Genomic DNA, 144,179 nt, shown 5'->3' with positions numbered 1-144,179 from the left:
CAGACACAAGTACAGACACATCGCACAAAACAAACAAATCAATCGGGTCACCAAAACATGGGGGTGGCCCGACAGCTATTTCTGGTGGCCTCGCGGGCTACCGCTATTATGTAATATTATATCATAATAAATACAGTATATATATATATATATATATATATATATATATATATATAAGAAGATGACTAAAGATTCATCGGCGCTTTATTGCTACTCCGAGTTTCACGCACTGCTTGGAATGCGATCATTAGGCAGTTCCCAGCATTCCCTGAATTACCTGATGATCGCATCCCAAACGGTGCGTGAAATTCGGAGTAGCAATAAAGCACTGATGAACCTTTAGTTATCTTCTTGTGTAAACGTTATTATTGCATGCTCTGTCATCCGGACATCGAGCACTCTGTATGAAGATAGCCTATCCAAAGTGTGTGTGTGAGTGTGTGTGTGTGTGTGTGTGTGTGTGTGTGTGTGTGTGTGTGTGTGTGTGTGTGATACCAATAACTTGGAAATATTGACATTTTTAAAGCAATATTAGTTCATTTTTAATTCACACTCTCAGAAAAATAAGTTCAACTTTGCATCTTTGCGTGAGACACAATGATGTATATAGCACCTTTCCGGGTGCAACTTTAAACATTTCTGGTCTGAAAGGTGCAAAATTGCACCCTTAGAGGTGTTGCCAGTGTGTCACACGGTCATGAAGGTGCAAAGTTGAGCCTATTTTTCTTCGAGTGCACTAAGCTATTGTACATTGTATCATAATATTGCATTTCATCTTTGAATTTTCGTTGTCTTACGGCGTTTGCTTATAAAAAACAAAACAAAACAAAACAAAAACCCACCGGTATGCTACATGGTGTAGGGGAAAGCGTGCATAAATCACATCTAAATGGAATGTCAGTATATAGTAATGTCATTACTGTTTCCCTGAAATTGTATACATTGTAGTACTATTGTCTGCATAAACGACCGTGAGAGATGTGATGAAAACCACTGTCTCCTCTGACATGTTGTACAACGGAGGACAATTGCAAGCAGCATTGACTTTACTTAGCGAATCAATCCGAAATCACAGAAATGTGTTTATGTAAGTTGGAAGCGGAATAACAATGAAAAGGAGTCAATTAATGAGTTGGGGAGGGGAGAAGCGGGGAGATGTGAGTGAGTCCATCCTACTTTCAATAAAGCGCCGCTCATTTTGATTAGCGTAATGTGCATATATGTTGATATTCGTGTCCCAGTCATGCCTGTTGTTAAGTGTAACTGTACCTACTCTGTTTTTAGAGTTAGTCTGAAATTGGAGTAATTGTGACTCTATGTCTATTCTGCCCTACTCAGTATCTATTATAAACATTGTTCTGCAGGCATTATTCAGTTTTATTAACCACGATCACGGAATTACGAATGAATAATGTTTGCCACATTGGCGTTTCATAGATAGATGATTATCCAACTTCATAATTCAAGGATTATGATCTATCCACTCGACTAGACTGAATAGAACGTAACTGGATTTCTTGACAATTACATCCAATCTAAGTCACGTGATTCAATTCGTTATGACCAACATACGACACGCATCTGCACATCTTTCAATGTTAGTAATTCCATCAATATCAGCATGTCTATATGACAGACGACGAAAATTAAAGTTAAAGGGACGGCACAGTTTTGGTTGAGATGAGGCATCAGGTTTCCAACTTCTTTTGATGATTTTTTTTTTCGGAGATAATGATAAACTTGTTACGAAATATGAAAGAGCAAATAATTCTAACAGATACATTCAAAGTCTATTTGATGAAAATTGGTTTTGACATGGCCGAGATAGCCAAAACGAAGCAATCCTATTTATTAGGATCACTTTGTTTTACTTTGTTTTGGGATATCTCAGCTATTTCAAAACTGATCTTCATCAAATAAACTTTGAATTCCACATAGAATTGCATTTCATAAAGTAGTTTCTCAGTATCTCGCAACAAGTTAGAATGTGAATTCTCATCTCAACCAAGACTATACAATTCCTTTGAGCAGTAAAAAGCAGTAAAATATGATATGATTATTTTTAGTGTGCTATCAAACCTCTTTCAAATCGTGATAACTGGATTTTGATTTTACAAGTAGAAGATACATAAAAAGGAAACAAGCAAAATGATCAGTCGATATAGGTTCGATTCTGTGTGATTGCAGTTAGCAGTGGGTTGTGCAGATTGAATCGTTCCGGTGAATTTGATAATTCTGGACGAATAATAATAACACTGTACATAAAACGTCGGCGGCTGACATAATATCGTTTGCTGATACAATGCTGCCATACACTACATTCCACTGACTCTGAACCCCCCCCCCCCATAAACTCGCTGTCGATCACGCTTCGTTGGAGATTCATATTTGTTGTCCATCGTCATAAGCCATTACCAGTTCGAAACACTGCGACCAGCTTCCACTCACCCCTAGGCCGCAGGTATAGGCGGGAGAAAGCGGGAAGGCGGCGTTACAAGAGACGGGGTGAGATTGTTTGGAGAATCTAGTTTTACTCAATATACCCACCGCCCTCTCAATCAGCTATTGTATAGAAATAGATATGTTGATTGTATGATTCTCGCCCAACAATGTGTACTTCATTAGACATATTAGGTGATCGATTATTGTAAAGAAGTATTTCGGAGGGGATTATAATCTAGCGCCACCAAGACGCTCACAGTCATGTCAAACTTGAAGGAGTATTTACTACCACATTTCATTTCATTTGACATTTCTATATGAGACATATATCTCAATAACAGGTATTAGGCATAATTGTGCTATTCATCTCTCTCATTCTTACTGTCTGAAATCTGTGTATTTTGTGAGTCTTTTTGTCTCTTGCTTGTTCACTTTAACATTCTTGATAATGCCTATTCATTTAACCCTGTATTCTAAGGGACAGGAAATGATAGCATACAATCTCAGCCAACTCATGTCTATTTCAGCATCTCAAACTTCTCTTAATAGCTGAAAATATTTTACATAATTTGGTTTCTCACTTTCTTTTCTGCATCATTATAACAAATGAAATATTTAAACAAGATCAGAAAGAATCTGCATGCTTTAAAGAAGTTTGAGGCACCATACATTTGTGTGTGTGCGTATGGTGTGTGTGTGTGTGTGTGAGAGAGAGAGAGAGAGAGAGAGAGAGAGAGAGAGACTAGAGAGAGAGAGAGAGAGAGAGAGAGACTTCACGTGTGTAAATATGTGTGCGTGCTCGCGTGTGTACGTTGTTTTTAACTGACTTTGAATTTCCCACGAGCACCGATTTACGCTTTGCGCTCTTCTATAAATCCCATGATAATAATTTTCACATCTCAGACTGAATAATAGTCTTTCATTGACTCGCTGCAGCATGTTACTGAAATTATTCCAAAGTTAAATAAATTGCATATATCTTTTAGCCATAATATTATGTGGATGGAAGGGCATTTAACATGATTTCATAATATCCTGATGTCCGATAGTATACATACAAAGGTGTCCGAACATGTGCGTACTATCTTAAAAGTATTTATATAGCATACTCCTATTGCGAAACACTGATAAAAAAAAAAACAGCTTATTGCTATTGAAATCTTATAATATTTGTTGCAATTCTGTTGGTTCTTTACGTAATGCATGGTCTAGTGAAAAAAAAAAATTATGTAGTTGAAAAATGTTTATAGTTTATAATCATATTGACATGGATAACAACCAAAAAACAGACCAACAAGTCTTCCAAACAGTAAAGAGATGATATAGGGAAAATGAGCACAGTAATTCGATTTCGGGCACATATCAGTAACTTTCACAGCACTTGAATGACAACAACAAGAGAAGCTAAAGCAGCAAGCAATCTGTTAAGAAATATGTTTGGGACCTAGCTAGATTACAAGTGTGGGTGTCGTTTCTTTAGTCTGAATTCGAAGACAATGTATCCTTCAATGTCAAAGTGAAACATCGCTAAATGTACACGTCAACCTTTTTAAATTGGGTACAATCAAACAGAACACCGAGGAGGACAAGTTTTGAAAGAATGCGTTGGGTCAAGTAAGAGACAAACAAATAAAAATGATAATACTCACCGATCGTTTCGTGAAACGCGGAGAATACTAGAAGAATGAGGCATCGTGTGACAAACTGCGTGCAAATTCATGAAAAAAAAAAACGCAGAAAAAAAATTGTGTGTGTGTGTGTGTCTTAGGATGTTTACTAACTTTCACTGCAAAAGTTCCTACATTACATGCAACTGAATCCCGATCATTTGGAAATATTAATTGGATGAATATTTTTTGTTTCGTAAAATGTAACGACGAACTGAAGTGTATCTGACACCAAGGTAGGTAAATCTGCCAAGAAACCATTTCAATTCACTTTTTTTTTGGCACCAACATTCCCAGAACATACTTTAAGAACCAAGAAGACGTAATGTCCATTTTCTCTTTAGAATATAGGTATCTATAGTGTTTTATGCAATGGAATGATGGACAGAATGTAATTTATCACGTCATCTTAGCACAAAACCGCGTTCGTAAGATGAAAGAAGACATAACATAAAGATAATACCCTTTCAATCATTAATGTAAACACAGTGAATACTCTGCGAAACCAAGTCGTCATACTTTGATAATGATAATAAAAATGATAATAACCTGCCAGTCAGGACGATAGTCAAATGTGAGTTGAGCTGTAACAATGCCCATTTATAGTGCCGGGAGAGAAAAAACAATTACAAAAATCCATCTGCATGTTTGATTCTATTTAAAGAGCTTCGTGAGAAGTTTAAAACCTTCCGAAAGTACCCTGTTTGCGGGGAAAAAAACACCCCAAAGAAGATACACTAATAATATTCGGCATCATCTTATATCTAAGATTACTAATAATCATGCTTATAATTCGTCAACTAACCATGTTCTGTTGAAAGAGATATCTTCGCGTACGACGAGGTTTCGCTGTCCTGTTCGGAGAATCCACATCAGTGGGCATTATTCTTCGAAATGACGCCAGTCTATCGTCAGCTTTCATCAATCTCAATCTCAATCTCAATCAGTGGGCTATACACGTGAGCTTTCTCACTGAAGAGTCCCGTTACCACGGCAACGCTATCTGCTGCGTGCACACTAAAAAGTTGTATTTAGCCGGTTGGAGCACACGCTCTCCTGGCTGTAAACACACGGTGAACTGACACTAGAAGCATATACTGTTTCCTTTCAGAAAGACTTAACACACACGCACACGCGCCCCTTCACACAATTCAAACACACCTCCATCCCTGTATGCCGCAAATTGCTTAGGCCTACTATCACGTAGAGTATATAAAATGGTTTCTCATTTTTGAAAATAACAGCAGGCGTTGTTTCTTTCTTTTTTATTTGTATAATATCTGACAGTTTTTTCAAGATATCACACTATACCCCTTGGAAGTTTGATACCGCTTCAAGTCTGCCTTTTTTGATATATCACTACCCTCGAAAAGTCCTCAGAATGATTTTCACAACTTCATTGGACAAAAATATCAATTTACGGCAGTCTGCCAACAGAAGAAAAAAATATATCCTGGTGTTGAGTATAGGGATGACGCATGAAATAGATTATTGACATCAGGAACGTAAAAGAAATTAAGCGTAGAATTTGGCAGGTCTGGTAAGATATTCACCACGGATATCATCTTGTTACCACGGAATAGCCGGAGATAAAACGATGACACATTTCACTCTTCTTTGGATGCATTTTTTTGTGTGTAATGGTTACAAAGCTCTAACCAAAGTGCCTCTTATAGTATTTAGACAAATCAGAAAATATAACGACATCACGACAACGCATGCAATATGTTAAAGGGATTGCATGGTTTTGGTTGAGACCTAACTTCAGGTTTCTAACATTTTTGGGTAACATAATGAGAAAACTCTTATGAAATATGAAAGAGCATGTAATTCCAAAAGGAATACAAAGTTTATTTGACAAAAATTGGTTTTGAAATGGCTGAGATATCCAAAACAGAGCAATCCGAATAAAAGGTGGGACCACCTTTCCTATTTACAATCGCTTTGTTTCATTTTGTTTTTGGATGTTTCAGCTATTCCAAAACCGAATTTCATCAAATAAACCTTGAATTCATCTTAGAATGGTATGCATTGTATCATTTCATTAGTACTTTCTTTGTATCTCGCAAAAAGTTAAAAGCCCAATCCTCATCTCCCCAAATTATGTTATATAACGCCTGAAGAGGTCCTTGTAATTTGATTGGTTTTGTGACATTGATCATGCATTGATCAAGGAGGTTCAAGAGAATGGAGTCACAACTGTCGCGTTTCCTTAGAAGTCAGGTTCGATGTCGCCACTCGAAAGTTTTGAGGCATGTGACAAACTTGATCTGCCGCGCAGATAGGAAGACAATTGACTCATGTCTCATTGCATAATCATCAGCCACTTTCTAACGAAAATATGTCTTTGTGATGGTAATTACTTTTCGCCATCCCTACTTGTAAAAGGTAGGTAGTATATAATGGTAAAGATATGGGGATGCGCGAATAGAAATTGCGCAAAAAATGATGAAATGAAAATGAAAATTACTCGACTGGCCGTGCCCAGCCAAATCTGATATATCTATTGATATAGAATTATACTCGACGATTATTCCATATCAGTTTTATTTGGACGAATTAAGTGGAAAATTGATAAAACCGGCTTTCCGGGAGGGTACAGTTTTAAACACTTTCACATGATACAGCTCTGATTTACACTTGTGCACATATTTTATGAAGGGATTGACCTTTGTTTAATGAGCTTTATCATTAGGCGTTTTCACATCAGCCCGATAAAAATCCAAGCTCGAAATATTTTTTAACTTCCAAAGTCAGAAAATAGCGCGCTATTTCGAAACATCGGGCTGATGTGAAAACGCCTACTAAGTGAGATTTCGTTTCATTTAATAGATAAACAAGCAAAATAGCCAACATTAAGTTAATGTTCACAATGAATCTTCAGATTGCTCAGCAAGACGGCGGCATCAAACCCCGTCACCAAAGGCACAGATGCACCTGTGGAATTCTTTTGTACATCAATAGAAAAGCGACAACTATTTGAATAATTACAGCCAGTTGGAACTCCATCTCTTAAACCTCCTTGCTTTTGCAGTGTATGTATCATGCGACGAACAGCGCGCTAGCGTAAAGCGCTCCGTAGGCGTTTTCACGTCAGCCCGATGTTTCGAAATAGCGCGCTATATTCTGACTTGGGAAATTAACGCGATCACGAAATAGCGCGCTATTTGATGTGAATACAAATTATCGCGCTGATTGATCGAGAAAATTTTTTGAGTCCAACTCGGGAAATTTCCGAAATAGCAGGATAATTAAGGCGAACTAGCGCGCTATTTGATAATGTTCGGGCTGATGTGAATAGGAAATGAAATAGCACGCTAATGTGCAATCGCGAAAAATATCTCGAGCTTGGATTTTTATCGAGCTGATGTGAAAACGCCTATTGAGCACTCTCACGATCTTAGGGCCCCGTCACACTACAGCGAATGCCCAACGAATGCCAAGCGAAAGCCCAACGAATTCGAAAATGTGAAGACAGTTTGCATGTCTGACGTTTTTTGAATTCATTAGCTATTCGTAGGGATTCGCAGAGATACGCTGGAGGTTTTGGATCGGCTCCAGCGTATCTCTGCGAATCCCGACGAATAGCTAATGCATACAAAGAACGCCAAGCATGTTACGAATTATTAGCCATGTTCAGACGCATTTCTAGTCGGAGTAAAAATTTATCGCACGGCAATTCAAATTCAAATTCATGCATATCTTACCACGACCCTTGTGTCCACACGACGGTCGTGGGAAGAAACTCCGACCAATTTATGTGCGAGGGTCGGTGTAACTTCCGGAAGTGGTAGCGCTGCGCACATCGACCATGCGATTGTTTTTTTTTTTACCAGTGGCATTTGTCTTCTCCATTCTTGTTGATGGAAATTTCTGCATGATTGCTAGCTTCTTCGTCGCGATCGACTAGGTTAGAATAGCACTACACACGCACGTGTAGTCGCAAAATGTCAACATTGCGAGTTGACCCAGGAAGTTTTACCTATAGGTCGTAAGGTATAAGTTCATAGATACTCCGAGGGCTTGTCCGCACGGGCAATTTACTCCGACCGGCTAGTCGTGGTAGCGAGATACTCCTGAGAAAACTCAGGAGTATTTCGTTCGGAGGAAGAGGTCGTGGTAAGTTCCTCCGATCGGAGGAAGTTACCACGACCTTGTTCAGACGGGCACTACTCCGACCTATCCTCCGAAGTTACTCCGACCAAGCTTCCTCCGACCCTTCCTCCGAAGTTACTCCGACCAAAACTGCCTCCGTCTGAACACAGCTATTCTAGTATTACCAACAGGTGCGAGCATATCTTCAAATTTTCAAATTTATTGGACATTCGCTGGGCATTCGCTGGGCATTCGCTGTAATGTGACGGGGCCTTCAGATTCGCCCTTGTTTCTAAATTAATAAAACATCAAATGACAAGGATTTATTTTTGGAGTGATATAAAACAAATTATAAATGTTTTTCATTCGTGCAATGCACAGAACATCCATTCAAGTCGGTTGCTCCTCGTTGAATCCCTTAAGAGAGGATGATAATCATAGAGGACATGGAGGATAAGCTCGAATGGCTCTGTTCTCAATTTCCATTGGATCTGCACTTACTCGGGATCAAAGGGGGGGGGGGGGGCGAGAAAAGAGGGGAGGGGTAGAGGCGGTGATGGGGAGGAGAGAGAATGAGAGCGTGACTGTGTTAACGAGTGCGTATTGTATTGTTGCTGTTTTTTGAATGAAAATGGGGATTACTTTTTCTAACATTTTTCAGTTTTCTGTCAAGTGAAAATGTGCAAATTAAAGCTTTAAACTATACAAATGTTACTATAGCGACTGGCATTATGCCTCCGCCATATCGCACCATCCCAATAGGTTTACAGCACATAATTGTTAGCAATATTTGTATACAACGTAGCATGATTGACAAAAAAAAATCATCCGGTAATATTTTCATGACAACATTTAGAGTAAATTCAAAACTTTGGAAAATGGGTCAAATTGTAGCATTTTGACTTGACTTTTGACTTTATGGCCTAAGACTTTTCCTACACAACAATCAAATTGTGTAGTAATGAATGTTTATGTACCAAGTTTACTTAAACGACAGGTAGGGTCCTGAATACATTCAGTAATTTCCAGCCAATGAAGAAAGCTGTGCAATTTCAGAATTAAATAGTGCGGTTTTAGTAGTTTAAGATGACCTTTGACCCTTTACAGACCTTTTGTCCTGTGACCCAAACCGTCCAAGGAGAATCAATGTCAGGCAATAAATGCATATGCACCAAGTTTCATGAAGGTACCTCGAGCCATTGCCAAAATATGGAGTAAAAAAGGTCAAATTTTAGTATTTTCTCTTGACCTTTGACCCCATGGCCAAAGACTTTCACCAGAAATCTTTATTTTGGTAATATCTGAGATGCAGGGGCAGGCACTGAAATGGTAGCATTTGCCCTTGACTTGATCTTCAGCATGTGCGCCCAAATGTTGACAGGCACAGCTTCGTACACTTATACTTTCATAATGCCATTTTTGCAAAGTGTTATTCGGATACCTTCAACAGTTTTTAAGTTACCTTGTCCTCAAAATCGATTACGGACAGACGGACAGACGGACAACCAGAAAACATAATGCCTCCGGCGACACTACATGGCGGAGGTATGTAACACGTGAGAGAATAACAACCCACCTGTCTGAGACGGACGGGGGGGGGGGGGGGGAGATAAGTTGAATAATCACCTCAAGAGCTTATTTCAGACAATGGATGTGTAACCTTAATTGATTATAGCTCTCGTAGTGCCATTATCAACAGGCTTTTATCAGGAAAGCGTCAATTAATGTGACCTTTAGCAGATTGTCCTCTGAAAGAGTGCCATGATGATAATGTTGTTAATTACACCGGGACACCTTTTATTTGGTATTTTGCATGTTTCTTTGGAGACAATGCCACAGAGCAAGATGATAATCACTTGAGTAGAATGCGATGATACCAAGGTTAGTTATCCATGGACCGTTGAGTCTGACTCTGCGTGTGACAGAATAATTCATGCATACTGCCCGTTACATTCGGAGAAGAAGAAGAATGAAGAGGAGGAGGAGGAAGCGGAGGAGGGGGGGGGGGAGAAAAAAAGAAAAGAAGAAACGCACACACACACATACACACACACACACACACACACACACACACTCACACACACACACACACACACACACACACACACACACACACACACACACAAAACCCCCGAAGGCCGAGAACACGAACAGATGTAGAAGGTGAAGAAAATGAAGGAAAAGAAGATAGAAACCATGATTTACTCGAAAAGATCATAAGTGGATTTAGCGCGTTTGTGAATTAAGCTCTTCAAGTGATAACAATGAAAATAACCATGGTGATCAAGAAGGGAAAGACAGACAAAAATACTAAAATCATCTGAGAGAAAAGGAAGGTAAGAAAAATTGAAAGGAAGGGGCGAAAAGTGATAATGTTTATGATGCTGAGGATTTAAAGGGGATGGCTAGTCACTGATCCGTGGGAATCAGTGGGAATGCTGGGGGATGATTGTTCCAATCCTTGTGGGATTCATTCAAGAGTACATTATATAATGATTGTTGTGTGAAAATCGTTTTCTTCAGAATGGTCTCATAGTCAAGTAATGTGCAATTTAATCGCCCCGTCACTGTACAGGCATGCTAACCTGAAAACATTAAACTGCACATTACTTGACTATGAGACCATTCTGAAGAAAATAATTTTCACTCAAACAATAAATACATAATGTACTCTTTAATGAATCCCACATGGATTGGAACAATCATTCCCCAGCATTCCCACTGATTCCCACTGATCAGTTAGTAGTCATCCCCTTTATCACGAAAAGAGCATGAGGAGGAGTATGAAGGAGAAGCGGCAGAAACTGCCAAGTCAGAAATAAAGTGTGGTGGTAGGCGGGGAAAACAGCAAAAGCGAAAGAAAATGAAGAACGTGATTTATAGCGATTAAAAGTAAAGTCAGATAAACGACAGAAAATCAAAGTGACGGAAGAGAAAATTGAAAAAAATAAGGTAAATGGGACAAAAGAGGCAAAAAACGATCATGAAGATTACGGTAGAAGAAATGGTTAAACGGTTGGGTGGCTGTTGGCAAGTAGAAAATGTGTAGCTAAGTTAGACAAGGCAGATCACGTGACAATCAATTATTTGTATTCGAATGCATTTCAATTATCATGAACTTTGGAAGGTTGTTATGGGTTAATCGGGCAATTTATAAAACCATGCTTTCCACGCACACACACCCACACACACACACACACACAGACATACACACATCCACACGTTATATTCACATCATCGGAACGTGGGAAATAGGAAACACAAAATCATAAATTATTTTGAGAAGCAATTTTACTGGCCGAAAGCTCGAGAATAATGAGCGGAGACGTGGCGGCTGCACCCTTCTTCTTTCGCCTGTTGAGGAAAGCTAGCTCGAAATGATGCTGCCACCTATAAAAGTTATACTTGCTCATTTGCATTGTAAAACATACTATTCTTGTGTCCCCCCTTCACCTACCAACTGCTGTATATGGTGGGCAAGTGTTCACACTGATATACGGATGAACCTGGAAGAGCGCGACCTTGAAATATCTTTAATTTGAGTAAAACCTCAATAAAATATTAGAACTAACCAGAGATCCATTACGGAGATTGATCGGGAAAATATCTTTCATAAGATTGCGTAGCTGACAGCACAATGAATATCAATACCTATTTCTCTATAGTTACTCGGTCTACCAGTGATAACGAAGGATAGTCAAATTAATTGAGCTAATATATTGCATCCATGCTCTTTGGTGGCGTGTAAAGGCCGGGAACTACGCGAGACGCAGCACACGTTTTGCTGTCGAGAAGGCCATTCCAACTAATTGCCCGGAGATGAATACACGCCCTTTAGTATTTTATTCTAAGAGGATATGGATAATGTATGAAGGCAGCTAATGCCACCGCCTGATGGAACTCGGAAATCCACTTTGCTTTTCTCGACGGTGTCTCATGAATTAGGTAAAGTTTGAGTCTGTGTTGTCAATCTTGACTCCTGAACTGTCCAGCAATCTGTTTTGTTTGCCGCCTTCGTCCCCCCCCCCTCTTTTGTACTCATACACGTTGGTCGACGTCCATATAAGTACTAACACCGATGATGAAAATAGATATCATGATATTGTGTGTATGCCTATTTATAGACACATTGATTCTATCGGTACGTGCACTCCATGCGTTGGACATTGGGTCGCTTATTTTTACTACTTTTACACAAAAATCAGTTACTCTGTGATTCTGCTGCATACATGCCAAATGCAGCGTGTAAATACTGATGTGCTTATAACATGTTTGTAGTTCAAAGACTGAGTAAATAATATAGAATGATAACAACAAACAGTCAGAAATCGTTCAGTCCGTTGTTGTTTTTTCATTCTATGGGGTAGTATGCAAACTTTCGGATATCTAACGGCCTTTTATTTGTTATTGTTTTGTTTGTTTTATTTTTCTTTTGCTAAACTTTTTTTTTTCAAACCACGACTTCTCAAATTATACACCCTACGTTATTACGGATTGTTGGAGCTCCCTCACTTGAGAGAAAGCGAGAGAAAGCAAATAACAAAGAGAGAGAGAGAGAGAGAGAGGGAGAGAGATGAAGAGAGAGGAGGGGGGAAGAGAGTAAAGACTGGTACAACTTTCGACTCACAGTTAAGCACGGAGGAAGCAACTCTTCACCCTGCATGTGAAGAAGAAAACACGTAAAGGGGATCAACAAACTCATTTGGAAAGTAACACGACACAGAAGGAGTAACATCTGTGTCTCCTTCCCCAATTTATGATGGACATGTAACAGACATCTGAGGACAAAACAACTAAAAATGACCCACCTCCCTCAAAAAAAGAAAAAAAAAAGAAAAAAAAAAGAATAAAGAATAAATGCATGAAAGATGAAGCAAGACTTCATTGGAATTGAGAACTAGGGATATGCAATTATCTACATGCGCATCCTCTGTGTCAATAATATAATTATGCTGCCTGACTTAACATTAAATAGAATCAAACCTTCATAACGAACTACGCTGCAAAGAACGAATGTATTTTATATGAGCAATAACCTCATGTACTCATATTTTATTCCCCACCATAGGTCGACGGGAGAGCTAATATTGACAGCACCACTTAAATTTCTGTTTAGGCGACGTATTATTATAGCGCACATTCATTTTTGTATTCCGAATTCCTAAACGGCACAATCATCCTGTCCGGGAAACAATGTTGACACAGGGATCGTGTCCCAACCAGCAAGCAAGCTAAATACAGAGCGAGAAAAACGTATAAAAAGGGGGAGAAGAATTATGATCGTATAAACAAAATCTGGTGTCTCCGCGAGATAGTCAGTGTATATACCGGTATCTTGGACAAAGCTAAAACAATTTTTTCTTCCTTATCCTCCATCTTAGAACAGGCACGGCAGGTGCGTATTTCATGTTGATAGTTCCGTATCTACTAAAGTCGAAACATTAAAGGTGATGCGATCAGAAAGGGATGTATGTTTCAGGTCCATGCGTGTATCGGAATGGCAAAATTCAACCTTATTCAACTGTTTTATAATCTTGATATCATGATAATATTCAGTTCAAGAACATACGGCAGTGACGTTGAGTGAAATTCTTGTGAATTTCAGGCCATTATTTTCAAGTTGATTACATTCACAAGTATTTGACAGAAATGTTTCAACCTAAATGTGCATATACGTGTTTTGGTCTACTATTGCATGCATTAGCTATTAATGAAAGTCGATAAAATGTGTGTCTGTCTGTCTGTCTGGCTGGCTGGAATAAGGGAAAGTTAGAACTTTGTGGAATATAGACTGATAAAAACGTTTAGTTCAACCTGTACTTATAGACAACTCACATAATGCGCTTGCATTTTGTTATCGTTATGATGATGATGATGATGATGATGATGATGATAATGATAATAGCTATTGTAATGACAATAGGCATTTCTATTGCGCAGCTGTTCTCTATAATAATATACTTTACGGCGCATTAAAAAATAACAGTCATAGCCTTTCTAGGAAGGTTGGTTTTTAACCTGATCTCAAAGTTAGCTACCTGCCTTAGAAATTCTACGAGCATTATGGCTCAAACGGTACTGTATTTGTGTGTGTGTGTGTGTGTGTTGATTAGAATTAGATGCCTCAGATTTTTGTAATATTGCTGTAACTTCAGCGACGTTAGTTTCTTCTCACTTTCTTCTGATGGAGGGAAAGAGGATTATACTATAGTTGCTGTTGGCAATAACAGGTATATATGCCGTTTCATCTTAAGTAAATTGGGATCATTATACGTGTCGTTACACCTGTCAGCCAAGTACATTGTCATGCCAAGTTGATTTCCTTTTCAATTTACTACTATAAACGAACCAGCGAAATCTAATTGGGCTTTCATATCGGGCTTGCGTAAAGTTGCGTAGTGTTGCGCATCGACTACGCCAATTTTACGCTATACCGGGTGTCCCAAAAAAAGCGGAACGGTGGATTTTCGGTACCTTGCGTTCTAAAAGTGATATATTTTTTGACACCATTAGAAAGAGCATCTTCCGCAGAAGACCATGATACCAAAATCATTAAATTTGGATCAGTACTTTTTATTCTCCGGCAATTTCTGTAAATGCAATCATTTTCAATTTTTTGCAACTTATGAGATAATAATTTGGATGCGACACGCGTTCCATACGGTGAATTGTGTAAGCTCGTTGATCCATGTCAACAAAAGATAACGCTTTCATATTGGGAGCGCACACACACACACACACACACACACACTGTTTTTTCCTGGCCGTGCCCAATGTGAAAGCTGTATCTTTTGTTGACACGGATCACCGAGCTTACACAATATTCACCGTATGGATCGCGTGTCGCACTCAAATTATTATCTCATAAGTCGCAAAAATCCGGCGAAATTTGACAATGACTGCATTTTCAGAAATTGGCGTAGAATAAAAAGTACTGAACCAAATCTAATGATTTTGGTATCATAGTCTTCTGCGGAAGATGCTCTTTCTAATGATGTCAAAAGATATATAACTTTCAGACCGCAAGGTACTGAAAATCCACCGTTCCGCTTTTTTTGGGACACCCGGTATATACGCTGTGCTTACGCCAACTTTACGTAACAACACGGTACGCATGGCAGGTGAAAAAAACAAACACGTAAACATGTTTAATCTTTTTGCATACTTTCGGCGTAGAGCACAGAACGCAGAAATACGCAATTTATACGCAAGTCTAAGCAACACTACGCTACTGTCGCCATACCCTGCTCAAGTCAGTCGAAAAATCCTTTGCGGTTGGTTCAAGGCTTTACCCAAAAGCTTATTTTTGTCACTCTATCTCGCATGTTTCTGTCATTTTTTTTTCACGAGTACGCGACATATTTTTGCGTCTTCGGTTCTCAACACTACTCAACTCTCGCAGGTCCGGTGTGAAAGCCCCTTGGAATGCTGCAATGTTTCAATACTGCGTTGGTGAAATCTCGAGGATATATCTACGTAAAGACGCATTCTACAAAAGTATATAATGGATAACTAGTTTGAGAAAGAGAGAAATGTTACTGTCTTTTTTGTGTGTATTTCGCTTGTCTATCAACTCAGGGTCAACTTTGCCGACTACTGTCCACAAGCACAACGTTGACAGACCATCTCTACGTCCAATAAATGCTTCAGTTTTTTTTTTATACTGCAATTACGCACAGACTCCAATGATAAGTTAGACAAATTATTAGCCAAACGGTGATGAAGTGAGCCTACGGTATCTAAGACGGAACTTTTCATTTGTTTCACGGTCATTGTTGACAGTCACACTTCAGTCGCAGACGAGTTGCCATAGAAACAACATGTCCGGTCGTCTGCAAAGTTCCTCCCATGCGGACAAACTTCGGCTCTTGAACACTACCCTCGAGAAACAGTACACCTCGCAAATTGCTCATCTTGATCGTCAGCGGAGGATATTTCTCAGCCAGTTCTTCCGCGACATGCGAAATGTTGAAGAAGATTCTCGCCGTAGGCGTAACGCGAAACTAACCGATCCGATTCCAAAACGCCTACTCGGTGACGAAGCCAAATCAAACATCACAGATCGTCGAGAAGTCCTCAGTGTCGGGCGGACTACGGCAAGTGCGAGTCCTCGTGATAGACTGCGCATGCGTCAGCGAAGTTCAAGTGAGGGAGATCTAGCCGAACGGCGATTTCGCCATGTTTACAAAGACCACAGCCATCTTGATTCCCAAGATGTAACAGAAGCTAGATCCAGTCCACAATCAACATCGGTGTCGTTGGGTTACCCTGGAAGGAACTTGGGCCGAGATTCAGAAAGTGGTGAGGTAGAAGGCCACGTTGAAAGGGAATTCACAGACATGAACCGCTCCAGGAGAAGAAAAGTGCACTTTGAAGATCAAAAACAAATAGAATCGGATCATAGTCCAGCTGAGGCGTGGTCCATGACAGAGTTGACAGCGGCAGGCCATGAATCAGTCGAAGGCATCCCAGCCGGAAATCGCATTTTGGACTCGGCGCGGGCGTTGGCTGTGTACAGACGGCTGCAGCGCAAAGTTCAGGACTCTCTAGAGCACGGGAATAAATCCAAGCACCCGGAGGCTGCTGTCGAATCAACTATGAAACTGATGAAAAGGAGACAGCAGCGAAAAATGCGCGAAGACGACGCGGAGAAACGTAAGGGCAAGCCAACTTATGCCAAAGGGCGAGGGAATCTCGAGCGCGCTCAAAAAGATAATAATTCCAAGTCGAGTAACACGCATGCGTGGTGGAATCGACAGCAACGTAGGTCCTCCTCACCCTCCAACCGAAAGGAGGCCTACGCTTTACCCTCCCTTAGCATCGACCACCACGAGAAAGGTACAGCAGCAAAACACCTTTCAGTGACCGATGGGAGCGCCTCCAACAAGTTGAAGAGTCGCGCAATAATTGAGCGCGAAACAAAGTTGTACTTCAGCAAATTGGAGCAGACAGTCGAAAACGAAAGAGTTACGAAAAAGATAAATGCTTACCTCAAGACTTATTGAATTAACCATATAGCTGCACAGCTGTAAAATTAATGAAATACGTTTGTAGTTTGTCTGCATAACAGCAGGACCTCGATTATCCGGCCACGTCGGGACCGGCTGGCGTCCGGATAATCGGTGGCTGGATAATCGAGGTCCTACTGTAATTCGTTTCTAACAGAAAATCATTCTTACCAAGTCTTCCTCGTGACAATCTCACATGGCGAAAATTCTCTTCGCCACCTCTCAGTAATTTTTCCCTTCTCATGTTTACTTTTAGCGTCACGTCAGTGTGTTCTTGTATGTTTTGAAGTGATCTGTCCAGGCAACATCCAGTGCTTCCATGTTTTCACTGTTAAATAGGTCATAATAATTACTCCACATCTCCACTTAAATCAGTTTTGACAACAAGCGTTGGATCTAGGGATCTATCCTCATGCGATCCGATGGATAGAATATTTTGCTTTTGGCGCTAGTATTCCATTTACTGCCGTCGTACAGCAGAAAGAATATACTAGCCAAGTTTATCTACCTAAGTTCACTCTTTAAAAAAAAAGTTTAAATTGTGGTAAATAATGGAGTGCATCTTAGTCACAATGAAATACGAATGCCTCTGCATCTGATCAAGCTTTGTGATTAAAACGACAGTATCTGGTCATGTATATGACTTATTTCCTGCTCCACAATTACTTCCTTTTTTTTCTTTTTTTGTGTTCGTTTGTGTGTTGTTGTTGTTTTTTTTTTGGGGGGGGGGGAGGGAGGGGCAAGTCTTTTTCTCACACTAAATCGCTTTTTGGTTCGTAGCAAAGCAAAAAAAATGCTTTAAATCGAGACACAACCACATGCACGAAAGGTTCCTACTCTACCGCACACAAAGCAACGCAATGGTATCGTGGCAAGTCATCCATCCGAAACCCGGAGACACAGCTGAACTAGACAAGAGACCCGCGGGTCTAGCGCTCACCTGAGTATCGCAAGTTCACCTTTCACGCAGTCACTAATCTAAATTAAAATTTGACCAGGCATTCTCAAGTAGAAGATGAAAATGTACAATAAGGGCCCAATTTTTTTAAGATTCCTTAATTTGGGGGGATTGGGGCCCCCTGGGGCCCTCTGGGTGGGGCATGGTGCCCATTTTGATAAATTGAGATCCTGACCCCCTAGGGATGCTACCTGCCAAGTTTGACAAAAATCCATCATGAGGTTTTCAGGAAGAAGATGAAAATGTACAATTCAGGCCCCCATTTGGACCCTTCCAACCACCCCCCCCCCCCACCCAAGAGGGGCACCCCTGGATCTCCTATGAACAAACTTGAAACTACAGTCATTAATGTACTCACTCATGATATTATCTCAGCTCTATAACTTCTGATTCTAGAGATTTATAAAGATTCCTTCATTTGGGGGGGGGGGGTTGGGACCCCTGGGGGCCCCCTGGGTTGGGCATGGTGCCCATTTTAACAAATTGAGATCCTAACCCCCTAGGGATGCTACCTGCCAAGTTTGGTGAAAATGGGTCATGGGGTTTTCAAGAAGAAGATAAAAATGTACAATTTAGGCCCCATTAGGACCCCTCCTCACCCCCTCCCCTGGGTCCCAAGGGGGGCACCCCTGATTCTGCCATGAACAAACTTGAAACTACAGTCATCAATGTACTAACTCATAGTATTAACTTAGCTCTATCACTTCTGGTTCTAGAGAAGAAGATTTTTGCGGATTCCTTAATTTTGGGGGGTTTGGGCCCCCTGGGGGCCCCCTAGGTGGGGCATGGTGCCCATTTTAACAAATTGAGTTCCTAACCCCCTAGGGATGCTACCTGCCAAGTTTGGTGAAAATGGGTCATGGGGTTTTCAAGAAGAAGATGAAAATGTACAATTTAGGCCCCATTTGAACCCTTCCCCACCCCCCTCCCCTGGGTCCCAAGGGGGGCACCCCTGATTCTGCCATGAACAAACTTGAAACTACAGTCATCAATGTACTAACTCATAGTATTAACTTAGCTCTATCACTTCTGGTTCTAGAGAAGAAGATTTTTACAGATTCCTTAATTTTGGGGGGTTTGGGCCCCCCTGGGGGCCCCCTGGGTGGGGCATGGTGCCCATTTTAACAAATTGAGTTCCTAACCCCCTAGGGATGCTACCTGCCAAGTTTGATGAAAATCGGTCTTGGGGTTTTCAAGAAGAAGATGAAAATGTAAAAAGTTTACGCACGACGCACGACGGACGACGGACGACGCACGACGGACGACGGACGACGCACGACGCACGACGCACGACGCACGACGCACGACGGACGCCGGACGAAGGGCGATCGCAATAGCTCACTTGAGCCTTTGGCTCAGGTGAGCTAAAAAGCAGTTGGCAGAGCGCAATCCTTCGCTAAGCAGACCATAATCTATCCAAATTGTGATTTCCACCCTATATTATAGGCCTTCATCCATTATAATCTGCATTTCTTGATACACTGTACTTTGACCATCACAATATGCCCTTGGCATTCGGATTGACATTGATATCATTGTTAGTTTAATTGAGACTCACAAAATCCTTTTTAAAAAATCCTGGATTTAGACCGTGATCCGGATCGCTACCAAAATTTAGTCATCTGTTCTTTGTGCTATTCTAAACTTTTCACAAAACTTTCAACTGAATCCGAGGGTAACTTTTTGAGTTACTTTGCAAACAAACAACAATCCACACTGGCAAAAACATAATCGCCTTTGCGGAAGTAACGAACATCTCGAGCACACAAGCTAAAATTTCATTCATCCCCTCGGAAAGATTACACTCAAACACATTTACAAACACGCATGATACAAGAATTTGAAAGCAATTATTAAAGAGTATGAAAGTCTCAACGAAGTCTGACTTATTTCATATTGCTATGTTCTCATATTTATTTCATCATATTTATTTTACAGACTATATCTGAACATACTGGCAAGCACTTTATACATAAGATCCACCTTTACACTCTTCATAAAAGTCATGCTTTCGTCGAAATTTTGAAATCCTGATTTTTTCCGACAGATCAATCATTCAAGAGTTGGCATAATTCTGAAAATTAACACAATTCGTCCATCGAATCAAAGGCACTTCATGTCGTGTACGCCATGCAAAGCAGGAAATGTTGTGCCAAGTAAATAAAATAAGCAACAACAAAAAAGAAAAAATAAACATAAAAGTGAAAATCGGATATGCTGCATCTTTGATGAAATATACCTCCTTAAAATAAAATTTAAAAAAAAATGGATGAAAATTCGTCATAATCAGAAGTGACTGCTATCATTCACTTTACACGATATAAACTACTGTCAACCAATACACTGTAAAAACAAAATATAACGGTTTCGCCTCTACCAACAACACATAAAAACAATGACAAGTGTAGTCACTATATGTAACTCTCCCGCTGAGCAATAACCCCCTTTTCAAACCACTGGTATAGTTTAGCTTATCCCAAACATATTAGTTTTCGCCAACATCATTTTGCTCACTAGGCGCTAATGCCATGTTGGTGTGGGAAGGGACAAGTCGAGATAGTTCGGTGAGCAGCCAAACACGTGGCACTTACTTATGATAAATGGATGTTTCTCAAGAGGGTATTACGGTTCAAAGGGAAATTACAGTTTTGGTTGAGAAGGGGCGTCAGATTTTGTTTTCTTTTGTGAGATAATGATAAAAATATGAGAGAGCACACAATTCTAAGGGGAATTCAAAGTTTATTTGATGAAAAATCGGTTTTGAAATTGCTGAGATATCCAAAAATAAAGTGGTTCTAATGAAAGGTGGGATCAGCCTTTTATTAGGACCACAGCCAAAACTATTCCATCCCTTTAATTCTTGGGGAAGACGACATGGCGCTGATACATCTTTCCCATTTCAATCTTGGACCACAATGATGGCTTATTTCCATACCCATTACGATATCAATCTGACAGCTGTACAGCATTCCCGCGAATGAAGTCATTTTTTTTTAAAAAATGAAATAATGAACCAACAAGTCGGGATACAAATTTCAGTCTATGAGGGAATTTTCCCTCTTTCCCTACATTATCAATACCTCCTATCATAATTATAATTTTACCGCAGGTAGGTTGTTCCAGATATAATTGGGCCAAGGTCCAAAATGAAACAATTATATATATACACATATATAAATAAATATTAATCAAGAATTCTGTACTTCTTTCCAACACACTATTAGTATAAGCAAATAAGCTTGATTACTCTAACCATCTCTATCCCTTTCTCTCTCTCCATCAGCATCTGTTCATCTATCCCTTGATTGTTGCTGGTATAATTGTTGATTCCCTTGTCTCAGTGGACACCAGTGATGAAGAAGAGCATCAGATCTGGTAATAACAATAAAACATCTCAGTAACGGAAGGGGACATCCGGGAGCTCACACCTCTGAAAGCATATAAACTGCATGGTGTAGAATACTCCTCACTTGACGAGCATTCACCTTATTTCTTTTTTCTTTTTTTTGTGCAATACAGTCAACCTTGCCTATGTCGAATCTACGTATTTGGACTGAAGAAACAACTTCGACTTAGAGAAAATTTGACTTATGAGGGATTAAAATCGATAGAATATAAAAAGAGGACTTCAACTTAGGTGATTATTCGACTTATGAGAGGTCGACTTAAGCAAGGTTGACGTTAGTTCAAATACACATACGAAGGCTAAAATGTTGTGACAATAATTATTCTTGGTCCTCATCTGTGGAGTGATCTGTACGCTACATTTCTGAAATGTTTGAAACCTCATGATTGACTGATCAATCAACATTTTTCATTTATCAAATGAATCCTTTCAATTATTTCACATACAAAATTGACAAATATTGTTTTTTTTTACCCCTTTCTTCCACACATGGGCAGATTGATTGATAAAAGGTATATGGGGTAATACACTACCTCTTTCATAGAATTCATGCCCTACATTTCCTCAATGTAATATATATATCATGATCATATTCATACTGCATTCAATATGATACAGTGCATTTCCACAGGAAGATCTACCGCATTACTATACGAGACGTACTTCTAGATTTAAAACAGATCTGCCAAAATTTATACCTCAAATACATCATATTCAACAATCATAGGTTAGACAAAAAATGAGTGGCATCACAAAGAAATCAAAGCCTCTCTACTTAAAGGCGTATTGCTATATAGAGAAGTAACAGGAAGAGGGACTTTTCTTAGACACTGAGGGGCAAATTTCATAGCATCGCAGGGAGATGTCATAAATATAGAAACATTTGAATATAAACAAATACTTACAAATACGCACATTTTAGTTTTGACTACTTCCTTTTTATGCATGAAAAGCACATGCCCCTCAAGTGTTAGTGCAGTAGTTATATACCCTTGCTTCTATGTGCTGGCAGACTTATTGCCAATTAAGAGAAAAGAAAAAATCCCATGGAACCCCATGTATAGTCATTAAATCCTGAATTTTTTCATTACTTCATGAGTAGCCACCTCACATCAATCAAACAGCCACATTTAACAACTGGCAGCTTGTTCACAAATTTTGAGTGATAAATGTGTCAAGCCCAGTTCCTGGTAACAACGGAAACATATGATAATTTTCTGGAATAAAAAAATCAGAAAAATAAAATGAGAGCACAAGGTGATCAGAATTCCTCCATGAAGATAAGAAAAAAATATCTAGACTGCCACATATCTGCCTACCTACGCCTAGATGTAACTTTCGTTGTAAATTACACGGACTGTCATTGTCTATACAGTGTACTCCTGTCATAACGAACATACAGCTGTAGTTGTAACAAAATTCTCATTATGATGAAGTAAAAATTCATGCCCCCAAATACTGATCAGTACACCTCTACCTACTTCACTGTTTGGCTATAATGAAATTTCCATACAACAAAAGAAAACTGGTAGTCCCAAGGACTTTGTAATAAAAGGAGTTGCCTGTACCAAAGATAACTACACGGCCTCAGCCAGTGATGTACTGTACATTTAGGTGGTCCATTGCTTTTGCTAGGCTTTACTTCCCATCTCACTAGCAATGCTGCATTTTGCATGTCATATTTCGTGCAATCACTACTTTCACGAAGTTTGTGAGTCAACTGGTATGCATCAAATTAATAACACGCACAAAAAAAAAAAAATGCCTCCCATAACACAAAGGCATTGCATTATCATCTCCAAGTTCAGAAATCATTATCCATCTTCTGAAAAGGGAGACATCCACTCTAAATGCAGAAATTATTGCAATACATTATTTTTTGCATATTTCATGCAACTTTTGACTAGCGTGAATTCTAAAACCAGCAAAATATATCTTCACATTCTTCTGTACACATTTTGCATGGATTGACAGTTGCGCAGAGCAAATTCAAGATCAGTGCGAAAATTTATCACATGAAAATGTCAAATTTTAGTGTATTCTGTCACAGTAATTTCAGACAGCCAATTCAACCATGTACGCAATAACGTCTTACAGTTCAGGTCAGTGAAGGTCAGATAAGCAGAGACTGATACACACACACACACACACACACACAGACTCAAACACAGACACACAAACAGACACACATGACTTTGAGCAACAAGTGAGAAATAGCTACCACTTCGTGGAAAGCTTCACTCCCTCTATAGGCGATGGAGCTGCAATAACAAATTGTATCAACCAGGCACATCGTACATACGGCACAACCAGGTTAAAACATAATGCCTCCGGTGACACTTTGTGGCGGAGGCATAAAAAACATACACTCAGAGAAAATGAAAAAAATCTTGTAAGATATCAATCTACTCACGATGTGGCACCAAACTGACACTGCTGGTCATGAAAACCCTTCCACAACCTGGTAGGGGAAAACAAATCCTGCATCTTGTATGCTCAGAAAGGAGACACACATTGACAAACCACTGACTGAAAGGAAGGCCTATTAGAAACTCTCATAGAGTTATAAGTCAAAGGTCCAAAGTCAACGTTTGACCTTCCGCACACCAGGACACTCTTGATGGATGTCGCATGACGACAGGTGGAGCGAGTGCGGGAGAAACGGGTCGGACCTGTGAGTTGCTATGTCAGCACAAGAGTTGCGTCGCTGGGGGGTGGGGGGGGGGTAGGTGTGCCCCCCTTTACAACCTCGCAAAAGTTCTCACATTCTCCTGTTGCCCCCATGATGCATGTGTTGCTGCTGCCGTCGGAACTTGAGCCTCAGCATGTCCAGCTCAGACCGGCATCTCTTGTGCATTTCTAGGAGACTCTCCTACAAACAAACAAACAAACATACAAGTTTGTAAATATAAACAAACAAACAAACAAACACAAACATGTCGGGAAAAGGAACCAGTGGAACTCGAACCTGTCATCTACTGCTTTCCGGGCAGCGACACTACCACCAGGCTGTCCCTGGTTGCCGGTAGTGACACGATGAACATGGAACAAATACCCAAGCTCCGAAATTCCGACATTGTTATGTTAAGTAGTCCAAGGCGGACAAGGCATATTAAATGAAAGAAAGATATTATTCAAAGGGGTGAAGGTTCAAATGTGAGTTTCTTTACTTTGTCTCCCTCTATAAATTAAATTTGTTTGTTAATCTACAGATCAGCAGTTGCGATCTTGACAAATTTAATTTGCAGAGGGAGACAAAGTGAAGAAACTCGCATTTGAACCGTCACCCCTCTGAATAATATCTTTCTTTCAAACTAACACAAGTTTGTAAATGGCACCTTTAGGCCCAAGACACTCTTCTTTCACCCTAACTGTACCCTATTCGATCAGGTAAAAGAATGAACATACTGCAGACTAGAACCTGAATAAATCAATTTCGCTTCTCTTTATCTTTGAAGCTGGGTTTCTTTCACTTGGAATTCTTTTTTTTTCAGAATGTGGTGAACACAAATGACTATGAAGTGACATAGAAATTTTGATGTGTGATAACTGCACAAAATTCTTATTGACCCAATACTTCGTATCCAGTTTGGATGGATTTTGGGTGATTAATGCAATACTGTAAAATGAGGAATGTTCGCGTGCATTTTAATTTTCTGAATTTCGCGAGAGCTAAGATTCGTGAAATTAAAATGCACATGAAAGTTCTTGTCTACACTATATGCACTGAATACCAGTGGCAATTCACAAAAATTTCATGCCACGAAAAAGGCTGTTGGCTCCAATTCGCAAAAATTTCATGCTGCCAATATATTGTTTTACAGTATAGAGACAATTAAACTTATGGGCTGGGGCTTTGACATTTTCTAGTCAGGAAATGAAGAGATATTATTAAAAAAGTTCATTTTCTTTCTTTTAAGAGAGCCTCTTGCAAAGTCAGGGAGACTTAAATGTGTACATACCTTCTCTCCCTGCAGAGTGTTGAACTCTTCCAGTAGTCTGAAGCTGGCTTGCTTGTCCTTCCAGTCCTGGTCCAGTGCTTCTGCCAGCTCTTTCCTGCAACGACATGAAAGGCAAATTTGTGTCTTCAAAAAGAAATCCCCTTGAAACATGGTATCACTCACTCACTCACTCACTAATTTACTCACTCAATTACTCAGTCATTCATTTGTGACCCACTACTACAGATTTTCTGAAAATGACATGGCAATATTCCCTTACTCTTCCACTTTAATTTCATATATAACATGACTCATGAAAGCACTCAGTTGCGGAGATATCGATGATTTTGTTAGCGCATGTCGAGTGGTTTAGGAAATCAGCGTTTCGAGAAAACCGCCTTCAAAGTTTTCCTTCCGATCCTTCCGATCAAGGGGAGGCAAGCCAGTTTAAGTTTCCACCTCTTGACAATAGAAGGTATGCTCCTAGCAACCTCCACGATGTTCATTCAAGCTTAGCACCAGCGGTCTATGCACGACCAATCAATAACCAGGATACCATGCACTGACCATTACGATTATACGATCACTTCCTCGTTGCTAGGGGTGGAGTCTAGCTGCAGTGCTAAATCCAAATCTTCAGACGCGTTTCTGTTCCGTTGAAAGTCTGAAAATCATGGCCCAGGAGAATGCCAATTTCCTGCCTTTCCTTTGATCATTTAGCTTTGAATTTCAGCAGATGATAGAAAATACATTAGACTACACAAGGCAAGTGAGGTAATGTGTCTCGCCCACAAACATACAACACCTTTTTTAAAATTTTGTTCACAAATGGACCTATGGATCAAAAGTTAGGAGTCATAATTAAATGCACAGTACATTGGGCCCTAAAAGTTCACTGACCCCTGCCTGTGACCGTTGACCTTGTGGTGACCATCAACTCCCCAAGGTTCATCTACCATCCAAGTTTGGTCACAAATAGACTTACGGATCAAAAGTTATGACCCATAATCAAAACGCGCCCTAAAAACTTAACATTGGGCCCTAAAAGTTCATTGACCCCTGTCTGTGACCTTTGACATTGTGGTGAACATCAACTCCCAAAGGTACATCTACCATCCAAGTTTGGTCACAAATAGACTTACGGATCAAAATTTATGGTCCATAATCGAAACAAGCCCTAAAAACTTAACATTGGGCCCTAAAAATTAATTGACCCCTGCCTGTGACCTGTGACCTTGTGGTGACCACAACTCCCCAAGAGACATCTACCACCCAAGCTTAGTCACAAACGGACTTATGGATCAAAAGTTATGACCCATAATCGAAACGCCCCCTAAAAACTTAACATTGGCCCCTAAAAGTTCATTGACCCCTGCCTGTGACCTTTAACCTTGAGGTGACCTTCATACTTGGTAAAAGGTAAAACTTTGTTTGACCACTCTTCCCTCCAGGTTTGATTCAAATTGAAGCCCAGAGTACAGAGTTATTCAAGTTTTTATAGCGTTACGGACAGATGACGGACAGACGCCGCAGGCTAACCCTTAGTCTCCTCTCACCTCCGATGGGCTCGACAAAAATTATGCCAAAAACAGAAATTCAATTGTTTTGACCGATTTTCAAACTTGACTTTCAGCCGTCAGCAACTTTAGGATCCTTTTTGTTGCGGCGGGTCACATTTACTCACTTAATTACTCCCTCCCTCACTCACTCATTTACTCACTTAATTACTCAGTCACTCATTTACTCACTTAATTACTCAGTCACTCATTTACTCACTCAATTACTCAGTCACTCATTCACTCCCTACAAGTAACTCAATCACTCATGCATTCACTCACTCACTAACTCACTCAAGCGATCTATCCATCCATCCATCAATCCATCATAAACAATCAATCAAATGATAAATCAATTAATCAAACACGAACTACTAAAATCAGGCTTTAGACTGCACTTAATATGGTCATTCATACACAGAATGACAACTATGCAATTTGACTTAAGCAAAAATCTATCACAATAAAAATAGATAAAAAATTAATTGTTCTGGAGCGTATATAAACAAGATTGTATGTCTTACACAAGAGTGACATTCGAAGTGTGTCCATAATTTAGGATTAAAGTTCTGAAATTACGCCTTTCATGCTCTGCTTTGTGTTCCCCATTCTTTGTGTCACTTCAAGAACGATTCATTTCAAGCACACAATGCACTTCATATGTGGCACAAGCCAAGAAGGACTGAGTGAAATCATGATGAGCACTTATTTTATCATCTCAGTAATTTTGACAAACAATATTGACTTACCACCACATCACGTTACAGTGACCACGAAAACAATAGTCAAAGATGCAACAAGGCATTAAAGCCACAAAATACTCACTTGCGTGTATGTAGGAGAGCTAATTCTGTTTGCACTCTAAGGTAATCCTTGGCCATCTAAAGGGACAAAAAGAATACAAAATCAAAATAACACCTCTTAGTACAGCAATTTTACTTTATCAACAATAATAATACAATAGTCTTTCATCTGAATGAACAACTATGCACATTCTAGACCATTCATGCATCTTAAATCTAAATAAAAATATTGAAGGCTTATGTAACCATATCTATCCACCCCCTAAAGAAGAAGATATATAATATATATACATTATCTGATCATTGAATATGCTTACATTTGGATCTCTAAGTTGAATACAGACTTAACAAACTGCAAAGAACTTGAAATTACATCTCATTTATTGGACATCACTTCTTACTCTAACATGTATGGCACCAAATCTTTGGTTGGGTCCCAATGAAATGATCGATTCAAGTGCCTTGCAGCCGCATTCTGTGATAAGGCATCAATAATCAAGGAAGGTTTGGTTCTAAGGGATCACTGTGGTGATGTGAATAATAAGGCACTCAGACTTTTGTGGGGAATGACCTCCTGCGTGCATCATTCACTTTATCGACCTTGAGTCACAAGTATCAAAGGTTTAACTGGCAATGCCATTCGTGATAACAATGGCGGGGCCGTAAGAGATGAAGAGAACTCAAACACTGAAGATGCTAGCCCAGGTAAGTGAATCCTTATCACAGCCACAATTCATCTGCTGTAAATAATTCTGCATTCGCCCAAAATGACCAAATATTAATATGGAATTTGCAAACAAAGACTTCATCTCATCTTCCCCTGGTACAGTCCCTTTTGCATTATCATTAGAAGTTTGTCTTCTATAGTTGGTGCGTTTGATTAGTAAAATCCTGATGTTAGTCTTCATACTTACCCTCATGTGCTCATCAAAAATTTCCACTGATTCCTTTGAATTTGGATTTGGTGGAAGAGGCTAGAAGTAAATGAAATAAAAGTAAAGAAAGAAAATCAATTCTGTACTTAAGTGAAAAAATACAAGGAACAAATATGCTAACCCATTAATGTCAAATAACCTTTTGCATGTGAAGTGAATGCAAATGTTATCACACAAAACCTATAATAACTGACAATATACCTCCACACCACATTTGAATGATAATCCAGGGTGCAACAACCAAGTCCTTACATTCATAATGATAAACATACTTGGAACTGTCTTTCAGGTCTAGGCAACCTTTGACCCTGTAACAGAAGCATCCATGAGGGCAATCCCACCAAAGGACTGTTTTACCAGTGGCATGCCTCTACACAAAATTGGAAAAGATTTTCAGTCAATGACATAGCCTGTAGAGCACACCCAAGCACACCTTCCAGAATTTACCTTGTTGCCTATTGGAATTCCTTGGGCGATATCACAAATAGGCAGCTAATTCTACCCAAGATACACCTTAATGGCCAATTTGAATGAAATCTACTTACGAACATGGTAACTAAAGCACACACAAGAAATGCTTAAACACTACCACTGCTTTAGCCATTTGGGCAGCTAAACAAGAAAGAAAGGATTTTTCTTTTTCTTCGTTTGATTGTTTGTTTTAAGTCGGCAGTAAACATAATCAAGAAGACCAAAATGTCAAGAGTAATATGTCTGCACTAACCTGTAAGTGATGATCAAGAGTACTGTATGCCATTGATATGTCAGTGTCTTCACCTGCATAAGGGAGGGGGGAGGAACAACATCAATTTAAGACAAAGAATAGTGGCTGCTGTGAGTTATAATACATACCTCTGGTTATACAAGTTATTTGCATGTCAATTCAATCCACTGAAATATGTAAAAAGAGAAATATTACATATGTCAGCTTCAATATCATTCATTGCCTCACACATTGGCAAATGTACAGCTGTGAGGAGCTTGTACTCATTGTTCTGTGAGAAATATTCACACTGATTTCAAAAGTTGAAGTCATATGAACACTCTTTTCCAATGACCTCTTATGATTTGTTTTGTATATCTTCTGTCAAACTAAATTTAGAGTTGCAACATTATGATTATGACAAAGCTGATCAAAAAATCAACTTCAGCAACTGTGTAGACAGGAAGCTTATTCACCACTGGACGTAATAAAGGTGTGATACTTTGTTCAGCAGAGAATGCTTTCTCACACTTCTTTTTCTTGGAAGATTAATTACTGTATACATTGACAGATTTTAAGTATTGTCATGGGATATCTTTAATGTGATGTAGGGAGCGGAGAATAATGTGTGCATACTTTTTACTCGACTGCTGGATGCCCTTTGGTCTAATGACTGGCTGCGGTCGAAGCGTCCCTGGCCAGACCCACTGCTGCTCGAGACCGATGACCCGCCCTGGCCCATGCGGCTCTCCAGCACTGCATGTTGGGAAGTGAAATCTTGTTGGTGGGGTTGAAGCGCGGAGAAGTCCGGCCGCAGCTCGCTGGAGCTGTGCCGGTGGAACTGGGAGGGTGAGGTGGAGGTGAGGGAAGGGGATTGGAACTCGCCAAACGAGGCCGGTCTGGGGCGCGGTGCGTCCAGGACGCTGAGGTCACTGGGTACGGAGACGGAATGGTGAGGAGGGCGGAGGTTGGGAGAGGGAGAGGTCTGCTGCACCACGTCGGCAGCGGAGTGGCTGTGAGTGGGATGATGTGTGACGGGGGAGGTAGTGGTGACCGGGGCGGGGCTTTTCGTCAGTGGGGACGGGGAAGCCGGAATGATCACGGTTTGTGGGGGTGTGGCTTGTGTGGGTTTGGTTGGGAGGGGAGGCAGGCCAGTCATATCAAGGATCTGCCCATAGGAATTAGAGCGACGGTGTGTCTGGGTGGGAAGTTCTGCGAAGAATACGCATATTAGCCACACAGAGAACAAGCAACACACGACAGGGAAAAGAAAACAAAGGGAAACAAAGAGACATACTTTTAACATGCAACATCCTCAACAGCAAACACTTGCAAATAATGCAAACATACTGTACATGACAGGGTGTATAAAATGATAACACATCTGAAAGAAAAGGGGAAATGCAATTTGGTTCTCATGACTATCCACAGTTGGTTGGTTAACATTTAGCAGCCCACAGAGATAAACAATCATAATCTCATAAATACTTCAAAAGCACCACTGTCATTTTGTCTTCTTGTTTTAGTTTGATAAAATCCATCCAATGAAATTGCATACACAAGTACATGAATAACTCTTTGCATTCTTTGATTTCAGTTGTACGGCCTCAGGTGGGATTCACATTGGTTTTCACACTACATTCAACTTTCAGCTGACTTCAGTAAAAATGGAAAAATCATGCAAACAACAATAGAAGAGTAATCAGAATTGCAAAGAAAGAAGTGGAATTTTAAAGTTGACATAATATTCACAGAATATGTATGCTTCACAATACTCTCCTAGATGTTTGTTTGTACACAAAAATATCATTACTGAAATCATGCTTCTAATCAGTGATTGCGCAACTACAAGCACTTTTCCCTCAAGAGTATTAATCATCAGATTATTTCATGACCACAATGACCTGAAGTAGGAATAAGTCTTTACAGATTCTTTTTATGTCATGTACAAACACAAATATGTGTTTTATGAAGATTATGTGTGTGAGAGAGAAATATGAGGTGATGACATCATCACACACTATGCCAATTGGAGAATGTGGCTGCAACTAATATCACTCATTTTATCTCCAATTTTGATAAAACCTCCAACATATTGTTCAACTTTTATAATTTGCTCCATTCTATACAGCCAAGTTGAACAAGGTGTGAATTTGCACTTCAAAGTTCGATGAAAAAAGTTTGGGGCTCTATGCTTGTCAACCAACTTCACTCCATCAACTCTCTGTGCATTTGACATTTGTCACAAACCTTACAAGTCACTACAAGTGAACACACAAGCAACTGAAAAACTTATATTGTCAAACTGATGATAGCCTCTGAAATCTGACACTTCAAAATAAATATTAAGGCAAAAATTAAGGTTGAGAACTAGATATTTGATTGCAGAAATTACGACTGCAACAATGCTGATATCGTATCTTACAAATGTCAAGCAACCGAAACGGATTTCAAATGAAAAGAGTCAGCAAAAAAAATAAAGACATAACGTTGTGTTTGAGGGCAAATTTAACCCCCTGAAGAAATCCTTTCATCTGAATCAAATAAAATTTACATCATTCAAATATCAAGATAAGATAACAGTTATTAAGTTTAACAGTTGATAAGTTAGGATGATCCGATTTTAACAAGTTATGTATCACTTTAAGGCTTAGAACTCAATCTCTGAAACTCTGTAGATATGTGACAGTTTTGGCCTACTTTTTGTGGGTTTTGAGCTGGCCAGTCACACAGTGTTGTTGTTCTTATTTTTTGCTTTTAAACACAGGAATCAGGCATTGCTGATTGGTGTTCTTTGATAAGAAGTCTTGACTGAAATATATGGTGTATACTTTGTATTCATAATCCAAACCTATTATAAACGTGTGACATTCCGTCCAAGACAAATTCAGTATGTCCAAAGAATAAACTGGGAACTTTCACACATATGTTAACACACACTGTTTCAAGCTCCCATGCATTCAAAACACAAATAGGTTGTATGGTAAACACTCTTCACAGAACACACTAACTGCTAATTAATATAACAGCAGGGTAAATCCATGCATGCCTTTCACTCTGATTCCATCACACACTTGAACGTAAATGATGCCCTAAATGATATGCAGGGGCACAGACAAAAACAACAGTAATTGCCATACAGTTACATGCATTGTAGATGGTAAAGACCAATAGGATGGAGACTCATATCATCATTGCTCAACTGCAGCAAAGTGTATTATTTTCCCGATAATCGTTGGGAAAGAGATGACTGAAAATCGTACTGCTACAAGTCATATTCCAACTCTTTATCACTAAATAGGGAACATAAATATGATTTTGAAATAAATAGTAATAGCAGCAATAAGACTAATAATGATTTAATTATGAAAACTATAACTAATATTGTTTTATCATTCTCATCCTTATCAGTATCACAAAAGTAACCATTATTATAACTTTCATTATTCTTATCATTGCTATTATTCTTTATCATTATTATTATAATCATTATCATTATCATTATTGTTGCTGCTATTATTACTTTCACCATTATCATTATTATTGTCATTACTGTCATTGTTGGCATTACTATAACTTTTAAGTTACGATAATAATAAAGAAAATATACGATTTTGCCCAAATTGAAGACAGAATTTTTTCACCTGTGTTCCTATAACTCTCCATTTCAATGTGCCTGTGAAAGAGCATACTGTATAATCTTTGATCAAAAATGTTACTTTGCGCTTCTTTCTTTCTTTCTGGCTATCAGCTCCGACTTTTTCACAAACCGAATCTCATCTTACACTTTCTGATTCTGGGAAACCTTTGAAGCAGGAAAGATCCTTTGCAGCATCGGATAGGAAGTTAGCAGACAAGACAATCAGTTTTCATCATATTTGAACTCTAGTTGTATTGCATCTAAAAACAGCGTTATACTTAATTTCACTAATAATTAAATTTCAAATGGTAAACGAATCCAAATCAATCGTGCTGAGGAGAGAAAAGAACTACATCATGCGTAGTAGCCAGTGACCTCGAATCCTTAATGAAATATTAAAATATTAATGACAAAAAATGGATTTCCTTCATAATCATACAGGAACATGATCAATGCACAAAAGAAATTACATTGATGAATCTATGTTTCTTATATTTGGACAGTAGAACAACAGCAACATCAACAACAAAAAAGGTGGACTAGTGAAATGTATCTACCCCATCTGTAGGATGAAGCTACAAATACACTATAATGAACTTCCATTGCACAGGCACCCAATATGAGAAACTGACCACAGGGCTGCCAGCACTGCCGTCAAGGAAATAATTAGTGAGTTATAAGCATTTAAATGCTAAATGTAATCACATATGACATATAGGAATAAATATCTTTCAGGGATACTTTTGCAGAATCAAGGATGCCTGGCAGCTCTATCATCATATATCTTTTCCTTGTAAAGTCAGACAAATGTAGGTTTGCATGCTTTTTTGTATGTTCCTTAGTCTCTAGATGTGTGCAGTCAATGATTTTTAAACTAGGGCTACCTAAAGTGAATATGGGCCACAATTGTGGATCCAGGAACTTCCCCCAGTGAGGGCAGGACTCCTGGTCCCCACAATGCTTACTTGCGCTATTGTCCTCATCAACCCTCAGTTCTAGGTCCATGGAGTGCCTCTTCTTTTGCTCCTTGCCCAGCTCCAGGTTGCTCGGGATCTCTTCGAAGGCCAGCGGAGTCTCCACCTGCACACAAGGTTGGATTGAACCACTGTGAATACTTTGGGGCACCACCCAACACTGACTAATGTGTTTTAACTCTTTATGTGCCATGTTGTAACCCCCTGTGTGCCACATTACTCTGAGACAGCAATGTAGTCATGCTTTGGGAAAACATTCTGTTTTTCAAATCAATGTTACTTTCACAGATTTTTGTTACCCTGGACATGTAATGAGCAAAGTTGTAGAGAAAATACCAAGTTGTGCTTGGATGCAAATTGTATGACAAGTCTATGATTGTTTTTTTTTTTCTTTTTCAAATGACCAGTAGCTACATTACTGTAGAGGCATGACTTTTGCACACAAAAAAGTAACAGAAACTCAGAATTTACTCGCACATCCAGGAGAGAACATAGTCATTCACCACATAAAATGCAAGCTACGTACATGTGACCATTTGACCATTTGAGCAGAACATGCAAACTTGGCATGCCGTCGACTGAGTCAAGCGTGTGAACGTGGCTCCTAAAGAATTGATCGATTCGTCTACACCTCTCAATCATGAAAGGGGGGGGGGGGATGGAAGAGATCATCCTTCAGTGGGTGCATAAGGCAAGGTATGGTGAGGATTTTCATTTATAGATCCATCTTATCAAACCATATTTCCTGAAATTTTGTCAGCACCAGTATTTCATGCATATCATCTCTTTTGTGTCTACATTTATACATGATTTCTATTTGTACAATGTATTATTTGCACAATTTCTTGAAACATAGAGTAACATAATGAAGTGGATACTACTGTAGCGTCAAGGAAAAAATAATACTACAATGGTTCTATTTAAATCAAAACTTATTATGTATGCACTTTCCTTCAGCAATGATGGAAATCTTCATAGCAACAAAGTGCCAGATAACTAGGTACCACGGAATGTAGGTGTGAACGTCTCACTTGTAGCCTATGAAATGACAGAGGGCGTACTACCATCAAAGACTCAAACTAATTTACATTTTGTACTTCCTGAGGGCCATTGCTCACACTGGTACTGGAGTGAATGACTGTGTCACTGATAGTGCTCCCTCTAGAGTCCATGGATCGGTTGCTGGCTAGACTCATGTCGGCCGTCTGATCTGCCAGCTTGTCCACCAAGGCGTTGCTACCGGCTCCACCCTCTGTTCAGGGGACGATTTCACAGGGAAACATCACTTATCATTTATAATCTAAATGAATGGCACTGTCTTTGTATCACTCTGAGTCAAATTTCTGTTGCCCTTTCTGTTTTTTTTTTTTTCATTTTCATAATTATTTACACTGATTTAGTCTCAAAAAGGGGGAAGAGAGTGTCACATTTATCATTCAAAGACCCATTGGTGTGTGGATACCAAGAAGTAGGAATGGCCAAGATCAGATATATTTGAGAATCGACACGAAGAATCATGTACAGCTTTGCCACTGATCTCTATATAAGTATGCACACACAGCGAAAAGTCTCAACAGTCAACTGTTATCAATGAGCGTATGCTTCAATGATGCACGCCATTGCTGATGGGCATTATTCATGGTTTTTTAATGTACCCCTGTGGGCAGCAAATTTCATCAGGCCACTTTATACAAATCCCCACATTTCTGGGTCTCTAAACTGTATTCGTGATTGACAGTGAAATACCGACACATATCAAAATATCCTTTTTCACATATAGCTACTCCCATTATAACAAACACAGTGGTAACAAATTTCCAGTTATAATTCAGGTCCCAAAATTATTATCTACATTTTATATTCAGTGTATACTTAATTTGTTCAGTTATACTGAAATTGCAGTGCAACAAAAGAAACCTGCTGAAACTGAGGACCTCACCATAATGGGAGTTTCCAGTACTGATAGAGAGTTCTCATTCCTTTAAGTTCTCATTAGTGCATTACCTTCTTCTGTAACTTGTGGGTAGATAAGAGGTTGATCTGCTCCTTTAAAGAACTGTCGTATGACAAGAAGACAAATTGTTTTTATTCATAACTTTGCGAGAATGACACACAGCCAAAGAGCATACATACATGATGACGTACTGAGGTACAGTATACATTTGAACCTTCGTCTGAATGCCTCCTGAATGCACTTGGCATCTTCTGAATTCTTTTTGACCTATTGAGACATTATTCTTGCATTTCAGGTCAGGTGAAATTGACATCAGTGTTGTTTGACCATCAAGTTGCAGCTGTCTGAGGATATCATTTTTGGCTACACTTGATCCACATGAAATACATTCAAAACTGTGTAGAGATTTCTGTGCAGACAGTGAACAAATTTTGAGCATGGCTTCATGGCAAGTTGGCCATATGCGAAAAATCACAAAATGGTGTACTACAATGTAAAACTTAAGTAGGATCCTCGGTGTAAGATGAAACCAAACAATGTACCAAAAATTGGTTGGGTCAAAAAAATTTGAGTACCAAACATATGGTGGAAAAAAAGGTAGGCAAAGGTCACCTGAAACTTTTTCTTTATTGAGTACAAACTGGGAACAAGGATAAGATATTTGAAGTGAACAACACTGGTTTTTGAAAACTACGAAAGAAATTAAACAAAACTGCTAGCTTCACAAACTTGATTTACTGCAAAGCAGAAAAAGTGAAGGATGCAAAACCTGTTACTGTAAAGGTGGATATTTTCGCGCGACTAATTTTTCGCGCTTGGCCGGGTCAGAAGAGTTTCGCATGTTTTTAATTCCGCAGAATCAAGACATCATGCACAGGAACATATGGCATGCAAAAATATTTACGTGCTTTTATTTTCGCGCTAGTTTCTGGTTGCGCGAAATGTGCGAAAATTTCAACACCGCGAAAATTTCCACTTTTACAGTTAATTAGACACTGCAATAAGCTTGAACTTGCCGACGTACAACCAAACAGTATCTCACGCATGCTCATTCTAGATATTTACATTATATCTTCCATTCATCCAGATACTGCTGCTCATATGCAAACACATACCTGTCCAGTGATGTCTAAAGCCCGCCGCACACTATAAGACAGACTTTGGATCCAAAATAAATCACAATAGCCTCAGAATAAACATGCTTGTTATTTCAGATCCAAAGTCTGTCACTTGTATAGTCGGGAGTCATATACTGTAGTGTCCAGTGAGTCTAAACAAACCTGCATCAGATGTGACATTATCCTGACAACTTCGTGCATAGACGGCCTCTGCTGCGCTTCTTTTGACCAGCACCTGTGGCAAAATTAGAAGGGATTTTGTATCACTGAGCAAAGTTTGTGCTGACGGAAAGATGAAAATATTCCCTCATGACCCCACACATTTAACTCTTCACTGAAGAAATCAGTAAAAAAGAAAAAGCACAGAAATAGATGACCATGCTGGCAAAGCGTATCTATAGTATCTAGAGTCCATCAGCGACAGGACTTTCTATTCTTTCCTTCACTCCTAAAGGCATTTTAAATTATATTGGAATGGTAAAAATATTAAAGGGGCATAGTCCCGGTAGTGTAGAGGGCGCTGTTGATGATACTGCCGATCACTGTTAGCATTGACATGAAGATTACCGAAGTTGAGCTGTCATCAAGAGTAAAGTGCGTAGCTGTTGCTAAGTGACGTTGCCTTTGTTGTCTTCTCTGTGCATCGCGCAGTCTGTAGTAATGCCAGGGTGTGTGCATATGTGCTTGTTATTATGACATCACAAAAGAAGTTTGCTAAAGCTGTCATCCCCCTCAGCCAAATCATGAGCCGAACTGTGATCCGACCACTGACTACAGTGAATCGGACCTCTTCGGACTCGGGGAAGTGGGCCAAAGCGTAAGCGCTAAAGAGGAGTCCATAGCATAGGTCTCTATAGGAAACTTGCGCCATGCGCCCGTGTACGCATTTGACTAAAACACCGGGACCATGAACCTTTAACATTTTTGTTCAAGTGATGCCCATTGGATTTTATACATTTATATGCGTGACGGCACAAACTGTAAAGTTTGCTTGTGGCACCATTGCTCAAGGGACACAAATTGTTAATAAGACAACTTTGAATGATAATAAGACAGTGAAAAAACAATTACACAAAGATGGCATGACCCTAGTATGCATCATTCTCAACTCTGACATGGACATTGCATACATGCCCAGTAGCAAATTGTTTAACATTGAAATAGTGTTTTACATAAATAAGCTAGCAAGAACATTTATGTGCCATTGCCATTACATTTGTCTAAGACAACCATCGTACCATAGCTTAAACAGAATACTCACAAATCTGATGGATAAAAAAAAAATCAGTACTGTGTAGCAAACAAGCTGAATGAGGCTAACGTCTACAAGATACCTACAAATGTCATCAATTATTCATTTACTTCATTTCATAGCACACTGTGGTATGTAATGTAACACCATAAAATTTATCTGAAAGCCTGCTCAACATACAAATTACACAACAAAATTGATGCAAGGTTGAAATCTTCCACCTTCCCTGCTATAAGAACTCTGTATGTGTGCACTGAGTCCTGTATCCATAAAATCACTTCTTACCTGGTCATTAATTTTTCTAACGGCTTTGGTATATTTCGTATTAGTGGTGGCCTTCGACCTACAGAGAAAAACAGAACAGAAAAAAGAATGAAAAGGTACAAAGAATGAGAAAAAAACAAAAAGGAAAAAGCATGAAAATGGTAGACCATAATATCCCAAGCAAGTTAAGAATCTGAAGTAGATTCACTATACATTGTAGAAAGCACTCTGTTCAATGGCAAGAGTACAATTTTAGGACAGCTTTGTCTCGTTTTCATATTTCTCTTAAACGCATTAAATATGAACACAACCAAGCTTGGAAGAGCAATCTAAAGATCATATGCAGAATCTCATTAATAATGGAATAAATGCATGAAAATTTACATGCTGCAACATCCATACAGATTAGAACCTTAACAATCAGGGACTGAAAGATGTTTGTTGACAAAAATAATGGAATGAGAAGTATCCAAACATAAAGACAAGTGTATGAAAAGAATAAAAATATGTGGATTGTTACTTAATTTCAAAGTTTGAATTTCATTAAACAAAATTTATTTGACATTCTGCTGGGATGTCACAACAACCCTACCAATTACTTGACAGTGATATCTGTGGGCATACTTTATCTGTCCTGTATACATGATCAAGGTATACTTGCAACATCCTTGTTGTTGTTGGGGTTTTTGTTTTGTTTTTGTTTTTGTTCTACACAGGGATGAGTTGAAGGGGTACTCAGGACATCCCTATTAAATGGCACAGAAAGATTCACTGGAATTGTATCAGCATGGAATGCTGCCCCCCTCACCATTGTGCACGGCCCACATGATGCGGAAGGCCGGGCCGCCGATGTCATCGAACGGCTTCCTCCTGGAGATGACCTCCCAGAGTATTACACCCCAGCTGAACACATCGCACTTCTCACTGTATAGACTTCCTATAAGAGGCGCAAAAGTACAGGGGGAAAAGAGATTCAAGCCAACTGATCATGAATATGCCATTATGCACAGAGGATATGTATCTTAATATTTACATAATATAATTGGCCATGTATCCATTTGTTAAATGATGCTGCACTGTTTGAACATGGAACACAGATTTGAGAAATTGATTAGAAATCTATGCATTAATTTTTGCACTTTGTTCATTCACTTCTAAAAAAATGTATTTCTCATGATACTGTATAAGCCATACAACTGTACATCTAGAGTTTATTTTTTTTCACGTATTGGGACTTCCCAATAACTTCATTCTCGAATAACACTCGACTTGCAAACTTTGCCAACAATTAAAAAAAAAACACCACAGAATATATGGTGTATACAGTACTATAAGGTTTCATTTGATGTACTGTATTATTGTCATCTGCTTGGATATTTTTCTTTATCACTAGAATTGCAGCAGTGTACAACATGTATATATGATATAAGATAATCTACAAAGCTCAAGACTTATGCAGTTTTAGTTGCAGTCACAACAAATACATTTGCAGCATGACAGTTTTTGCCTTACGAGACCACTGGGACTTGAGCTGGCAACACTCACCCTCAAATACCTCTGGTGCCATCCAGGCTGCACTGCCTTTGTTGTTTGTCATGTAGGTTTGAAAATCACAAGCAGTGCCAAAGTCACAGATCTTCAAAACAGTCCCACCTGCCATCAACAAGAGGCTTGGAGAAGAAAACAAAAACCATAATATTACATTGATGTAGAAAAGTTAGTATTCATTTTCATACATTTCAATAGGTGCTGATGAAAAACCTGAAATAAATCTTGATAAGTGCCATTAATGTGTTGGATTAACATTGTGACGCCGACACAACAGTGCTATTTAAGTGCTTTGCGTTTACACCAAGGATGTGACTTTAAAGGGTTGGTATAGTTTTGATTGAGATGGGGCTTCACCAATCTTTTTTTTTATGATTATTCTTTTGAGTTAATGAAAAACCTCTTATGAAATATGAAGAAGCATATAAATGTTTTTGAAATGGCTGAGATATCCAAAAAAAAAGTGATCTTAATAAAAGGTGGGACCCACCATTTATTTGGATCACTTTGTTTTTACTGTGTTTTTGGATATCTCAGACATTTCAAAACTGATTTTCATCAAGTAAACTTTGAATTCCTCTTAAAATTGTGTGCTCTTCAACATTTCATAATCAAAAAGTGGTTTCTACATTGTAGGTATCTCGAAAAAAGTTAAAAGCCAAATCCTCATCTCAACCAATACTATACTAATCCTCTAATTCATGGCTGGAAGCATCACATTTATGATGAGCTAGACAAAATAATCTTCACCTAGATGATAATTTCCTTGCTAGACATACATGTATATAATGTAGATATCAGTGTCCCCATGATTTCATGAATTACAGTTTAAACATGGACAGATTAATACAAACTAACATGTGCATATACGCACACCCATGCACACATAGCCATCCACACAGACACATACCAATAGGTCCTACGTAACCTACACAGGCACAGATGTGCTAAAAAAACGCATACACTCAAACTAACAATAGGTACTTATGGGAGTACCCTGCTGTTTTCTCCCATATAGACAAATACTCCACTACAATGTCATCCCCCTCCCCCCACAGTGCCTGACTAAATAAAGCGAAACATAAGATGGAACCCACAATGTTACTCTTGTTCGTCCAGATACCCACACCCACATCCATCCCACAGACACATACACACATCTAACTTAGTGTGTATGCACACACAGACAAGTTTAAAAATAAATGCATCATACACACGCATTCACACGTCTGAACTACACTACACATGTTATCTGCCTACTTTGCTGGCTTGAGATCCCTGTGGATGAGTTTCTTTGGCTTCATGCAGTGGAGGTAGTCGACGCCCCGTGCACACTGGAGGGCCCAACTCATGGCGTGGGCTGCCTTATAGATAGGTTGAGGGGTGGTGCTGTGCAGCACATTGTACAGTGAGCCTCCCTCTGCGTACTCCATCACCAGGCAGACAGGTTGTGTGGTGGAAGCGCCATACAGTTTAACAATGTTTGGGTGGTCAACCCTGGACAGCTGACGAACCTGAAAGAGCAGGGGAGGATCTAGTTGATAATTCAGATTCACTTCGTATTTTATCATCACTCATCACAAATTCCGAGGACTAACATAGGCAAATTCAAGTGCATTCCTCAAAATGCATATTACAAGGTGTACGTATTTATCATACACTGATACAGCGTGAATCAGTATTCCAAAGTGATTTTGCATGAATGTTTCCTGATTTGTATAACATGGTATCAACAAGAATATGGATACTGAAAGGCACATGGACATGATGCAAGGATTACGCAACTGTTTAATGGCCTGACACTTAAAATTGTCTCAGTATAGTACTATCCTATGCAATACACATCATTTTTCAGTTACATTTCTTGCGCTATTTCTGAGATCGCAAAACCTGGGACACAAATCATGTTTGTAAATGAATGCAAATACTGTCATATCTTCCACTGTTGTTCTTCTTCTACATACACATGTGTATGGCTAATCCCCATTCCTTACTGGAACCTGGTATATCACATTCCCAGAACGTCAACTCATGTATACAAAAACCTGGTATACCACGTTCCCAAAATGTATTTTGACGTTTGCTGACCCTATTTGTATTCCCTTATAGTGTACTGTATAACAAAGAGTTTGCGAGCCCATCAGCTAATGCTCTATTCATAATCTCATGTCTGATCAATATTTCCCATTTGTTGATGCCACATGCATTTGACTGTGAAAAGGGGAAACATGTACTGCTTGACTGTCACACAGGGGGATTACCAACCTATCTGTTCTTTGTCGACCAGCAAAAATAATCTTGTTTGGGGGATTTAAAGGTTTGTGGAAGAAACAGGCTAAAAAGAGGGTAAATTGTATACGAATGGGAATATTGTACCTCAACTCTGAAGGCTTTGATTTCCTCCTCTGACTCGATCATCTTCACAGCAACATTCATGCCCCTCCATTTTGCCTTGCTGACCACTCCAAAGGCACCTTTTCCAACAACCTGGTGATGCAGAGAGGCAATCATGTGATAATACATTGTACCAAATCAGCACTTGACTTTACATTATTAACCTGTTGAGGACGGGCTGATTTTGCTACAACACACATTTCCCATAGACACTTGCCCAAGTATATTCGGGACTCGTCCTCAACAGGTTAAGTACCAAGGGCACACTTTCCCACTGCCATATATGTTGTAATTATGAGTGAAGCTTTAGTTGCCGAATTTTACAGGAATATTAATAACAGAAAAATAAAGTGTATCTTTTCAAATCTCAGAATTCTCAAAATGTATTATTTCTCTCCTGTAAGTGACAAGGTAACATGGGTTCACAGGAGAAAACAATGGACACATTTCCAATGTGCAACACAATGAATCATAATCTTCAAATTTGTCCTGTTTTGTTTTTGAAACAAATGAAAGATAAAACGCAGCAAACAAAGCATTCAAATGATTGCAATGTGGCACATGGACACATGTGTATTGTATGTGGAAGTGCTCTTTTCGAATCCAAACTCTGTCCTATTGTTTTTAAATGATCTACGTATAGAGTGGCTGATTTGTATCACTGCATGCCTGTACATACTCGGAATGTGATCTTCAGTTAGACTAAGCATGGGTACTGACTAACTGGCATTACATCTTGCACAGTAGGCCCTACATTATAAATTCAGTTTCAATTTCCCAAACCTGTCCTTCTATCCAACAGTACATTATTGTAGATTAAACTAAAATTTTGTGCAGTAAAAAGTAAAAGAAAGCCTTGCAACAGGGCTTATCACATACAGTTGTATGAATATTAAACAACAACAACAACAACACAGAGATACTACATTATCAGAACTTACGAGCAACCAAAATTAAAAAATAAATGTGAATTGAGTGAAAGCAGCAACGGTACATAGAATATAATGTATCATGTAAAAGTTTAAGGTAATCACACATATGTAATTGATTCAAAAGTTATTCAACTTTTTAAAGTATTGGTGTCCTCATCACTGGATGAGAAGACAGCCAGGGTGTCCTCCTGCCATACATGGGAAGTTTTGCATTTGTTATGTTTTTTAAAATAAAAAATGATCTGGTGCACATTTTTCTGTCATCTCACGATCCGCATGTGCGTAATTCACTATGTACATAGTTCATGGAGGCGTGGGAAGGGTGTGGAAAGGGGCATTGCCCTTCAACATATGGAAGCTAAATAGCATCTCCTATATCAAAATCGAAATTCTACAATTTGGTGCACACTTTGGTGAATTTTCCCCAATATTTAAATAAAAAGTAAGAAAATTAGTATTTGGGGGCAGTGTGAACGGCTAAATCATACAGCTTGTATCTATCACCTTTTGATCCATATGGGCGTCTTCACTGTGTACTAAGTTAATGGACGTGGATCGAATGGGAGGGTGACTGTGGGAAGGGATGTCTCCTCCCTAAAGAGGGAGCTTTTGCATTGTTAAAATTGAAATTCAACTATTGGGCCCCATTTCATAAAAGATGTTAGGATAGCAACTTTTGCTGGAATGGCAACTTCCAATAGCGACAGCCAATCAGGAAGCTGGATTCTTGTTGTTACCATGACAATTGCCACTCTACAGAGACTCCAACCCCCTGCACCTTCTGATCTGGAGATTCTCCTGCCTGAAACCCCTAGCAAACGGGAGACTCCAAGTTGATGTGCGCGAAGCGCGAAATTCCTTGCGGCCGGGGTCCAGTCTAGGGTTCTAGATGCTCTCTCGTGCTATCTAAGGCTTAGTTTTCAACATACGATATGACAATAAGTAAGAAATCCTTTCCAACGGGAGACGCAGAGCCAGGGCGGGAGAAATCAAATCTCAAGCGGGAGCACGGGAGATTTTGCAAAAATGGGCTTTCGGCGGGAGATCTCCCGTCGAAAGCAGGAGAGTTGGAGTTTCTGACTCTAGGAAGAGTTGCTATCATATCAACTTTTTATGAAATGGAGCCCTGGCACACATTTTGGTGGATTATGATTAAAAAAAAAAATAATAAATCACAAATTTATAATATTTTGAACAGTCCCGCAAATCTATAAAAAATGGTAACAAAATAGAAAAACAAGAAGAAGCTTATCAAGCTTTGAAAATTAAGGTAAGACAATCCCCCCACACCCATTGCTGCCTATGTTGCGCACACATTGCCTTATGATCAAAATACCGCATGGAATCTCCCAATAAGAATTTGGGACTTTCAGCAAACTGCAACTTTCATTACGTCAACACACTCTGATTCCACTGATAACTGTCCTTCTTACAAATTTACTGTAAGTCTCATCACCTTGCATCAACTACTTGAATGGGTGGATGGCAAATACCTTTTCATTACCTCGAATCACCTACTACCCAATGTGTTTGTAGTTCTGTCTAAATTTACAGAGGAAAAATCTAAGGCATTGCCCACATCACCGTGAATTGTTAAACAGTACAGTACAGTACAGGGGTATCTCTCTGACATCCGTGTTCTGTAAACTCCTGGAGCTGCTCATAAAACCACACATAGAGGAGACTCTTCGCAGATCGAACGTGCCAGATGAACTGCAAAGTGGATTCCAGGAAGACCACTCATGTATTTTATGCTACTGGCAAGCACTCTTAACATCGTCATTGAGAGTAACTCACTCAACAAGATGCAAACCTTTGTGGCCTACCTAGATGCAGCAAAGGCCTTCGATACTGTATGGCACAATGGCCTGCTACTAAAGCTCTTCAAAGCAGGTGTGCATGGAAGCCTCTGGCTACTCGTGAGGAATCTGTACAAAGGCCTGACGGCCAAGGTCTGGTGGAACGGCAGAACAAGCAAATCCTTTCATGTGAGGCAAGGAGTCAGACAAGGCGGAATCCTATCCCCTCTGCTCTACCTGGTGTATATCAATGGTCTCATCACAAGACTTCGGGACTCTGGGCTCGGCTCATCTGTACATTCTATCTACACTGGTATACTGGTTCTGGCAGATGACGTTGCGCTTGTCAGCAGAGGAGCTGAACAGCATGCTCCAGATAGTGTATGAATACTCCACTAAGTGGAGATACACTATCAATGCTGCCAAGAGTGCCGTCATCATCACTGGACCAGGACCTCAGACAACACACATGTGGCAGCTTGGACCAGATACCATACCACAGGTAGACAAGCACCCCCACCTTGGTATTATCCGTTCTACCGGTAACCATGACCCTAGTCCTAAGATGATATCCACGGCCAACAAGACCCTGTACGCACTTACAGGAATAGGCACCTTCTGCATGGGACTCACACCAACTGTCATAGCTTCCCTATGGGAGCGCTTCTGCCTACCACGTATGACCTACGGATCGGAAGTAATGTACCTCACAAAGGCAGCCATGAATCGCCTAGACAAGGCCCAGGAGACCTTATTCAAAACCCTGTTAGGACTTCCTCGTTCCACAGCCAACGAATCTGTGCACATATTGACCAGGCTTCCCAATGTTTCTGACAAAATTGCCATACTCCGGCTCAGGCTGCTCGGGAAGATGATCACACTAACACCCACCAGGGTCGAGTACCGTCTGTTCCAGCACATGCTGTGCCATCACCCAGGCTCCAAAACAACCAAAGCCTTCAAGACCCTTCTTCAACAGTACAACCTTCCACCCTTAGAAGATGTCATGTACATGCCCACCACTTTCCAGCAGTGGAAGAAGATCACCAATGCGGCAGTCCTGGGTCACAGAGAAAACAAATCCAAAGAGGCAATGGCCACCAAGTCCACACTTTACCTCCTCAGTTCCTTGGACCCCGCTCAGGTATCTACCCTCCTCCCCGCCAGACTGGACTGGCATTCTCTTCGACGGGCAGTACCAGTTAAATGTCAGCTGCTTTGTGGAGTCTATCCCACTAACACCCATCTAACTCTGGTTGGGAAGCTACAGAACACTAGACGCCCCTGTCAGATGCCCAAAGATGAGACCATCACTCATCTCCTTGGGGAGTGCGAGCTGTACGCCAAGGAGAGGAAGATCTATATCTCTCACCTACCAGAAAGATTGCGGAAATTGCTCTCCCAGACGCCCCAAGATAAGCAAGCTACATTCACTGCCAGCCTAATACTGACTGGAACAAGTGACCCCAATATTTCCCAGGAAGAAGCTGCAATTCTGCACATCTACTCCCTTTGCTTCCTAGCTGCTATGCATGTGATCCGCTCATCCATGACATTATAACCTCCTCATACTTGCTGCTTAATATGTTGCTTCATTTTGTCTTCCTCATCTCTCTGCTCTTTGCTGTTATCTATTGTGTTGACTCTTGTCTGCTGTCTCCGGCTTGACCCATGACCACATTAGTACATTGCGACCATTGTATTACTAAATTTCTGCGAATCTAACGCAGTTCTCCAGGACTGGAGGAAGTCAACAAAAGAAGAAGAAGTAAATTTAAAAACATGCTCAATGATATACAAGCAGCTTGCTATACTGTTCCAAAATAAAAATTTAATCAAAATGAAAGCAAAACTAAAAATCAAACCTCACTTGAAGTCTGCCTGCCACCCCTTCCCACAATTAAATATGAATGTGTAATAGTTACTGACTTCTACAGTTCATTCTGGAACTAAATTCATCCTCATTCATTTGTAATTTATATATGATGGTTCACACTGTTTCTAAACAATACACATCAATTCAACACTAAACAAACAGTAAATTTTAACGCAATTCCGCGCAAGCTGAACATCATTCAACCACAACGGCGTCCAAAATTTGACCACCTACTACAGTCCTGTACAGGTGTACATGTAGAAACCTGATATGGGCGGCTTGCTTTTGATTCAATTTAATTAAATTATGCTTTTTATACGCAAGGTCAAACCTTGGTGCATCCGCACCATGGTGCGGATGCCGACATTATTAAATTAATAGATATAGACTCTAGACTCTAGATATTCACAATATTGTTCTAAATTAGAATTTAGATTTAGACCGTAGAGATTCTACTCTAGATGTATCTACTTTAAATATACATGTTTGCAAGCCTTATGGCTTCAATTTTTACCAATAAAAAAAGGACGTGTAGACCGCCTAGTTTATTGATGTGTGTTGAGAGTTGGGTTCTGCCTCTCGTCTTGGACCGCCCTACGCCTAAATTTACGGATCACTCACTCATCAAGTCTGAAAGCTTAACTTTCTATGCATAATTACGAGATTCGGCGGGTCAGTCAAATTGCGAGTTTAGGTAGAGGTTTAAATGCGCAGATGCTAAATAAACCATACCCAGGCAGGCAGTGCAGCACTGCAACGCAGCAATGCAAGTCAATCAGCTAAGTCACTAGACCTACTCAAGATCATCATTCACTCAGAAAAAACTTTGAACACTACATGATTTGTATTATTAGGGACTAAAGAGTTCCTAGTCCCTCACACCCTCGACATACCTTTTCAAATTCTATTTGATTGAAATCGACTTCTTCGGTGAAACTAATCTGGGATTCCAAGCGAGCCATTCTTCATCGTTACTTCTCAGGTGTGCATATGTCCTGAAAATCAGCTGAAACCACGCATTTACGATATTTACTGGATCATTCGTCACATCTGGAAGGAATGGGGGAGTCCCGTAAACATTCGTCTAGCTATATTTTGCGTTAACTCCCAATTTTCCTAATTTTCCTTTTTTTACCAATATAATTTGTATGCAATAAATATTGAGTGCAAAAATATATTTTTGGAATTTGCTTAATAATTTTGTTTTAAAACATATCTTTAATTGATTAATTAATTAAACTTACTCGTTCCTTCAAATTGACAATAAACATCTGTCAATATCGCAAAGCATGCTGGGACTCAAATTCCTATGTTCGTAAATTTCGGGATAGAGTGAGCTCGTGACTCACACCAAATTCAGGTGAGTATCTACATTTTCGTAGAATTATTTTGACATATCGTAGAACTGTAGTGGTGACTTCGGTTTTCGTTTGTTCTCTCTGCATTTTATATACTCAAGTTAGTCTGAACTACAACGAAATATTAATGTTAACTCGGTGGCCAGCGCTGTGTTTCCATGCCCACCGACGACGCTTTCTTGGGATTCCCTGTATCTACAGCTCGTGCACGCAAAGTGTAGGGGAAGCTGAGCCAGCGCAACCGGCCTCGAGCTCGGCAAACTTGTGCTGCTGCGGCGGTGTACCCGCGCGCGCATGAGCTGGTATTTGCAGCATGCTGCGGGTTCAATTGTGCACTGTGTTTCACAAAGAATTGAAGGCATTCTTCAAAGTGAAGATCAGCTTAAAATAGTATAGTCTATGCTGTGCATGTCTTCAGTACTATTTCAGGCCTTATTCATTATTTCTAATAAAACTTTGGAGACTTTTTCATGTAGCCATTTAGATTTAAATAATACTCGACCAGGGTCCAGCTCCAGAGAGGGTTTGTAAACTTTATTCAAAGTCAGCAGAGACTTGAAGACAGAGACCTCGGTCGTCAGAGTAAGAGAAGGTCTAAAAGCCTATGGGCTGATACTAGAAGTAAAACTCAGACAGCACGATCATGCACATTTTAATTTTTGTTGTTGTTGATGTTGCTACAAATACAATGATAGATTGGAACATACCCCGGTACTAGTAGAACATGGTAACACTATTTAATGTTTTGATATGATTCCCTGGAATTAAAAACCTAATAGTTTTGAGCTACTGTTGTACTAAGTAGTACGGAAGTAGTAGGTAGATCTGCCGGACACCGTTGTTGTAATTCCTTACGCCGTAAATCTGTAACTGCGTAAATAGTATTTAATAGATAACATTCCAATTTCTAGAGCCATAGATATGCATGGGATGGATCTAGTACTAGAGTCTAGAGATGGGATGGAAATAGAGCAAAATCTGAAACCTTACTCAAAAATAAATCTTGAATTTAATGGAACTGATTTATATGCTTTCATTTCTAAATTACCTGCAATAGAATTGTACACTATACAGCTACAAGTTGTACCGTTTTGGCTTGCTCATATCAATGTCAGCATTATCTGATATATAGTTTTTGAGCTAAATCAAGGATCAAAAAAGTGGGAAATGTTTTTAATATTTTGGTAACACTTTTTCTAGTATTTTGTTGTCATCATGATGTCAAGTAACTACAATGTAGATCTAGATCTAAAATTTATGTTAACACAGCCTTGAATCCTCAATGCTTTCAGGCAGTTCTGGAAGTTTGCTGCTTCGTCCAAGTGTGCTGAAGTGAAGACTTGTCATTATGCAGAACATCCATCTGGCTGGAGAGGAGGACGATGAGATGTACTCTGGATACAATGAGTACAATCCTTTCTTTGATACAGAGGTAAAATGTGACTGTGCATCGCAAAACGAACAAAAAAGTTGCATGCAGTGATTTTGTATGAGGACTGAAAATAGGTGAAATGGGTCAACCTAACCAATCTTGGGTTTTTCATATTTTCTGAAAGAGCAAGTCTTTTTCTATATCATATCAAAGTTTGGGATCATAAAACAAACAGGAACCTGTGCTTTCAGCAGTTTTTCTCAAACACTTTTTGGTGGAGTAGTATGATTAGGTGATTCTCATAGAACCCTCTTCTCATTTTTTAAAAACCCTGTCCTTACTCTTCACTTTCAACTCCAATAACTTTGGAAGGAATGATGCTACTGCATTGAAAGTTGGCATTAATCATCTACAGAATGTGTTAATGAAGCCTGCTCGATCTCAGCTTAATCCGATAATCCCTTCATTGTTGTTGCTCTGGTGGTCAACATCCTGTTTTTTGTTCCATTCATCCCACAGCTAGCCTGGCTTGGTAAAGATTAAGCACTTTAATACACCCAGTATGCTGTACTTCAGAGCCTGTTTTCTCAGTTCACACTATCCAGAGTGTGTCCTTTCTTTCCAATATTAAGATAGGTTAAGAGAGTCCATTTGAATTGAGTTATAAATACATCATTTTAAAGCTTAGAGTCTGCTCTTTCAGAATCAGCTTTTAACTAAAAATCCATGTCTGGCAACTTTTTGTTGGTTTTCTGATGCAGGGTCAGAAATAGACTTGTCATGCCCATGGAAAACATTTAATTGTACCTAAAATATTGGTGATATGTGAGTGATAAACTGCTCATGGCATGACAATGCCATTACAAGGGTATCAAAGTATCCTTTGAATTGTACGCTTCGCTCTAAAGCATGTGAATGCCGTTGAGCAATTCCAACAGCGCACAATGCGATGATGCCACTAATATTACCCCATCTACAAGGCACTTCCTTAAAGTCTCAGTTCCCATTCATCTTGCCCTGAGAAATGGTTGTATAATGCAATAAAATGTAGGCGACAGGCGGAACCATGATTTGCAATGTATGTGAAGTGTTTTATATTAAAACAAATAATGAATGGTCTTTACAGCAAATAATGTGCAGTGGAATAAGAATTCACATTCTGTGCATGACAAGGCATCCTACGCAAGCAGACTCCATTTGCATGAATAGTGGGTTTTTTTTCATATTCTCGTATGAAATTATGTTTCTACCATCACTCTCATGACAAATTCACTGAAGTGTCATGATTTAGATGATCATTTACTTAAATAGTGGACTGATGGTGCTTTAGACAAAAGGAAATCCTCATCTATAGGGTAGATGCCACACATGTATCTGTTCAGTGTTGGCTGACACTATAAATGAGCTAATGTCACAGAAACATAAGGGTAATTAAGTTCTGTGGCAAATTCTAATGCTTTGACAATACTGGAGTGGTGGCACTCAAACTCAAGGAAGATGCACAATATTTTTCTTTGTTAACATGATGCATTAAATTCATGGTTATATATAGACAAAGACATGCATTAGACATGTACAATCATTAGTACAGTTTTATTCTAAGGAAAAATTGGAGTCTGCCAGATTTCACAGTTTTGTGACTTCAGTGGGAGAGAGTTCGTTTTGAAATTGCTTTCTGCTTTTCCATGTGCCTTAAGGGTTGTCATGCATTTGTTTGTTTGTTTTTTTGTTAAAAGGAAACTTTACAGGGAATGTTATTGATGGAGTGAAAGAGATTCCTTGTAAAATGAAGTGTATTTCATGCATACTGAGCACAGAGTGTCACTTTTCATGCACTGACCTGTGCATTTAACATTGTTATATACAGAATCTGGAGCAAGATGAAACCTTTCAGAAAACTGTGCAGAAAACCAGCCATGGACGACGACCACCCGTAAGTTGGAGTGTTGCCATCGAGACAAAGTATCTGTGTAACTGTAATCCTGAGTAGTGATAACAGAATGGGTGTGTGAGGTTTTTGTTTTGCTGTGAACTAATTACTTGGCAAGGAATTTCAATTTCCTTTCAGCACTTATTTCTGTACCTTTCTTTTTAACCATAGTTATTTTGTAATTTGATATCAAATGCAGAAAAAAAAAAAAAATGCTGTAGTATTAAACCATATTACTGACCAGACTCTCATTTCATTGTGGTGTTGCTAATCAAACCAGAGATTAGAGCTTTAGATTTACATACATGTAGTTGTAGTAATGTTAGTGAGACTCCTTGTTGGAAAACTGTAAATCAAATCATCTCTATTAACCTTTTTTGTTTGCTTTATTTTTGAATGAGCAGTGCTTTCATACAGTGGATGTCTATAAGTGCTGATGATGGCCGCCTTTGAAAGATTGTACTGTAAAAGTGGATATTTTCACGCGACTAATTTTTCGCACTTGGCCAGGTGAGAAGAGTTTCACATGTTTTTAATTCCGCGGAGTAAAGACATCAGCTACTGGAACATATGACACGCAAATATATTCGCGTGTTTTTATTTTCGCGCTAGCTTCTGGTTGCGCGAAATGCGCGAAAATTTCAACAGCGCAAAAATTTCCACTTTTACAGTATCTGAAAATGTCTTGCAGTGTAGCACCATTGAACCAGTATTCCAAATTTTCTTGTTAGTTAGCAGTGTAATTGAAACTGTTTCTTCAAGCTCTGTCCATTTTCAAGCAGACCTTTCTTTTCCCACCAAAGTAAATTTTTAGGGTATGAACAAAACTTACATCAAAGAAATTGAATTGATCATGTTTTTGAACTCACTATTTTTGAGCACACATAAATTGTGTTGCAAAGTGGGATATCTACCTACATTTTTTGTGGTTGATATTGTGTGTGAAACTGATTATGTACTTCAGAATATTTCTGATTTTCCCATTTAACATACTGCACTGCACTGCACTTTGTGATTCCTATTCCAAGTGTTTTTTTCCCCACTCTCATTGGTCTGGGTATCTTAGATCTGTTGTATGTATGCATTGTAAATTTCTGTCTCTCTCCTGGATACAAACTTTACCTTGCTACAACTGTATGCTTTCCTCAGATGACAGCAGCTAGGCAGGTTCAGGTGAGATATTTTTCTCTCTTTCACACACACACACACACACACACACTCTCTCTCTGTCTCTCTTTCTTCTCTCATTGTTGTTTTGTTTCACCCTATCATGCATATATGCAAGGCCCTTCCATTCTTACTCTTAGCAATATTTTGCCTCAGCTGCGCCCATTGCTGTGGCCAGTTTGTGGTGCTTTTAGCTTGGGTCTGTTTTTATCCTCACTTGTTCTTTGGAAAGTGAGCTAGTTCCACCAATAATCCAGTACTCTCTAGCACATCACTGAGGCAGATTTGCACAGCTTTGCTGTAAAGCCTGTAAACTTGAGGCTGAGCATGGCAGTAAAAGCAGGGGAAAAATACAAAAACAATGTGTTGGATTAATGGATACAACATGTAGCAGTCCTTACAAAATTTCATTCCTCTCAGGACTGAGCAACAGAGTAGAAAGTTCTTTGTTAAGAATCTCTCTGCCATTTAGCTGTTCAGATGATTTGCCTCAAAGTGTATTTTTTTACAGCACACATACTGTGTGATATGTACATTGTATAGCCACAAGTTTCCATAGCCCCAGTCTCACACATACACGGTAGTACAGGAGTAAAGAATATGAGTGAAGAAAAGGGAGCAAAGGGAACTCTAGGCTGAGGATATTTCTGTGCTAAGGATAGTACAAGGCTAAGAACAAGCTGTATTGAGCATTTTATTGTGTGGTGTATGTCCTAATGTCATCAGTTGCCACAACTTTTCAGTTATATATAGCACCATTCATTTGTCTCTGTTTTTAGTATCATTACTATTAAAGAAGTTCAGTTGACAAACTCATTTCTTCTCACAATCATCTCCTAATTATTGGATTATTCATTAAAGCATGCCATTTCACATATCTATGGTTGAGTGTTTGTATGTATCATATACATTGTACATGCTCACTGACATCTGATGTGGGTAGAGCCTTCATATTCCTTCAGAAATTGCTCTAATTTTTTTTAGTGTATGCTTGCCATCTCAGAATATCTCAGAAGCAAAACAACAATAAAACCAACAACTGAATTGATTGTCAAGTGTTCTTGTAATCTAGCTGAAATCACTGCAATTTTCAATCATTGCCAGTTGCTGCCATTATTTGTTGTTGTTTTTTAAATATTTTTAGTCCATATTTTGTTTCGTTTCTGTTTGTGTGCATGCATGCATGTATGTTAACACATTATGCCTTCAGAGAGCATGGTTGGAACAAGTGTTCAAATGCAAAATGCTAATATATATATATATATATATATATATATATATATATATCCCTAGTTGGCACCTTAGGGAGACATATTGGGGGGAAGTGTCTTCATTAGGGAGACAACTGGTCATTAAGGAGACAATTTTCGTGTCTCCATTGCGTAAACTGCCATTGAACATGTAATAATAAATTTGCATATAAAACAAATGGAAATGTCTTCCAAATGACCCATGTAGGAGTATATATATATATATATATTTATATATTATATATCTCATTTATGGAAATGGATTAAAAAAAAGAAAGATGTAATTTATGTATCAAACCAAGTTTATAAAATTGGTGTAAATCAAATTTAAATGTCTCATTTCATGGACAGCTTTGGATGGCACTTGCCTGGCTCTGCTCCAACAGCACTCACATAGGATGTGTGACAATGTTTATGACCTAGACAAAGTTTAAGCATGGAATGTGTGTGTCTACTGGTACAGCTTCATCATCCATCCAGTTTTGAACAGAAGCTGGAATGGACAGTCCTATACTGATAGCTCTGCCATCAGAGGCAAAGTTTATTTTTCATGAACTGTTAGTGATTGATGATGTAATTTATTTTGTCTTCCCAATGTAGATTGGTGCACAGAGGGGTATGATGGGAACGGCTGCTGGGGTAAGGCTCACATTTTGTACTGATTATCCTTTTATAATTGTTCTGCATCATTATTATAACATGCTACAACATACAGATCATACATCAGTCAATTTTTCATGACTGACATTATATAAAGTACTGACAAAAATATTTGGAAGATACTGTGTAAAACAGTGTACGGTTTTTGTTTGTATTCCTGTCCCCCCTCCCCCTTCTTTAGAATGATCTTCGTTTTGTTCATTGTAGTAATTAGTGACATCTCACGGATATGTTCTGTCTTTCTGTATAAAATATATGTGTAGAAATAAAGGAGCATACATTGTAATTCTTTTTGTCGTTATTCTATGAGAAAATGTGATAGTCTACATGTGTGTATACAAAAAAAAAAAAAAAATGAAAAGAAGAAAGAAGAGAGTCTATTTTTGAATCATAGGGTATTAGTAAAATGTTACAATGACATGAGAATTTCAAGTTAAAGAGCCTCTCCGGTTTCTTACTCTCCTGGTACAGTATTTTGAACAAGAAAACATTGTGTGCTGCAAGCGTGCGGTGTGGATTGATTTGCCGTGTCTTCTCTTTTCCTTCTGTTTAACACTTGGTATTTGTTCTTCTTGCCCCTAGAATCGGCTAAAGACTGGTCTGACATCGTCGATGGGGGCCAGACCAATTACTGGGATGGTTCAGCAGGTAAGATCGAGTTTGAGACTTTGGTCAATTCAGACAGACTGGGCTTGCTCTTCTAGGAGCTGCTACAGAGTATAGATTCCAGAGGAAAAGAAGAATCTAAACCACATCCAATTTGAATATGAAATCTCAACATCTCAATTCTCAAATCACTTATTTCAATTTTCAGTTCTCATGTCTTGAAATTCAAAAACTTTTCAAAACTCAATTTCAAACCTCAAAATCTTTAGTTCATATCTCAAGTCTCACGACTCAAGGCATATATACATGTATCTGTAATCTGAATTACATCATTTTTCACTGTGTTGATGTAGTGTTTTGAATTCAAAAATATGTATTTACATTACCGGTAAGTGTTGCCTTGAATTTTAGGCTCCCTGATTATCCTTCCAATCTCTTCTAGGTAGTTGGATTACGAATCAGGAGAGTTTTAGACAAGTTGACACACGTCTTTTCATGATATCTGAAAAAATGAAATGAGATGTATGAAATCCAGACTCAAATCTCAAATATCATTTAGGCTCCTTGATTCCCTTTCCATCTCTTCACTGGGCTGTTGGCATCAGGACCATGAGAGTTGGAAACAAATGTACACATGTGTCTTTTTTGTAATATTTTGGTGCATTCTGTGAGTGTGTGGATGCACGTCAAATGTCTGCAGTAGAAAAATACTCAATGTATTGCAACAAAAAGATTAGTGTTATACATGACAAATCTTCAAAAGATGTAATATAAGCTTTTTTCTGCATTACAGAGCCAGAATTTCTGCAGGTTTTTCCACTGATTTGTGTCAAAGGAGAGCTTGTGCTCTGAGATTTGATCATTCAGAAGCTGCTACCTTAACTACTAGACTTGTGTTATATTTATCTCCCCACAGGATGGCAGTGTAGCCAGACCTATGACAGCAGTCAAAGCAGCAGGGTATTCCTCCACGGGCAGAGGTAAACATTTGACATTACATCCCTCTCATATTATTTCTTGTTCGCTGATTGGTCAAGAGCATTGATAGTGTGGCAAAACACTCTTCTTTTTTTTAAAGCATATTTTAGAATCCATGGTTCATGTGTACAGGTTTGAGTGAGAATAATAGACTGTCAGTTCATTGGTCGACATTTGCAGTCTGTGACAACATTATTGCCATACTCCTCTTTCAGGCCAACAATTTGACCCCCTCAACCAAGCTTCTAAAGGGCCTGCACCGCCTCTGGAAACCAAGAATGAAGACTCGTAAGTAACCCCTCCCCCCCCCCCTTTTCTTTTTCTTTTCTTAGGATCACTCTCTGGATAGAGTAGCCTTATCTCAAATGGAATAATGTATTCATGTATGTGAATTGCTCATGATATGTTTCAGTGGAGACAGGCTGACAGAAAGAATTTCCTTAACATACTCGATAAACCTAGATTTGTACATTTTGATGAAAGAAAAAAATCAGGGGGGGGGGTGAAGAAGCAATATTTATGACTCTAGTCATCCATGCTATACTCTGTTGACACAGAGCACATTGTTAGAGACTGTTTTGCTGTAAAATATAATCTTAGATGTACAATGTAGGCTCATGAAAACATGGCCAACAACTTTTCAGGAGATGTATTAAAATGTCTTTAACAAAAGGCCTGGATATGTAGTCAGAATGAATGAAGTTTACAGACTGAGACATAGAAAACCCAAATTCAAAGTGTTCCATTACTTTTCATGCTTTCATAAGCAACAAAGAAGGCTTCCAGTATGTAATACATGTCAGGACAATTACCCCTTGTCTAAATACTGGGACTGATTAGTGATAGGGTGTGAGTAAAGATTAAGGTAAGGGTTAGGGTTAGAATTTGGTTTAGGGTCAGGATTAGGTTCAGAATGAGGATTAGGGTTAGGGTTAGGGGAAGGGTTTTGGGTAATTGTCCTAGAACCATACTATGGTTGATTCAGACAGTGATGAATCTTTGTCAGGCAACATGTTATGATGTTATCATGTGTTATATAATGTTTGTGTTTGTCTTTGTGTTTGTGTTTGTGTTTGTATTTGTATTTGTGTGTTTTTGTGTTTACAGTGCTGAGGAGAAGGTCAAACAGCTGGAGAAGCAAGTGACTGAGCTAATTGAGGAGAGCTGCTTTGCCAACAGCAGGGGAGAAATGAGTGTGGTAAGAAGACTACGATACTACAAGTCAGAATCTCTGATAATGTGTCAGTATGAAGCTTTGGAAAAATAGGGTTGAATATTGATGCTACATGTTTCAAAAAGAGAAAAACCTGTAAGGTACTTATGCTACCATTCACAGTATTTCCCATACACAGTTGCAGTGAGGATAAACCATCCAGTTAAAACAGGGCTTCCAGGAGTGAGATTTTGGAGTGAGACACTGCTTAGGGGCAGAGCGGCGTGGAGGGGGTGGGATGGTGTGGAAGGTGGGCACCTCCTTTACATGGTTAGAAGCTTTGACGATTTTACATGCGGTGTATTTGGTATCACCCATTAGCATTTAAGTTGTTTACCAGTTGGGGACGAACTGATTTTGCTTTAACACGCATTTCCCATTGAAGTCGTGCATTGTTACTATCTCCTTGAGTGGAATGGTTCTTCTGATCAAGATTTGCACTGCCTTTTCCAATTTGTATACAGTGGAGAGATTACTGTAATATGTTTAGAGAGAGGCTTACGCTGCAAAAATTGTCCATAGTTTGTGCTTTGATCAGATAGTTTGGTGAAGGGATTAATAATAAATGACATCATAAATTAATCCCTTTTTTCCCCCTTTGCCTTCCATAACAGGCGCTTGAGAAGGCCAAAGAATCGGGACGCAAGGAACGGATTCTTGTGCGGCAGAGAGATCAGCTGCCTAACAATGAGCAAGTCAATTTGGATCTGACATATTCGGTAAGACAAAGTCCCTTTTTTTTGTGCAATATTTGCTGTTGTTAAGTCTGATCAAGACATTTGTGTATTGATTCTATGCTTATGTATTGGATGCTGAAATATTTTCTATAGCTGTATGAACATATTTTTCTATAGAATCTGTTGACAAAATGGTAGAGAAATATTAAAGGATGTAGATAAAATGTCATATAACTATTTAACATCCTTCTATAGAGTTCTAATGAACAAAAAACATTCAAAAATTCTTATCCGTCAGTCATATACTCGTAACTTTTCCAAGGAATGAGGGATATTTTTCTTTTCACAAGGAAATGGACAATTTTAATATTGTTTGTATATCACAGTCAAAAACTGACAAGAGAAATTCTTCTGAAGTCCATGACTTTTGATGGTCATTTGATATCCAAACTTTTTGTGACATGTTCAATGACTCATCATTGTTAACAAAAATGTGCCTATGAATTGAATGCTGTGCACTTCAAAGTAGACAAGGGATATAAAAGACATTTTTGACTTTGACCATGGCCCCTTTCTTATATTCTGGTTGACTTTCATATTGTGCTTCCTGTTTTCTCAAAGGTTCTTTTTAATCTGGCCAACCAATACGAAGCCAACGAGATGTTCGCTGAGGCACTCACTACCTACCAGGTCATCGTCAAGAACAAGATGTTCTCAAATGCAGGCAAGTGTGAGAGATATTGATGCCAAAATATATTTGTGGTATTAAGTAATGTGCCCATGACACCAATGTGTCATAACACAATGATGCTGGCTTAAGAATATCACTAGTCTTATGTTCACTGTGCTTTGAAGAAAAAAAAAAAGGAGAAAATAGAAACCTGCAGTGAGATTGATAGAATTGAAGCTGTAGCAGGTAATTACGGTGATGATGATGATGACGATGATGATGATGGTGATGATGATGATGATGACAACAATGACAACAAAAATAAGGAATCAGTAAGGTGAGGAAAATGACTGAGAAGGATACAAAATGTCATGAGTATAACAAAGAATTTCTATTGCAACAATGATGTAATGATAATTATTCTAATGTGTGGTAATAAGAATGCTGTTATTGCTACATGCATGTTCACAAAATCAAGCCAAGTGTAACCATGATACCTGCTAATGACATGCAGTGATATTTGACAGTAAAATTGTGGATCATTGCAATTATTTGAAAGACTGTCAAACTTGTGCGGCAGTGCCATGAAGTTCATTTGTTTGTGCAAACTCATAAGATTCTCATCATTTCCCAAATTTAGGACGACTCAAGGTCAATATGGGCAACATCTACTTCAAGCAGCGGAACTACCCAAAGGCCATCAAGTACTACCGCATGGCCCTGGACCAAGTGCCCAATACACACAAGAGAATGAGGTAATAAAAAGGTGTCTGTTACTATTTCCTCTCATGAGCATGGTGGGGTTCATTTACTTGGAAAAGGTGAACAAAAAAACGACAACAATTTGTAATGTTTCTCCACCTTGCTCTTCAAAGTATGATTCTACATTCATGAAGGCGAAAGTGACTGGCTTCGTACTGACCACACACTTAGGTTGTACATTGACTCAGATCAGTTAGATACATCTACACATAATTCATCTACTTGCACAATATTCATATGAAGTACAGAGAGATGATCGCACACGCAAATATACTAAATACATTGAAATGTATGCATGTGCATACATGCTTTAATACATGCAAACACACATACACGTGCAGACACCTTTGGGAGAGGGATAAACTTAAATAAGAGTAAGCAAGCTATTTTTCACTGACTGCAGTTCTTGTACATTTTCAGTGGCAAGATACAGAATGTTGGAAAGGGAGTCTTTTCAGTTATACACTGCAGGAGTTCATAGGAGAACATGCAGTAATACTAGGCATAGGATCACGGCTGACGATGCAGTAGTGTACAGCAAAACATATTTTTGGCGTGAAAATTTCATGGATTGGAACCGACAGCCATTTTCGAGGCATGAAATTTTAGCAAATTGTCATTGGCATCCAATGCATGAGAGTGCAGACAAGAACTTTTGCGTGCATTTCATTTTTCTGAATTTCGGCTCTCGCAGAATTCATGATGTTAAAATGCCCGCGAAAATGTCTGGTTTTACATTAATATCCCCTTATCTTCTTGTCTTTCTGCTCCACTCCCAAAGGATGAAGATCATGCAGAACATCGCCAATGTCTTTGTGAAGATGGGCCAGTACGCCGACGCCGTGACCTCGTTGGAGCACATCATGGCGGAGAAGTCGGACCACCAGACGGCCTTCAACCTCATCCTCTGCTACTACGCCATGGGCGACCGTGACAAGATGAAGAAGACTTTCCAGCGGCTGCTGGGGGTGGAGCTGAACCTGGAGGACGAGGACAAGTACCTACCGCATCCCGTGAGTAGCGTTGACCCAGGTTGCCGTAGTTACCCCTTTGCAGCCATACAGTCATCTGATTTCTTTGCACTCTTGATAAACCCTAGCAGTAGTATTAAACAGTTTTTAAAAAAAGTGTACTTATCATATCTTATCATACCTTTGCTTAACATGCCTTAGAAATTTACGCCAGCAATTCAGTCATTTTTTTTCTGTTATTCAACAAGAGTGGAAATGTATACATTACACGTATTGATTTTTCCTGTGAGTAATCCAATTGTGCATGAAATGTGTATGCTTATTTCACAGAAAACAGAAGCATTTTGGTGTGTGTTTATTTTGTTTGTGTTTGTGTGTAATTGTGTATGTGCGTGTGGGTGTGTGTGTTTGAGTGTGACTCTTTGCTCAAGAGTAATTTTGTAACTGCTTGCAAACTCAAATGGTTGTGTCCTAATTAGGCCGTTGATATCTTCTTTGGTTTCAATACTGTGTTACTAATGTTTATATGGAGCATATGCATTTATCCGTTGTTTCCATCTGTAACGCTTTAAAAGTATGCCCACCTGTCTTTGCTTGCCCATTTCAGCCCAGCTTGCCCCGCTTATTACCTTGTTGCTGTGTTTTTGAGCATAGACTAAGATAAGTTTGTCCCCAGATTTTTAGACATTTGTCTAATATCCCTTTTCTGCTGGGTTAAGTACAAAGAGGGTAGAAGGAAGCCAAACAAAAATTGTAAGTCTTTAGGTTTTTATATGCTCCTGTCCTTCATAGCTAGAGTACCATAAAGGCTGTTTACCCTTTTTGAAGACGAGTCCCGGGAATACTCGGGCAAGTGTCAATGGAAAATGTATGTTATAGCAAAATCAGTCCGTCCTCAATGGGTTAAGGACTGAGTACCTCATAGAAACTCTTACATAAACTGTCACAGAAGGGTCTTTTTTTTGTTTTGTTTTTTTACTTATCTTTTCTGTTATTTCATTGTACAGTGAATGAGGTTTAATTGAAATTGATATCTCGCTAAAGTATCATGATTTTGGTAATGAGATAGGATATGTCCCAAACTCTGAAAAGCTGACATCTCTGCTTCTAGCATGTCTATCTTTCCTCTCTGTCTCCCTGAATATTTGACTGTGTGTGAAAGGATGAAGAATTGTACACTCCTGAAGCGGTGAGTTCTAAACTTGCAGGATGGTGGAACAACTTCTCTGTTTGAAGAGTACATCTCTCTTCCTGGAAGACATTTTTTTTTTCTTCTTCCTTCTTCAGTTTCAAGCACACAAGTGTTTCTACTGTATGTTCATTGGTCACTGGCCAGCATGCATTGAGTTCCCATTTTTGTTGAATATTCTTTTATTATCACTGGTTTGTTGCAATTTTTGTTCATATATTTTTCCTCATTTCTGCAAAAAAAAGGAAATAATTTTACGTACTGCATGACTTCCTCAAAGCTGCCACACGCACCATGTTGTTTTGACTTTCTGCTTTTAGGCTCACTTGAAAGAGCAGATGACTATTTGAAGTGTTTGAATACAGAGTTCCCTTTGAGCTCAGCACACAAAATGTCAATACTCAGTGAGTCACGTATCTACAAGATTCCTGAAGAGTCTGCTGTATATTTTGTTTTGTTTTTTCATGACTCAAGTCAAATATGGGTGCCAGTGGCTTTTGTACATTTTAGGGTTACCGATTCATCTAATGTTCCAATAAGAATTTGCAGATTTGCATACTAGTGTAAATGACTTCATGCATTCTTTCTTTACAAATGTGACCCGCTACAACAAAAGGATCCGAAAGTCGGAGAAGGACAATTTTCTGAAAATGGCATGACGCTATTCCGGTACTATTTTGCTATAATTTCATGTAGTACAACTCATAAAAGTACTCGGTTGCAGAGATATCAGTGATTTTATTAGCGCATGTCAAGTAGTTCAGGAAATCAGAGTTTCGAGAAAAACGCCTTCAAAGTTTTCCTTCCGACGCTATCATGATCAAGGGGAGGCGAGACAGTTTTCACCGCTTGACAATAGAAGGTAGGCTCCTAGCGACCTCCGGGATGTTCATTCAAGCTTAGCGCCAGCAGTCTACCCACGACCAATCAGTAATCAGGATGCCATGCACTGACCAATGAGATCACTCCCTCGTTGCTAGGGGCGGACTCTAGCTGCGGTGCTAAATCCAAATCTTTGGACACGTTTCTGTTACATTGAAAGTCAGAAAATCATGGCCCCAAAAAATGTTATTTTCTTGCCTTTCCTTTGATCATTTAGCTTTCAAATTTTGGCAGGTGATAGACAAAAGATTAGACTACAAAATTATGCCAAAAACAGAAATCTGATTGTTTTGACCATTTTTTTATGATGTGACTTCAAGCTCGATTTTCTCGGCTCAGCGATCAGCAACTTTAGGATCCTTTTGTTGCAGCGGGTCACAAATGTTCTCTGTGAGAAGTCAAGGCACCGCTTGAAACTTACAAAGGCTTGCCCACCATAGCAACAAATTATGTAGGACAAGCAAATACTAGCTGTAGAGATTGAATGAAGGAAACGGGACAATTAAAAGCAAGTAGCGTTGCATTTGGGTATGAAATAATTGAATGATATTTCATTATGACACATGTACCTGAGTATCAGACTTGTATTGCTGTGATACTTTAAACAGAACTGTGAGAATTTTTACCACACTTCAGTGAATGTGTGTGGATGTAAAGATATGGAATAAGAGGTTAAAGATGAAGGGGTAAGCATTGCAAACAAATATTTCACATTTCAAGTGATGGTCAAGCATTTTGATGAAACGTAGTTGGATAGCTGATAACCAAATTAAAGTAGTCATTGCACCTGTACGTGTACAGTATGTGTGTTTGTTTTTGTTCAGAAAGAGTAGTTTGAGGGCCAACAATTGAGCTCGTATTTAAAAATTTGCAATTTATGTTTTGGACTGTGGTAGGGCAGTTCCTTTCACTGGAATGATCTAGAGAAATTTTAAGAAGGCATATATCAATGCCAAAATGTAAATTTCATATTGTTGTCAAGAAAAACAATTTCTGTCAGAATAGAAATAAGTATAATGATATAGATCATCTCTGCATTGTACTATTTGAGAAATGACAATGATTGTCTTGTTTGCATGTTGTCTTTTAGGAGGATATGAAAGAAATCGCCCTACACACACAAACTCATCAAGCAAACACATCTCACAGTCACTTCTTACTCTCACTGTATTTGAAAAAGCACAGTGTAATATATGCAGAGGCATGTTAGAGATCACTGTGTTCAAATATTTCTGTTTATATTTTGTTGTTTTCATCATTTTCTTTTATCAACAACACTCTTCATTGTGCTATTATTCAAAGGCAGCTGCCTCTTGACTGCTTGTTGTTTGCTTGTTGTGCATTTCATTTTTTTCATTCATTTATTTTTCATTTCCAACAAAAACATATAAATATATTACAAAAATTGAATACAGTGCATAAATTTCATCATACAAAGTAAAGGATAAATTTACAGAAAACTTGTAGGTATAGGAAAATGTTGGAAATGGGGAGGAATGCTAAAAAGCTGAGCTTGTAGGCTGCATTCCCCCCACACGTAATACAAGAAATTATATGATCGATAGACTGATAAGCATTGAAAATGGATGAAACAAAGAAACTAAGACAAAAAGACCTATAACCTAACTTATCCGAAACAAAAACCCTGAACAAATCCCTACACTACACTAAGTCGCTGTCATGCCGGAAAAGAGAGGAGAGAAACAAAATAGTATGTGTGTGTGTGTGTGTGTGTGTGTGTGAGTGTGTGTGTGTGTATGAGAGAGGGGGGGGGGAGAAAGCAGCTTAATGCGTGGTGTGAAGATAAGAGACAAAGAAAAAAATAGAAGGACACGAGAGGTAGTGGATGGATGGAGCCGCTTAGCTGTAATTCCAATAAAATATAAGGTTGGATTTTACACTTCTTTGCAACCAATAAAGAATCAAGAATCAACAATTCTTATAACTGTTCAAAATATTTTTCTTCAGATTACTCTTAAAGGAACTTAAACTTGGAGATGTCCTCAAACTGTTAGAAAGGTTGTTCCAATATTTAGGTCCAGCAAATGTAAATATAGAATGTGTAAACATTGTTCTAGTTAAAGGCAGATGGAATTCATCTGAGTGACGAGTTGGATATCTATGGAACGAGCGGTTTCTCGCAAACATGCTTGTGAAGACAGACGGCAACAAATTATTAGAAAGTTTATACATAAATTGGCCAAGACAATAATAATAAATATCAGTTATCTTTAAAATTTTGTTTTCAGAAAATAAAACATCGGTGTGGGCTCTCCAAGAAACATGACAAATTATTCGAAGAGCTTTTTTCTGGAGACGGGACAGTCTGTCGAGATATGATGGATGTGTGTTCCCCCAAGCTATGATGCCATAATTCAAATAAGGTAAAATCAAAGCTGAATATAACATTAAAAGGGTGGGAATAGAAAAATAATATTTAACTCTATTAATAACACCAATATTTCGAGATATTGTGTGACAAATACTATCAATATGTGACTTCCATGAAAGTTTATTGTCAATAACCAAACCTAAAAACTTCATTGATGCAACTTCATCTATAACTATATCATCTATTTTTATATTATTAGGAAGATTATTTAAAGTATTACTAAATAATATACATTTAGTTTTAAGAAGATTTATAGACAACTTATTTGACCTTATCCAACATAACAATCTCTTTAATTCAGAATTTAACAAATCCACCAAAATATGAGGATCTGAATGAGAAAGAAAAACATTAGAGTCATCAGCAAAAAGTACAAAAGATAAAATATTAGAAGCATTTATTATATCATTTATATACAAAATAAATAAAAGAGGTCCCAGTAAACTACCCTGAGGTACACCACAGGTGACAGATTGGTTGCAGGAGTTTTGACCAGATAGAAAAACATACTGTTTACGATCAGAGAGGTAACTCCTGAACCACTCCAAGGCCTTGCCACGTATACCATAGTGACATAATTTATGAAGTAATATTTTATGATCAATGGTATCGAAGGCCCTGGAGAGGTCCAGGAAGACACCCACTGTGTGATGAGCCCTATCTACTGCTTTGGCTACTTTTTCAATAAAGGAGAGAATTGCTTGAGAAGTGCTATGTCCTTTGCGGAAACCAAATTGTGAATCAGAAATGATATCATAAAAATCAAGAAATTTAAGGAGTCTAGAATAAACAACTTTTTCTAACAGTTTTGAAAACGATGACAACAATGAAATTGGTCTATAATTACTAATATCTTCCTTATTACCTTTCTTATAAATTGGGATTACTTTAGCAATTTTCATTCGTAGCGGAACAACACCACTGCTTAATGACAAATTAAAAATGTAAGTTAAAGGTTCAACAATATTCTCAACTATATTTTTCAAAATAACGTTATCAATACAATCAGGTCCCGAGCTTCTTTTACTTTCCAAACTCATAATGATATCTTTTACTTCATAACTAATAATCGGATCAAAAAAGAATGAATTTGAGTTGGGTAATTTAAGAAATTCATAGAAATTTTTTTGACAAGCAGGAGTTTTATTAGCAAGATCATGTCCAATCTGCGAAAAGTAAAGGTTAAATGCATCTGCAATCATCACAGGGTCTGTTATTTCCTTGTCACCAGAAACAACTCTTGTAACACAAAACTTATCATTTTCTTTATTTATAGCACTGTTTATTATTTTCCAAGTTTTACTCATGTCATGCTTACAAAAGGATATCTGATCCGCGTAATACTTCTTTTTTTCATAACGCAATATTCTTGTAAGAGTGTTTTTATACATAATATATTTACGATGAGATTGTTCAGTACGTTTAATTTTGTCTGCATAATACAAATTGTTTTTCCGGTTTATAGATCGTAGAAGAGATTTTGTTATCCATGGTGATCTAGGATACTTTTTGTAATCACGTTTAACTTCTACCAAAGGAACATATTTCTCTAAATGAGAATTCAAAATATTCATAAAAACATCAAATGATAAATCCGTATCATGAGTGCTATATACTTCTCTCCAAGTTTCTTCATTCAGACTATTCTTCAAATTCTGTAAGTTATCCGGTGTGACTTTTCTAAATACTTCTCTAGTGGGACTAATTGGTTTCGTGGTGACTGGGATGGATGTGAAAATTGGAAAGTGGTCTGATATATCTGCTAAAATGATATTCGATTTAGGAGTAGGCGTAATATTACAAAATATATTATCAATAAGTGAAGCTGTATTATCTGTCACTCGGGTGGGTTTAGTAATAAGTGGTAAAAAAGAAGCTGAAAACATACTATCAAGTAAATTCTGAGAGGCATTTACTGTGTGGCATTTCAATATATCTATATTGAAATCGCCCATAACAAAGCATTTTTTATTAACAAAAATTGGGTTATGGATGAGATCCTGTAAGGCTTCTAGAAATAATGCACTGCTGGAGTTTGGAGGTCTATATATCAATGTAATCAAAATATTCCTAGACTTTGGGATATTTATTTCAACAACCAAAGATTCTAAAATTTCATTCATGGAGTTAAGTTCGGTGTGTACAAAATAATCAAAATGTTGTTTAATATAAAATGCAACCCCTCCTCCTACCTTGTTAGTTCTATTATTCGTGATAAAATCATAACCAGAAAATGCAAAAGAATTAGGGGAATATTTAGTAAGCCACGTCTCAGTGAGCCCAATAACAGAAAATGAATTCTGGGTAGGATTTTCTAGTAAAGATTGTAAATGTTCGAAGTTGCTATTTAAACTTCGGACATTTAGATGCATCAATGAAAAACTATCATTCGATATCTCTAAAGACTGAAATTGATTAATCGTTAGATAATCAGAACCTTGATGTAATATATTTTCCTCATTCACATTCAAATTATCAAAGATAGAATTAATGGTATCTGCTGCACGGTATTCATATCTAAATGGGTTATTTTCACTTTGTTGATCCTTTTGATTGATTCCAAAAAGGTTAATCAAATCTTCATTCCCTAGAGAATGAAAAGCAAAACTATCTATCTGAGCCATCATTAACAACCAAAATTAAGTATTAGATATGGAGCGTAAGCTCCTAATTGGAGAATAGCAAACTTTACATAAGCCGAGCGGGACCCAACCATGGATTGGAAATAGATTAACAGCTGATTGTGAACACGAGAGATAGCATGACAAGCGACAACATAAACAAGTAAACATAAACAACAAAACATAAACAAAACAACAAAAGCACACATATTGCTCAGAACATAACTAAACCTGATAGACATCAAGCAAGGCGGAGCTCCCGGCGTGCTTGAAAACACACGAGTAAAAAAAAAACCCACTCATGAATGGTATAGATCTATGGCTTACGTATAAGATAGACCAACAACGCCATAGTAATCGCAGACAACTGCGGTTAAACCAGCTAATAATCAACATCAGTTTAGATCTCAGTTTTATGTATTATAAGAGACAATATTACAAAAAAAAAATGGAATGCCGTGTGGAGAGAGCAGTGGATAATAACAATGAACAGGACATTGAAAGATGCTAAACTGTCACTGAATACATTCAAAATGTACAGTATAGCGTCATACTCGACGGACCCTGCACACATTTTCCAATACACATTAATTAAACCCATATATTACAACACTTTTGGTACTTCATGATAATAATATCACAAAAAATAATTCATGTCGGGTTACTTTTTTTTACAGTGATACACAGAAAAAGAAATAAGATGGTTAATACACTTTTCCTCTTCCTCTTGCTATCGTCCTTCTTGACACAAATTAGAGAGTATCAATTTTGACATATCGGTGCATGACATTTCTATGATTATACAAAAGAGGGGGAAATTGATACTGCAGAAATAAATGCAAAAGAAAAAAAAAGATTGTATTGACCTATTGGAAATAAATGAATGATTCGGCAACCATGGCAACGTCGATTGTTAGTGATGCTGCAAATGACGGGTATGTGAACGGATAAAAGTGAAAAATGGCTTAATACATCAAATAGCATCGTTCTATAATGTTGCCATAGTGTCATGACCAGTGCAGCGGTCTTATAAAATTGCATACCATAATTATCAAAAGTAAAGATGCAGCGAGGTAAATTTGATAAATCAGATTGAAGACCAGCTGCTGAAATACATTATTAACCAGGATTAGGTCACAGTGTCCATCGGTTTAACAGTTTGACTTGGTATTCAATTACATAAGAGAGGAACAAAGTGACGACAAGAAAAAAAAAGAAGAAGAAAGAAAATAGCGAATTACAAAAGGTCCCATATCATTCCTGGAAAAGCTAACAAAAAAACCAGGATCAAATTTCTACTCGTATAGTTACTCTAGCAACAATTAAGTTGCTTTGGGTCATACACCGCAGCCGTTCATCATGATAAGCAGATGACTCCGACAAGAACACAACAATAAGAAAAAACAAGCCCAGGTTCATCATTCAACCACGTTGCGGTTGACCCTCAGCCGCCAAGTTCATTCACAGAGAAAAAGACAAAAATCGGGTTACACAAAACTTGTTTGTGCACATAATTGGTATATGGTTATCTGGTACAAGGCATAACTTAGATATCGCGTGTACTGTGTGAGGGTAGAGAGGAACAAAAGGACCAAGGAATAAACATCTGAATTTGGGTTCACGTGACGCCTCAGCGTACATCTTCCATACATTTATGGTACACTTTCCACAAACCCTTGTCATTTACAACACTGTATCATTTGTACTCCCGAAACAAATAATACAAACTCTTTTCTTATTTGGGGAAAACAAGAGAATTCAACCGGCGGCTTATCATTAAGGAACTTGTAGTTACTCCAGCGGCAAATAATCAGCTTTCAGTAAGTTGCTTTAAGTAAAACGCCGCAGCCCCATCATAAGCTGATGACGCCACCAAAAAATAACATAATATAACAAACAGGGTTCATCATTCGTACATGCTGCGGTTGATCCTCAGCCCCCAAGTTCATTTACAGGAGGAAGAAAAAAAAAAACGAAAATCGGGTTACATAATACTTGTTTGTGCACATCATTAACGAACTCATAGTTATTCCAGCGAGAAATAATCAGCTGTCAGTAAGTTACTTTGAGTAGAACACCGCAGCCCCATCATGATAAGCTGATGACGCCACCGCAAACAGAACAATAACATAAAAAACAGGCAATGACAGGTTTCATCATTCGTACATGCTGCGGTTGATCCTCAGCCGCCAAGTTCATTTACAGAGAAAAAAACCGAAAATCGGGTTACATAATACTTGTTTGTGCACATATTCGGGATGGTTGCCTGGTAACAGGCATAACTCAGATACCGCGTGCACTGTGTGACAGTAGAGAGGAACAAAAAAGAGTAAGGAGTACAAACATCTGAAACCGAGTTCATGTGACGCCTCAGTGTACGTCTTCCATTCATTTACGAAACCATTTCCACAAATCTTTATCATTTACAACACTGTATAATTTGTGCTCCCAAAACAAATAATGCAAACTCTTTTCTTATTTGGGGAAAACAAGAAAATTCAACCGACGGCTTATCATTAACGAACTCATAGTTACTCCAGCGACAAGTGATCAGCTTTCAGTAAGTTGCTTTGAGTAAAACGCCGCGGCCCCATCATGATGATAAGCTGATGACGCCACCAAAAACATAATAATATAAGAAACGGGGGTTCATCATTCGTACATGCTGCGGATGACCCTCAGCCGCAAAGTTCTTTTACAGAGAAAAAAAAACGAAGGAAAATCGGGTTACATAATACTTGTTTGTGCACATATTCGGGATGGTTGCCTGGTAACAGGCATAACTCAGATACCGCGTGCACTGTGTGACAGTAGAGAGGAACAAAAAAGAGCAAGGAATAAACATCTGAAATCGAGTTCATGTGACGCCTCGGCGTACATCTTCCATACATTTATGATACACTTTCCACAAACCCTTGTCATTTACAACACTGTATAAGTTGTACTAAAAAAATTGAATAAATAAACCAATGGCTTATTATTTGTAGTGCGCTTTCTTATACCTTATTCTGCTTTGCCCTTGACACATGCCAAAATGTGTCCAATTTCATCATTAGTACACCAAGCTCATTTACAGAAAAAGAGAGACCAAAAGAGGTTTCATAGTACTTGTTTGTGCACATAAATGAAATCATTACCAGGTATCAGGCATAACTTTAGAAGTGCCGCATAATGTGAATGTATTAAACTTTTAAAGGAGGAACAAAATGACCGTTGAATAAAAAATCTTGGGCTGAATTAGTGTAACGTGTCAGCGTATATCCTCCATACATTTAGTATACACTTTCAGCAGACCTTGGCTTTATCATTTGCAACACATTGTAATCTGGGTGTACTCCCAAAGCGAATAATGTAAAGTAAATCCATATATGGGGAAATACAAAATAATTACCAGCAACTTATTATTATACTTATTATATAGAGACTCATTTTTACTGTTACGCCCCTGACACATACCAAAATTTCAGGACTATATTAAGACCCCACAAAAAAGGAAAAGTTAATACATGAATGGTATTGCTTCACACGATTTTTGCCAAGTGCTGCTGTGAAAGAAAAACAAAAATTTACAGGAGAGGAAATGTAATGGTGTTTTGTTTTTGTTTTTGTTTTTGTTTTGCATGGAAATCTCCACAACAAAAAATCCTGACACTGGTTTCATTGTGTGTCCAAGCCGTTCACATGATGGCCTTTTTTTTTCTCTCTCTTTTTTTTTTTTAGGGGGGGGGGGGGTTGTGATTTTTTGACCTTTTTTTTTTCTTTCATTCTTAAATCACACATTCATGATAACAATATGCAAAAGTCATAAAAAGTGTTGCAACTTTAATCTGTGCTTCATTGATGAAAAGAATGATTTATGTTTCCTTTATTCTTTTCTAAGTTATAGCATAAAATAAAAATTATTTCTTTGTTGTTGTTGTTGTTGTTGTTGTTGTTGTTGTTGTTGTTGCTGACTTTGTCATCTACATTTTGTGATAATGCTCTCATCCCATGCCATGGCTATAAAAGTTATTGATGTTTTCGTTTTGTCTTCTCTTTTGTCTTTTTTTTCTTTCTCTCTCTCTCTCTCTGTCTCAGGATGACAAGCATGCAAACATGATTCTGGAAGCCATCAGAAATGATGGGCTGAGGCAGGCTGAACGAGAAAAGTAAGTTTACATTATTTCATGTCATTTCATTGCATTGCATTTCATTTCATTTCATTTCATTTCATTTCATCTCATTTCATCTCATTTCATTTATTTTTCTCATTTATTTTTTTTATTCCATTTACTTTTCTCATCACAACGTACCCAGTTGTTTAGTAGATTCAGGGCACCCTATTGGTAGATTACACCAACTGATTGCACAGCAGGCTTTAGAGATATGTTTCAGGCCCTTTGTGGGAACGTACCTTTCAAGGCGACCCTCTATCCCCAGTTATATTTCTTCTTTGTTTTAACTCTCTCCTGGAATATTTGATTTGTTTTCTTTTTAATGTAAGTATTGTTATGACCTTAATGGACACAAGGCCGTTAATACCCCTCGTGCAGACGATTAAACGTCATTATCAAAATAAAGCAAAAAAAAAGTATATATAGATACATATTTATCAGAATTCAACTTTCACTTTCAGTTCATGGGTCTTTCCCTACAGCATGAAAAATGTTAAAGTTTGTTAATTAGTAGTGTATAAGTGTAATATTTTATATCGGTATATGTAATATGGAATTAGATTATACTGAAAGAAGGCCCACTATAGTTTTTAGGACCACTGATATTTTCTTATTGGGAAAGATAATGAAATTTTTGATTTTGTATAAAACGAAATCGGAAAAAAAAAAAGAAGAGCAGAACATCGACCGATCATTGGCTCGTCCGGAGTATGAAGGTTCCATAAAATAATGTCCGATATATAAATATATATATATATTTATAGAATCGATATAAAAGTTATCATGTTTGTTAGTGTTCAATATTATTGTTGATATTGGCACATTAATTTCAGGAATGTTATTTGTATTGTATGTTCTTGAAATTGTGATTTGTAATTTTCGATATATACCTGCAATTATCTAAAGGGATGATTGACCTGGTTGTGTATAAACATTTTCTTGAATAAAGAAATGATTCAATCATTTCCAACAAAGTATGAATACAGCATGATATTTGCTAATACATAGTTATACAAATTAAAGAGGTTCATTTATCATGCTAAGGGAAAATACTTTGTAATGAAATAAAATCATATAATGTAGAATTTAAAGTATGAAAGAACATTTGTTGGAAATGGAGGGGACTGCTGAGAAGCTTGGCTTGTAATATACAGTCCCCTCATGAACAATCTCTAATTACAATATGTACTAAACAAATGAAACTGATTCAAATTGCCTGAAATAAAAAAAAAAAAATGAAAAAAAAATGACCAAGTCTGCTTCCTATGCATATCATCTTCTACAGATAGGTAATAACACTATGTACCCAACACTCATCCTTCATGTATGTCGGTTCAAGGGAGAAAAAAACTGAAATCAATGAAAACAAGAAAAAATTATAAAGGAGCAGAGAAAGGGAGTAATTTTCTGGACACCATTCAAAGTGTTCAAAGGTGGTTAAACAGCACTGATCAATTTTGTGATGGGTTCTTGTACAGTATCATTCACATCTTGTGTGTATGTGTGTGTGTGTGTGTGTTTGAAACTAACCCTACATGTAATGTCTTTTCTTCAAGAGAAAAAAAAAATCATAGCTATGGTAAAGCTCTTTTTAGGGTGTCATTATCATTGGAAGGGGCCACAAATGAAATGAGGTTTCTCTGAATAATTTTCTTTCAGGAAAACCAAGATGGAGCGATGTGTGATGGCCTCGGCAAAGCTCATAGCACCCTCAGTGGAGCAGAGTTTTTCTGCGGGATACGACTGGTGAGATTTCCTTTTTTCTATGCACTCCTTTTTGCAATAAGATGACAATCTTGAGTTGACTACTTAGAATACTGTAGATGGCAAATATCAGAGTGTGGATTTTTTATTGTTATCGTTATTATTTACTTGGCATTTCAACATAAAATACAAACAAAATAATATTATATGATAAGATTGTGGTGGTTCTAGGTGCATGCTCGCTGGTTCTTTGTTTTCATAAGATTCTCTGTGCTTCTTTGGTAAATCCGTGATGAAAAATGTTATAATAACATCCTGTGTACGTGAGATAGGGAGGGTGCAACCTTTTTTAACAAATTTAAGGGTTCTTTTTGTTTTGTTTTGTTTTGTTTTGTTTTGTTTTGTTTTGTTTTGTTTTACTCAAGGCTAGTCTCTACAAAAGAAAATATGACTTCTAAATTGGTGCAGACGTGAAATATCCAAACAGCAGTGAGAATCATGCTTGTGATTCACTCTTTGGTATTTTAGTTTTGCAAGGATCGTGGCAAGGTTGTTTGTTTATGCAACACAAATCACATGCAACTATCATGGATCATGACAAGATATTGGATATTTTTAGCATCTGTACATGTACACATGCACACGACCTAATGTGTCTCATTTCAACTCCCTTGCAGCTGCAATGGAGTTATTGGCATTGTGCAAGTCCTCCCGTTATTCTGTTTAAATAGTGAAGGGCAACATTGTGGAATACAAAACTGCAAAATAAGTATGACATGTTTGTGTGTGTTTTTTTTAATTTGTTCCAATGTTAGGTGTGTGGACTGTGTGAAACAGTCCAATTACATCGACCTCGCAAATGACCTCGAGATCAACAAGGCCCTGATGTATCTCAAACAGAAGGACTTCAGTCAGGTGAGATGAAAATAGACAGCTGCAGTGATAGTTGCCTTTAACCTGTTGAAGACTAGTACCAAGTATGCTCTTGGAGGTGCCAACAAGAAATGCGTGTAATAGCAAGATCAGCTCATTCTGAATGTCGTATTAGGTAAACTATTCAACATCGTACAAAGACCAGATTATTTCTCATGCGGTCGCTCTGTGTCTATATGTGCAAATGTTACCACTTGCAAAATTTTCTTACAAGTTCCGATTCCCAAATCACTATGCTCTTGAGAAAGATTTGCTATTTGTAACAGCAGAAAAAATAATCACCTTAACTTTGTTATTATTTCCGCACTTAGGCAGTGGAGGTGTTGAAAACATTTGAGAAGAAGGAATCAAAGTGTGCAGCCATGGCGGCTGTCAATCTCTCCTTCATCTACTTCTTACAAGGCGACGTGGCGATGGCCGAGAAGTACGCTGAGGTAGCCATGTCAGCAGACAGATACAACCCACCAGGTATGCACAGAAATGATACACTATAGTTACAACTGTGTTTGGATTTATTCTGCTGAGTATTATGTAGGGCTGCACACTATCCCATTTTTTCTACTGGTCCAAACCTGAAATTTACTGGGTCTGTTCTTTTTCAACTGGTCCCGACAATGTTATCTTTTTCTCTTTTTTTTCATCAGTCATGTCGGACCAGTAAATTTAGCAATTTCTGAAAAGTTGCTGGCCCGACAGTGATTTTTACCACTCTGGGTCTGTCAGACTGGTGCCAGTGTGAAGCATTCAACAACAAAAAAAGAAAAAGAAAAAAAGCAAACAAACAAAGGAAATAAAATAATGAATAGATGTTATGGTAATGGTGATAACAGAAAGATTATTGAAAATATCCATAATGCAAGTAGCTCAAATCTACTACTGCATAACAATTCAATTATCTCACACAAAGGTCACTGTGATACATTTGCAATGGGGAAAATTACACCGGTCCCTCTTCACTGTCAGATCTTTCAAGACACATGTGTCTATTAGCAAACAAAGCATGATGTGTAAAAAGAATTCCTGTGTGTCACATAGTTTTCAAACAAGCTTTTTGTCTGGACCCCGACCTCTAGCTCTGGTGAACAAGGGGAACTGTGTCTATGTCCAGGGAGACCTAGAGAGAGCAAAGGAGTGCTACCAGGAGGCCCTTCGGACCGAGGCGTCCTGCACAGAGGCCCTCTACAATCTTGGTGAGCATTCCCACCGGCTGGTCATTCTCAGTTACAGCACCGTCCTGGAATCTCTCTCTTTTTCAAGAAAAAAAATGGTTTACTTGACTATACAAAACAGTGAATAGACTATACATGATAATTGTATTAGGCAAAGAGATGATTTAAAGGTATTATTTACCATTTGCAGATGAAACAAAAGCCCAACTTTAGTGCGAAAATGTGAGTTAGGGGTAGAAACAACCAATGTAAAAATGCTAATCAGTATAATGAATGTTAAGTATTGTTAAGTATACAAAATGTTGACAATGGTTATAATTAAATTGTTTCTAGATTACACATCTACAGTTATGGTATATTGAGAAAAATAGTGATATCTCGTAATATTTTAGCCTTTATTGCAAAATCCTTATATGGTAGGATTTTTTTTTTTTAATACAACTGACCTACTCATATGCATCAAATGTGATAACTCAAATATTTTTTAAATCACTGCTCCCAATGGTAAAGCAATAACTTTAACTTTCTCCATTTGCTGTTATGTCTCACACAATGGATCCAGCATCATTCCCAAAGTATCATGCAAAATTTTCTGGTGTGAAATGCTACATGGGCATAGTGTGAATTGTTTCATATGAAATTTATGTTCTCATGGGGAATATATTTTCACCATATTCTACTCTTTCTTTGGTTGTCTATGTCTCGTCATTCAATCCACACTTTCATACGTGGCTTTAGAGTGAGTGAATACTTCAAAGAATTCTGGTCGTTGGGCCTCAAAGTTTCTTCAAAGTTTGGGGGATTCTGAGGTACTTCTGTGGCACAATTTTGGAATCACAATGTACAGATGGCAAACCTTTGAAAGCAAGGATCTTTACACATATAAGTGTTGTGGTAGAGTCTAACTCATTATTTCAAAGGAAAGGCATTGATGCCACAACTTTTGCCTAACGCTGTCTTGTCAAAATATGTAGCTACATTGCAAACAAACAGATGGCATTGCATAATTACTTTGTATGCATGTACATTGGAAATAACTTCAAACATGGTACCCAAGATAGCTCCTATTTATGTACAAGCTGCAGAGTGAGTCTGAAGTGATTAAAACTGTATGCATGCATGGTATCGTTTAAAAACAGATGGGCAAATTTTTAACCAAGACTCAAAAGGATTTCAGTTGAGTATATTATGTGAAATGTCTCTCTTTCAAAAGACGGCAAAAAACAGATACGTAGGCAAAATTGTAAATAAAACTCAAATTAAAATGACTGAGTTTTTTTGAACACATGTATGCCACTCCTTCCAGAAAAGACAAGTGAATTAAAAAAATCCGTGCACTCAAGCAGTGGCGGATCCAGAGGGGGGCGCAACTGGCGCACGCCCCCCCCCCCTTTAATTTTCGTTAAATACAAAGAAAATAAAAAGAAAAAAATGAAATGAAACCCGGAAGTGGCACCAGAAATATTAGTCACGCCCCCCCCCCCCCCCCCCCCCCCTTTACAGAATTCCTGGATCCGCCCCTGTCAAGTGTTTGATGTTCCTCCTGCAGGTCTGGTGAACAAAAAGTTGGGTCATCTAGAGTCTGCTCTAGATTGCTTTCTCAAGCTCCATGCCATTCTGAGGAACAATGCTGAGGTCATCTTCCAGATTGCAACTCTGTATCCTTTACACTATACAAAGACCCTACATTCATACACACATATATTATTTGAAAGAACAATTCTTCTCCATTATTCTAAAGATTTAGGATCCTAAAATGAATGGGAAATTGTGTTTTTGGCAGCTTTTCTAGAGCACTTTTGGGAGAATAGTATGGTAAAGTACATGTCTTCCAGGTCTATTGGCATTTCTCAAAGACCTTTTACACACTCTCACTTTAGCTCTAATATGTACATGTAACTATTGAAGGGATGGAGCTACTGCTCCGAAATTTTGTATCACTCATGGATCACATGTGTTTTGTACTGTGAGTGCAATTCCAATGTACTCTAATAATCCCTCTATTGTGGCTGCTATGGTGTGTTACATCCTGGCTTTTGTTCCATTCATTGTACAGCTCACAGCTTGGTTTAGAATAGATTAAGCACCTAGATAGACCCTAAACTCCACACCCTCTATTTTCAGTAAAAACCTTGCCAGAGTTTGTACTTTCTTTCCATTATTCGAAGAGATCGGGAAGTCTTATTTGTCTTGAATTATGCAACATTTTAAAGCTCAGAGTCTGCTCTTTCATAATCTGCCCTTAACTAAAAATTCCTGTCTGGCAACTTTTGGTGTTCTTTTTATTTTTGTGCTGCAGGGTCACATTCAAACATACATACAATGTATTTGTGTGTGTCTGTGTGTCATATTGCAATACAAACTGTAGGATGTTATTAGGATCATGATACTATTCTCGTTAGCATTGATGTTCTTTCAAGGAATTGAGTTGGACATTGAAAAAAAAAAAAAAAAAGCTTAGGGGATCTCCATGACTTCACAGCAGTTTTCTCCTCAAGTCTGCTTCCCGAAATGCCACCTCTTCCCCCAAACATCACCTTCTCCCCTAAATGCTTTATCCTCCTCCCACAATCGATAGAGAAGACAAGAGAGGAAGTGAGAAAAAAATGCAGCTTCTGTGTCATGGCCGCTTCGATGAAGTAGTCTTGTCATTCTCAATTTGGGGATTTGGGGGGGATTTTGGGGGTTTGCTTTTTCATAGGGGTCATGTTCCTTGACTTAACTCTTGTTGTAGATACGAGATGTTAGAAGACATACCGCAGGCGAGTGAGTGGTTCATGCAGCTCATCGGCATTGTGCCCACAGATCCTGGCATACTGTCACGGGTTGGGGAACTCTACGACAACGAGGGCGACAAATCACAAGCCTATCAATACCACTTTGAGGTGAGTGAATGAAAAAGCAAAGTGAAAAAGAGTTAATGATTTTTTTGTTACAGTATGATTGTACTCTTGCAACATTTTCCATAACGCCTAGTTCAAGTTTGTGCATGTTTATCATCCTACATTAATCCATGCGTGATGTCTTTATTTCTATAGTTCTAGCCTATGAACTTTCACCCAGAAATGCAACAGTCCATGAAGACACCCCAAAAGACATTCAGAACTAAAACTGCTCTCTGGTGATTTGACTGTAGTACTGTTGAATCATTACATGTACATGTTGTCTAATTTCTTGATTCCCCTCTCCATCCCATCCCCCACCCAGTCATTCAGATACTATCCATCCAACATTGAGATCATCGAGTGGCTGGGAGCCTACTTCATTGACTCCCAGTTTGTGGAGAAGGCCATCCATTACTTTGAGAGGGCAGCGGTCATCCAACCCAACCAGGTCAAGTGGCAGCTAATGATTGCCAGCTGTCATCGTAGGAGTGGTAAGTTGCCTGGTGTCCAGCCGGTCATTCACTCGTGGATATGGTAGGGTTTGGTTTATTGCCACTTGGTCTACTACCAGATGGTCTACTTCCCAGTTCATCTAACACCACTACCGCTAAACTCATTTGGTCTATTGTAAATTTCGTCTAATGCCTGTTTGGTCTAATCCTCACTGGGATTAATGCACAGATTGGCTGATTGTTGTTGGCAGATGGTCTAATCGCAATTTTGTCTCCTTGGGATTTTTTCCCATTTGGTCTAATAAACTGGGTATTAGACGAAATGGGCATAGCCCATCTAGAAGCAGACCAACTAATAATGAGGCTAAGTGGCAATTGGACCAAATGGTCATTAGACAAACCTGGTGTAGACAAAATGGGATTAGACCATGTGGGTTGAGACTAAATGGCTATTAGACAAAGCGGGAGTAGACTAAGTGATAGATCACTGGTAGGGTGTACCAAAGTGCAAGTGGTATTTTGGAAGTGAAGCTTTGTGTATCTAGTGTCTCGAGTTAATTCGGTAGAGGGAAATCAAACATTGAACAGCGTTTGGATTCCAGGCAACGGGCATTTTGATATCACTTGCTTCAGAATACAGCAACCAGGGACTTTGTAATTGTTTATTACGGCCTAATTTATCTTTTTTTTCCCCCAACTATATGAATAGAGTATCGTTACATAGCCTGTAGTAGAGAGTAATGTCTTATTTTGCTTTTTTCTTTCCATGAATGACATCTCAGAAAACCAAGAGGGAAGTAGTGTACAAATCATTTTTGTGTCGTATATACACTATTTAATGTGTCAGAAGGGTATAGCAACTGAGAAGAATTTCATATACTGAGAATGAACTTTATTTATTACAGAATGTTGTGTGAGGTATTAAATCAGGGGCTGCTATGCACTCAGATAATGAACGTTCCAATGAAGGTAATTTTTTTAATAGATTCTTGAAATTGTAAGTGATATTGTGTATTGCATGATTCATCATTGTTTCTTTTTTGCTGTCACCTTCATTTACAATACAGGTAATTATCAACAAGCATTGGAAACATACAAGAAGATCCATAAAAAGTTTCCTGATAATGTTGAATGTGAGTATGAAAACTTGGTTGCCTTCGATCAAAGATGTAATTCTTTAAAAGAGTTGAGCTGTTTATTTCTCAGTTTTAATGAATTGGCAGATCAGATCATTGATTTAGTTTTGTTGAAAAGATTAAAATGCAATATATACTTTAGACATATGATGTTTTCTTTTTTCTTTTTCTTTTTTGTCTATAGTGGTTTAGAACTTGCATGCACACCTGGTATTCCACATATTCTTTCAAGATGGGTTTGCATATATTTGAAGCTTTTTGATATTTCTTTTAAATGTAGGAATGTTGGTGGCTGAAAAATCTGTTTGGATTTCTTCCAGGACCACGGATTAGGCTGTATGTTATATTCAGGATTAATAGGGATCCACTATACCATAAAACATGATAATGTTCCCATTATGAAATTTCAGCAAAGTGATGCTGATGTTCTTTTCCATGGCATGAAATGTTCGCGAATTGCAACTGGCATTCAAGGCATAATAGTGTAGACAAGAACGTCTTTGCGCATTTTCATTTCGCGAGTATTGCCTCTTGAATGCATGCAAACATTACCTGTTTAAAAGTTACCATTGTACCAAGGGTAATTTGTTTTCACATCATCCTGATCAATATTTCTTCTTTCTGTTTTAGATGACTAAATTTGGGCTGGCTAAATTACATATTTGTTTTTAATTTATTTTTCTCATATACAATCAAACATGAGACTTTGTTGTTGTTGTTGTTGTTGTTGTTTTAATTGTTTGAAGCCTGTCATATTGTTCAATTGTTCATCAGGAGTCTGCATTAAAAGTCCTCTCAATGTCTTGTGTGGTTTTTAGGTCTGAAGTTCCTGGTTCGTCTCTGCTCTGACCTGGGCCTGAAAGATGCGCAGGAATACGCCACCAAGCTGAAGAAGGCGGAGAAGGCGAAAGAAGTCAGAGAACAAGTCAGTTTCAGAGAGCACCTGATATCAGACGCATGGCTGTAGTTACAGATTTAAACTTACTGCTTCCTACTCCTCATAACATATTGTCCAACTTACCTTTGTCTCCCTTAAGGTGTTCACACGTAGCTAAAGAGAAAAATTGGGCTAATTTGATGAGCTAATTAGCCAATTACAATTCATTCTCCAGGACCTTGTGTTGTATTGTGAGGTTAGCTGGATTTGATGGCAGATTTGTTCTGTACTTGATGAGGGACCTTCTGACCATAGATTTCAAATTTCCAGCCAGTTGCGATCGTTTATCATGCATGTGAAGTAGGTTTCTCAAAACAAAACTGATCATGTTATTACTCTGTGTCATGAGTATATCCATGACAGGTAAATGGAAAAATCATACACAAGATAGCACTCTTTCTGATAGAATGAAAAACTTTTCTGAACTTCACCCGGAACAGAGCAGCCATATTTTTTTGAAATTGTTTTTGTGTTGTTATCATTACTTGAAATAAAGATTGTTGACTCTTAGCAAGTTGCTTAGTCACTGTCCAAGAGTACCTTTAGATTGTGTGATATGATTTGTGCCACAAAGATACGTCTGCAGTGATAAGTGTTACAATTACAAACCAATTACAAGTGTGTCAAAGATTGTTGCATTGCAAAACTGGATGTATGATAAAGCAATGAGTGCATAATTATTCAATCAACAGTACTAAAATTGCTTTTTTTTTTAGGGGGGGGGGGGCGGTCAACTGCCAAAATTAGAGATGGAGGCTCATGCATGAAACTATAGGCTTCCTAGGTATATGTGTGTTGAGTGTATAAAATTCATTGAAATTTGCATCACTATAGTGGTGTCTGGTATTGATGCATATAAATGAACATTATATTCTTTTTCATTTTCCATAGCGGGCAACGAGTGGAAATCGCCGTGGTAACAGTGGGCGGGGCGTCAGAGGTGGAAGTGCAGGTATGTGAATGGTATTAACCAGCACAAAATAACATCAGTGTATTATACCAACACTAATAGTTCACCCATCCTCATGACGTGTGTCATTGCACTACAGGGTCAGTTGCTTCAGAATAACTTAACAATAATAGTAACATGCATCAATAACAAAACGGCACATGTGACAGGGGAATATACAGTCATTACCACATCAAGGTAAATACTGGGAGTTACTACTGTAATAAGTCTTGAATGCTACAGTTCTGTTGTGATATATTCCCCGTTCCTGCATTAGCATACACTCATAATTGATGCAAATTTTATTTATTTTTTATTTTTTTTATTTTTTTTGCTGCCCTGTTATAATGTGTAGTATCTGTATGAGCTAACTGAGCATGTTTCCAGCATTACCTCTGTAAATTTTCTTTTGTCTTTTAATAGCTTGCCTTCCATTTTGATACACGGAAAACTTCAGCAGATAATATCTTTTGTGATTAAACTCAGCAATGCAGCTCATGTTTCAAATTTTTATTTATGATACTGCATCTCTGAACAAGATTTCTTTCTGTATCACATGAAAGCCACAAAATGCCATTGCTATCTGCATGAACCCTTCTACAAATAGGAATTGATTCGGCGCACAGCAAATATCATTTCAAGTGATTTTATTTGAGGAGTATCGCTTTTGCAGCTCAAAATTATGTATTGCTTGATTCCACTGTATTTATGCGTTCATTTGATTCAATTATGCTACACGTATCAATTGCTCCAGACATTCGAGGTGAGTTCAAAATTTGCACTCATCTTCAACAAACACAGGAAGTGAAGTATATGTCTCCTATAAATGACTGGACCCCCCCCCCCCCCCCCCCAACCCCCCAGAGCACCAAATTACTTTCTTACTTCCTTCTTTAAATTACTGGAAAAATTGAAAGATCATGTCAGGTGTTCTTATGTAAGGCATCATAGATTTTAGATTTCCTCCTAATCCTAACGTTACAAGTTTTGGAGGAAAGTGAGAAGTAGAAAGAACAATACATGTCTGTAGTGTTGTGACTTGATTCTCATTTAAACACCAACTCAATACCCTCTCATGAGCACACACGCCGTAACAACTTTGATGTGGTTTTATTTCTTCCTTCCTCTAACTACATTCTGGTATCCCTGATAGAAATATGTACACATCCTTTGATCAGCTTGATTTATCCACCCTAATGCTAAATCAGTTTCCACTACTTAACAATATTTCTGTGTAAAAGAGTACAACAAATATTGGTTGTGACACCTAGAAAAAGTCTAGTTGTAGCATTTGCATTGTGTTAAGACATGAATTACACTGTATTTTGAGAATGATGCAACTCTGTGCCAAGTAGTGACGGGATCAGGCATCAATAGCAGTTATATTGCAGAGGGATGCTCAATGTGCGACACAATGTACAAAAATGGAAGACCATTGTACAGAAATGGAAAAATGCAATTGAACAACACAGATTTCTTTCCATGAAAGGCACAGTAAAGAGTTGATAATGTGAAATATGAGAAGAGCTGATCACAATAATAGCCTTCCAAAAAGATCATAACATTGTAATACTTGGCTTCCTTAGCAAGTCTTAACACAAACTTTCAAACAAATCATTACATGCATGTTTATTATGTAATCGCTCAAATTAAGTTAAAAACAAAAAACAAAAACAGAGGCAAGTCAAAGTGTAAGTTTTTTATGTGGAGTACGTCAAGATATGGCTCCCATACTTATCCCCCCCCCCCCCCCCCCGACCTGCCTAAAATCCAACACACTTAACTCATCCTCATCACTTCCCCTCCTTTATCCTGCACATTGTCTGTTTTTGGTTGACTTTCTGCTTGGCATGTTTGTCAGGGTCCGAGCGAATCGGTAGTGGGACCAGAAGGGGTTACGAGGACGATCGCCTTGATAGTCCTTCGGGTGAGTGCCAGGGAAAGTGACTAACCGCATGCTTTCTTACCTCATAGCACACATCACTTTATAATCTCCATGCTGTTCATTCATCTGAATCACTGTATCATGTCTTAATAATTTTGTTTTCAACAGTTATGTCTTCCTTTGCCGTGTTCTTCTGTCCATTTTACTGCTGTTACTATGTAAGCATGAACATATGTTTGTCACAACTGTGCCTCCAGCATGGTAGACGTGATACTGTTGGAGGTAACCAGAGAGCCTATGTTGGCAAGATTGTCATCACCAATAATGAAGCTTTACATTCATATTTATACAACTTTGCCGACACAGGAAAGATGTAGGAAGGCTGAGAGCACCTCTTAATTTTGAGTTTTATACTTGTTGATATTTTTTTGTTTCCATCTTTGCTATTACACATAGGATGTGAGACTGTTCAAACATTCAAAATATAGATATCATTATTACAATTGTACTTAAAACTTTCATGAGCTAGAGTGTTAGAGTGTCATGATTTTCAAGTGTATCATATTGTAAAATGGCAAGTACTGTACAATGCATCAAGCAAGAACATTTGTCCATGTTGTTCATTTAAAAAAGAAAGTAAGATCATTCCATAAGTGAGTACACTTATTCATTTCCCATCTTATTAAGCAACATATCTTACGAACGACCGTCATTTGGAAAGTTTCTCAGAAACTTGTGCCATTTTTGGTATGTCTTCCTAAAAATGCGCAATCATTGCTGAAGTGTAATAGGTCTGTGGCAGAGTTATGTGGCGATGCATATTTGGAGAACCAAATTTTGTTGTAGTTTATAGATCATTGCCTTTGAAGGACACCAGATTTTGTTGTCAAGAGTCACCATTTCTGTCTGTTACCTGCATTCATTTCACAATTATCTTTTGATATTCACTCAGCAAGCAATGATGTAAAAAGCCAAACATAGCCTCATGTTGAAGTGTGTCAAAATTCCATCAGCATTGCTTTTCATGCCAACCTGGCTTCCGCTTGATGTTATGACCAGAACATTCAAATGTTCTTGAAACAGAAGAAACTATCATGTCATGGATAGTCCCTGCAGCGTGTAATCTGCTGCTTTGAAGTACAATGCCCCTTGAAAATAGTGTATGTGAAACACAGTTAATAACCTCAGAGATGTCTAACCGTGAAATCCAAAAAGGGAGCTGTACCCAGTACAGAAGGGTGATATTTCAATTTGAAAAAAGACAAATTAATCCTTTTAGGCTTTTATTTCTACCCCCCCCACCCCACCCCCCCCCCCCCCCCCCTAAAAAAGGGATAGTTAGTTATCCATATTTACAGGTACCCACACATTTTGTGCATACACAAAATTGATGTAATATTCTTTCTCATCAACAAGAGAACAAATTGTATTTCAGCACATGCCTGGTATGTTGTGCATTATGAACTTGACTATCATCACGCTATGCATCATAACACACATACACCGCAATATGTAATAGCTGTCATGGTGTACTGTAAAAACATTCACCTGCAGATTCTGGAAGGGGAGGAAGCGGCACCAGCAGCCGCCAGAACAGCGGCCGGTCCAGCGCCCGTAGGAGCAGCGGGAGGATGAGGGCTGCTCTGCCGGAGACCAGTGGGTCCTACCAGGTAGAGGAACAGAGTGTTGGTGAGTGTCACACTCTAGTGCATGCCTATTAGCAACCCTTGACGCATTGCGGATGGGCTGATTTTGCTACAACATACGCATTTCCCATTAGACACTTGTTCGAGTATACTTGGGACTAGTCTTCAGTAGGTTAGATTATTTTCCGTGCTGATTAGCTCTGATGTCTGAAGATTAGCAATTATTGTCAGTGAATAGAGATTACCTAATCCCCCTTTAGAATCTCCATTGTGTCAGCATGGCCTTCTTGTTGGACAGAGGCATGTTGCTACACCTGAGTGGGCTTGGTATCATTACAACAAGGTCAAGTTTGGATGGATTACTGAATGTTGATGAAAAAGCTTGCCAAGTTAAGCCAAGTTCCAGGGCACATAAAGGGTTGATTTTCTTCTTCTTACATCTCATTTGTGACCTGGTACCACAAAACCAACAAAAAAGTCGCCAGATTCTGAAAGAGCAGACTCTAGATTTTAAAATGATATATATCTCAATTCAAATAGACTCTCCTAACCTATCTAAAATCTTGGAAAGAAAGCACATACTCTGGAAAAGTTTGAACTGAAAAAAAAAGAGGCTCTGAAGTACAGGGTCTATAATCTTTACCTAGCCCTGATAGCTGTGCAATGAATGGGACAAAAAACAAACAAACAAACAAACAAAAAACACAGGATGTAAACCAGAGTAGCAACAACAAGGAAGGGATTATCAGATTAAGCTGAAATTAAGCCTGATCTATCAACATATTTTGTCCATGATTAACGCCAACTTTCAAAGCAGTAGCATTAACCTTTCAAAAGTATTAGAGTCTTTCAGGGTGAACCACAAGGGATTGGTGTGGAACACCAATTTCTAACAATGTGTTCCCCCTCTGTTGTCTCCACCTTATTGATTTTTATGAAATTATTTTCGAGTATTCATGTGGATCATTTCATGACCAGTACATTAATATACCATAGAAAATATCATAGTTATTATCTTTCTTTTTAATGTTCAAAATCACCAAAAAAGTTGTGAGCTGTAGATTCATGTGTTGTGACTTCTGAGAAGCATTTATGACTCTGCAAAACTACATTGCACATAGATCTCCCTGAATAGTGAGGTCAGCAAGTGTTAGGGTAAGTTTTTTTTGTGTGTTTTTTTCCCCCAACCACATATACCAGGGTAAACTAATTCTCACTCTGACACTCTTTGTCTCAGATGCATCCTATGTGGACCCTCTGGGGCCTTCAGCGGAGCGACCCAAGACAGCAGCCAGAAAGCGAGATGCGGTGGAGGATGAGTTTGGGGATGAGGAACTGGGCGATGACCTCCTCCCAGAGTAGGCCCTGGGACTGTTACCATGGGAACGAGATAGAGAGTCTATTTCCTTGTGGACCATGGGTCTAGTCTTGACAGACATTCGAGACAACACATTAGGCTATAAAGTGTCAGATGTATCCTCTCTGCATACTACCAATCCTGAGGACAGTACTCCCTTTCAGAAAGAATGAATTTATATTTCAGATAGATTGGTCATCGTACAGGTTTTTGTTTGTTTGTTTGTTTGTTTGTTTGGTTTTTTTTTTTGGGGGGGGGGAGGACTTTACAAATGTCATGGTCTCAAAATGTATTTCTTGTATAATTCTTCTGTAAGTACACCTACCAAGACAGAAAATTATGCCCATTTGAGTACTTCACAAAGATTATCTCTTATGCTAAGTAACTCAAGCTGACAAGTGTGTGACATGACTCCTTTTGTCGTGGAAAATAAGAAAGTGGTAGTAAATGACTTCACAATGCCCTTCTTGGTGCACTCTATTCTCTTCTTAGTTCAAAATTGTTACATCTGAGAATGTAAAAGGGTATTTTTGGTGTAACTCAACTTGTGCATACAAGTTTTGGGACAGATGCTGCTAGGAAACTGGCTTTTAAATGTAGTACTCTTGTGAAATTTTTCTGGTAGTGAGTAGTGTGATAAATGTGCAACATACACTATAATAAAGTGTCAAATGTGTAGCAAAACATGAGCTCTCACTAGCTAGAATTGTTTCAAAATGGCATATAGGGCCTACATGTGTTCATCACCTTGATCAATGAAGCTGTTTCACTATGGGAGTGGTTGGGTGAGATGCGAGGCCACTTTTGTGTTGAGAGTACTATGTAGCATCAATGTCTTCTGAGATGAATATGAATGTAACATTGCCTGATGAAATTATGAAATTCTGTTGTTTGAAACAACTTAAAAACACCACTGAAATGTGATTTGTAGGTGATACAATTATCAGAAAAACACAAAATTAAGTGAGAGGATGCATTACAAAGTTCACTTAATACTTAGCCAAACATGAAATTTGAATTACTGTTATTATTCACGAAATCACCAAATTTGAAATTTGAATTTCTGTATTCAGTATGAAATACCTCACCACGTACAAACTTTGAAATGGGTTTGTACAATATCAGGGCAAAATTTTGCTTGTGAATGACTAGGCAAATATTATTCATAGAATTGTTTTGTTTAATGCTACAAAAAAAAAAAATCATAATTTCATCTTAAATGACATTTAACTGCCCATTGTTTGTGAATGAATTAAGTTGTCTTCAGTGAATAGGTATAATGTAGGACTTCCTGGAATATTGCCTCATTAGAGTGGTATGGCTTTACCTTCTCCAAGATTGCCAACAAAAGTATATCACCCTTGAGGTGCACTCTATCAGCATGTGAAAGAGGCTCATTTTCCACACGCACACACACACACACACACACACACACACACAAATAGTATCTATTAACCCCTTGTGTGCTTTGAGTATCAATTAGCACAGAAAGGTTTAGCAATGACATCAGCAATGTTGATGCTATAAAAGTTTACATCATGTTCGCGGCAGCCACATGTAGACGTAGCATAAGAGGATGGTTGGCAAATGCTGCAAATTGTGTGTGCAGGTTTTGACACTACCCTTTTTTTCTGGTCACCATTTGAGCCCGCCACTAATATCTGAATTTTTAAATTTAGGTTGCCTGTAATAAAAGGAACCATAATAATCTATTTCTGATCCTAGTTGCTCGATTGGGCCACCAAAAGATAATCTTTTTGGAAATTCAGTGGCCCCAGCCACCGCTGATGTGGAGATGTATACGTAGAGTATGGCATGGTGAAATGCAGGTTTATATGAAAGCATTGAGTGTGCATGCTTGGTGGGTATTACAGTGTACCTACAATTTATCTGTATAATATGTGCAGAAAGCTGCAGTGTAAAATAAGAGAATACAAATAATATTAAGAAACCATGAGTGTTGTGTCATTTTTTGTCTCTCTCATTTCTCTTCGTTATTTAAATACAATGGATTATTTGTTTAACTTCATTGTCTTGGGTGAAGTGTGCAAGCTCAGCGGTGACGGACTCAGTCCAACGTTTGTTCAACGTGTTGTTGTCTGATGTGTTTCAGTCTAAAGTAAGAATCTTTACACAGGTACATGTAGATTATTCAAATGATCACTTGCACCTTCCTGTAACAAGTGTTCTTTAAAGTTTATCACCCATTACTTTGCACTCCATCAAAGTCATGGTGATATGTTCAAATATGTCAGTGCTGAGTTGTTGAAATCAAATCCACATTAGAATGTGGAAATCATGATTTTCAATAATAAACATACTACAATTGTACGTGTATATATGTACTATGAAAATACATCCACATAACTCATGAAAGCATGACATGCCAGATATAGTAGTGGTAATATATACCCACATGATTTATATACACACAAAAATGAGATGCTTTTCATAGTCTTAGACCAAGATTATAAGGACGAGTTTATTTTATACATATTTATGAAGTGATAAATATCATTCTTTGTAGTGATATAAATCTATTAGTATCATTAATGCGGTACATTTGGATGATTATTTATTGTGATGGGAATTCGGGTTGAGGTGAGTGTTGTGCAGCATGATTATAACTGACAAACATTTATCATTGCTTTCAGCTTTATTTGCTCAGGGAATATTAGCACATTAATGGATGAAATGTTATTCCCTCTCCCCTCTTCTTTTCTCTATTTTTTACAGGATAGAACTGTTAAATTAAAGAAATTTGTGTCTTTTTCATGAAACATTAAAGTACATGTACTACTATTAATCATCACAATTCATATTGCAACAATTTCATTAAATGAGTGCTCAAGGCGCATTCAAGGATGAAAGTATGAAGTATATAATGTATGTATTACAAGTATTAAGTATATACATGTATGTATATATACTACAAATAGAGAGAAAAAGAGGGAAGGAGAGAGAAAGATTATCTACATCAAATTGTTGCCAGGCAAGAGTGTCTATTTGGATGGTATTTTTCTTTTCACGCAAAACATGGTTAATAACTTCATCATATTTACATGATACATGATTCAATCAATATGAAGTAATACTTTTTCTCGGCACAGCGCAAAAGAGTAACCAAATCATTTTTACAAATAGTATATTTTCTCTTAAACTTTGTAGGGGGCTGGATTTATATCTAAAATAAAGTCTATTCTTTTGGTTTACTAATGTAAAAAGTGATCGAGATAACCAAGGAGATTTGGCTTTCTTTAGATAACTGGATTTACTTTTGCCAGATCGGCCAATATGGGAGTATAAATATACCCATAATCACAAAATGTACTGTTTCAAAAAAATTATCACATGCAATATTAACATCAATCATTTATAATATGTCTGACCAATCATGTGCATTCGGTATCTTCTTCACCAAATTCAGTCTGGCATCATGACTGGGCACTGATATAGATCTGAAAGAGAGGGATTCACACATCTGCCATATGAGGCTGCACAGTGCATGAACACAGGGAAGTGGTCTGACATTTATAAGTCAGTTACTCACTCCCAGCCAGTTACAGAATTGAGAAACATGGCAACTCTGTATCACTGCTAAAGTACTAATATGTTTAACAAAATGCATTGCAGGGAAATATGAAGTTATTCTAAGTCTAGACACGGGAGCAGTAGGGGTGGATCTAGCTTTTTGCGATAAGTGGGGGTGGGATGGGATTTGGGTCAGACAAGCAAAAACAAGATAAAAAAAAGGTCTTCACATTTTTTGGTGCCACTTCTCCGCCAAAATCGGCTGACAAGAGAAAAAAAAAAAAAACAATCCCAAAATCTCAAGGGGTTAAGGGGTTTAGACTCCCTTAAAGGGATATAGTACAGTATTGGTGGAGATGAGGGCTTTTAACTTTTTGCAAGATACCAGGAAAACATTAAATACTACAGAGCATAAAACCATTCTACATTTTAAGAGCAATTCAAAGTTTATTGATGAAAATCGGGTTTGGAATGACAGAAACATCCAAAAACAAAGTAAAACAAAGTGATCGTAAGTAATAAAAGGTGGGTCCCATCACACTTTATTAGAATCGCTCTGCTTTGGATATCTCGGCCATTTAAAAAAAAAATCATCAAACAAACGTTGAATTAATCATGGAATTACATGCTCTTTCATATTTCATAAGAGGTTTCTCATTATCGCACCAAAAATGTTAAAAATCTGAAATTAGGTCTCAACCCAAACTATACACTCCCTTTAAAAACTTTTCCTGTTTTTGTCGAGAATCAAAAAGCCTTCAGATTTTTTGCTGATGCTTCTAGCTCCACTGACAACCCCCCCCCCCCAAAAAAAAAGGAGGAAAAGTTCAAAAGCTTATCCTGTTTTTGTCGAGAATCAAAAAGCCTTCAGATTTTTTGCTGATGCTTCTAGCTCCACTGACAAGCAAAAAAAAAAAAAAAAAAAAAAGAGAGAGGAAAAGTTCAGAAGGGGGTAACCCCTAACTCTACCCCCTCCCCCTCCCCCCCCCCCTCCCCCATCCGTCACTAGTTTGCAGGCACAAACCCTTGTTGGTCGTAGAGGAGTCTGCGCCAAGACTACTACAAGTGGTTGTATATGCACCACTTCGGCACTGCCCCATAGGCCCTGTGTTGTAGCTTCTCCCAACCCTTTTTGGGAGAGGCTGCAGTGCAGTGGTACGTGTATTAGTCTTGGCACATGCAGACTCCTATTACGACCAACAAGGGTTTGTGCCTGCAAACTAATCCGTCACTGCGCTGGGTAGGTGCATTCCAGAGAGGTGTGTGCATTCCAATAATCTGAGCTAGGAGTGTGATAGCGATCACAGTTTGTATGATCGATAGTAAGTGCAGCGAAATCGGTTATCGACAACCCTCTGGCTGGCCGGCCTTCCCATCATCCATTATTCTTTCTTTCTTCCGCTGAAGCCAAGATGAAGTAAGCTTGCGACTTGAACTCGTATGAAAATCCATCCCGATCAGATGATCAACGTACATATTAGAAATCATGACATTAGAAAAAGAAAGATTCGATTCATAATAATATATCTATGTTATTTCTGCTCTGTTTCAGGACGGAGCTGTGCAATTTCAGTGGATACAAAATCCAACCCGGCCATGGCCGGCGATACGCTAGAATTGATGGAAAGGTACGTACCGTATGATATGTGAGGGAGCCATACAAACACACTCGCAGAGATGTAAGTGATGATAGCGCGCGTGTGAACGAGACTGTGAATGCGAATGGCATGCTATGTTTCGAGAGCAGGGACCTCAAAGTGTTCGCAGTATCCAACAATCTGATTAATGACGCAGTATTGCCGTAAAACCACCAGTTTTCGAACACCCAAACTTTACTGCAACATTTTTGTCCAACTAAAATCATGAAAATAGGAAGTGACAGTGTTCAATGTGTGACAATGGTGATCACCACTGCCACTACCTGGCACTGATCACTTCATATAAATTTTACACAGGCTCACCGCACAGCCAGCTCATAGCTACAGTAGATCTATACGGTAGCTGCCCAGTGCGCCCGGCCGGCCCTGCCCTATTGCTGTTGACACAAGTGTCCCGTCACTCGCGACCCTCGCATTGCCTCTGGTCCGGCTATGACAGTGTAAATTATGCTGCTCACACACACGCACTTGTCTTATGCCATCCAACCACTAGAGTAACTGCGGCAGTAAGCGGCTGTGCAGCCGTTCGCGGCAGGTACAACTACAACATACATGACCGCTAAACACAGCATTACACAGTTACATGCACACTACACATTAACTGCGACCAGCAGCCCCAACGTACAACGTACAGTGTTGGGGCTGCGCCGTTTTGGCATCGATATTTTAATGTTGTACCAAACGGGTGCCGTTCCGGCGCTGTATTTCCTTAACATTGGGTCCTATCTTATGAAGTAGGGTTGCGAGAAAAAAGTGCTAGAAATTGAAAAATTACATTCTGTGGCAAGATTTTTTTTGCTTATCACAAGCTCAAAGTGTGATGGTATCCTCAAAATACAAAAGAAAAACAAAATCTCCGTACGTGCTGATGCAGTGAATAAATGTTCAGCCCTTAGGCTGAATACAAGTGCTGATTCACCAAAATTTGGACACAAACGGGTGCCGCAACATCCCCGATGCAACTTTGGGGCTACAATGTATGGCACGCACTCATTTTTCTGCGGCCTTGTATGCGTTTTGACATTGAAGGCGCATAGCGTGTGTCCGAATTTTTGAGACGCTGACTGAATTTTGGGGAATTATCAAGGTGATAATATTTGGGGATTTTGTGAAATTTTATGATGTGTCTAACAAAATCAATATTGGGAAAAAGTAGTTTGAAATTATATAACATGCATTGATATGTAGATATAGTTTTGTGTATTATTTGAGTTGAACAAATATTGCAGAAGAGCTTAGGTGCCCGAAAATTGGTGGTTTTACTGAACATAGAGAGTAAAACCACCAGTTTTTGGACACTTAAGCTTTTCTGCAATACATGTATTTGTTCAACTCAAATCATACAAAATTATAAGGAGAATTTGTCTATAAAAATGTATGTTAAATAATTACTACTTTTTCTCAATGTAGATTTTGTTAAATACATCAGAATTTCACAAAATATTATCACCTTGATAATCCCCCAGAATCCATCCGGCCTCTTGAGAATTCAGACGCGTTCAATGTCAATGTGCGTACAAGGCTGCTGAAAAATGTGCCACACCATACCTTGTTGGCGCAAGGTTGCATCGGGTATGTTGCGGTGCCCGTTGATATCCAAATTTCTGGCGAGTTGGCACTTACATTCAAACCCTGTACATTTAGTCACTGCATCGGCTCGTACAGAGATTTTGTTTTTTTGTGTGTTTTTGAGGATACCATCACACTCTGAGCTTTTGATAAGCGAAAAATCTGGCAACAGAACAGTATATTTCTCAATTTTTAGCGCTTTCTCGCCGACCCTGATTCTTAACGCAATAGATAAAGTCTACTTAATTCGCTGGCGCTTGTGAAAAGTTGCGCCAATTCTGCATTTTTTATGGTGAAATTTGGAATCTTAGATGGATTTTTGGAGGTGACTAAGGCATTTTCCTGTTGTGAACAACAGTGCCAGTGTGTGAAACGATGTGATATGCGTGTGTTGTGGCAATAGAATTTGCTGGCTTTGATAAGTGTCCAGATTCTGGAGGCTGGCCGAAAACTGGGAGTTTTACTTGGAGTTCTACCTTCTAGACAACTTTATTTTCCTACATTTTTTTGAAACTATCCTCATTTCCATTGCCTTTATTCTATGAAGTAAATATAAAATCAATAGCACATTTACAATGGTTTGGGGGACCTACGATTCTTACGATGTATGATGCATCACAACTCCACAATCGATGGCGTCGTGGCCTTGGGACAAATTGAGACTTCGGCTCAGCATGCATGCTAGCTAGCTATAGATCTACATGTACCAGGCAGCGCAGCTACCAGGTACTCGTAGCTACCAGCGCCGTGAGCCTTTGTGCTCTGAGCACATCATCAGCACATGCACATTCTCTTACTAAGCACTGCATGCATGTAGGTACACAAGGAAAGCGGCTGTGTGCTGGCAAGGCTGTGCTTCGAGATAACTTACAATTATTATAACAGATGAACATTTGTGACAAGAACAAAAAAAAAAGAAGAAGAAAAGACGAAGAGAATGAATTGGAAACAATTTAAGAAAATTAAAGCTGTCTAGAAGTTAGTGCACTTGTCAATGTAAAGTCCTACCCTGCTATCCTGGACACAGGTGCATCATGTGTGCGTCATAATCCTATCAGTGTCAGTCAAAAAAAAAAGGCACAGAGGGTCTAGCTATGCCGACTGTCTGAAAACCTCTGGCCCACATAAATTTCTTATGCCTCCGCCAACGAAGTGGCCGGAGGCAATATGTTTTCGGGTCGTCCGTCCGTACGAATATCCGTCCCGTTTTGTTTTTGTCGATATCTCAAGAACCATGTGGTGGTTTTACATCAAACTTGGTATGAGGGTATATCCTGGGGGGGATAATACTTTGTTTGGATTTTAGGGTCACGGGGTCAAAGGTCACAGGTTATTTTGTGAAAAAAAAGGTTGAAATTTCATGTTTTTCGCCATATCTCGCAAGTGGTTCAAGGTATCTTCATGGAACTTAGTATATATGCTTGTACCGATGGGCAGTGATTATCTAGCGAAGTTGGGGGGTCATGGGTCAAAGGTCAGGGGGTCAAAGGTCAAGGTCAACTCCTCAAAATATCACAACTTTCTTTATACTTATGCAATGCCTGAAGGTGTTTTTTTTTTTGTTAACTTGATGTATGCATGTATTACCCAATATATATTCTGTGGGAAGTTTCTTGCCAAAAGGTCAAAGGTCAAAAGGTCGAAGGTCAAGTGAGAGTGCTAAATTGCACTTTCTCCATATCTCGAAAGTAACTCAAGGTATCATCATGAAACTTACATATTTATGCATGTTCTACCTAACAGTGATTCTCTTTGGAACTGTGAGGTCAAAGGTTAAAGGCCAGGTTTAGATAATGCTATTTTACCATTTGATACTGAAATTATGCTTTTTCTCAGTACCTTGAAAATTACTCAATGCATAAACTTATAAAAGGGTCAAAAGTCAAGTAAAAATCATCAGTTCCCCAAATACCTGCACTCTGACGTTTTAATCATTCATCCAATTGAACCTAGTTCTAGGAAAGTGAACATTCAGCACATTTGTGGCAAACCTGTCATTTTAATATTTTGCCAATTGTGTGAAACTGTCATCACACATTGTCAAGACCTTGTACTATAGACCTATTAGGAGAACCATGCATTATGGCGGAGGCATACCAGTCGCTGTAGCGATATTTCTATTTTTTAATAAACTGAGGAATATATTCAGGAATTGAGGTTTGATAAGAACAGTTGGATTTGTAATACATGTACCACCCATCTGATAATGCTTTTGTATTTTCTGACTCAAAACACAGCTTTTGATTAAATTGTTTTATTATCAAGTACATCAGAAGCTTTTGCAGCACAGAAGAATATGTCTATAGGGTTTGTGCTAATAAATTGATATATTATTAATTATATTATTATTCTGAAACATGTTGCTATGAGCATTTTGAATTGACATTCTTTTTATTTTCCAACCTAACTTTCAATCACCAGGTCTTCAACTTCATAAATGGCAAGAGCAAGGCCTCCTTCATGATGAAGCGCAACCCACGCCGCATCAACTGGACTGTGCTGTACCGCCGCAAGAACAAGAAGGGTTCCCAGGAGGAGGTGACCAAGAAGAGGACGAGGCGCACCACCAAGCACCAGCGTTCCATCGCCGGTGCCTCACTGGCTGAAATCCTAGCCAAGAGGAACCAGAAGCCAGAGGCAAGGAAGGCCCAGAGAGAGCAGGCCATCAAGTGAGTCAGCATTTTAACCTGTTTTGTCTTGTTCTTTCTTTGAATCCAATAAGACGTAATAGATTACAGTGCGCTCTTGTATAGCGAATACAGTTATAACGAAATTTCTGTTACAACGATTTAAGAATTCAGGTCCCCAATTTTCTATCTACATATATTTATACAAAATGTATATTTTATTTATGTGATTGCAATGAAATTTCGATATAACAAAAGAAAACTGCCAGTCCTGAGGACTTTCCATATCACGAGTCACCTACCTTATTAAAAAAGCATAGTAAAATGCAAACTCCTCAAAGTGCACACAAAACAAGGGAGACCTGATAAGCTTGTAATAGAATTTGTTGGTACAATAACACTGAATAAATGGTAGTGAGGCAAGTAAACTGTGGTCAAGGATGAATTTTGTCCTTGACATTGTACAATCTTGACCAAAAATGATTTTTTTTTTTTTTTTTTAATTAGATACCCCGAATATATTTTATCTCAATTAGTTTTTAGTGGTGTACAGTCCATATACAGATAATAGAGCGATCTGGAAAAGTTGCGGCCAGATAATGCAATGTATGCACCATGTTCCCGGCAGCCACGGCAATCACATTCAGGCCACTGTGGACAAAACAAGATGGATGTGAGATAACATGAAGGGAAGGGATGGGCAAATGTGACAGGCCGTGATTGCCATGGAGGCCATGTCAGATTGTTATACTATCAAAAAATTTGCCACTGTAGTCTGGTGTTCGTGACAAACGTAATAGGCCATAGTAAAACAGCATGAACAGAACAAAATATGACAGTTTGTAATACAACTTACAAGTGTAGGCTGTAACAAAACTTGGAGGTGGTCTGTAGTCAGACGCGACAGGAAGTATCGTGTAGCATAAACGTGTGTGCAAACGTAGCATAACTGAAGTTGGACTGTACTTTCCTTGATATAGTATACGGGTACTTGAAAGTTTTTTTTGTTTTTTTTTCTAAGTTGCTTGTATGTACAAGAGAGTCAATGTACCGGTACATTCTTTGACAATTTATTGTGTTATATAAAGTGTAACAAAAGTCTTTTTGTTCCTATCATACTGTAGGGCTGCAAAGGAAAAGACGAAAGCCAAGAAGGCAGCAAAGAAGGCCGCAGCTCCAGCAAAGGTAAATATACAACTGTACTTCACCAACTCCATCCGGTAGTTGTGTCAGAAGCAATGTTTTCTTCTCTTTATTCATTTATTTATTTATTTATTTATTTATTTATTTTTGCATTTATGTGTCTTATCATTCTTCATATTGTGATGCCATATAAAAATGCAATAAAGATATGAAGTGGCTTTGCTTACAAAGTGTGTTTCCTATATATACCATTATCATTGTGTATTCATAGATGGGGTCATTGTCAAAAGTCAAATTTTTATTCCACATAGTAATTCATGGAGCCTTTCTTTTTATTGTGCAGAAGCATTTAACTACTGCAAAGCAGCTTTGCAATGTAAAGAAAATAAAAAGCAAATTCAGCATACATGCTGCCCTATAATGATGTCATGAATTGTAATCTTATCCAGAGATGATGGCAGGCGGATTTAACCAAAACGTTGCAAAATTCTAAACTTTTGAATGAATTGTCCAATTTTCCTCAAACTTCATTCTTGTGCCCTGCTGATATTCCTCATTTAATTAATCCATTTGTGTATTTTGGGTAGATTCACCTGGTAGTAGTGATATTTCATGTCAAATGGTTCATCTCTTTTGCGAGTGGAAAGGAAATGAAACTGCCTTGAATGTGTAAAGCAAATGTGAAACAGGTATAAATGACTCCTAGATGTTGTTAGAATGTCTAATTGTTGTGAAACCAGGATACTGACTAAACTTTTAAAAGCATAATGTTGTTTTGCATATATGACTATCTGAACTGCTAGCACTAGTGTCATTGGATAGATTGATACATGGACCGGATTGTAATTTGTTAACATTTTCTTCTTCTTTTGTGTGTTCGTTTTTCCTCCACCATAGCCGACCCGTGGCAAGCAGCAGAAGGCCCAGCAGAAGGTGAAATCCTCAGCCCCACGTGTTGGTGGAAAGCGATAATTTGTGACAGGCCAGAGAGGATGGGAGACGTAAAAAATCATGTACAGATTGTTTGAGTGAATACACATTGACTCTTGCAATGCAACTCGCCATAGTTTCCTAGAAGCTTCTATTTGTGGTCATGTACACTGAGTTATGTGAGTGAGTGAAAGTGAGAGATACATACGGGCTTGTGTAAATTATGCAGGTAACTTTGTGCATGGTACAAAAACTTTGCCAAGTCAGTGCCCCAAAGGATATTAGATTTTTATTCATCCATCTCAATGGATATTGTATACATATACATTGTACATGTAAATGTTTGTGTGTGTGTGATTGATTGTGTGTTCGCATGTATCTGTGATTTTCTAGCAGTGTAGAGTGTTTGTGTAGCAGTGTGGTATGCCGAGTGTTAGAATTCACTGAAAAAGCTAGACGAGAAACCTAGAATTTCATATGTGCGTACAGTAGACTCCTGTTATAACAAAGTCCTTGGGACCGGCAGTTTTCTTCCGTTAAATCAAAATTTTGTGATAACCAAACAAATAAACAATAAAATACATAGAGTGGATAATGTGGCCTGAATTTATACTTCATTGTATTAAACCGAAATTTCGTTATAACCGTGTTCGTTATATAACGGGAGTGCACTGTACTATGAACCTTAGTGTCATCAAAATAGTAGGTCATGGTGATGTTTGACAGCAAACATACACACACATATTCACACACATGAACATTCTCACACACATGCAAAATAGTAGATTAAAGTGATCTTATGGTACATTTTATGTGACCTTGCATCACAAAACTAACAAAAAGTCGCACCCCTCAATTTCACGTGAGGACTCAAAAAGGGTGATATGTGTCAACCGAGTCAATTTTGAGTTTTCCGTATTTTCTGAAAGAGCTACATTTATCCTTGTACACTATTCGTAAGTTTGGGATCATAAAATGAATTGGAAAGTGTGTTTCAGCAGTTTTTCTACAACCCTTTTTGGTAGAGTAATGTGATCAGGTGTGTATGTTTTTGAGGCCCCTTTTCATTTCTTAAAAAAGAAATAAGTTTGCACACTCTTCACAGTCTCACTTTCAACTCTAATAACCTTCAAGCAGGCGTGCCGGAAGCAGTTTTGGATTGGGAGGGGGGGGGGGGCAAATATTGGAGGGGGCTCACGATAGACCATACATATGTTACACAATATACACATACACACATACACACACACACACACACACACACACACACACACACACACACTATATGGCGTACCGTGGGTCGAGACATGGGGGGGGGGGGCACCTTGTGGAGGAGTAATTTTGAGGGGTGTATGCTTGTGCCTGCGCTGTCAGTCTGCAAACTTAATGAGACTACAATACATTACGGAATGTGATACATTCAACAACGCAGTCATTGAGCAACATTGTAAGTTTTCCTTACACGGATTATGGAATGACTGTGTGAAACGACAAGAACTGTCAGCAACATCAGGAGAATTGCATAACAATAAAATGCGAGCGAGCTTGAAAATTTTGACATTTAACAGTCCCAAAACTGCCGTTTGTAGCTATATCTTTCGCGTTGGAAATTAAGGGGGCGCACCGGGCGCAACTGCTGGCAGTTACTGGCAGCAACATTAGAAGAATGGCATAACGATTCAATGCGAGCGAGCGAAGCGAGCGATCTTGAAAATTGTGACATTCTACAGTCCAAAAACTGCTGTTTTGTAGCTTGTTTTTCGCTTTGGAAATTAAGGGGGAGGCGCACCGGGCTCAACTGCTGGCAATTACTGGCAGCAACGTTATAGAGAATGGCATAACGATTAAATGCGAGCGAGCAAAGCGAGCGAGCTTGAAAATTTTGACATTTTACAGTCCCAAAACTGCTGTTTGTAGCTTTTTTTTTTTTTTTTTTTTGCTTTGGGGGGGGGGGGGGCGGGGCGGGGGCGGCCCAGGCGCAACTGCTGGCAATTACTGGCAGTAACATTCTCTTTTACAATGGCATAACGATTAAATGCGAGCGAGCTTGAAACTTTTGACATTTTACAGTATAAAAACTGCCGTTTTGTACCTATACTTTTTTTCGCATTGGAAATTAAAGGGGGGGGGGGGACGCACCGGGCGCAACTGCTAGCAATTACTGGCAGCAACATCAGGAGAATGACATAGCGATTGAATGTGAGCGAGCGGAGCGAGCGAGCTTGAAAATTTTGACATTTTACAGTCCCAAAACCGCCGTTTGTAGTTATATTTTTTCGCTTTGGAAATTAAGAAGGGGGGAGGGGCGGTGCGGGCGGGGGTTAAAACTTTTTTTTCCGGGAGCACTACCTACGTCAGGTGTCACGTTAGTAACAACTATAATAGCGGTGGAAGAGGGACGTATGGAAGATTTTTTTCCCCCCGGGGGGCACATGTATAAAAATTACAAAACGAAGAAGAATTTTTAAAAAGTTGCTTCAAAAGGAGGGTTGGCATGGGCCAGTTGTGCCCGCCTCTAAATCCGCCAATGCTTAAAGCTAACATTTTGATATTTACACGATTTTCCATAGCCAAAGGCCTCTAAAAACTGCAACGGTTACCGTTGAATGCGGTTGAGATAATCTGCTCACACGCAACGAAAAATGAATATCTAAACATTTATGAGAGTTAGAATTACTAGTCTTAGCTAATAAATTTCCCTATTTATATTATATACATATATATATATATATATACATATACATATTATTTTATTTATTTTTATTTATTCATTTATTTTTATTTATTTATTATTATTTTTATTTATTTATTTATTTTTTTTTGGGGGGGGGGGGCAAAAATGCGTTTTGCCCCCCCCCCCCCCCCCCACTTTCGGCGCCTATGCCTTCAAGAGGTCAATGCTATTGCTTTGAAAGTTGGCATTAATCATGGACTAAATCTGTTGATAGAGCATACTTAATTTCAGCTTAATCTGATAATCCCTTCATTGTTGCTACGGTGGTTTACATCCTTTTTATGCCTCCGCCACGAAGTGGTGCCGGAGGCATTATTTTGTGTGTGTTTTTTGTGTTTTTTTTTTTCGCATTCATCTCACTGCTAGCACAGCTTGATAAAGATTAAGTGCTAATAGACCCTGTACTTCAGGGCCTCTGTTCTCAGTTTACGCTTTTCGAGAGTACAGTATGTGCTTTCTTTGCAACATTTAGATTTACCATTTTGAATTGAGTTTACCATTTTAAAGCTTATGAGTACTCTTTCAGAATCTGCCCTTAACTAAAATTCTATGTCTGGCAACTTTTTGATGGTTTTGTGGTGCGGGGTCACTTACGATGAGGGTGCAAGTACATATATCATACTAGTAAGAAAATGTGAGGGATGACTGTTTTGGGGTCAATCATGTGCAGTAACTTAAAAATCCCTTACATGCATATGTGGAATGAGAATGTCAAAATCCTTTGTATGTGAGTACGAGTAACATATCCTGAGGTTAAAGGGAAATGAAGTCTTGTGGATTGAGGGAATTCAGCAATACTGGCCAATGTACATTGTATTACATTTAGTAGAACACACCTGCAAAGTTTGAGAAAAATCGGGCAATCCATTCAAAAGTTATCAATCTTCACAGTTCCGGTGCTGCCATCACTGGATGAGAAGACTACAGCTGTTCATGACGTCATGCTTGTACAACGATAACTTATTATAAAGAAAATATAAACAAAATTCACCATATTTTCATATTTCTAGCAAAATGAGAGAGCCCTTGAATTGAATAATTGGTACTTCTTTCTGAGAACAAAGACAATCCTATTATCCTCAGCATATATCATTTCCTAGTTGAGGGAACGTGTACTTTTCATTTGATTTTTTTAAAAATGAAGGAATTCTCTTTATAATTTCGTTATACTGTTGTACATACATGACATCATGGACTGTAGTAGTCTTCTTATCCAGCGATGGCCGCATCAAAACTAAAAATTGATAACTTTTGAAGGGATTGTCTGATTCTTCTCAAACTCTGCTGATGCGTTCTATGTACAATGTATTAATAATCAGTTGCTGCATTCACCCAATCCACGTGTATATTTGGGTTTCATTCCCCTGTTATACAACTGTATTCAACAGGTCTAGTATCCAATGATATTGAATTGATTTTATACAATTTCACCATTCATGTGCGTACACACACGTTTCATTACCTGTGCACACACCACCAGACACAACCAGCAAGTATCGCTCTATGCTTTATAATTAACATCATTTCAGTGTTTTCACTCACTTTAACGTGAAAGAAGTTCACTGTGCACCAATTACAAGATTACATTGAATAAGCAGACCATTAATGCCACACATAGCACAGAGAAAGTTTCGACGAGGCAATATTCCAAAGCTTTTATTCTGACATCAATTGCACAAAGGTGTGACAAAAAAAAAAGTGATTCGTAACAATCGGCAATACATACATTGTATTTTTATAATGTTCAAGCGGTGTTGTATTTTAGACGCACATCATGAGTTACCATCACCTACGTTGTACTGGAATTACATGACAGTGCAGAAAATACTTTCCGTAAATTGCGAAGTACTGTAATTTATGAAATGACATAGCCATTGAAGTCATCTGCTTTTTTTGGGGGGGGGGGCGTGGGAGGTTATTTTAGTAATGTATGTGACGTATGGAAAAAATTCTAATCGATAACATAACGCTGGTGTGGTAATAAACGTCATAACACAGCATACAGTTTGTGGTTAACAATTTGCGGTCGACTACGCCCCCCCCCCCCAAAAAAAAGGGTTTTACATCAGTCTTCATTCAAATAAATATCTGCACCCTTCCTACTATGATTAACATTGCATGAAAGGTGCAGACATTTATGTGAATTCACTGAAACATATGAATACATTTAGTGAAAAAGTTGATTGAAACGGATATAAAGTATAATTCCGTGAAACTGTTGAAACTGAAATTGAACAGCCTTAGGCCCTTGTTATATGGCGCTATAATTATTATATCGTGTTATATGAGTCTGTCACTCACTTTTTTGTTTGTTTGACTGTAATTCTATATGAAGGAAACGTGAACACGGAATGGAGTTTCGCTGTAATAAAGCTGACGGATAGAATCATCACTGAAGCTTATACCAATTTCCTCTTGGTGCTGGGATGACGAATAACCACTGCAGCGTAAGCTTTCGTAAATGTCAGGCTCGTCCCAACTGACGATGATGAATTGTATATGATTTCAGGAGCAGGTGATTCAAGATGATCATTAACAGTACACTTTGATATGACTTACGATTGTTCAAAAAAATAACAATAACCACTGAAGCGCCTGCAGCTATAAATGACACTGCTTTGTTTTGTTTTTGATGTTTCTGGGCGCTGATACATCGAAGGCAGGTGATACGAGAGCGTATTAAAAAAAATATCAGCTGTATCATAAGATTATATTCTTATTATGTTGATCATTTATTCAGCCAAACTACATATGGGTAACCATTCACTTATGGCACTGTGTAGAACATCTCAGTCCTATAGTAGACTGTTATGAACACAATTAATATGAGTAATGAATATGTTAGTAAAGGGAGGACAAAAGAAGGAATTATCCGTTTGTTGCGCCTTTTTCTTCTTTTGCATAGAGCTGTAACAGAGTGAATACAAATACACTGTATCTCGAGCTCGTGGTATTCACCAGACTTTATGATGTGCATCATTACGTGCATTACATAATGTTGGGAATTTGGGGCACTTGAGAGCAATCTGTAGTTCTGTAAGCCGAACTGAGCGGGACACCTATACCACTTTCCAAATACTTTCGAGTATATAGCCATAACATCGGTTCTACTCCTGTTTTACACAAATACGACTACAAACCATGTACATGTATACATCTAGCCAACTGTGTAATTTGATGATGACTGGTCCTTCAGTAAAAAGCGCACGCTCGCCATGAGATTGGCTCCGTGCTACAAAAGCATCCTGTTACTTATCGGAGGAGGAGGTTGAGGAGAAGGAGGGGGGGGGGGGGAAAGAAGAAGAATAGGATTTGATTCATTCTTACTACTAAGACTACTGTAGTATTCGCAAATCACTGGAACAGAATAAGCTGCACTTAAGACAATATAACCCCGACGTCAATAAATTTAGAGCAAGGACGGAAGACTAAACATTGAAATTGACGTAACAATGAAGCCGCACCTTTTGCGTCGTCTTAGCAATCATTTTCATTGTTACCGGAAATACAGATGTCTAAGAGTTAGCAATGAAGGTGCAACCTTACCATACTCTTCTTCCTTCATGGTATAATCTGAAAGACTCTCACCGATGCAGAAAGATAACAATGCACATATCATCAAGCAGACCAAACGACAATCGTAACAACATGTGTTCAACGCATAATCCTTAGAAAATAGTCGTTGCTGGTTGACGAAAACGCCTGTGGCTATAGTGTCATGTATAGCGATCTAGCTGTTTCGGCCATCTCACCCGCTTTTGATGTTTAAATATACATCTATCTCACACGTCACGTCTGTAACTTTCTTCATGGTTACGCCCATCAAGACAACAATACATTCAACTGAGATGCCAAAACTGGTACAGAATAGATGAATCAAGTTAGAACATAATTATTTTTTTTTCCGGCTTAGACAAAATTGAATGCCAACGAGCACATGTTTTTATGTGCGTTGAAAGGATATAAATCCCTTAAAAAGTTTTCATGCAGGTGAATAAGTCTGACATAGGTTTGTATCAACTACGACGTCATCTTCCACTTCGGCAGATTTTCCAAACACTGCGCCTGTACAACCGCCGATATTGTAATATTATAAGAACGGTTCTTTTCAACGCGATGTCGTAGGGTTTGTTTTTCGTTTGTATTATGAGGTTCAAGATTTTGCCAGGAACAATGCTCCATTTCGTTTCTGCGTGAGTATTCTCAGGCAAAATCACTGCTGAAATGTGAAAAGCCGCAATGTTCTGCATCTCTGCACTGCACTTTCTTTACCTCCACGGAGTCCGGTCTGTCCTTGCGGTGTTAACGCCCTCATGAACACGTGAGTGATACACATTTATACCTCGATGGTCATGACAGTTTTTCTTTTCCACATTACAAGGCATGCCGGCCTCATGTGTATACCTGGTATTTCCCTTTCCCATCCGCGACTTATAATCCAAAAGTACAACGTAAAGAATCTCATGAAATGCCACAGCGCATAACTTCGTTACGTCGATGCTCCCTCCGGCGTCTATCAGAATTCTATTCATCAATTCTGGCTCAAAAGATTGACTCCCTGTACAGCGTATACCGTCTCGATAACGAGAGTAACACGTAACATTTTACAGTCATTACTCTTCACACAGTGGGAGAGGCGCTATGCACGCTCTTACTACGTCTCTCGATTTTGCTGTGCGGGGGTAATCACCAAGACCGTGACCGACATGGAGATCGTGAAGCAGGCGTAGATGAAGAAGAGTAGGCGATCGATGACGGTGGCGAACAGGGCCCATTCCCGCTGGATCCGATGTCGCCGGTCCGTCTTGCGCCGCATCGTCTTCAAGTGCTTGAGGATGTTGTCGACGCCCTGCTCGAGGTTCGATAGTCGTATATCGCCAGTCTCCGACAGATGCTCCTCAAAGCCCGCCCAGTCATCGTGGTCGTCGCCGTCGCCGCCGCAGCCTCCGAAGGCGTGGATTTTGGTGTTCTTTTGTAGCCTTCCGCTGCTACCCGTCAAGTCATTTGCCACCAGGGGCGTGTAGGAGACCCCGTACCTGCGTAGCGAGCAAAATACCAACACAGATCAGAAATCAGTCTATGGAAAATATTATAACATAACAAAACAAAACAAAACAAAAAACGTCGTCTGCTGATTTCTACGCCTGTTGCCCTTGCTATTCGAGCGTATCGAGGAATGGGAAGGGTATTATCATGCAATGGCGTCTCTACTGACATAATTTTCCACGTTAACAGTATTATCCATCTCTTTGTTCCGTCTTCCGAAAAACCAGGGTAGTCCCATTCAGAGCCACAAAGGAATGCTTTACAAGGGAGGGATCAGCCCTGCGTAGGCGAGCTGTTTCTCGTACCTCGCTGCAAACCATCTCTGCTTCTTGATCATGGCAAGGCGATCAGGGTCAATGGCTCGTCGCTTTCTCTCCGACGTCATCTCCTTCCAGTACTTGACGACAAAACCCATGCAGAGGACGCGGGCCGTGTAGTTGAGCACCAGCTTCCGCAACCATTCGGGCACCTCTCTCTTGCCGCTCTCGCCGCGGTGGAAGATATTGAGAACGGCCACGTTCATCGCCGTTGAGACCGCGATGAGTACCATGATGATGATGTAATACTCGGCTGAAAAATAAACAAATAAACAAACAAACAAATAAACAAAAGAGAATAAGCAAATCCAGTTGATTCGTAGCTGATAAGAGGAATCATATGCGCCATTTGCGTAATCTAGCCCATGGGAATCTAGCCGAATGACCATGCTTTCACGTACTGGCATGTGTTTTATTACAATGAGACATAACATATTGTGGAAAATGAAAAGCTGTTTAGGGCTGTCGTGTGCTTCATCTATTCTGTTGACGGTGCCCTTTTGATTTTGTTTCGAGTACATTATGTTTTCAGCCATCTACTTGATAAATCACATTGACAACAGATGCGATGAGAAGTGAAGTTCTGTTACCAGAGTGTTGAAACTTTATATGATTGTGTACAAATCACGGATGGAAAATAAGCGATATGTTATTATTCTGTAAACGCAATATACAAGACAAGGTTTAAAATGTGCATCAAATTTTACATCTGCAGCCAATTTAAGGACCGCCCTGTTAGATATGTTTGAATCAGTCCAATGAAAATCATAATGCATCAGATATGACTTGATTCGAGGTCGGTGACACTGGCGATCATGCACCACATCGCACATCTGCAGTATATCTTACTGTATCTTTCCTGTTAATTTATCTATTCCTCTGCATGTTACAATAATATTGTGGGTGAATGTGATTTTTTTTATACAGGTAAGTCACACCAAACACACTCGCGTACACACATACCTGCACATGTACACACATACAAACTAATGAATAATTAGGAATGTACGCGTTTCACTTAGTATTGTGCTCTCTTGTTGTCATGATTCAAATTTTAACATTCAAGTTTGAATAAACGAGAAAAGACAAGAACAGTTATGTAGATAACTACAGTGGAATCCCATTATAACGTTCCAGGTGATTTTCCTCGTTATATCCGGACACTCGTTGCATCCGATCTCGTTATAATGGGATTCCCCTGTATAACCATAATGATGACAACGATGGGGAGGAGGACAACGGAACACTAAAACCGAAGCGAACTCGCTTACTGATGAGCGGCATGCTGTCGGACGTGCGGGGAATCGTCTCGGCCACCAAAAGCAGGAAGACGGTCATCGAGAGCGTGAGCGTGACGCTGAGACTGGCCTTGATGACGCCGACGTTGTAGGGCATGAGGAAGCCGACCATGGAGAGACCAGACAGGAGCACGATGGGCATGACGAGCTTGACGAGGTAGTACAGGGGTTTCCGCCGCAGACCGAGGTAGAGCGTGACGTCGACGTAGCGGTCGGGACAACAGATGTACTCCAGGACGTTTCGAACGAAATATGCGTATCTGTGAAGTGGGTGAAGTAAAAAATCAGGGTACAACAACATATTCCGTGAAAACAGCCCAAACGACACTAGATGCAGGCCATGACTACACCATCGGCTGAATAGTTCTGATTTGCTCATTACTTCCGAAGTTGTGCATGTATACTCATATCTACTAATGCATCTCCGACAAAACTATTAGTATTACGAGAAAAAAAAATATTTTCGCATGCACAGACACCATTACCTCTTCAGACAGATTGAAACCAACGACAGTATAGGCCTTACAGAGGCTTTTTGTTTGTTTTTGTGTTTGTTTCTTTGTTTTGCTGTTAGAGCTAGGCCTACTTGACAGCTTAAACCTTTAAACATCACGATTGCTTTTGTAAAAAACAAACAAACAAACATGATATCTTACCATAAAACCCCTAATGAGACAATAGTAAAGCTCACAAGAAAGTGTTAGCTTACAAAGTTTTCATTTCCCTTACGTGAGGTCCCACTGTTCATTGGGCAGGAAGTCGGAGAAGTCCGGGGTCTGCGTCGAGTTCAGCAGGTCCACGAACTCTTGGGTGTAGGTCCAGGAGCCGAACTTGAGGGTGCACTCCTGCATGTCGAAGGGGAAGTACCGGATGCGAATCTTGCAGGTGCTCTGCTGGACGAAGGGTTTCGACACGAGTCGGATAAAACCGTCGTGTTGGAGGATGACGTTGGAAGAACTGGAATTGCCGTAGGCATAGTCTTTGGGGTCGCCACTGCGTAGTAATTAATGATGCACAATGATGATTGTTTTTTTTTAATAGCTGATGGAAAGTGTTCAGATATAATAGATTCATACAAATTCTACAACGATGCGGTGCCATTCCAAGCAATAAGAATGATTAAAAACCATAAGGTGTGATCGCCTACAGAGTACTAGTTTCTCCATTTTTTTTTTTCATTTTCGTACCATTTCTTCCTCAAACATGAGAATTAACTTTAACAACAGAGATCGCACATTATTAGGTATGCACTGTCTGTAGCTAATATATGTCATTCATTACTCACATCCCTTGAGAATTAGAATGAGGCTAATGTAGTTCATTTTATGTCTATGGTGTTAGTGCCCTTCTGGTACTGAATCGCATAACGTGTGCGACTCTCCTGATTGGTGTGGTGAGAGGTATGTACACTGGTAAGTGTGCCGTATTTTATGGTTCAGATCCCTTTCATTCACTGAACACTTATACCGACGGATGAAATGTGTTTTATTATCATGTACTTTATATTTTAGCAACTACAGTGTACAGTGAATTTCACGAGAAGCGCATTAATAAATAATGACATCAGCACAATAAGAAATAATGAACGTATACAACAGTGAGTATAGTTCATAGGACATTGTAGGAAGTACTGTCAGTTGTCAAAAACAATACATCATTACCACCAGTATTGTTTGTTTGTCAAATCAGTGTGGGGCATCGGTCATATTCAGTGATAGTTTTAGTTGTACTTGTATTTGAATTCAGTGCATATTTTTGCGTAATAATGTATTATTCGATAGTGTTTATAGCTGTTTTATACATTGATGTAGCTGATTCTGGGTGCATGCACTGGTCGGGGGAAGGCCTCGAGCCTCGGTGATTAAGTTTGCCTTTTCCTCCCCTGGCAACGAGCGGCATGCACCCAGAATCACCGCAATCTTTATATCATGTAATATGATTTTCTGTTTCTATTCTATGTCCGCTTGTATTTTATGTTGAATTGCCAAATAAATAATAATGATAATAATAGTAATGATGATGATGATAATAATGATAATAATAATAATAATAGTAATAATAGTATAATAATAATAATAATAATAATAATAATAACAAGAAGAAGAAGAAGAACACGTTATAATAGTTTAAAAAACAGGGAAAACAAACAATGGGCATTGTCGACGGAATTAAGAATCTTTGTAATGAAAATCTTGAACATGATATTCTTGATGATTATAATGATAATTGATAAACAATATGAATTATGATATCCACATAACCATTACCCTTGTCTTGACTATAACGAGAAAATATTTGCAATAACAACAAGATAACAGCAAAGCAGAATGACCCTGCCTTACTGAGTAAACCCATTATACCCTGTCTTTCTCCATAAAACCCAAATCACAATAGTGACACTTGCATATAGATACATCTACTTCCATTATGCAGTCATATGCAGACATGGTATATGCACCAAGGAAAGGAGGGATTATTTTCACCAAGTCCGCATGTCTACAACGTTTGACTTATCGATGAAATGGCTCCCCTTTTGGGCGCATACCATAAAATGAAGGCAGGAAATACCCTTCAGTAGAAATTGATGGAAAAACACCATTATTTCGAGGGGGATAACAGGAAGTGCCGTGCCCCTCGAGCACAGCGGATTCCTCGGATGTCAGTTGCGGTGGCGGGAAAAAGTGTGAAAGTTCAGGCCGGAGAAGAAGAAGAAGAGGAAGAAGATTTGCGCGCCAAGAGCTTGACAGATGCGAGTGCCAGTCGTAAACGTCTCTCCCTCCCCAAACAGAATCTGTCAGGACTTTCTGCTTAATTGCGTTCATAGTAAGGATTAAACAACGTAGAGGTAAAGCAAAAGGCAAAAGGCAAAAAAAAAAAAAAAGAATGCGGCGCTGTTGCCATGATGCAAAGAGAGGAAAAAAAGAGAGAGAGAGAGAGAGGAGGAGTTGTCTATTTTTGGAGAGAGTTTACGAGGATGCTCGTGCGAATGGGAAGGAAACGAAATCGCGCTGCTCGCTGGTGGTGATTCCCGCAATCATATTATAATTCAATGTGACGTGCTTCTCAGGTCAAACAACACTCTAGCTCTACGCATATTTTTACAATCAAAACCTGTAGTTATACCATGCATGCTGAACATGTTGAAAGCTCTCTTTTCATTGCAACGCGTGACATTAGTATTTACAGTGATTTTGAACTGTCTTTGTACAGATACGTCGTACGATGATTTAGCATCCATACAGATGGTTAATACTATTGAAGCACGGGAATGATTAAAAGATGCAAATAAACGCTGCATGATTATTTTATGTCTCACGCTAGCATATCTAAATTTGTCGACTGAGGAAGAGAAATCAATAAACAAGGGTCGTAGAGAGTCATTCTCTTTTTCTTCCTTTCAGACCTCCATTTTTTAATCATATACCATAATCTTACGGCTTCGGATTGGAAGCTTGCAAACAACTTACGTATTATACAGAGTTGTATCGGGTCGCCAAACTTGATTTGCGGGAAAGCGAAGCTCTTTTGTTCCACCGTAGGCAGTAGGATCCCATTTCAGTAACTCATCGGTCCAGCTCTGAATGGAGGAAAATAAGGTGGAAAAAGGTGGCGGGGTGTGTAGTGTGTTTGGGGGGGGGGGGGTGTAGAAGCAATCAAGCCCTTGTCTATTTCTCATATAAAGAAGTGTAAGGATTGTGAATGATAGCAGATCTCATGAGAATCTATATTCCGAGCACTGTTCAGAAGAAAACCCATTGATCGTAAGTCGAAAGCAACTGAATTCAATGCTAACTATAGACATGACATACACTGTACATTCATTAGCTCTCAATAAGTGCAATCTATAGTTGACATACTTGATTGAGGCCAACTTGCTACAACATGTTGATAAGAACATTTCGTACTTCAATCAAAAGTTACCAATCTTATATTCTTGTCACTGCGTTTTATAACAAATGTGCAGCTCTAGAGGTTCAATATCCTCTGAGGTGAATGACCCCTGATGAAGTCAAGAGTATACCACATAATGTGCCAGCGATGTGCTAGATATCCGATATGAGCGAAAATCTCACATGATCAGATGAAAGTGCAAATGAGCAAACATCGTGATTAGCGCCCAAATGTTTTCCGCATCGGCAAACATAATATGCACTCATGAACGCAATTGAGGTTATTGCCGGCCGATTGCCGCTAAAAACAGGCTTCAGGTTTTTCTGGACTCTCTGCTTTAGCAATAATGGTTTTCACGTCAACATCGGTAAAGTGAAAGAAGTACCTGATTGAGCTGTATGTTCAACTTCAATATTTGATTCCTTTCGTCCTGCATAGAAAAAAAAGAGAACAAGAAGCACATACAAACACATGTTATTTGTGTATGAATCGATAGCACAAACGTTATCAATACCATGTCTGGTGTTGAGTGAGAATTATACTTGTTATGTTGACACTGTGAGTTGCCATCATCACCATTAGGGCCCGCCTGCAAATTAGCTATCTGTTAAGCTAGTCCAATGGATCTAAGCATTTTTCTTTTGTTTTGAATAAATTGGAATAGCCACACAGCAGCAGTGTTGTTATACAAATGATCATGATCATGCCGGTGACACTGACAATGATAATAATTATGACACTAGTGGTGATGATTATGATAACAGAAACAATGATAATATTCGAGTAGTCACAATACACCTACAATGCCATCTATATTCGAGACTAAAATAAAGAAATCAAATGAGTAAACACCAAAACATGAAAATTCCTGACTATGCAGAATACGCGATCCCACCCCAAACTGATGTTGATAGCTCTACCTTCCTAGAGTTTCAGGGGCATCAGCCTTGTCGAACAAGAGTTGACCTACACGACCACCATGATTGGACTGGATATATACCTCATGAGAGCAAACGAATTTCTCCTTCATTCAGGGAAACGTGATTACGGTTTGTAGGTTATTCCAAAAGTTCCTTATTTCGACGGTTCGTTATTCCGAACCTTCAGAATGACGAGCTTTATTTCATTTCCTTAAATCAACGAACCTTCGGAATAACGAATACTATTCCATTTTTGGATTAACAGACCTTCTATACAGGTATAGGGAATTTTTGTGTTTCGGAATAAGAAACATTCGGAGTAACGAATGTTCTTTCATTTTGGGATTAACAAACCTTAGGAATAACAAACCCTATTCCATTTTCGGATTAACGAACCTTCTAGGTACATGATTAGGGAATTTGTGCGTTTCGGAGGTTCTAGGGCAATTACCCCTGGACAATTACCCCAGTCCCTTCCCCTGACCCTAACCCTAGCTACTCCTAATCCTGAACCTAATCCTAACCCTAACCCAAACTCTAACCCTTAACCTAACCCTAACCCTCATCTTTACTCTAGCCTTATCACTAACCAGTATTTAGCCGGGGATAATTTTCCTCGGGGGGTAACAATTGCTCTGATATCACGGTTCGGAGTAACGAATCTTATTTCATTTTTGGATTACAGAACCTTCGGAACGACGAATATCACCCGCGAAACATCATGAAAGTATATAGAAAGACGAAGTTACATCTGTCAAAGCTATAAAGAAAAGCTGTCAAAGTAATCAATTTCCAATTTCCAAAATTGATGATTTGGAAATTGAAATCAGCATGACGTGGCCCTTGGAAGACCACACCGTACCAGTGGTCAACGGAGCTCTAGGACTTTTGAAGAAATGGAGGGAAAAGTTCATTGATCGAATACAAGGCAACAGAACTCCTGTATGGTCCAGAATATTACCATCTCACGAGCAATTGACAATCCTTCGCTGGATCCTGTCAATTAAAGGGTGTCTACTTGATCGGATGTGGGGAGCGAGCCATGGCAATGCGCAATAATAGTGCTCGGCTTCCCTTTTTAGAGTTCCTTGTGAGTTTTGTGCATGCGGAACTTGCAGTATGTGTGAGATCCTCACCTCTGGAGAACGGGGCAATAAGCACAAGGATAGCAGATCCGAAGAGAAACCGTGATGATAAGGACATTGAATGGCGTCAATGATAATGGTGACGATAATTGTAAAAAAAGAAAAGAAAAAAAGAAAGTATTGGTTGGCATATAATAGCCCTCTTCCAACATCAGTATCAAACAACATGTTTTATACATAGCGCCTCCAAGGGGGGGGGGGGGGGGGTATATTTTTGTATTCCCCATTCTAAGGTCTAGATTGATCCAGTTAAAAATGAAATTCTCAGAGGCTCTGGTCTAATCAATGACATAAATATTTGATATTTGTATCATAAAATCGCTGGTAAGTACAACAGTATAAGGGGCCAAGTGGGATAACTTTAAGCAGGGGATTTTCCTACACGTTTCATTTAAACTTTCAGTGTATTGACCTCGTTGAAGTAAGCATGCTATATAGGAAGCAGAAAATACACCAAAAATAGAACAAAAAAAGAACAAAAAAACCCCGAGTAATCTGAACTACAGACAAGTCAAGGGTGGAAAGACATGGGGAATGTTTTGTTGGAACACATCTATCGGATCTTCCTTGGAGCATTAGTGTCGAGTGCAATGTGTCAAGCTTTCTAATCGGTAGCCGAACAAAGCAGTGCACTAGGTTGTATCTATTGGACTTTGTGATTGATGCCGGGAGGACACGTGACAGGACTATTCCCCATCCACGTACATCAAGACCTCCCGTCGAACATCGTCGCGGTGAAACCGATCTCGAACCGTCACCTCTTCGATGACGCCGGTGACCTCCCTCATGAATACGGCGTCAAACAGACACGATGGCTTCTCTCTTGAGGGCGGTTTTACCTTTCCTATTGCATTTTTCATGACATCACACTGAATTATCTCCGAAATGCATCTGGGCTCGGGATTTGCACTGCCGAGCCCTTGCTGCCACTATATCACGTGACTATCTCCGGCAAGCACACAGTAATCCTCGGCAATATATATTCTGTCATAAAAGCGGCAGTCATATCAACTCCATAATCCTTATCCTTCATCTTCGTATCGCTATAGGTATCATGAATTTTCATGATTTCACGCCATGACGGGCAGCAGTATACTGGTTGATTAAAATAGGATGAGTCTTTCCAGAAAGGGACAAATAATATACAAGCAAAATCCGCTGCTTGTAATCAATGTATAGCTCCCTGAAATTTTGTACACCGGTGAGGTCGTTATCAACACGCGACCTTTCACCGGCGTCACGAGCGTATTCCGTTCAAGTCAGTTATACTTTATTTCCGCCCATAAAAGGAAATACATAATAAAAAAGTTATACATTAATTGTTAATCACCCCGAGTAGGGGATTGTCTAGCTATGGAGTCAGTGACTGTGTTTGACCTAGTGTTTATCTTCCGTAAAGATAATTTCCAGTCGCCTTAATTTCGACATGGATAAATGGTTTCATTACCGAGGGAAAGACCATAATGACAGTGTTAATGCCCTAAGGGCAAATTAGCTCAGTGGGAAATTAAGGTAATAACGTGTGTCAGATACATCACTTCGTGATTGGTGGACATGACACAAAACAGAATAATTTTTGTTGGGTACGAGTTTTTATTCAATTTGTCTACCTCTGTACAAATGAGATTTGTAAGATTGCAACTGCTGTTCTACATTTTAACAGGCATGTCGGGAAAAAAGGAACCTGCAGGAATCGAACCTCTCATCTACTGCTTTACGAGCAGTGACACTATATACCACTAGGCTATTCCTCGTTGCCGGCAGTGATACGATGAACTTGGAACAATTGAATTCGTTCCTTTTTCCAACATGTTTGTGAAAAATGTAGATCACAGTTGCGAATTTACAAATCTCATTTGTATAGAGGGAGACAAATTGAAAAACACTCACACCCCGTATCCTCACCCCTCTGCTTAATAATTTCTTGCTTTTATTTAAAATAGTTATACTGTTTATAACAATCTTGCTGATGAGAGTGCTGCACTAAAGATAGTGCCTATGAACCTGTACACGTTACAACGACTGAGTGTATCAACCACATATCGACAGTGCTGTTACACCTTAGGAAGCGGAGTGGCTAAACTCTAGAGATTCAGTACCTCACACATGACAAATGACAAATTTGCACATTTTAATGAGACTAACGAGCAATAAAAACTAATAGCGCATGTTCTAACATAGACAGACCCGGGGTGAAAAGAATTGCGAATAGGTTTATCAGTACATTATCAACAGAGGCAAGAGAGGATTAATACAATTTCGACGGACGAGGAGACCTCATGAATGCTCGGCACGTATATCCTATACTTTTAATGATATTAAAACGTAGAGCCTTGCAAATTAGAACTGAAACCTACGCAGAATGATAAGTAGACCATGCAATTGCCCGATACCATCAGATATTTGGTATACAGTGTGCAACCGTGTCCCGATTTCTTAGACGAAAGCGTCCAAAGATCATCATAGATCAGAAACGGGTTTATTTTGAGAGGACAGTTTGGGTTTGATGAGAGCCATTTTACATATGATTCATAGACTCGTTGAAGATATACTGGAGAGGTATACAGGTAATCACTAGACGTTCATGCTGCGTCCATCAGCACTATTCATACAAGAATAACAACTGTCCAATGTCACGAGCTTATTGTGTAACTTACCGCATTCCGGCAGTAAGCGATCTCGAAGCTACTTCATCAATTGTTGACAAGCACCATATATCTGACAATAAGTCATTCACAATTTTCAGATTTTTTAATTTAATGTGGTTATAGGGTGTACAAAAAAAAATGCCTAGATGTTCCCTTCAAGTTGGAGTGGCAATGTATTCCTAAAATGACTGTAAGTAATCAGGAGATGCGATCGAATGACTTCGTGCTTCAATCTATTTGCAGAATACAATGACTTTATGGGCGTTTTTAACGTCAAGGACATCAAATTATCATATAAATTACAGGTCACTATATATGTAGCCTGCTGTTTGTATGAAAAGGAAACTTTCAATCACAATCTGTGAAGATTTTGTTTACTTTTACTCTGCATATTCCCAATTTTCTTCCTTCTCCTTTGTCTATTTTTTTATCCATATTACTTGATCATTTGTATTTAGCTACGGTAATACAAATGTTGTGTTTGAATCAGTCAAAATGGAAAATGATATCCACAAAAAATAGTACACGTTGGGAGAGGGTCAAACAGAAGTATGTAATAACAGGAATGTCGAAGGACAATTTGTCACCCAATATTGCATTATTGACATTCTTCACATTCTTTTCATCTCCCTTCCCTTCGCCTCCTTTTCTCCTCTAACATTTATATGATGTTTTATCCTTTTCTTTATGTCTTGTGGAGTATATCTACTTAAACTCCAGCTCCTTCATTAAATTTTAACCTTTCTGAGATTATGACGATATCATGAGTCAGATTAGCGTCATTACCACTATGATAATATTAACATTTCTAACAATACGGATATATCACCTCGAACACTACTATCAACACTGCATGGCGATAGAAACATTTCTGAACTTATGAGTGTCGAACAAGAGTTAGGCCACTATAAACAACATTTTTACTACCCCATCGTATAATCAATATAATTGTCATCATCACCACAATCAAGATGGCCATATCATCACCATCACTATCTGTGATGATGTTATAGCATCATCACCACTTTCGCTATACCACCACTATACCACCACTACGATGATAGCAGCATCACACACTAATCTTGTTTTACACAGATGCATTGTAGAATATCGGGCCCTTCCAGCTTTTCCTCACTACTGTGTACTTTTTTTTCTGGGTCTGCACTTGTCGTGTATATTCTATCTCATTCATTTTATCATTGCACGTAGAACATTGCATTTTCCTCGTTTTCTATCCATCAATCTGTGTCATTTCCATTGTGACGTAAGAAACGCTCTCGCTCTCTGCGAGCCGTGTCACCTTAAACAATGACAAGTACGCCGTCAAACTGAGCTGGATCGGGACGACAGCGGGCGAGTCCCGTCTATCGCTGGGTTGCTCCCCTGTGTACTCTACCATTAGAGATGCTCCCATTCTTTCTTCTTTTTCCCCCTCGACATCTTTAACGTCTCCGAAAAGCACTTTTACCTAGAGCGAGCTATCTCGAAACTGATGCGCCTAGATCCCGGATGATTGCCCCATTTCCTCTAGGACTTCTTGAAGGGTTCGTTGCTACCGGCCATGTCCTCTTTCGGGGTATTTTCGCATACCATATTGACTTTCTTCTCAGGTGCACTTCTATTTGTTCAGCACTTTCTGCTTTTTGCTGTAGAATGAGTCTTACGCCCGAGTTATACGACATAAGCCGTCCAAGTGCTTTGGCATGTTATCTGCTTGATCAGCCTGTCATCTTTCTCTGGCAGCGGATGTATAACTCGAACAACGAATCACTTTTCTATTGCCTACGATCATCTTTCCCCTAATACGTGTTTGAAATCCACTTGTCGTCACCCTCCTTAAGAATTCCTCATCTCTCTTCCTTACCCCCCCCCCCCCCCACTCTAAATCCAGAAGAGAATGTGCAAGGAATAAAGCAGAGGACATAAGAAAGGAAACCCGCAGTGGAAGAGAAAATGAAAAGTCAGCCAGGAAGCATAATACTGGTCACCAAGGCGTACAGCCGTGTTTCTTTACCCTGCATATTTCATGAAGTGCAGGCTTGAAAATATCGCGCGCGCCTTCGGAGGATTAAAGCGTAGTCTGACTTTTCGACTAAATTGGAAAGGGAAGACGGACAACAATCGCGTGAAAAGGGAAAGGGGATGAAAGTGAATGCCACACCACAACCAGTGTTGGAATACAGGGATAGAAATGGGGAAAGACAAGGAGAGATTGAGAGAAAAAGACAGCGGAGAGTGTGATGGGATTAGAGAGGAGAGACGAAGAGAAGATAGAAGGAAAAAAGAGAGAAACGTTATGTATGGCGAAAGGCAAAGGTAGAAAGATCAAATCTGATTCGTTAGGAGGAAAAAGAGTTTGACAAACTGTAGGAGAAGGACAGAGTGACAAGCATTTAGGGTGATGTGGAGATTTCCACAACCAAAATGAGGATGACCCTGTTTTCAAACTAAAGATCGATTAACCTTCCCAGGACTGCCGTTTCAATCTGCCATTGGGATTGTATGCAAACAAGTCGTAGGTGGTGCTCAAAGAGTTAAGCAGAAAATGAACGCTTTGGGTCTTTATTGTTTAAATGCTCTTACTGATGTGAGTATATATACTTATATACATAATCATGATCAAGCGCGTACATGCACGTATTCCCCTATACAAATAAATGATTCATGTTTGTATATTATTTCATTGTGGAAAAACGAAAAAAATTTGAATTTGAACTTGAACTTTAATGGTCTTGTCCATGTCAAAGTGTCTTGTGGCTATTATAATAATAGGGTCTTCTTTACTCAAGGTAGCCTCTTCAGTGTTGCCACGGCTCTACTAGAGGGCCCTGCCATTATTATTACCCATAGCGTTGCCAGGTACCCACTTATACACCTGGGTTGAGAGGGACGTACGTGGTGGGTAAAAACATCTTGTCCAAGCGACTGGGTGGGAATCGAACTTATCACATCAGTGCCCTATAGGGCTCACACCCATAAATATTTCCCCATAGGGATGTGTGTTAAAAAATCAAATTTCAAAAAATTCTGTAAAATAGCTGGGAGAAATGAGGTGTTTCAGCATCACTGACCTGGATAAGTTAGATCCCTTTCATCCATCAAATTTTCAGGGTGGATAATTCAGTTCAAATTCTGTCCAGGGGTCCGCAAAGCCAGACTACGAGTTCTTGTCACTCAAAAAATCACCCATTTTCCGTACACGTACCCAATGAAATATAGTCCCCTCAAATTCCACCAGAAAAGCTTTCATCTTCCAACCAAAATGCAATTTGTAGAGGAATTCATACTCAATATCTACAGCTATTCAGTTTTTTGCCAAACTACATCATTGATTTTTTATTAATTTTTTTTCTTCATTTATTTTGTTATCTTTGGTACGAATTTGTGAAGGGGTCTGGGACATTCCATTGTATTTACGGGTGTGAGCCCTATAGACCACACTGATCTTCTGCAGTGCCGTATACGGCACTGATCTTCTGCAGTGCCGTATATACGGCACTGATCTTCTGTATGCCACAGCGCCCTCAGCGTTATTAACCAGCAAGACATGCCTATCCAGACTAAGTGTCTTCTTGGTAGAACTGTTCCTGTACCACCAGTGTCATCCTTAACACGAGGGCGTTCTTTTCCCCCTGACAATTACCCCTGACGCTATCAGCTGTGAAATTCCCTGACTCATTACACTATTTGACGTATTATGAAAATAAAATCTGAAAGACATTGTTCTAGAAATACCCGGGACATATTCCTTTTTCCAGGCGAAAATCATGTTTCGGATGACTATCAGTTTTTTTTCTTTCTTTCTCTGCCAAGAAAATCCTCTTCACAGTCATTGATGCAGAGCCCGACAACTGGCGAGTATGGCCCAAGAAGCATTCCAACACTGAAACATCCAACCAACCCTTAAATGTTTACACTCTCAATCGCTCACTCTAAAAACATCCGGGTCAGAACTGACCCGGAAAAGGGTCCGTTGTGGTCACACTCCGTTCCAGGTCAAAAATGACTTGGAATTTGGGTCATGAAGACCAGGAATGGGGTCACCCTGACCCAATTCATGACTCTGAATGGGGTCATATCTGACCCCATTCCTTGTCATGTCTGACCCGGAACGGAGTGTGACCCCAACAGACCCTTTTCCGGGTCAGACTGACCCGGATGTTTTTTAGAATGCTCTCTTACACATACAAACGCAATCCTCACACGTCACTTTAGCACCTCATTACACTCTCTTGCACACAAATCCTATTACACTGTTTGATACGTTCCTACTATCCTTTCTCATTCCCTGACACCGGCATGGTATCATAACACGAAGGACTTGTATAGTCGCTTTCAACTTCCTTTAGATGCGCCAGTTTCTACAACCCCGTATATAATAATATATAATAATAATATCTTATTTATCCAGGGTAGCCTCTTCAGTGTTGCCACTGCTCTACCAGAGGGCCCTGCCATTATTATTACCCCAGCGTTGCCAGGTACCCATTTATACACCTGGGTCGAGAGGGACATTGTGGGTAAAAACATCTTGTCCAAGGACGTAAGCACTGGGCGGGAATCGAACTCGGGTCCTCCGATCGGGAGTCAGGAGTCTTATCCACTATGCCACAGCGCCCCCGTAAGATATCCCGTAAGAGACCACAAGGTGTGATTCCCTCACAGCTCCAGTAAGTTTCCTGAAATGAGTAGTTTTACTGACGATATGAACGGAAAAAGTTCCATTCGTGTATCATCTATCAATTTACACAAAAAACCCCTTACATTGCAGAACTAATTTTTACAGTCCTTCCGGTTGGTGTTGGATGAATAGGTTTCTTGATACAGTGTACTACAAGGTCTTATCAGTGGGGATGCATTGAGTTAACATAGGATGAAGCCATGAAGTAGAGTTTTATGAATTCCTCATGATTGTACAATTCACGGTAGAGTCCCGTGAATCTTGTCGAACCAGCACATTATTGGTTGTTGGTTTTTCGTTGAATTTTCCCGGGGATTCATGCGAAGTAAGGAGTAAACGTCACGACTTATAGGGTACTGTACTCGGGAGAGTGATTACAAGTCGCGGAAACAAATATGGCTGATTAAATGCTGCTTTTAACGACTTTTCAATGTGATTCAGGTCCCAATTTCCGCAACAATCAACTGTAATCGACAGGTGTCTCATGTGATCAGTTTGGAGGCATACAGACACATTTTCTAACTTTCCGTGCTGCGTACAATAGTGTCTATTGAAATCTCCATGCAGAGCGCGAAGGGAAACTTATTTCCCGATTTCCCAGCGAAGAGCATTTCCCGTTGTCATTCAAGATTACTTGGTAAATACAAGATGATGTATCGTGTCCGCTGGCTATCTCCGTGGGCCCAATGCAGATTTGGAGTCTGTCAGAGCGTCAAAAAATCGAAGGTACGCTTTTACGCTGATGGTATCCCGGAGCATAATCCTTGGAGACACAAAGATGATGAAGGCCCACAAGAAGAAGGGGAAAAAAAGTGTTTCATAAAAACAAACGAACAGACAGAGTGACATACTGACAGCAACTACGTGTCACATGAAGCAATTTGCGTGAAAGGGGTTGCAAACCAGAGCATATACTTCAGCGAATGTATGGAGGCGGACATTTTTATTACAACCTGCAAGGCACATTCTCATGTGAAATACGTAGGCAATACGAGGTTCCTCCCGTTATTCTTCAATGCTCCATCTGGGCTTTATATGTGTGTTTGTTTTAAACAATGCCTGTATATTCATTTATTTGCAGAATGCATAAAGATATATTCTTTCATACCTAGAGTCACAAGCCTATTGTCTTGCATGCGAACACGTCGTCAGTATACTGTTACTAAGAATTTATTCCGACTCTGTTCTCTATGCCTTAACAATGATGGGGACAAGGTTTATGGTCAATCTAGTAACTCCCGTTTTTGCATTTTTATTATAGTTTAGTTTTATTCTTTCTTTTTACTTTTTTTTTTGGGGGGGGGGGGCTTTTTATCAACTTGAAGCATTTGCAATTTTAGCAATAAGTTTCCATCCCAATTTTGTCATTGACTCTCTCCATTTCGAAGATCCTGGTTAGCATGTATGAAGATGCAGCACAAATACTTCAAACTGGAAACATAGTTAACCAACATCATTATCAACGTTTGGACATTATTTAGCAACATAAAAGTTGATCCCTTTAAGAATCAGTCTAATCAATCAAGTATGCCCAAGGCACTTTGCTTAAGAATAAATCAATAAAGATACAAAATGGAAAATTAAAAATATACATATATATGTGATTATATTGGTGACCATAGACACATGGATACATTATAAGTCTTCAAAGGATGCTTTCATGTCAGGAACAGGCAGGATGTAAGCAACTGATGAAAAAGTTCAGACAATTAAATTTTTATGACGTCTTGTATAGGGAAATTCAAACGGCATGCAGTACATTCTTGCAGTTCCAGCGTAGGCCACCCGTCACTTGGCACTTGCCAATCATATCTCATAAAAGTTCATTGCTCTCATGTATACCGACGGAATTTTCGTTGATTTGAGAGTTAAATGAAAGAGAAGTTTTCAATCTCGGGAAAGTGGCTGTGTGGAATTGGCATTTGCTTTTTTGAGCCCATTTTGATTTGTTAGGCACGCTCTAAGCGCTTAGCAACATCTAATGATATGCGAACATGTACTGTGCTGTCGTGCGGCGAAACGGCACCGCGTGCTCAGACCGCCATCGCAACTGACCGCAATTGACCGCAAAAAAGAAAAGAAAAAGAAAACAACAACAACAAAAACGAATTAGCATCAGCAGAGTTTGCCAAAATGCGATAGAAGTTGTAGGAGCATTGACCGAACGTTTATCGCTTCTTTCCCGTCCCTCAAGTCTAGGGAAAATGTTCTGAATTCTGCATGTGACAAAGGAGATGATGATAGTCTGAGAGGCATGAGTAAACTGTCAATTATATTCTTTCCCTTTTCTTTTCTTACATCGTTTCTATCTACCCTCCCCCCCCCCCCCCCTTGCCCTCACTTTGGCACCCGGGCGCAAGGTGACCTTTTGACGGGTATTTAAACATATCACTTTTGAAATCCGCTTTTATCCGTCTCCTTTTAAAGTACGAGTAACCCTCAAATGTTATCTTCCTATCTCAGACCTTCAGAAAAGACGACACACAGTTGCTTCAACATCTTCTCGTCATCGATGGAAACCAGTGAAGAATCAGTCACTTATGTTGATATCTCTAAAATGAGCCTCACTGCTGTCATTTAATGTGTAGCGGGAAAAAGCTGCTAAGAAAACAAAGAACTGCAATGAAAACACACGGGGAATATGAACACGTAATGCGCATGCTACATCTTCTTGAGAGCAATGAAGAGCTAAAAGAAACAAAATATAAGTAGAGAAAACAGTGTTTCTGTCCAAGACTATCATAATGAAACCCTGTGAAACCTGCCGAAAAAAAAGTCGCAATGCGATAGCAAGTGACGTCGATCTTGTCTCGTTTCTCGAAGCGTTGGATGCACTGTCATTCATCAAATACCACTTTACCATAAATCCCCATCGTTGACGCTCGTCACACATTGATAGGATGCGAGGGATATAAGGCGAGAAGAAGAAGATCCGGGGTGAAAGAAAAGCAGACGAGAAGGCAAAAAAAAAGGTAAAAGAATTCGACACAAAGTAAAAGACAAAGAGAGAAGAAAAAGAGGGAGAGAATGAAATATAGATCAGGCGCAACAGCGCACAGTAACGATCAGAATCAAGAAAGAAAGTAGGATGGGAAATAAAAAGAGGTTCACCAAACACGGAGAGAACTGGGGGCGGACAAGAAAGACATGCCCAAAAGTTAAAAAAATAATAATAAGCAGCGAAGAAAAGGGAATGATGAAAAAACAGAGATTAAAAAGACTTTTAGGATGGGAAGTGATTTATTTCACAGCTCACGTAGTTTAGCTGCACAGTGGCACATAAATAGCCACTTTGTTGTTGTTGTTTTTTCCCGAGCAGCATGATCAATAATAAATTGTGTCGTTCCTCCGTCAAGTTTGTTGGTGATCATTGCTTATAATCTTGTCCCATGCGCTTCACCAGAATATCGTTTAGTTGTCGACAAACAAATAAACAAATGAAGGAACCCAAGCCAGCAAAACAATTAGGACAGCATTATTATTTTTTCTTTAACTAAAACATGTGACATAATGATCAACGAGAAACACAAAACTGTATATGTACTTTTATTACTTCTGCTACTAAATATACAGCATGTGCTAAAGATATGATTGACACAATGAATATATTGTTTAAGAGCAATAATGAATATGATCACTAACACATCGATGACAATATTGATAGTATGGATATGATAATGCTAATGTTATTGCTAATGATGGGAGTGTTAACAATGATAATGATAATATTCAATAATGTTAAAACTGGTAGTTTTCTCGTAGTTTTTATCACTTTTCGCTCAAAATGCTAATGCACCAACTACTCGGCGATCTGCAGCATGCAGTCTGCACTGCAAAACTGACTCGAGAATAAATGGGTTAACAAAATACGATAGGACATGATCGATTATGTCTATAATTGGTCCCTGTCCGCTTGACATTCCGGGGTATGCGTCTGAATAATTTGTGCGTGTTTAACTCCCGGTGGCTCGAGGTTTGGTGAGACTGTTTTTCTTGCATTGTGTATGCAGATTCACGTAGCCCCAGGCGACATAAACTGTAATCGATCACACGACCGGTGATCGCTTGAAGGTTGTCAAGTTTGATAGCGGATGCCAAACGTGAACAGTGAAAAAAAAAATATTCGAGAAATCATCTTCACAATTAAAGGGAAAAAAACAGTTTATGATAGAGTTGAAACAAACTGGGTAAAAATCTTTGCCGCGAAACTTTACACGGTGCATTCTAACAGTGAATCTACGAGATTAAAGCAGCTATGAAATGCACAAGTGAGCTGACAATGTAAAGTATAGGCCTAAGAGTCCGACCTCTGTTATCTGGCCATGTCTGTCGGGGCCGGATCCGCATGGATACTATACACAAGCACGTAATTTGGCCGGATAAGGGAGAAACAACGTTTGGGCCTAAATCGTATGAGCTTGAAGGAGTTTTGATTGAATTCGAAATCACTTTTTTTCGTCTTCACTGCTTTACCACGTCCGGATGATAGAGAAGTCCGCATAAACTGTAAGAGATAGCCAGATGATCGAGTTCCTATACTGTAGGTACAATTAGCTATTGCAGTCTATGAAAAGCCATTTCCTCTACCCCCCCCCCCCCTCTCTCTCTCTATCACTTTGTTTCTGTTTATCCATACATCAGACAGAACTGACGCACCAATACAAGCACACGAGAACACAGATACGAACTATTTAAACAATTACACTGCAAGCGTTGAATCTATGGAAATCATTGTTCTGATGACTTTTGATTCATCTTACCCAACAGAAAGAATTTGTACAGGACCTGGACAAACAGTTCATTAATAATAGTAAATCCGTATTACTTTGAGAGCATAGATGATATTGGACTCCCTCTTACAACGGCAGGCAGTTGTTTGCCAAAAAGATCTAACTTCTACATTAAAAGCAAATAGATTGAAATGTTTGAAAAGGGTGGCAAATAGTCATATCTCGATAGGAGCGGACAAGCGAGGAGATTAGAGCACGAAATCGGATGAAAAGGAATAGTTTTCCAACTCTCCGCTGAGAGTGCAGGAGTTCTTAAAAACGACCCATCCCCCCCCCCCCCCCCCCCCCCCACTTGCACGCCCGATGCAAACACTATTACGTGCTTGCGGAGCAATTTGCCCCGTCCTGTGTACAGAGATTCTTATAGCCCGCAGGTGCGCCATTTCGGGAGAGCATGCACTTCTTCTTTTCTCGTCTTGTTTTCGGTCTACGTTCGTCACTCCGAGATTACGACGGACGGAGTGGAAGGGATGAGGAGCACGATCGACGAGAGATGGCGTCGACGGAGATCAAACGATCTCTAATCTGGACAAGTCCGTTGTTGATTCAGTCGACGCTGACGCTCCAAGCTGCGATTCAGCGTCCCTTTGATTGCTTTCGAGGGGGAAAGGAGGCTGATTTGTCAACGGAGAATCATCTGTCGATGCCTATTCATCGGCTGGATTCGTCTCGACTTTCTCTCGAGTAGAAAGTGCAAATGATGGCTTTGATCATGCCACTACCGCAGGGCCGCCCGTTCTCTCATTCGTCGACGATATCGAAAATATTATCATTCTCTCCATCCTCTCTTGCCTCTTCACTTCTCATTTCTTTCGATCATATCGAATCTATGATTGTCTTTACATTTTAATGTTTTGTTGCCAATTTTCCTCTTTTTTGGGTGGGGGGGGGGTTCATCGTTACCAAGATGTAGTCACAAAACATAGATTGGTGTAAAAGGTAACCGCAAACACTTTTCTTCGAGAAAGCAGTGCAAATACTACAAGTTTCTACATCTAGCAGCACTGACAATCATCAGAAGCTTCAGAGATGATAAGACGTCTCCGTCAGAAGGTATAATTTCAACAGAAAGTATGTAAGATTCACATAATATATATTTGTATCACTGTGATTCTATCGTACTGGTGCGAGTCATAGTTTTTAGATAAAATCAAATTTACAGTCTATTCCATGACCAGGTAGCACGTGCATGCATGGCTGGCAATAACAATTTTCGCTTTTACACATAGACACTGTATATCTCGATAATTCTTCAGACCAGATATAAGCCAGAAATATATTCGAATCTAAAAACTGTCTCATCTTTATTACAACTGCTTAACAAATTGACCTACATCGACGTTAATAAGCACTGAATTGATCAGTGATTTAGTAGTAGCCACGATAAAAGAAATCATGGGCATTCATACTCGGGCAGGATCCGAACCTATACGACTTCCTGATCTCCGTAAAGGCGTCTTATCCACTAACGAATCACCAAGTCCGATCCAAAATTTCGCCTTTCCCCTTGTACATGATCATCAACAGTGAATAATCATCTTCATTCATTTAATCATTCGCTCATTCATCCATTTAATAGTTCTCTTTTTCACTCAGATTTAATTTAATTTTTTTTTCTTACTTCATACGACACCAAGGTATACACTGCGAGCAGGTAATGTTTCGACATGTGAAAAATAGCTACGTAGAAGAATCATACAAATATGGTATTCGGAGCCAATTCATTTTGCCGTTCACTATCTTTGGAATCTATCCTTTCGAATCTATCCTTAGAGGAACTTAAATTCTACAATCAAGAACGTGATATCATACGATGAATTGGTATTCAATACCGAAGTGACAATACCTTTAAATGTAATTCTGTATTGTGGAAGATACTTATTCAGGTATACATGTACCTGTTGCAGATCTTATAAAACATTTATTTACGAATTCACTTAATTCGCCCATTCATTCATGTATCTATTGCTCTATTCATTAATTCATCTATATCTATACATTCGTCCTATTTATTTTATGAGTGAAAACATGGGTAATGAGAGGCGTCGCATCTGAGACAAAACATTTCATTCACCCGTTTCGCCGTCCTCAAATAGGAAAATGATCAACTAATTATAGCCTTAATCCACAGCAGTTTCACATCGGCGCCAAGGTTAAGCATGAATATTTGAGCATGGTTGCCTAGCAACCGCATCTGAATGGGGAGGAGCAGAAATCAAGCGGAGAGATACAAGGTTGTTTCTGTCGTTGTATCTTGAACTCCATGCGTGCGATGTCAAATTGCTAGTTCAGGGTTGAGCTGCAAGCATTACAAACAGTAGGCAAACAGTGGGCAGTATGCTAAAAACAAATCTGGCCTTTCTCGGTATCCAGGCTATATAGCGGCAATCTAAAAAACGATATACTGTGCTCATCAAGACGATGTATATTTATGTATAAATCAACGCAACTAGGTCAAGTTTTAGCACTTCATTGAATTATCATCGTTTTACAGATTCGAATATCTTGAGCTGGTTTTAAAATATTAATTTGAAATAATGTCTTGCATGTCAAGTAAGGATGGGTGGCCCGTACTAACTTGATTTGATAGAATCCATATCACAGAAATCGGGCAATATCATGCGGCAGGTGTTGCTGACCCCATGATATGCAGGGAAGCTTATAAAAATCTAAGGTGTTTGATCCGAAAAAGAAAAGTACAAGGAGGACACAAGCCATGACGTAAAATATGGCAGGTAACGAAAAAGATCGACATCGTAAAATCGTCAGTAAATAACACCGCCTAGAAGCACGGGTTTATTCCTCCACAATTGTATTTCTTATATTCTACTTTCTTCTTGTTGCCGTTGCTGTAGTTGTACTCTTATTTTTTTTTTCGATTAACGATACTATTTTTCAATGTACTCTTCGCTATTACCGTACCTATACATTCCTACTTGAGATTTTTTTTTCCAATGGGAATGCATATCTAGATGTTGATTGACATGACATTTAAGAATGCAAAAGTAGAATAAAAGGGGAAATAATATTATGACACTAACACGCAAGAACATAACGAAATATCTATAGAAGATTGCACTACTCAAAATACAGAAACACAAAGCATGCAATTTCATCAAAGAAGGACCTGACCATGCAATCTTCAATAGTTCATTGACCACATCAGTCGTGTTCTAAATACATGAATTAGGGCACAAGCGTTCACGCTATATCCTCGTATTCATATGCTCATGATACCGGTATATAGGCCTGCTCATACTCACTATATCAACGGTCTGCATTCTATGCTCATTTTATCGGTATACTCATTATATCGTCGATCTGTATTCATATGCCTATCATATCGGTATACTCACTATATCGACGATCTATATTCATAATGATTATCATATCGGTATATTCAATCGACGATCTGCATTCATATGCTAATTTCATCGGTATATTCACTATATCGACGATCTGTATTCATATGCCTATCATATCGGTAGACTCACTATATCGACGATCTATATTCATAATGATTATCATATCGGTATACTCAATCGACGATATGCATTCATATGCTCATTTCATCGGTATATTCACTATATCGACGATCTGTATTCATATGCTCATTACATCGGTATACTCACTATATCGACGATCTGTTTGAGCTTGATGGTGAAGTTTACGACGACTTGATCTGTGTGTTTCCGCACCGGTCTCATCTGCTTATTGTAGTGTCTCGTGATGTCTTCAAACACAGACTGCTCGTCTCCGGGAAACATGTGTCCCTCAACTGTATCAAAAAATTGAAATAGAAAATTAATTGATTAATGGATTAATCGAAATGTAAATATGATAATGACCTACTATTGTCCATCACAACTTTCTGATATGAGTGATCAATCACTGTATTGCCCGATCAACGATTGACCCGTTGTTTATCTATTAAAATGAGGAACAAATCACAAGTTTATGTAGTATACGCTTGAAAATCCGTTCAAACTTATTTCTTTTACTTTCTGATTCATTCATAAATATAATAAATTAGTCATTAGTTTCATTGATGATAGCGATGGTTTCTGCAATCCCCCTTTCCTCAAATGAATCGTCTGATAAGTAAGGTTGTATGACTCCTTGAAAAAAAGCACAATGTATAGGAAATCATCATCATGACCCATTGATTAGATGCTAATCACCCAGTGTTATTGGTTATGTTCGGTCTTTGCATGCAAAGATTAAACAACATCCGTGAAATCTATACAGAACGTGCAGACACACAGACACACATGCCAAATATAAACATATAATTATGATATACTCAAGCGAGTTGACAATTGAATACCCCATCGTTTCCACAGCATCAATTGTAAAATATTACCTATAGCCAGCATGCTAAGCGTGAGATTCCGTAAACCATTTATATCATTGCATCTCCTACCAGTAAGTTTCGTGTTGACCATCTGTATTACTCTCTACTTCTAGCTTCTAACAACGCCAATATACAAATAAAAATGCCAATAAAACAATCTAATGAAAGTTGAATCCAGTCCCGACGGTCAATAAAGAAACCCACTAATCTAACTACATAATTGTTTTCACGATAATCATGGCAGCGCGTTGACTGTAGAGGCCAGAGAAAGTAGCTGACGAATAATCACGTGGAAAATGATTTGGGTGTGGAGTTGGAATCAAGGTCAGCTTTTACAACGAGGTCGCAATATCAGGCTAATTAAGGACATTTGCCCACGGATAATCCTTCTGACTTAATGACATTTTATAGCGTCGCTCTTGCTTTCATTCTGATAAATAGCCATTCTAGGCAGTCGCACTAATCATTGTAGCAATGAATTACATGATGTTAACAATAGCACTTCGTTCAGAGTGAGCAGACAAACTGAAAGTGAAACACACACACACACACACACACACACACACACACACACACACACACACACACACACACACACACACACACACACACACACACACACACACACACACACACACACACACACATAAACCTACACACATAACCTTCATCAGGGCTGCATGAACAAACGAAAGAAAAATTCTTTGCTGCAACACGGGTAAGATAATTACAATAGTGTATGTGGTAAAGTGTATAGCATGATAGTAAGTGTATAGTATAATGGAGGATAGTGTATACATATCCATATAGTAATAGAATATTTTATTCTATAGCATAGTATAATAATACTTTAGTATATAGTAATATTATAGATGAGGAAATGTTTGATTATATGCCTGCAACTCCTTTCTTCTCAATATGAATGGCTACTACACTGATAATGCTTTATATGGTTGTTTGACAGTTTGACAGGTCCATTTTATCTTGGTCTTTTCTCCAATTCATAGTTTTCGATGTTTTTCTTTTTCTCTCGCAGCTGCAATACATCATCTTTTTTTAAAGATTCCATGCCGCCTTTTTGACGGTCTTGTAGATGATCTCCTCTTTCTTTAATTTCTTTTTCTGTTGTGTTGTGGTGTTTGTGCGATCGCTTTTGTCCAGGTGCACGTACGTGCGTGGATTGTATATCTATATGTGTGTATGCATAAATGACTTCTTTTTCTGGGGATCTACCTCAACAAGAGACTTTTTTTAGTATGGGTTCCACACACTGATTCCAAATATGAACGAATTAATAATCTATACTATAACGATTGAAATCATCATGTAACTTCACTTATTACGCAAGGTTCATTCTGTGTACATGGGAGTTCTATATTAGTGTTATCATTGTTTAAAAATTTGAAATTTGAAAATTTTGAAACTTTAAAGTAAAAAAAGAAATAATGCGTTTGCTGTACACATATACGTGCCCTCCCCTCTCATATATCATATATATATATATATATATATATATATATATATATATATGTATATATATATATATATTCATATATATATATGTATATGTATAAGCAAAAGAAAAGAACACACTTTTTCACGTTTAAATCTATCGCAGATAATTTGACTAAAAGTTAATGTATTATATACCATATATGAAATGTAATTTAATTGGCTATGTTTGTATAATCATGAACATACGCATGACGAAAACTAGTACGCACACGCAAGCGTAAAAGAACTAGTATACACACCCTTTTCTCTTCACACCAATCCATACAATTGCAAACATGCTACAGTCATTTAATAGCTTGCGTGCGGTTGGATAAGTGGATGAGGACCAAAATAATGAACGGGACAAGGAGAGACTAATGAATTTCATGGACATATATGATGAATTTAAATTAATTTTCCAAATCAATTATGTTACAATGCATAATTATAGCCATATGATTTAAGACCCAATTCATGTAAAAGCCATATGTTATCAATTCAATATGAGGTTCCGTAGACTAGAATATACTGGGATACATTCTCAACATCATAATCAAAATGGTTTGACACGAGGAATAGAAAAATAATATATCGACCCCAATTTTGCCTCTCCGTGAACAAAATAAGCCTATATCTGGCGAGAAATATCAGATTACCGAATCACCGATAATCCCGGCCAATACGGAAGGTTTTTCCGGGCGGAAATTACAGAATTGATCCGAGCATTGTATCGCCCGGTGTCAGTTTCACCGCGTTTTGTGTTTCACCCGCGAAATATTCCCCCACCTCCAATCTCATTTTACTCGCCGCTAAAAAATTCAGAGAGAATGAAACATTTTTCGTCTACCGTTGGAGAGCCAGCGGGGCAAAACGGGTGTTATGCTCCATTCAACTCTACGCGTGACGCAGTGAGGAACTTATTGCTTTAAAGGAGACCTTCGGATGATTTTTAGATTGTTACATTTGAATAACTATAAATTAGCTATACTGAGTACAGAGTTTCAGAATTTATAGTGACTGGGATGTTGAATATGAATGTTTTCAAAATTTATAACAAATTGCAATGAACAAGAATGATAACATGGCAGCCTCACCATCAGAATGCATGAGTTGGGGCTCAAGGAAACAGAACAAAAGAAGAAGGCATGCATAGATTATACACAGGTGAATGGAATTACACTGCTTCATTTCTGAAATATGTGAGGCTCTATGTCATCAACACTGTTCAGTGTAATTTGTTTAAGATTTTGCAGAGTATTGGTTTCTCTGCTCTAGAACTTAATAAATTCCACAAATCCATACATGGAGCTGTCGATTTATGTACTGCATGATGTGAAATTATGAAAATCATCTGGAATGCCCTTTAAGTACCGGTTTGTATCGGTGAGAGGTTTATGGACTATCAGCATGCAAGCCTACCTCTGTATTACAAGGCACTTCTCCTTAAGTAATTGATATTCACTTCAGCATAGTCTAAAACCAATTTCAAGCTACTGTGTTCAGTAAGGCTTGTAGAGGTATACATAGAACCTGTTTCCAATAAATCAGACTAAGCTGCTGAACATGCAATTCATAAATATTAACAAAGAAATGGGATGAATTGAGTTAAAAGTTCACCATAAGTGAATATACAAAGACACGAATATAGACACATGTACAATATCTATATATACATGACAAATTTATACTCACAGACATAAAAATATATCCACCCTTTATATACACAAAGGTTTATTCGGATGTTAATGATCACATGTCCCACAATCAAAATCATATCGTAGCGCTGTTCCTGTATATTACATTCGATATGCATGAATATGCATTCGATAACTTGAATCATACTCAGAGAAAATCAAATCCAGTAATTAAACCGAAACACCAGCTAAGACGTGGAGGGGGGGGGGGGGGTAAGATTACCAAAGCAGTCTTAAAAAAACAAATATCTATATAGAAATAGTTGTATAGTTATATGACATTTTTTATACAATTATAAAATTATGTCGTTAGAATGAAAGCAGGGGTCAGCATATAGTTTTCAACTTCTACTGAATTGCCACAGATGAAGTACTACAGTAGTGCAGATATTTCTATTTTTTTCAACCAGCATGGATTATACCACTCTCAGCGAAAGTGTATATTGTTCAGACAGCCCGATAGCTTTCAAATCAAATACGAAATTACAAGTATAATGTCACTAATGTCTAATTTAATCACTTGGAGTGTTTTTCCTGCGCCATTTTCAGTAACCGGTATAGGAAACCGAGTCTTATTTTGTCAGAAGCCGTAGTGGCTTAGTGGACTAGAGCGTGGACTCTCAATCAGGGAGTTCCTAGTTCAAGTTCGCTATCAATAGCGCTTCTGCCTTTACTTCTCATTGTCTGGGGGCATTTCATTAAGTGTTTTGTCGGATATTTCGTCTGACAAACTGTTAAAAGCTACTGGAATATCCTTGCATCTGATTGGCTACGAGCATATTTGTCCGACAAAGTTGTCGGACAAAATGCTCGTGAAATGCCCGCCTGCAGGTTTGGGGACTTCTAACACTTCTAATACGTCCTGTGGTGCAGATTGCTCAAAGCATTCAAATACATGACTATTGTATTTCCTTTTTTCACCAAATAGAATAAATCCAATCGTGCAGTTCATGATGAATCATGAGCATGATATGCGGCTGTGATTAATCTACCTCTCAGCTTGCAATTTCGTGCTACCCTGATGTCGGGTATGCTCGTCTTTCAAACTCGGATGGCCCATGGTAATATCTTAAAAGATTGGAACTTTATAGTTCGCTTTTGTTGTGTTTATTTTGTTTGATTTTGCTTTGTTTGAATGTTCGTTGTTTGTTTTGTATTTCAGCTATTAGGAATTCCTCGTAGTGAATGAAGATGATCAATAAACACGTACCGCATGGTTCATTACATTCACCAACCAGTATGGGTTTGCGCTCTATTTTTGGCACACTATGTTCTAAAGGAACAAACAGACAAACGGACTATGTCGGAGATTAGCAACTTCCGAAAACGAAGCTGCGGCCTTCGGAATCATCCATATAAAGCGATCACATAATGCAATTTTGATAAATGAAATTTGATGTCCAACACACCGTGAAACATGGAATTGATTAACGCATCATTTCCTGAAAAGACTCGCAATCATGTCATAGCAAATGATTGTAATTGATCCTTTTGAACAGTGCGCCTATCTGTGATGTTTTATTTATACCAAAGTGAGAAATACGTCATGCTAACCGTTCAGCATTTTTTATTTATATATCTATGTACCCTATATATATTTGACCTTCAAGATCTTATTTACCTTTGGGAGCAGTGATTTAAGAAAAGTGTTCAAGATATCACATTTGATGCATATGTGTAGCTCTGTTGTATTACAAAACATCCTACCATATACACGTGTATATATATATATATATATATATATATATATATATATTTTTTTTTTTTTTTTGCGATAAAGCCTTGAATATGAGGAGATATCAGTATTTTTTTCGGGAGGACGGTTTAGTCTGGAAAATTTTTCATTATAGCTATTGTTCACATTTTGTGTATTTAACAATACTTAACATCGATGATACGGATTCAAATTTTTATAGTGGTTGTTTCTGTCCCAAACTCATAGTTTAGAAGTATTTTAAAGCACTAATGCTGCGTTTTTGTTTCTTCTGCAAATGGTAAATTATGCCTTTAACAAAGTCATGGTGTGTGTTGAAGAATTTTTGAAAATCACAACGAGCGTCCATCCACGTGACAGCTTGCAGCTTCGTCACACTCCTTGATCCGTCGTGATCGAAGAAGCGAGAACGACAAGAAAAGAAAAAAATGTTCCCAGCTGCCCTTGCAGTTTTCACGCCTCAATGACTAAACTAATGAATTTCATACCGCGCTTAGCAGAATCATGTCAAGCTCATTTATTCCTCTTCAAATCTCGTCCGCTATGATGACAGTCTACGTCAGAGCTACAAGGGAGAGGGGAAAATAATATGTGTATTGATAATGATAATAATTGCGCACGTGCACAAGCAGCTTTCCCCCCTCCGGGCTCGCAGAAAAACACGAAGAAGCAAAATTGAATTGAAATGTGGGTCGACAGATTGTTTTTATTATGCCTAATATTGTAGGTCATCCATGTAAGATGATAAAAAAAGTGCTGATGGTGTATCAGCACGACTAGAAATTACTTTCCCTTTTTGCTCGTGTGTGAGATATCAGGAAATCAGGAGGATATAAGGGTATCAGGATTTTTGTACGAGCAACAGGGTATAGACCCGATATTATATAATATTATGAACTAAAAAAATATCATTAACTACTCGTGTTTCAGAATTTTTAGTTCTAGGGCAACTGCTTACTTTTTCTCATATCATTAGGTTAGGTACATGCTACGTAATGTAGTCGAGTATGGAACTTGATATATCATTTGACTAGATTGAAACAATACACTTGGTTTTAACATACAGTGTTATCAACGTACTTCCAAATGATGAAATAAACCCCAAAGAAGCCTCTATGACAATGACAATGCACGAGGGGGCGCTTTTGCTTTTCTAATAAAAGTAAAAAAAAAAAAAAAAAAACGCATGTGTCTTGCCATGTAAGTAATCCACTTGATATTTTGAGCACATGCAAGAAATAAGATGTCTTCAGACCATATATGGGATTTTAGTATTAATATTTATCACCTGATTGTGGACATGCGTTATTTGTTTTATACAAAGAAAGATGTCGCCGCATCTTGCTTTGCTGATGCCGATGTAGGCAATGTTTCGTAGGGCATTATAGACATTACAGTCAATACGTCATTCATTTCTGATTAAACGAGTTTTAGATTAATTGATTGAAATAACTAAATTATTTCAACTTTTTTTTTTACCAAAGATGAATTCTATGCTTCCTCAAAGCACAATAAATAAATTTACTGTGCAGTACTTGAAAAAACACATACATTCGTCAGGGTTTGATACAGACTTCTTGGTGAAATTGGACTTGCTCGCAATGACAGTGGCAGTTTTAGGCGCACAAGACTGTCTCTCCCAGTCACGTGGCTAACCTGTTTCAGACTTAGAAGTGAAGAAGTGACTCTAATATTGGCCGAGCGATAGAGAAACGTGGAGACATCTCAAGTTTCTCCGACAAACACATGCAATTATGTGCGTGCAGCTCCTCGTGATTTCACATGGTCTGTGTCTTACGGAGACGTGACGTGAGGTAATGATCCGAGAATAGCTAGGAAGAAGAAGAAAGAACCACTGAGAAAATTACGTTTGCCAAGTGATCAACGTTCATGTTGAAGCACCCTCGCGTCCGTCTGGCATCAGTATTTTTCATTGTACGTCCGTGTATTAATAGTGCATTTTTCACGCGGGAAATCGCTAACCAGTATACCTCCACTGCCCCTCACGTAGCAGTGATTGATCCGGTCGGAAGACAAGAAAACCAGTAGAACTTGAGATAACAAACCCAGGCCGAGGGCATTTCATTCTGCATTATTGGATTTCAGTAATGTGTATATCATAATACGACATTTCCAGCTTGTCATTATTCTGCAGTTCATTGCCGATATCATGTTGTCGGGTTCGTACGCAGTGCCAGCAGGGTACATGGGGTTTCGAGGTTAATACTGTTTGTGTGATGGCTGTAATTCAACTTCATTGCGAACTCTACAAGCTATGGCAGACTTTTCGCTTCTTTCATACATAAACACGACATTTTAAACGGGATTCAGAGGTATTTCTGGATGCATCAACATTCTATCAGTAAACTTAACTGGAACATCAATCGTTATATGAAAATGTGAACAAGATCGCCACTAAGTATAAAAAGACACGTGTTTTCATAATGTGCAGTAGACTGAGAAGTAAGGTCAGTGAACTCAATTAAAGTAAAAGCTTTTAACTCAATTCTATGTCATGCCTATACAGAAAACCTCCTTCACTAATGACTATGGTCGATGAATCGAAACAAGTACCTCAACGTAATTTGTGAGAAACATGTTAGAAACCTGTCCGTCACGAGACAACGCTGGACTTTGCTATAACAGGCATCCCTTCCCAACTTCTCACTGTTTGAGAATCAGTGAATGAAGTTGGAAATGAGACAGGTTATCTCTATGCTTGCCTAGAGGAAAGACCAACCATAAATTCTCTTTTTCTTTGCTTGAGTTCGTGTCAAGAGTACCTCTGCCCTGTAAGCTTTTCGCTAGTATAAAACTAGATGTAATGATTTAAGGCACGTATCGCAATTTGAATTGATGGTATTAAATGTTATGTCTGATGAGCTATTTCGGTTATCTTTTCTTCACATCTAATATTTTAATTACATTATGACGCCAGGCGTAGTGCCCACCCCTTATCCTTCTTGCCTAGAGTTTCAACATGCGAATCCTTGAATTGAACTGATGTTGTGTGTAATGTCTCGATGGACCATTAAACACCAGACTTCACAAATTGAATTCTCGATTAATTCGGCAGCTGTTTAGTGTTTTAACCGGTGAAAGAGATGAACACCGATGGACAAATCTGTCATAAATGAGTGAATCCTACACCTTCTTCTGAAATTGTCGTTGTGAAAATCGGTTTATACAGATGTAAATTATTTGTCAATCAAAGAAAACAAACAAACATTGTTTCTCATTGTCAAGATGTTCTGTGGACTTGCGATAGTAATGCAAAATGGCAGAGGCACAACAGTCGCCATAACGACATTCCTAGCTCTGTACAATAATCACTTGGTGTATATGTGCTCAATGAGAAATCATCATGATTGTCATATCAAATGTGACCCTGCACCTTAAAACAATCAAAAAGTCGCCAGTCATGAATTTTTAGTTAAGACCATATTCTAAAAGAGCAGACTTTAAGCTTTAAAATGATGTATAACTCAAATCAAATGGACTCTCCTATAACCTATCTAAATATTGGAAAGAAAGCACAAACTCAGGAAAAGTGTGAACTGAGAAAGGAGGCTCTGAAGTACAGTGTCAAATTCAAGCGCTTAATCTTTACCAAACCGTGCTGGCTGTGCGATGAATGGGACAAAAAACAGGAAGTAAACCACCAGAGTAACAACAATGAAGGGATTATTAGATTAAACTGAAATTAAGCATGCCTCATTAACACATTCTGTCCATAATTAATGCCAACTTTCAAAGCAGTAGCACTATCCTTTTGAAAGTTATTAGAGTTGAAAGTGAAGAGTGTGGACAAGGTTTTTCAGAAATGAAAAAGGGATTCTTAAGACACACCTAATCACACTATTCTACCAAAAATGTTCGAGATAAACTGCTAAAAAAACACACTTTCCTGCCCGTTTTATGATACCAAATTTTAGCATAATGTCAAAGAAAACCCGTTCTTTCAGAAAATATGAAAAAGTCAAGTTCGGCTAGGTTGACCCATTTCACTTATTTTCAAATCAGTGTGTGCGACTTTATGTTCGTTTTGAGGTGCACGGTCACAAATGATATCATTATAGTGTACTGTTTTCTATGTTTTAGCTATTCCCAGCGCTTCCTTATAGTTGGTTGGAAAGGCCCAAGGGTCATAGTAAATCATGATTGCCTTTTCGCGCCCGGCACTTCAGGGGGGAAGCACATCATTACAGCAGGCAAAGCCTGATTTCTTATACTATCGAATCATGCTTGTTCTTTTTATCATTATTTATTTGTATTTCCCCCGCAAATGCCGAATAAAATTAATACTACGTATACTACTCCCTCTACTACTGTTACTTCTTCTTCGAATTATAATAATGGTACCAACTGTGATGATGATGATGATGATGATGATGGTGATGATGATGACGAGAACTGATTTATCATCATCATCAACATCATTATCATCAAAAATAATCTCAAATGATCTAAAGAGGTGAATAGAAATGAGATGAAGGGAACACACTGCTATAATTATTGCTAGGTTTCGTGTATGAGTTTGATTGGGTATTAGGATAGGGGCAAATTCTATACACCTGCCATCTGATTGACTGTACCTGAATGTGTGCAATTGTCAGAGAGAGAGGGGGGGGGGGTGGGGGGGCATGGGAGACGTAAAACCATAAACCAATGGCCATTATTACTTACGTATGAATGTCAGTCATATCTACAGCGTCGACAGGCTGAACAATAGGAAAATGCTACGTGAAGAAAGATTGATGGTAGGAATTGAGGATTATTACAGGGTGTAGCAATGAGCTATAGAAAGGATCTTGATAATACCCTAGTACATGACAGCACTTTTGTCACCCCCTACGACTTTGCTACATTGTGTGAGTTATACAAGCAAGACAATGGAGAAAATCCAAGGAAAATGAATTGATGATAATAATAATTCACATTATTATCGCAGGAAATGTCTCTAAGCGCTACGGGGAAAAATGATAATAATGTGAGAATCGTGTCATTTCATTGTACGTATATAAGAGAACAAAAGTCATGTCATCCAGTTACACAATTAAACACACACACACACACACACACACACACACACAAAAACAAAAACAATCGAAAAAGAATGACTGTTTGTTTGGTTGTTTTCATCTATTTGAGCCGTCATTTCACGGACGGAGCTCTTGTTACACTTTCAGTAGATGATGATATTGTATCACGACTTTAAATAGCGAAGGCCAAATCTGTGCATGTGCATGTGTATTGAACGGACACGGGGCTGCTGCACGCAAGTTATATAGGTGTGCCCGAAAGCGTTGAAAATGAAACTTTTATGAGGGGTAGAAACGCTGTCTGGTTTGTATTACAGCCCATCGGCAACCCACTTGCATCCTACACTAATTTGTCCAGTGACTCTCAGAGTGCCGCCGCGAACTCCACCACACACCGAGTCGATAATATCTCAGTGAGAGACTTGAGAGCATCTGGCCATTAACATGCCAACGCGTAAACCCACTTAACCATCGGCTCCGGTGCGACGTGTGATGAGGGTAGGTATACTAACGGACAATAGGGCTGGTATAACATGATATAGAGAAAGAACCGTGTACATGTGAAAGAAGGTATGTTCCCCCCTCCCCCTCCCCTCCCCCTTCCTTAATATATGCATTACTCTACTACAGAGTGATCATAACGCCAGAAATGCCCAGAATATCAATTTTCCTACTAAATCTCACATCTTGTACCAGTACTTTACAAGGATACACTCTCATGGAATAATTTCATTTTTTTCCAAATTTATGAAATTTTCCGTCGAGATGTTTTCACAACTGATTGACAAATAATGATATTGTATCGAGTATGTACGCTCATAATTTCTTTTATCATGGCTACTACTAAAACACTGATCAATTCAGTGCTTATTTACGTCGATGTAGGGCACTTTGTCAATCAGTTGCAATTTAATTTTTTTTTTAAAGAGTCAGTAAGACCGTAAGACAATTTAGAACATTATATAAACAACACCTTTTTGATGTACCTGTAATTAAGTTACAACTTGATAAATAACTAAATGTAAAGTTTCCTTCTCTTCTCTTCTCTTCTTTGTTCTCTGATTTGAATGAAATGTTGTTTGTGTATTCTATTGCATATATTTTGTTTATATCTATGTTTGATTCAACCTACTTGCAAATTATTACACATGATTAAATGTATATGTCATATTATCTTGCTAAATACTATTTTTTTAAAAGTCTAGATTTTGTACTTCTCATGATTCCACAACTGTCATATTTGAATCCATATATTAATATTGTTTGTTTATTCTGTTTGCAATCTTTGTTAAACCAAAGATTTAGAGTAGAAATTAATGAAATGAGATAGAATGAGTGAAAGAGAGAGAGAGAGAGAGAGAGAGAGAGAGATGGAGGGAGACTGGAGGAGAGAGAAAAACATTCAGCTTAAATCAGATTATAAAGTATTAGATTTCTGGTTGATTACACTTTGTGCAGTTATTTTCCCCTTGGGCATGCATAAGGACCTTTTTGTTTGCGGTAGACTCTGTATTGCAAGATTAAGAAAATCTTACTGAATAGTACTTAATTGTACTTAATATTTGTTTTGTGCGTGAGTATGTGTTTGTGTGTGTGTGTGTAGGTGTGTGTGTGTGTGTGTGTGTGTGTGTGTGTGTGTGTGTGTGTGTGTGTGTATTCATCTATACAGCTCATCACATTAACTGCTGAAGTGGGAGACTGTAGCATAGCGTATGGAACTCTTGGCTTTCAGTGGAGGTCCCGAGTTCAAAATGCTTACGTTGTTGGAAGAGATGTTCCAATCCACGATGTTCCCCTCAGCCAAGGGGAGTGAAAATGGGTACTACGATAATAATGACAGAGACATTTAGAAGACTAGTGAAAGAACGCTGAAGAGGCCACCCTGGGTAAATCAGTCCGATATCAGCTCTTTAATTGTTATCATTATTTCTATTTTAATCAGAAACTGCCACTTCTACTACTATATAGTAGTAGGCCCTGCCGTCATTACTTTGTTCTTATACTGTATTGTATGTTACATTTATGAAATTATCATGCCGAGTAAAAAAAAAAAGTTGTGATAGAGAAGGAGAAACAATGGATTTTTTTTGAAAAGTCCGTCATGATAACTTTCATACTAAATAGTTTTTGACTGATTGCTGACTATTTTAGCGCCTTGTTTAACAGGGAATTTGAGGAAAACCTTTAAATGAACATAGAAACAAAATTCAGTTCTATCATCCCGACAATACACACACATACACGCATGCATACACACAAATAATGAAACACACCATTACTAATTAATTATCTTCCCTGTATCATACATGTGTAAACTTGGTATATATAAAAGCAACTAAGCCCTATGGAAAAAATACAAAAACAACTAAGCCCTACACATGGAAAAAAATACAAAAACAACCATGAGGTTTCTTTCCCTCATAGCTGATGTCACACAAAGGTTGCACAGTGGACATGCGTGTACAGTGATTATGCTTATAGAATGCCCAGACCCCAAATGTATGGCACCACGTACAGTATAAATAAAACCCAATGTTTTACTTTCCATCTTCCCGAATTCTGATGTTAAAGCAACTAGGGGGCGATGCGGGGACGAATGGAAAACATCGATCTTTTTCCAGGATTGCAATCTAATCAGCACAGAGTGTTGTTTCCAAAATACTTTTTTCCACGCAAATCGCTTGGAGACGACGAATGAATCAGTATTAGTTTTCTAACCCCTGAGGTATAGGGTATTGTGATTTTCCACAAAGCCCGCCAGTTCCGCATGGGATGTTATTCTCCAGGCAACGAGGTAAAATGAACGACTACTACTCAAACTTCTGCTTCCGTGAAGTTAAAGCACACAAAAACATCTACTCATTACGGTGTCCTGGCTAACGTTGTTTTCACATTAAATCTTAAATGTGATTTTGATTCTAAGAATCATGTCTACTTGTACAAACAAGATTAGCGTTCTGTTATTTTTTTCATGCGAAATCAGTCCTCTCTCACTTCTATCATATAGAAGTCTTATGTTTGTCACCATTAGTGTAGAAGCACTGCATGTAGTTACATGTGGACAAGTCCCTGGACAGAACAACTGAGAAATAAAAAGTACGCCTTTAAACAGTAAAGACAGACATCACGATGTCTTATCTTATAACCACGACGTATAAAGAAGTTTTCTAGCAAGGATTTACAAAATACTGGCAGGATCAATCAGAGGATACAGTACACGCACTGAAATTAATGTTCTAGGTAGAATTCTTAATATTTTCCACTTGTTCGATATTGTTACGATTGTCATTAGTGTCATTACTGTCATAATCACCATTATTGTTATCGTCGTCATGATTACTTGGATAATGACTTGTCAACATCCTTCCTTAATCAATCCTCCTCTTTCATTTCATTTATAATATACCCTTTCGTTACAGTACGCCTACTCCAACTCATACTGCTACCACTAATATCATCGAACTCCACTCAATTTATAAACAAATCTACGGGCATAAACAGCCAACTGATTTGAGTCGCCGGCTGTGGCGCTTTAACCTCGAAAGCCCAGACAAACTGATTTGAACCAACAGCGGATAATCATCATGCTTGGTGTATCCGCGACACGCTTAGCTGCCCTGGTTACGTGACTTTCTGGAAAAAAAAAAACTTGTCGGTGAATCATCAAAACAAATTACTTTCACTTCACCAAAGGCTCTTGAATCAGTGTGCCAAGTTTGTCTTGTGTAGATAATCTCTCTTTCGTGACCATGATGAAAAAGGGTGCATGATTGATAATAAATC

At 38.7% G+C, this 144,179-nt stretch overlaps 4 protein-coding genes across 4 annotated transcripts; 3 read left to right on the top strand and 1 right to left on the bottom strand.

Annotated features, from left to right (window-relative positions):
• Window positions 1–16,024: 16,024 nt before the first annotated feature.
• On the top strand, window positions 16,025–17,209 carry LOC139739502 (uncharacterized). Its single transcript, XM_071650107.1, has one exon. It carries the CDS (start codon window positions 16,025–16,027, stop codon window positions 17,207–17,209), a length of 1,185 nt encoding a protein of 394 aa, XP_071506208.1.
• A 7,128-nt stretch (window positions 17,210–24,337) lies between these two features.
• Window positions 24,338–48,313, bottom strand: LOC139739501 (mitogen-activated protein kinase kinase kinase 7-like). The gene is made up of 16 exons (XM_071650106.1): window positions 48,159–48,313; window positions 42,641–42,751; window positions 41,525–41,778; window positions 40,262–40,386; window positions 39,525–39,653; window positions 38,738–38,795; window positions 37,363–37,435; window positions 36,133–36,184; window positions 35,217–35,380; window positions 34,120–34,234; window positions 30,151–30,726; window positions 29,536–29,588; window positions 28,791–28,850; window positions 27,899–27,954; window positions 25,539–25,632; window positions 24,338–24,448 (listed from the first exon to the last, which is right to left on the bottom strand). The coding sequence occupies exons 1-16, from the start codon at window positions 48,225–48,227 to the stop codon at window positions 24,338–24,340; spliced, it is 2,100 nt and encodes a 699-aa protein (XP_071506207.1). The 5' UTR covers window positions 48,228–48,313.
• A 468-nt stretch (window positions 48,314–48,781) lies between these two features.
• LOC139739500 (intraflagellar transport protein 88 homolog) lies at window positions 48,782–87,267 on the top strand. The gene is made up of 27 exons (XM_071650105.1): window positions 48,782–48,840; window positions 49,962–50,055; window positions 51,863–51,928; window positions 53,075–53,098; window positions 54,943–54,981; window positions 55,585–55,650; window positions 56,525–56,588; window positions 56,802–56,874; window positions 57,694–57,784; window positions 58,414–58,518; window positions 59,098–59,200; window positions 59,787–59,901; window positions 60,690–60,921; window positions 72,041–72,111; window positions 73,777–73,863; window positions 74,637–74,736; window positions 75,066–75,222; window positions 75,828–75,944; window positions 77,473–77,581; window positions 78,658–78,808; window positions 79,131–79,299; window positions 80,328–80,393; window positions 81,215–81,321; window positions 82,225–82,285; window positions 84,144–84,209; window positions 85,722–85,856; window positions 87,051–87,267. The coding sequence occupies exons 1-27, from the start codon at window positions 48,782–48,784 to the stop codon at window positions 87,173–87,175; spliced, it is 2,652 nt and encodes an 883-aa protein (XP_071506206.1). The 3' UTR covers window positions 87,176–87,267.
• A 4,831-nt stretch (window positions 87,268–92,098) lies between these two features.
• LOC139739513 (large ribosomal subunit protein eL24-like) lies at window positions 92,099–98,755 on the top strand. The gene is made up of 5 exons (XM_071650118.1): window positions 92,099–92,118; window positions 92,254–92,329; window positions 96,350–96,597; window positions 97,680–97,740; window positions 98,596–98,755. The coding sequence occupies exons 1-5, from the start codon at window positions 92,114–92,116 to the stop codon at window positions 98,668–98,670; spliced, it is 465 nt and encodes a 154-aa protein (XP_071506219.1). The 5' UTR covers window positions 92,099–92,113; the 3' UTR covers window positions 98,671–98,755.
• The last annotated feature ends 45,424 nt before the right edge of the window (window positions 98,756–144,179 follow it).

This window comes from Diadema antillarum, unplaced genomic scaffold, assembly GCF_040938485.1.
Source record: "Diadema antillarum isolate AM-2024a unplaced genomic scaffold, OU_Dant_1.0 seq00000802_RagTag, whole genome shotgun sequence".
Taxonomy (NCBI): domain Eukaryota; kingdom Metazoa; phylum Echinodermata; class Echinoidea; order Diadematoida; family Diadematidae; genus Diadema; species Diadema antillarum.
Note: the sequence above shows the minus strand (reverse complement) of the source record. Positions and strands in the feature narration are given on the sequence as shown.

What these genes read in the sequence shown, in the direction of transcription:
- LOC139739502 (XM_071650107.1), top strand. Translation starts at nt 16,025, where the DNA reads ATGTCCGGTCGTCTGCAAAGTTCCTCCCATGCGGACAAACTTCGGCTC.
- LOC139739501 (XM_071650106.1), bottom strand. Translation starts at nt 48,227, where the DNA reads ATGGCTCGCTTGGAATCCCAGATTAGTTTCACCGAAGAAGTCGATTTC. An exon ending in AGGGATCTCAAGCCAGCAAA is followed by an intron (nt 40,387 to 41,524) that starts GTAGGCAGATAA and finishes TTCTTCTCCAAG; the next exon opens with CCTCTTGTTGATGGCAGGTG. An exon ending in TTAGAAAAATTAATGACCAG is followed by an intron (nt 37,436 to 38,737) that starts GTAAGAAGTGAT and finishes ATTTTGCCACAG; the next exon opens with GTGCTGGTCAAAAGAAGCGC.
- LOC139739500 (XM_071650105.1), top strand. Translation starts at nt 48,782, where the DNA reads ATGCCCACCGACGACGCTTTCTTGGGATTCCCTGTATCTACAGCTCGT. An exon ending in TTACTGGGATGGTTCAGCAG is followed by an intron (nt 55,651 to 56,524) that starts GTAAGATCGAGT and finishes ATCTCCCCACAG; the next exon opens with GATGGCAGTGTAGCCAGACC. An exon ending in CCTATCAATACCACTTTGAG is followed by an intron (nt 78,809 to 79,130) that starts GTGAGTGAATGA and finishes TCCCCCACCCAG; the next exon opens with TCATTCAGATACTATCCATC.
- LOC139739513 (XM_071650118.1), top strand. An exon ending in CAGAGAGAGCAGGCCATCAA is followed by an intron (nt 96,598 to 97,679) that starts GTGAGTCAGCAT and finishes ATCATACTGTAG; the next exon opens with GGCTGCAAAGGAAAAGACGA. An exon ending in AGGCCGCAGCTCCAGCAAAG is followed by an intron (nt 97,741 to 98,595) that starts GTAAATATACAA and finishes CCTCCACCATAG; the next exon opens with CCGACCCGTGGCAAGCAGCA.